The 128,182-nt window shown below is 39.7% G+C and overlaps 1 protein-coding gene, 1 non-coding gene and 1 pseudogene across 2 annotated transcripts; all 3 read right to left on the reverse strand.

Annotated features, from left to right (window-relative positions):
* Window positions 1–17,852: 17,852 nt before the first annotated feature.
* On the reverse strand, window positions 17,853–88,054 carry CNST (consortin, connexin sorting protein). Its single transcript, XM_049776652.1, has 10 exons — window positions 87,627–88,054; window positions 70,423–70,628; window positions 58,907–58,937; window positions 55,462–55,548; window positions 54,744–54,858; window positions 49,968–49,989; window positions 49,715–49,814; window positions 39,467–40,353; window positions 23,417–23,552; window positions 17,853–20,343 (listed from the first exon to the last, which is right to left on the reverse strand). The coding sequence occupies exons 1-10, from the start codon at window positions 88,006–88,008 to the stop codon at window positions 20,138–20,140; spliced, it is 2,172 nt and encodes a 723-aa protein (XP_049632609.1). The 5' UTR covers window positions 88,009–88,054; the 3' UTR covers window positions 17,853–20,137.
* On the reverse strand, window positions 38,307–38,433 carry LOC126014922 (uncharacterized; annotated as a pseudogene).
* On the reverse strand, window positions 47,120–47,225 carry LOC126015337 (U6 spliceosomal RNA). The gene has a single exon (XR_007498211.1). It is a non-coding gene; the product is annotated as a U6 spliceosomal RNA (small nuclear RNA).
* Window positions 88,055–128,182: the final 40,128 nt, after the last annotated feature.

Below are 128,182 nucleotides of genomic sequence, written 5' to 3' on the forward strand. Positions count from 1 at the left end.
TCTAGATAGCTCCCCTCTTTTGATGTTTTCTTGTAGCAGGTCAAAGATTTCCACATATCACATGGTCCTCCAAAAGGGTCTCTGAGCATGGAGAAGTTCTCTTCCATGGTTTGAATACTCAAGTTGCAAACATTGAGTCTCACAAGAGCTGATAAGACATGATCCCTGAGTCAGGGCTCAGGTGGTCCTGAACCCTTTAGATTTTGGGGGTTTATTTCCTCTGGATATGGGCAGTGGGTGCAGCACTGGCATTCACCTAAATGTCGAGCTGGTGCCTACACAGGGAGCTCACCTACTCTTGACCTGCTTCCAGAGCCATCTCATGACCATCCCACACTTACACATGGTGATCCAGCAGGTTTACATAGGTGTCTGTGTGAGTCCAATACCTTTTCAGCTGGCTTCCACTGCTCCCCAGAAGTGTTCCAGGTTTATGCTGACACACTCTGAAACAAAAAAAAAAAAACCTCTCATCTGCAGAGCTTCCACTTCCCAGTCAGCGACCCTAGGAATAGGTAAACAGGAGATGCTGTGTATTCCCTGAAGAAACAAATTATTTCATGCACTTAATATTTACAGACAACAACTTGCCTCTCTCTCAGGTCCCCAGGCAAATGGGAACAATTTGGAAGATCCCTAGAGATGGCTCCTGAGCAAATGAACTGCTCTAGTCAGAGATTTACAAGGTTCTCTTTTTCCTCAGAACTGCCTTTCTCTCTTTTGTAAATACCTGGACCCATCAGTAGGATGGACATATGTCCCAGTTTGCCTGCAACAAATACTCTTTATGGCCACTGTCCTAATATAATTATACCAGCTCCAAAGTGTCCTGGTTATAATGCCAGAGATGAAGTCATCTTAACTGGAAACCAAAGAAATCTTGCATCTTCCAGGAAAACATTGCCACTCTTTAAATAATAAAAGTGGGTACCCCAGTTTATTGCAGCTAAAAGAATGCTACATGACTGAGAGTGCAGCCAAATAGGCACCCTCCAGTGTGCATGACCCCAACAACAAAGGGATGGGAAGAGAAGAAGAAAACACTTATGTTAGTATCCCCATGTGATTGGTGAGGAAGTCCCCCCCCCCCCCAATCATCCAAACTGCCATCAGCACCCTACAAAATCTGAAAGAAGAATGAAAGTTGAGCAGGAGAGAGAGTATAAAGTTTAAAGTGCTTGCTTTGCATGTGGCTAATACTGGTTTGATCTCTGGTGCTACAAGGTTCCCCAAGCACTGCCAGATAAAACCTCTGAGCAGAGTTAGGCATAGCCCTAGAGCATCACCAGCTGTGACTCAAACTTCCCCATTCTAACCCCTCCTGCCCCAAATATGAAAATCAAAGTGGAAACAACATGTTTACTTGGCACTTGCTTCTCCATTTCTATGAGCTTGTAGGCTTCTCTGGGGAAAAATGTTTGCAGTATTGAGGTAGGTCAGTGGTAGAGATACTATGTTGCAACTGTTCCATGCTCAGCAACATTCCATGTATAATGGACATAATCCTGGTGGCACTACCACTTGGGATCCTTGATGCCACAACCAAGTGTGAAGCACTGGCCATTGCAACAAGAGCGGGAAAAGGGAAAGAATGGAGAAATGTATTTTAAAAACTACAGGGGCTAGAAATAAAGTACAGAGGGATAGGCACTTGCCTTGCACACAGCTGACCAAGGTTCTGTCCCTAACATCCCGTATGATCCTCTGAGCTCCTCCAGGAGTTGTGTGTAGATCCAGAAGTAAACCCTGAACACAAACATGTGTGGCTCCAAAACAAAAACTACAATTTGATTCATAAACTGAAAATTAAATGCTGCAATTCATGAAAAGGCTTTTATTTGGGACAATGTCAAATAAACATTAGGAATTATTATTATTATCATCATTATTTTGTCTTTAGGGCTACACCCATTTATGCTCATACCTTACTCATAGATTTGAGCTCAGGAATCTCTCCTGGTGCTCTCCTGGTTAGAAGACCATATACAATATCAAGATAGAACCTGGGACAGCTGTGTCCTACCCTTTATACTATGTCTCTGGCCCCAACATGAGACATTATTAAGACATTTTGTCTAAGTCCCTTGACGCCGGAATAATCAAGTTGCCATAGTGCCCACCCCCTCCATTTCAAGAACTTTGCTCACTGCAGTACAAACCTACACAGCATTGTCAAAGGACATGCCATGTGATGCAAGGATCAGAGCAAAGAAGACTTTCATATTTTCCCTTTCATTTGTGTTGTCATTGCTTCTGTTTTGATGACCAGGGGTCATGTTCTTGGCGGGTTGCTCTTTGGTCATTTTGCATTCTGTGGTGGTGCTGAGATTGCCATGCCACTGGAATCACCCTTGGCATGCCGGATGGGGGTAGGGACAGAACTCTCAGCCTCAGTCCTGCAAAACAGGCAGTTGCTCTATGACTGACCTATCTGCATTGTGGTTACCAGGGCGGGGGGGGGTGGTGGTGGTGGAGAAGGGGAATGTTGGGGGGAGGATAGTGGTACATCCTTTACTTGTGGTCTTGTGGTACTTGTGGGAGGGCAGTGGTAAATCTTGCACACATTCTGTATTGCTCACTAGGCGTCACCATGACACCTATACAGGTGCTTACTGGGAGTCGTGCATGTGGTTGCCTGTTTTCACACACTTGGCTTTGTGGTAGATAGAGATCGCACCGTTGGGGCACAGGAAATCCAAAACAAGAGAGATGCTCAGGTGACTGTGAGTGGCTCAAGGACTGAATTCATGATTTCATGTTTTCCTTCTGGGGGGCTACACTCAACTGTACTTAGGGCTTACTCATGGTTCTAGATTCAGGGATCATTCCTGATGGTGCTTGGGTTACCATAGGTGGTGCCAGGATCAAACCTGAGTCAGCCCCATGAAAGGTAGGAACTGTACCTGCTGTATGAGCTCTTGACTCCACAAAGCAGGTACTGTTTTTTTTGTTTGCTTCGTTTTTGTTTTGGGGCCATATCCAGCAATGTTCAGGAGTTACTCCTGGTTCTATGCTCATAATTAATTCCTGGCAGCCTTGGGGGACCATATGGGATGCTGGAAATTGAACGTTGATCTGCCACTTACAAGGTAAATGCCCTACCCACTGTGCTATTGCCTTGGCTGGGACTTTGATTTAATAATGAATTTTTAATTTTATTACATTAAATGGTTCAAGCACAAAATGCTACAGAGGTGAGTATATGTATATATCTAAACTACAGAGCCAATGATACTCTAAGCATGAAATCCAAACTAGACTAACTAAATATAAAAATGTGCTTACTAAGGGGGCAATCTGTGGAATGGAGTGAAATCAATCCTGGTGGTAGGTTTTTGCTAGAACATTATAAGCCTAAAACTCAAAACTCAACTATAAATAATTATATAAATCATGGAGCCTAAATATTTAATAAAAATAAAGTAAAAAATGTTTGGGCCACAGTCAAGGTTTTGTTTTTTTTTTTTTTTTTTTTTTTTTTGTTTTTGGGCCACACCCGGTGACGCTCAGGGGTTACTCCTGGCTATGTGCTCAGAAGTCGCTCCTGGCTTGGGGGACCATATGGGACGCCGGGGGATCGAACCGCGGTCCGTCCTAGGCTAGCGCAGGCAAGGCAGGCACCTTACCTCCAGCGCCACCGCCCGGCCCCCACAGTCAAGGTTTATTGCTACTCCCAGCCTGGTGCTCAGGGACCACGTGGTGCCAGGGAATAAATCTGTTTTGTAGACACAACATGCACTCTCTTTTGTTAAGTCATCTCCCTGGCTCTGAAACACCTAAAACTTTTAATTTATTTTGGGGACCGTCTCAGCATTGCTCAGGAGTATTATGCACTGGTCACCCTGGCTAACTGCATGATTATATAAAGTGTACTTAATAGTTTTCCTAACAATTAGACTGTAGCATTATTTTTGAAGGCTACTGTGGCCCCACCCCCATTCTTCCCAGGTAACTTGATCTTACCTGCAAGACCCCGCCCATTCCTGGGAGGAGTCTTGGAAAGGTTAGATAAGGCTTTGACCAGAGAGGATTAAGCCCCTTTGGTCTTTTGCCAGGATGGAGGTTGGAGGAGACATGGATGAAAGAAGTAAGATGTAGGGCTAGCTAAGAATGGCATGCGTAAATGGTTAGCAGCCACATCTGTTGGCCAAGGCTGAATAAAGATGTCATCTCACTGGAAGCCTGCCTGTGAGTCCTGGACCCAGACCCACCAGTTAATGGGGGATGGAGCCACGTGGCCAGGGCCTAAGGACAAAGGCCTCCATCCACCATCCAACACCATATTAAGGGCTGCTTTGCAACAGGCTACTACTTTTCTGATCGTGTTTTCCTTTGAACGACTCCTCTTTGAAAAGACTCTTCGAAAAGTCCCTCACCTTCATGGGATGGCTTATAGTATTTCAGAAACCTTTGGCTATGAGTTTATAACTAGGATAAAATATGTGCTCAAATTCTGAAGAAAGTTGGACTGGAAAGATAATGTAGTGGGTAATCTCTTGCCTAGCACATGGCTGACCTGCAACAATCCCCAGCATTTCATATGGTCCCTGCACACCACCAAGAGTGATTCCTGGTAAAGCCAGAGTGAGCATCTCTGGGTAGGGCCCACCAAAAAAAAAAATGCTGAAGAAAGTTTAGCAAGTAGAACTAGCATGATGAACTAGCATGTAGACCTATCACAGTAGTAGTGGGATCCCCAAGAAGCAGATTCTGAAGCATATTTTTCAGCATGCAGGATGTTTATTAAAACCTTAAGACAGACTTTGGGGAAGAGAAGGTGAAGATAGAGGGAGAAACAAGATATAGTCTAGTTTCAAGGACACCACTGGCCAGCTCTCAGGCCCATTGGAGTATGTTTTCAGAGTTGTCTTCATTTGAATAGAGATAGCCAGTCCTCACTCAGACCCTGTCTTTGGGAAGAGTGAGGTCTTGCCAGCTCCAGAAGCAGAGGCAATTCCTGATATCCAGCATTCAGAAGCATACACTCCTTGGCCTAGTCCTTGGATTTTATGACCCCAGCTATGTCTCCCCCATTCCTGGGACTGAGAAGTGTCCCTTAATCCAGAGTACCCCTGAACCCACTCAGGAGCTGCACCTGGAAACCCTGAAAGTGAGTCCTAAATCTTATCCAGGTTTTTTGTTTTTTGCCTTTCCCTCACAGAAAGCATTTCAGAAGATGAATAGTGAAGTTAAAAAGTTTTATTCAGAATAAAAGAAAAAAGAAAGGAGGAAAGAAATGCATTTAAGAGAGAACATGGTAGAGGCAGAGAGAACTGAGAGTGAGCCTCTCATGTGGAAATGCCTATGCAGTTGTCTTAGCAGTTGATTTTTTCTCAAACTGCTCCCACACGGTGACCTCTACCTAGATAAGAGTCTCTTGCTAAGATGTTGTCAAGGAGAAGAACCCAAAACTTTTGTGGTCTACCTTTAATCTTTATTATAACCCTTTATTTCTACTAGAGCTTCTCTGTGGATGGGTTCTAGCCTTCACTGAGCTTGTATTGGCATCAGCTAAATCTTTTGTTTTTGAGCCACCCCTGTTGATACTCAGAGGTTATTTTTGCCCTGCACTTGGGAATCATTCCTGGTGTTGCTCAGGGAACAATACATGATGCTGGGGATAGAACCTAGGTCAGTTGTGTGCAAGGCAAGCACACTACCCATTGTACTCTCTCTGTGGGCCCAGCTAGTTAAGAGGTGTATCAGACTTTGGTTCCTGTGTCTGATAAGGTCGGGAATTCCACACGCACCCCTCTAATGACTCCAAGAGGCAGAGATCATGCAAAAGCAAGGGGTTTTTATTTATGTCAGCATATGTCGGGCTCCCAACATGGCTTAGCATAAGCCAGAGGATGAGCTTGCCGAACCAGATTTAACAAGCCTCTATATAACTTTTTAGTGGAAAATTACAGTAGGGTAGTTGGGTGGTACACTTGACATTTGCTCAGTTACATTTTTGCAAGATTTAGATAACCACAGGTCATAAGGTTTGCAACCGTTAAAATGTCAAGGGCAAGTCCTTTGGAATTTAGGAAGGGGTGGGGTCCTCGTGAAACTCAACAGTTAAAATGTATCTTTTGGTCAAGGGCAAGGTTTTTAGGATTTAGGAAGGGGGGTGTCTAGGGCGTTAAGGTTGAGTCCTCAGGAAGCTGCAAAGAAAAAATTAATTTTTTTTCCTTTCATGTCCACAATATGGGGCATTTTATGACACAGTTGCTCTTTGTCATCAGTGTGATTGGTGGACTGGAGTGGGAAGCTTGGCTCTGATTGGTGAGTGAACCCATTGGAGAGGAAAGATTGGTTCTGATTGGCCGGGGAATTTGCAGTGTGCATATCCTGACTGATGGAAGGAGAAAGGTATACCCATCTCTGTTGGCCACAGTTCTGCAGCCAGATTTATCTCTGGGTTTTAAGCTCACGACCACATGTGGCGATTTAAGTCACAAAAACATCTTGGTGGAACTTGGTGTATCTATTTCACGGGACTATGTTGTTATTGTCAGGATTGGCCTCATGGAAGAATGCTTTGTCACATGTTGCTGAGCAGGCACTTCAAGCCACTGGGCCATCATCAGGGACCCTGGTGGAGATTCTCATTGCCTGCCTCTCAGCTTTTCATTCTCCAGCCCCGGACCCCACCCCTTCCTACTATGGGAAGATGCCATGGTGTCAACCTCTACTGTAAGGAAGACCCTGGGGAGGCCAACCCTGCTCCCATTGCCAGAATCAACTGTCGTCATCTAAGGCTACTCAGAAAAGATGACGCGCTTTAAAACAGCATGTCAATAATGTCAATACTTCTGTTGGCAACTGGTCGGAAAATAAAAGTGCATTACTTCCTCATCACCATCTGCAGACTTTAGAAATATCACGGAGGAAAACAAAAGACTCATTATTTTCAGAAAATTCAGCAGGAGTTGCAGGCAAGCTTTGTGTCTTAAGCTCTAACCCCTCAGCTCAGAATGGTATGTCAAAAACAACAACAACAACAAACAACCAAGAACAAGTTTCCTTGGAATTGTGTGAGGCAAGAGCTGAAGTCTCAAATGACACCTTGAAACGGAAGGCTGGGGATTCTCTCCCCCTGCTTTGCTCTTTTTTTTGGGGGGGGGGGTGGAGGCACAACTGGTGGCACTTAGTTGTTACTCTTGGCTCAGATTTCAGGGATTTCTCCTGCAGTGCTTGGGTGACCATGCAGCATTGGGAACTGAACCTGGGCCTCCTGCATGCAGTTTGCATTCCCACCTGTGATCCATCTCTCCAGCTCCAGGGATTCTCTTCTGTTGATATATTCTGAAATGTACCAGTCGATCCTTCTTTGTTTTCATTTTTTTCTTTTTTTTTTTTTTTTTTTTTTTTGTGGTTTTTGGGTTACACCCGGCAGTGCTCAGGGGTTATTTCTGGTTCCAGGCTCAGAAATTGCTCCTGGCAGGCACAGGGGACCATATGGGAAGCCGGGATTCGAACCGATGACCTCCTGCATGAAAGGCAAACGCCTTACCTCCATGCTATCTCTCCGGCCCCTGTTTTCATTTTTTTCTAACATTGCACAGAAGTAACGCATCCTTTTGAAAAAAAAAAAAACTGTAGGGGGCAGGAGATGCAGTGTAGCAGGATTGAGACACTTGTGGCTGACCCATTTCCATACCTGGCTTTCATTTATTTTCCTGAGAACCACCAGGAATGACCCCTCAGCTCAGAGCTATGAGTAGCCCCTGAGCCCTATTGTTTGATCTCCAAATACATACCCACACAGCCCATAAAAGGAAGGAAGGAAGGAAGGAAAGAAGGAAGGAAGGAAGGAAAGAAGGAAGGAAGGAAGGAAGGAAGGAAGGGAGGGAGGGAGGGAGGGAGGGAGGGAGGAAGGAAGGAAGGAAGGGAGGGAGGGAGGGAGGGAGGGAGGGAGGAAGGAAGGGAGGGAGGGAGGAAGGGAAGGAGGGAGGGAGGGAATGATAGAGCGAAGGAAGGTGGGGAAGAAGGAAGGAAAACATGTAGGAGCAAGCAATAGGTTAGACTGCTAAATGCAGGGAGGAAGGTGCAGTACCAGGACTCAATGATCTTTGCACTTTTGAGGCTAAACCAACAATCTGCAGGTGAGATCACAGGCAGATTGCTGATGAAGTTTCCCCAAAATGCTGATCTGAGTCTCTAGGGAAGGGAGGAAAGTCAGGTTGCTCTTACCAGCCTCACAGGGAGGTACAGCTTAAGCCCCACAATCTGCCTTATCCCAGGTCTTCAGCAACTTATGTTCTTTGGCCATTCTGTTATTTCCATTAGCATTTATCGTTACCTAAATGATTGATCTGTAAATGGTTATTTCTTGCTAGACTGAATAATAAGTACCTAGATGGAGATAAAATGGACATGCACTCATCAATATGCATGCTTTCTAAAATTCTATTATCTTTGCTTTTCCTTCTATCACTATTTGCTTTTCTCCCTTGGACAACCCCAGGCAGCTTTGGAGGCATACAAATAAGCGTGGCATTTCCCAGGGCCTGTAGTAGGGCTTTGGTGGCCAAGGAGCTCCAGGCACACAGACATTCATTGTGTCAGATGGAGCCTGCATCTGGGTGCACAGACTGTATCTCCACAGGGCCTGGCTATGCCTGTTCTTCACCTTTCCCTGCTGTCCTTTTACTCATGGGAAGAGACCAGATGGATTTTGGCCACAGTTAAAACTGATATACTCCTTTTTTTGAGGAATCATTTGGAACAGAAAATAGGTTTTGCTGTCCTGAAGAAGGTCAGAGTAGACCAAGCTGTCATGAGGAGAGGAACTATTTAGTTAAATGAAAACAAAAGACAGAAGAATTGATAGTTGTTGGTGAAAGCAACAGGCGTCATATAATAAATTCTAAAGCTACAGTGGAGGAAATGAATATGCTAGTGTCAGCGAGGAACAACTAGTATCTTATGTCTGGAACAAGACATGAATCAAAGAGGATGAGAAACTAAAACAAGAATTGGGTATTGTGAACCATTTCTCAAAATGAGCTGTTAGCAGGCAGTCTCTGAAAAAATAATGTCATTTCTGTTACTGATAGGGTGACATGGAGGGGCACCAGGTAAACTAGTTAAATGCCATTCGTCATTTTAATCTCACCTGCATGAGTCAATTAGAGAATGGAGATGGTTAGTTCAGTTGTGATATACAGCATCAAAGGAACACAAGACAGGAAACTCCCTCTGCTCCTCTACTCTGATCGTCTCTCTCTGATCCCGGCCCCTTGAAAGCAGAGATTTTTTCACAGGTGGCTGAGAACAAAGGAAAGTCAGAAGCCCATAGCATGGTGGTGCTATGGGCTTCGAGAGGCAGCCACAGAGCTCCTGTGACAGAGCTCAGAGCAGCAGAACTCAGAGCAGGGGAACAGCAGAGGACAGAGGACATTGCAGTCCATCAGGGGATATGAAGATAGTGAAACTTGGAGAGACAGAACTGGTGAGAGATCAGCATGGCCCAAGGGCAATGAATGAAAGGGGAAAACATCAAGGGAAAAACTAGTAAGAAACCAGTCTGAGACCTAAGACACAGGACTGCAGAGAACCCCAAACTACCTTCTTTTTTTTTGGGTGGGGGGTCACACCCAGCAACGCTCAGGGGTTTCTCCTGGCTCTATGTTCAGAAATCGCCCCTGGCAGGCATGGGGGACCATATGGGATGCTGGGATTTGAACCACCGTCCTTCTGCATGGAAGGCAAACGCCTTACCTTCATGCTATCTCACTGGTCCCCCAAACTACCTTCTTAAAGCTGTTAATTAATGGTGACTTCTCAAACATTAGACTTTTGGGGGTTAATTTTACTGATGGTAACTCAGTGACCCACTCAGGTGTTGGTCCATTTTGTGGCAGTAATATAGAGTAAAATAGACTGTGTCCACACTACCTAGTAATTTTAAGATAATGTGATTTTTATACAGCCAGGCCAGGCTTACACAATATCTACTGTGTTTCGCCTTTTCAGATGGTCAAGGAATAACCCTAGGCCTTCTGGCATTCCAGTGTGGGGTTGGTTGTAGTCACTTTTCAACTCTCATCTCTGGGGGCTCTGCTGCCTGTAAACCTTCACCCAAGCTTTTACTCCTTCCCATTATAGGACTATAAACATACTGTTTTGTTGTAATGTTTTCTGGTTTATTATGGGGCCACACCTGGTAGTGCTCAGTTATTATCTCTGGAGAAGTTTGGGGTCCATATTCAGTGCCAGGGATCTAACCCAGGATGGCTGCATTTAAGGCCTTGAACGCCTGTACTATCTCTGGTCCTGTTTAGATCATTACATTCACTCACCAAATACATACTTGACCTCCAAGTGATCTATCTTATTTCTTTTTTTTTTTTAATTTACTTTTTAATCCAGTGTTGTTATTTTTTTGGATATCTTTATTTAAATACCTTGATTACAAATATGATTGAGTTGGGTTTTAGTCATGTAAAGAACACCGATCTATCTTTTTTTTCAGTGATAAAATTTAGAATACTTTTGGGTATAAAAAAGAGTAGGGGATTCTGAAGTTTGTTGTTATGTAAGTAAAAAACAGAAGTACAGGTAGGAGACTGAACAGGGAGTTAATATGATCTGTGGTTTCACTGAGATTCCAACCATAGGACCTGCCTCCCTCCATTGTCTTTTACTTATTACTGACTCTCCTATGTCCTGAATCTCCACTTCAGGACCAACTAGCTACTATTCCTATCCCAGTAGTTTACATTTTTCCAATCAAGATTAAAGGGTATGGAGGTGGGGCAAGGAAGAGATGTTCAGATTCATTTAAGCCAAGTTCCTAACCAGACCAGAAGCTTATTTTTCTCTTTTTGTTTAGTTTGTGCAGATTTGCCAACCCCCAATCTTGTTCTTGAGAAATAAGAACCATTTATGGACTGTCGTCATTGTAATGAATAATGGGAGCCTTTTCTGCTTCCTAAGTGCCTCAGTCCTTCCTGACCCTTGATCTAAGGCTATTAGAAAAAACAATAAAATCACAAAGCTTCATTTTTGATCAATGCATTCCGGCCAGAGGCAGATCAGGTTGTCCTTACAGGATATCTATAATTAGATCTTGTTCAGAACTTGGATGGCTTCATTGAGTAGGAAAAAATAGTTTTATTAATTATCTCAATCATTCAAAAGGAACTAGAGGCATCCAAATACATTTAAAACTAGAATCAAGGCATTTTGAACTAGTGAACTTATCAGAAGATTTAGTAAGTAAATAGCTAGTTGAGAAAGTAAGTCTTGTACAAATGAAGAGTGATCCTTGAAAATCAACAAATATTTATCTAGGCCAACAGCTAAAGGGAATATGGAGCTTACAAATATCGGGATTTCCCTTGTACCTCATATTATTTTTTGTTCCTTGGGTCATTCCAGGCTCTGCACTCAGGAATCACTCTTGGTGGTTTTTAGGGGACCATATGTGGTGCCAATGCCAGGGATCGAATTCAGGTTAGCTATGTGCAAGGCAAATGCCCTAACCATTGTACTATTGCTTGGGCCTCAACGTCTCAGGATATCTTGAGATGTCATGAAACTATAGCCTGTTTTTTAAAATGACGTGATTGAAGAATAATTTTGTTATAATTCTGTTTTAATTTCATCTATGTAAGTTGTAGAACTCGACACTTTTTGAAAGATGTAATGACGACCATGTTCAAGATGCAAGTATTTCATTAATACTCTAACTTGCTTTGTGATCTTTGCTCATCCGGCCATCCTGATCTTCCAAGACTCACTGATCTGTTTCTAGCACTACATATGTCTTTGTATTTTCCAAAACTTATAAAAATGGAAACTGATAGATTAAAGAGCTGAAGCACAAGCTTTTGTAAGGCCAAGGGTGCATGAGTTGTTCCACAATGCCAGTACCTGCTCTGTGCACGACCAGCCCCGATAACTATGGATTCTGAGCTCTACATTTGGGCAAGGGCAGCTCAGCCTGTTCAGGCCCTAGTGCGAAACTGTTAAGTTCATATCACCTTCAGGGCTCCTGGGCAATTTTAGGGAGACACCCACTCCCAGTGGCAACATTCTTTTTTATTCTGGTCTCTTTCATTCAGAACTGTTATCTTGAAATTCATCCATGTCACGTGTGTGCATAGTTCTTTTTCATTCTGAATAAAATTATGCATTTCATTCTTTATAAACATATTCATATTATGAAAATGACAGACCCTGGCATATTCCCATGTTTTGGTTGTTCTGGGTAAAGCATCGATGGATTTATACCAACATTTTTGTGTTCATGTTTGTGTCTCCTAGGAAAGAACCTGCAAGAAAGTGTGGGATTTTTGGGTGATTCAGTTGATGTGTTGTTGAACTTTATAAGAAACTTTCAGGGCTGGGGAAAGAGCTCAGAGGGTCACAGACGGGCTTTAGAAGTGGGAGAGGTCTAAACTTTCCCGCAGCGTCTGTATCCTTTCAATATTGCTTCTGAAATTTGATTGCTTCATAGCCAATAGCAACACTTTGTAATGATGCTCTCTGTGGTAGACTGTGTATAACATAAAGGCCACCATTTGAACCATTTTTAGAGCACAAATTAGTCATAAAATTCCACAACTCTGGTCATACTGTATTTTCAAACCTTTTCCTAAGTCTAGACAGAAACACTATCAAGCGATAACTTCTCCATTCTGTGGTCCTTAGACCCTGGTAGTCATTGTTATTTTTTTCTCTGTTTTCATTTTTCTGTTTTTTTTTAAAACCAATTTTAATCATTTCTTTTACTTCTTGCTGCTGTGCTGAGGGCCACACTTGTGCCTCACTCATGCAAGGTAGATGGCCACTCAGCCATGTACTCTTGCCTCTTTGTATCTGTGAATTTGCTGTCATAGAGACTTGATCTAAGTAGAAGCATACACTTTTTATTCTTTTGTGTATAGCTTATTTCATGTAGTATAAAGTTTCGGGTTTATTGAATTGTAGCCTGTATCATTTCATTCTTCTTACCATGGTTTTAATTTCACATCCCCAATGATAAATGATGTTGAACATTTTCTCATGTACTTATGGGTCACTTGCATATCTTATTCATTGAAAAGCATACAAGCTCTTTGCCCATTTTAAAATGTGTCTTTTTGATGAATTGTGGAAGGTCTTATATAGTCTGGGTACTATGCTCTAGACAAATGTATGATTTTGCAAATCTTCTATACTTTAGATTGTTCTTCCATGGCCCTTAATACACATATTTTTGTTATTACTTTGGGATCACACCCAGCTGTGCTCAGGGTTTACTCCTAACTCTGCTCAGGGGATCAGTCCTGGAGGGCTTAGGGACCACATAGGATGTTGGTAATTGAACCTCGGTTGGTCACGCACGAGGCAAATATTCTATCCAATATACTACTTCATGCATGCTTAAAAAATAGGTCTTATGGAGTCCAACCTAATTGTCTTTTGTTTCTTGTGATGCATTAACTAGAATCCAATGATAGACGTACTAGTTATGGAGATTTATCAATGTTGTCAAGAGTTTGTGGATTTGGCTATTTATGCTGTTGACCTATATGGGGTTAAGTTTTGAAACAGAAACTCAATTTTAATTCCTTTTTATATGGAAATCTAATTGTCTTCATACAATGTACTGAAGAGAATATTGTTTCTCCACTGAATGGGTCTGATACTCTCAACAAAAGTCAATTGCCAAAAAAAAAAAAAAAAAAAGTCAATTGCCAACATGGAGATATGAGCTTATGTAAAGACAGGAAATTCTGCCAACCTTTTCTTTGGATTCTGAGCCACACCCAGTGGGATTCAGGATCTTCTTGTAGTTCAGGGTTCTAGGATTACCCCTGGTGGTGCTCAATGCACTAATAATGTGGTTGAACTGGGGTCAATTTTATGCAAGGCAAGTGTCTTAATCCCTCTACTTTTTTCATTCTTCTACATTTATGTTTTTGTTTTGGGGCCTGGATGTGCTCAGTGTTACTCCTGGGTTTTTACTCAGGTATCACTCCTGAAGGGCTCAGTGGTGTGTATGTGTGTTGGATATATAGGGTGCTGGAGATTGAACTCTACTTAGCTGTGCACAAGGCAAGTATTCTACTAGCTGTGCTATCGCTCCAGCCCTCTGTTCAAATATTTTTAATTGAGTGTTCATCATGAATTATTGAGATATTTTCCCACAAATGTCATCTCTAATAAGGCAGTTATGAGATATATCTACTATATTTCCCCCCCAGTCTTTAGCTTGCTTCTTCATTTTCTTAACCATATTTATCAAATAGCACAAATGTTTAAAGTCTGGTAATCAGTTTTTTCCTTTTATGGTTTATATATTCTGTGCTCAAAGAAATGATTATCCAGAGGTTGCAAAGATTTTTTATTTTCTTCTCAAAGCTTTTTAATTTTATGTTTTTGCTTTCTGTTTTGGGGCATACCTCGAGATAATCAGGAATTACTCTTGACTGCACTCTGGAATTACTCCTGGCAGTGCTTGGAGACCATATGGAATGCTGGGGATCAAACCTGTATTGGCCACAGGTAAGGCAAGTGCTCTACCTGTACTGGTCCCTAATTTTACTTTTTTTTTTATCATTTATATCTAGTTATTTCAAGTTAAATTTTGTTGCTTTGGGGTTGTAACTGGCTTGGTACTTGGGGGACCAGTGCTGGAATGGAAACAGAGACTCCAAGACACAAAACATGTACCTTTTGTTTTTCTGAATCTTAAGTTAGGTTTTGAATGTATTTTTTTTAATCCCAACTAAATATGCTATTATTTTCAGCATTATTTACCAAAAAGCTTCCTTACCATCAAATTTCCTTGGCATCTTTGTAGATCATTTCAACACACACATGTGGATCTATTTCTGGACTCTCCTTTCACAATATACTAGGATCAGTTTTGAAATCAACTAGTAATCAAGTTGGAAACACCCCCACCCCACCCCGATTTTGTTCCTTCTGACAATTTTTGAACCTTATTCTAGGTCAGTGGTTTCCAATGGCTGGTCTGCAAAATGCTCATGGACAGGCTTTGATTTCCAGCATCACATGGTCCCCTGAACATTGCTGGGTGCAACCCTGAGGCCCCCAGCATTGCCAGGGTTGCCCAGGTATCCCCAACATCACAGGGTCCTGAGCAACGCTGAATCCTTGGAACCTAATATTGAACAGCCAGTTGGGTTTGTAAGAATCATTAAAGGGAACCTTGGTACTCCTGACACCACATGAGAAGCTTCCCCTGCCCTGCCCTTCAGCCTACCAAAAAATAGCCACCTCAATATCTAATAATTTGTTAGAACTTTGGTTAGAGTTTGTCAGGGGTCCTGTTCAATTTGGGGAGAACATCTTAATCATATTAACTCTTCCAATCCATGACCAGGTTCTCTCCATTTATTCAGGTCTTTTTCTTTCAGCCATGCTGTACAGATGTCAGAGTACACAGGCTTTGCATATATTTTATATTTGTAAGCATTTCATGTTTATTTTTTTAAATCATCCCTCTCCCATTGGGCAGTGGTGGTGGTGTAGTGACTGGTGATTGCACGTTAGATTGCCGTGTTCACACACACTACAATGTTCTACGAGGTTTGTGCTCCTGTCATTGCTTTTAACACACATGCTCACCTGGGTGGCACTTAGTTAAGGGATACAAGTTATGGCTAAAGTACAGATCAAGGATTGATATGGAGCTCACCTGGGTTCACATTCTTGAAGCACATAAGTTCTAGCTGTTGTGCTTGCTGGGATTTGAGGGTGCTCTTCAGAGCTTGTACTTCTTGGCTATGATGGGTGTGTGTCATTTAAGTACTAATGACTGCACCCCTTTTGGAGGGGCTTATCCACAGCTTGTAATACAGGGGTTCATAGAGTTGAGCTTCAGGTTTAAACAACAGAACTGCCAGCATCACCTTTGGCACATGGGAGACAATGGGAATCTGAACTTGTGGCCCAGCACTTGCAAAGCAGATGCTGTGAGCCAGTGTACTAATCCTCTGGGGCCTAACACTGGAGATTTGAACTTGTGACCTATGCTTGGCAATGCAGGTGCTCTTTGTCCTAGTCTTTTGGGCCAAGTATTTCATGTTTTTGATGCAATTATAAATAAAATAAAATTTTTCCATTAATTTACCCAAATCTTGAGTTTCACTCCAATGTTCATGTCATATAAAATACTATGATAATTGGTATATCAATAGATATTGTAGCCTATGATTTAGATTCCAATATTCTTTTTGTTTTGGGGCCAGAGCCAGTGGTGCTTATTCTTGATTTTGCACTCAGGAATCACTCCTGGTGGGCTCAGAGGACCATATGGGATTGAACCCAGGTTGACTACAATCAAGGCAAGAGCCCTACCTGCTGTACTAGCCCCTCCTTACAACATTCTTAATTATGCTAGCTGCAAGTTTTATCTTTCATTCTAATCAATATCTTTTTTTTTTCTTGCTAAGGACATCCAGTACAACAGCTGACTAGAAGTGGTCTAAGAGGCTATCCTTGTCTTGTCTTCTCTTGTTTTGTTCTGAAGCTCAGAAGTAAAGCATTTGGTCTTGTGATTTTTTTTTCCAGAAATGCCCTTGATTGAGTTGAAGAGGTCCTAGTTTGTCAACTTTTTAAAACCATGAATGAAATATTTATTAATAAGATTGTATAGCTTTTTTAAAAATAAAAATGGTGAATCACATTGAGTGATCTTTTAAATATTTAACCAACATTGTTTATTAGCCATTATACAGTTAGTTGGGATCTAGGAATAGTTGATAAGGATATCTGTGTCTAAGTTCATACATGATCTGGGGGGTCTCTAATCATCTTTTCTCACTGTCCCTGTCTTAAGGCATATGATTAGACCTGACGAATGTGTTCAATGATTTAAGTAAGCATCAAATGATTAAATATGAAATCCTATATATATTACATAAAGAGGTATTTATGGTGAGTCCATGGAAATTAACTGAGTTATACAGGTCATATCAGTGGAAACAAAAACATTCAGTTTCTCTCTGTTCTCTCTGGGGATCAGTTAAGACCACATTCAGTCAAGTAGGACAATAGTCCCCCCTCCACTTTGCTTCTTTTATTTCTCCATTACTGCCCGCTCTTCACCCCTGCAACCTCTCCCCAATATCCTTCTGCCATTTCAGTTAGTCTCAAATCACAATTCACATCTGTCCTTTCCAAACATGACCCCTAATCAGGCAGGAGATAGCATAATGATAGCATAACTGCACATGGAGTACCCAAATTCAATCCCTGGGACCACATATCCCTGAGCTCTACTAGAAATGACTCCTGAGCACAGCCAGGTGTGGCCTAACCCCCAACCCCCAAACAATTATGACCCACTTTTAAACTCAAACCCTCTCAGCATAATACATAAATAACAGCTAACTAAGGCAAACCTCCCAGAGAAATTTATTTTGTATTTTGGGTCACACCTGATGGTACTCAGGACTTACTCCTTGCTCTGTGTTCAGGGATCACTTTTGATGGGACTCGGGGGACCAAATGGGATGCTAGGGATTGAACCCAGGTTGACCGTGTACAAGTCAAGTACTCCAACTACTGGACTCAGGCACCTCAGAGAATTTTGGTTTTTAGAACCAAAAGAATGAATTTTTGAACCAAGCTTTAGATGCTTTAGAAGTGGAATTCTTTATGTAGGGACCTCACAGCCTTCCAAATACTGGTACACTGTGGTACCATACTATCTTTTGTAGCTATTTTGCTTCTGCTTTAAAACCAAGGGCTCAAAGAAACATTTAAGACATATTCTTGGTGTAGATTTTAAATAACAAGCTAATTTGTTACCCTCAAATACAGTTTTTCGAGATTAGTTACAAGTAGTCAGCTGTCAATATTTTCAAATGACAGAAAAAATGACAGTAAAACTCAACACCTTTTTCATGAATGAGAAAATAATTCTGTCATTACCAAATGGGATTACTCCAATTCATGCAATAAGTGACTATTAAAAAAGTTCTAGTTGAGATTTCATGCCTATTTTAAGTCAAGACTTAAATCAATATTCTCATGTGTTCTTGTCTATCCTAGGAAGTGGTGAGGACACACAGTTGTTTCTGAGACACAACGGAGCCCCTAAGTACCAAAGTCTGATCTCAATCTTTTCATCTAAGGGTGAAGGTTTTCAGGAAATTGTCAGTGTCAGAAAGATGGACTCTGGTGGCTGAGAGGCAAAAATCACAGAGATTATTAAAGACTTTTGATAGCAACTTGAAGGATTTGCTTATGAGAAAAAATTTAAATTATCTTGACATAAAACTGGCATCACCAAATTCCTGTATAAAAAAGCATGAGAGTAAAGCAGAAAAGGGCTGTCTCTGATGGGGAAGTCCTCACTGGAGGCCTTATAAATGTGTGTTACAGAACCAGATAAGATATATAGTACCATCAACACTTTACATATTTTACATATAATCTGAATACAAATTCTTAAAATTTATAATAGAACATTAAAATAATCCTCTAATAAAGTCATCCTTAAGTATAAGGAATCTAAATTTCAGCATCTTGTATATTTCTAAATAAATATCTTTGATCTATAATCCTTGAAAATATTACAGCTCATGGTGACATGACAAAGACAAGTCAAACAGTCTTATCAGTGAAAGTAAATTTAAAAATAAAGCATAAAAAAAGACACTGAACTAAAATGATAGTGAATCAAAACTCCAAATACACAGTAATTAAATACCTAGCACTGGGGTAACAAAATGCATGCTCAACAACACATTTTCAACTTAGGTAAAAAGCCCTTTTGAAGTCACATCATCTAAATAAATAAGCAGAAGCATAAAGGGAGGTACTGTACCAGCCAGTAACAACTAGAAAGTAATTTATCCCCCTTCTGTTCAAGTGATTATGGCAAAAAAAACCCATGAAATAACAATCACTTGCTAAAAAACTATAATTCATGTTTTTAAAATGTTACCTATAATATAAAAAGCCAAAGAAGGTTTCCTAAAATGTTAAATCACTGTCTTAGAAAATGAAATGCAACCTGCTATAAACAAAATTGAGACAAATTTGCCTATTTATGTTATGATTGAATTTTCGCTTAATGGCCTCTTAACAGGCCCAAGTTAAGTTCATAATTTGAATGCATGTTGAAACATCCAAATACATAATCTCTAAATACTGAATTACACGTGATGACTTGAACTCATTGCCAAAGTTTTAGTTTATTTTATGTAAGCCCTATTTAAAACATCCATAGAGGGAATTAGGATCTTATTTATTTTTATATTCTGATTTTTAGATTCTCAAAACATAATAGGTAATAAAAGTTTGTTGAGTTGAGTCCAGCATTCAAACTATTTCAGGAAACATTGAATCCATGATGAAACTGGCTGCCTGAGACTCGGGGAATTTATTAATTTTTACTTCTAAACTGTAATTAATTTTTGACTAATTGGGTTGTCACAAACCTGTCATAATTTCTCGTTGCAGGGTCAGGATTACTATAATTTATCTCATCCACAATTAAGTCTTCTTCAAAGATTTGTGCCTGCAAATCTACTGATAAGTTAAAAGAATAAAAATTGATATTTTATGTTGGGTATTTTCACATGAGAACCGTCTGAAACACACACACACACAACTGTGTGCATACGCACACATATACACTCAGACACAATCATTTCACAAATGGAAGAACATAATCTAGAAATAATATACAAAGCTAAATTACACAGCTCCCATGATTAACTAAAATAAACCTACTGGAACCGTAAGGTAAACTCTTTGCTTATACACAAACTTATTGCATGACAGCTGAAAGCAATGTCTTTGGACCAACAAGTGTAAGCCAAGTGTCCTTAACCGTTAGCGTGACAAGGTGTAGGTGGATGAGGCATGGCTTCACATTGCCCTGTGAAATTCTGCTCAGTATAGCTCGGTACACTAGAAAGCAGCGAGGAAGCTATGGACATACTCTCCCAAAGATCACTCCTTCCATCCACAACACTCAGGTAAATACCTGCCTCATACTGGAGGATGATTCTAAGAGATCCTCTGGATTTCCATTTAAATTTGCTATTTCTGATGTCCATGGCTCCTGACTGCAGGGAAGAGACACAAATTACAGACCTCCTGAAATAAAAATGATTTAGAAAGTTTCACTCTGTTTCTCATTAACTAGCATGTCTGCCACTTATGAATGCTGCTAGGAGAGGTAGATCCAGTGTTTCAGTTCTGCCATTCCCTGCAGTAATTTCGTGTAATAAAAGTCCACATTGGCTGCAAAGTCCGTACAGACAGGTGATTCCATGTCACCAAAAGAGCAGTATAATGCAGTTCCTCCAACACTCAGGAAAACGGTTGCGATGCACAACAAGATCAGCAAAATACAAGAACCACCTCCAACTTCATCTGCAAAATGAGAGCACAATAAGGGTAAATGGACACAAAATGGAGATGTAGCATCTTCTATCTGCTCACAAATTACAGTAACTAAACATTTTAAATATAGTTTTTGTATCTTAGTAGAGTTCAAGGGCTACTCCTAATTCAATGGTTGGGAGTCAATCCTGGCAGTGCTAGGAGACATGCAGTGCCAGCAACAGTACTGGAGTACCTGTAGACAGGCATATTCTCCTCTGTCTCTGGTTAAAAATATTCATGTCATTCTGGGATCAGAGAGATAACACAGCAGTAGGGTGTTTGCCTTGCATGCAGCCAACACAGGATAGACTCCAGTTAGAACCCCGGCATCCCATAAGGTCCCCCAAGCCTGCCAGGAGCAACTGCTGAGTGCAGAGCCTGGAGTAAACTCTGAGTGCCATTGGGTGTGACCCAAACAAGCAAACAAAACCCAAAATAATGTCATCCATAATTAAAGATAAATACAAAATATTTGGGAAAGATTTTTAAAAAGCATCTTTTTTTTTATCATGTGCCAAACCTTCTTAGAAGGTAATCTGGCAGCATATATTCAAAGTTAACATCAAGGGCCATAGAGATAGTAAGGTCAACGGTGAAGGCACTTGCCTAGCATTTAGCTGTGGCTACAGCCCTGGTTTAAATCCCAGCACCACCCTCATGTGCAAAATATTTATGGACTGATTTCTTTTTGACTCTAGCGGCAAAACTGTATCTTTTAAATATAACAATTTATTTTTTGTGGGGAGCGGTTTGTTGCCTCCCAAGTGGTACTCAGGGCCCACACTCCAAGATTTTCAACGAACAGGTTTACCACATGGTTAACTGCTTGGATCCTGCTGTGCTGGGAATCACCAGGCCACTTAGACAGCTAAAAGCAAAACTTCAATGTTGCTGCAATTGCTTTACTCTTTTTTTTGGTTTTTGGGCCACACCCTGTGACGCTCAGGGGTTACTCCTGGCTATGCGCTCAGAAGTTGCTCCTGGCTTCTTGGGGGACCATATGGGACGCCGGGGGATCGAACCGCGCGCGGTTCCAACCTAGGCTAGCGCAGGCAAGGCAGGCACCTTACCTCCAGCGCCACCGCCCGGCCCCTACTCTTTTCTTTTGGATCTATATTTAAGGTGTTTTCTAGGTTTCCTTAAAGCCTAAATAAATAAATAAATAAATAAATAAATAAATAAATAAATAAATAAATAAATATGAATAGAAATATAGCCAAAATGTCAGTTTTCCTTTCATACTTATAATGGATAGCACTGCTATTCTAAGTGTAAGTAAACATGAAAATGAGCTTTCTAGGTATGACACAAAGGAACAGAAGCAGATGTTTCTGTTTGTTTGCTTTGGGTCACATGTGATAATGCTTAGGCATTATTCCTGGCTCTGCATGTAGGAAATGCTCAGGCTTTACTCCTGACTTTGTACTCAGGAATTACTCATGGTACATGGGTTGGCTGTGTGCAAAATAAGCACCTTATCAGCTGTACTATCTCTCCAGCTCTGAGAAGCAGAAATTTCTAAAGCTTTACATTTACAAACTGGAGCTATAACTTGGAAATAATGTTTCTTATTTTCCAAATAAAGTACTCAGCTTTATTGTTCATACAATTCAGTTTATGCTATTTTGTTGATTATAGAACCCTAGATTTAGAACTGACTCTCACTTAGCTACCATGTCATTTAGACTGAGTCCTTTAACATGTGTTTAGCAGCCAAGTGTGACTTGTGTCTGCCATGTTGAATGGGTCATTTTTTTGGTTTTTGTTTTTGGGTCACACCCAGCAGTGCTCAGGGGTTACTCCTGGCTCTATGCTCAGAAATCGCCCCTGGCAGGCTCGGGGGACCATATGGGATGCCGGGATTTGAACCACCATCCTTTTGCATGCAAGGCAAATGCCTTATCTCCATGCTATTTCTCAAGCTCCAGGATGGGTCATTTTTTACAGGATCTGTGAATGTCAGCCAAGCAAAATAGATGTTTTATGGTTTTGCTTTTGGGCCACACCCGGCAGCACTCAGGGATTAGTCCTGGCTTTCTGCTCAGAAATTGCTCCTAGCAGGCACAGGGGACCACATGGGATGCCGGGATTCTAATCACTGTTGGTACTGGTCAGCCACTTGCAAGGCAAAATCCCTACCACTATACTATCTCTCTGGCCCCTATTTTGATGATTTTAATAAACTTGTAGGGACTGCGATGTGGCTCAGTGGTAGAATACGTGCCTTGGGCTTGGTCTCTGGCACCAGAGAAACAAATAGTTAAACTACATATAAATACTGATAAAATAGGAAAAGGTAAACTATTATCAACATAGTAACAGAAAGCAGGAGGAAATCATACCAATGCCAAAAAAAGAAATATATAAAAGCACCAAACTGATCAAAACAACAAAACTCAAAAAATTACAGCATGCTCAGTAGAGCATTTGCTTTTCATACACAGGTCCTTGATACCTAGCACAAGGAAGGAAGTGGGGAAGGGAGGTAGAGAGAAAGTACAGGGGGCAAGTATTACAATGTGCTCAGCATCAGGTAATCCTCTGTACTACACTGGGGCAGGGAAACTGTTCAAAGGTTGCATGGCATGTTTTTCATGCAGAAGACCTGCATTTGAACCTCAGCACCGCATGGTCCCTTAAGGATTGATTGGACCAGGAGTAGCCTCCAAGCACTGAGCTGTGTGTGGTCCCCCCAAAATATAGTCCACACAAGTAAAGGAGAACTAGTAAATATTGTAATAGTAAATAGTAAATACTAGTAAAATAGTAAATACTGAATAAAAAGACAAAAATAGCAGACTTACAAAAAAAGGGAAGAACTAAACAAGTAAATCAAAAATAGATTCAGCATATTGAGGACTGTGTGGGATAAGGGAAGTCATGAGATGTTTTACCAATTTTTTCACGCATTTGAGCAAACAAAAAATAAGAGCTCAAGATGGTTTGATTTTCTGTGAAAGTTCAGATGTTCCTTTACAAATCCTGGTACCAAAGATTATACATCAGTTAATTCTTTCAGCAAACAAGTTAGCTCTGCACTAGACTCTGCACTACAGTTTACCTTGGTCTAAGCTGTCATCTATTTCTTGGAATCTCACTCTTCGCTTGGATGGTTTCTGTTGCATTTGGGCAGGAGGATCACCTCCAGTATCATTCCTCTTCTTCAGTATGGAGACCAGTCCTTCGGCGGGAACAACCTGTCAGAGGTTGGGACATTTCAAGCAAGGGTATTTTACACTTAATAATTAAAAAAGTAAATTGATTTAATTTTCGGGGGACTCTGCATAAAGCACCAGAAATTCTCCAGTCACCCCAGGCATACTATAGGGTCTTGCAGGGCTATACATACAATGTCTGGGGACCATATGGTGCCAGTGATTGAATAAGGGCAGCTGTATACAAGGAGGCAAGCTCCTTAGCCCATATAATTTCTCTGGCCCCAAAGGTTAATTCACTTCAATGGGTATTTGACCTTCTTTATAGGCCTCCAACAGGCCCACCACCCTGTGAGGCCACCGTAAAATGATGCTTATTACCTCCCTTACTTAATCATTAGTGTTGGTTTTTATTTATAACAAATTTTTATTTTTCAACTCATCGGCATTTATTTCAATCTGAATATAAACTGCCACTTTGTTCCCAATATAAAAGCAATTATAGGGCCCGGAGAGATAGCACAGCAGCTTGCCTTGCAAGCAGCCGATCCAGGACCCAAGATCTTTGGTTTGAATCCCGGTGTCCCATATGGTCCCCCGTGCCTGCCAGGAGCTATTTCTGAGCAGACAGGCAGGAGTAACCCCTGAGCACCGCCAGGTGTGGCCCAAAAACCAAAAACCAAAAAAAAAAAAAAGCAATTATAAATACAGGGACTAGGTCTGCTATGGATGACAATATAAAGGTTAATGTCTTGCCTCTTCCCATTCCACACTGCAAGCCAGAGCTCTTAGAGGACCAATCTGCAGCAATTCTTTTCTTTTTCTTTTTCTTTTTTTTTTGGGGGGGGGGGGTGCCATACCCGGCAGCATTCAGGGGTTATTCCTGGCTCTGCACTCAGAAATTACTCCTGGCAGGCTTGGGGGACCATATGAGATGCTGGGGATCGAATCCGGGTCCATCCCAGGTTGGCCACATGCAAAACAAACATCCTACCACTGTGCTATCGCTCTGGTCCCTGCAGCAATTCTTAATCACTTTTATTTTGGGGGGGGGTTTTGGGTCACTCAGGGATTACTCCTGGCTCTATGCTCAGAAATTGCTGCTGGCAGACTCAGGGAACCATAGGGGATGCTGGGATTCAAACCACCGTCCTCTGCATGCAATGCAAATGCTCTACCTCCATGCTATCTCTCCAGCCCCTATTTGACATCAATTTTTAACAAATTGAGAGCAAACATACTTGATAACTTTTTTGTTGTTGTCTGTTTGTTTATGGACCACATCTGGCATCATTTAGGGGTTAATCCCAGCTCTGCCCTCAGAAGTTACTCCTAGCAGGCTTGGGAGAGAGACCACACTATACTATTGCTCCAGCCCCTTGATACCAATTTTTAACAAATATTGAGGGTCAGAGTCATCTCTTCTAAGAAACTATACATTTGCAAAAAACAGTTGTCTTGCTTCTTGTTCACCATTTGTTAAGGCCTCTCTTTCCCAACTGCCCTCAGAGCCAGTCTTCTATTGAATACTACTTTGTAGCATAGGACAAAGACCTTAGCCTGCCTTTGTAGATAAAATCTAACAGGAACACAGCTAAGTCCACTCACAACCACTTATGTAGCAGCTTTAGGGCTGCTGTGGCAGAACTGAATAAGTGCAAGAGACATCCAAGTCTAAAATAATTACAATTGGGCCCTTAGTAGGAAAAAAATTTGCTGTCTACATCTCTTTAGTTCCACCATGACTCCCCCTTTCCCTGGTGACAATTCTCTCTGCCCTGACCCAGCCCTAAGCTAAGGAGAAAAGATAAAAACAAAGACCCTTGCCATTTAGGAGTTAGAAGACTAAAATGTAGACAATGAGACGAGGCTAGAGCCAGGCTGGAGGCAGGAGGAAAGAGGCCTTACGAATCGCCCCTTACACAGTAGGTTGGTTTGAAGAAGCTAAGCTATGCATTATCTGCTGGCTACAAGCTCTAAATGATGTCATAGGTGTGCATTATGGGCCTAACACTGGGGATGTCAGTGGCTTTGCTGGTGTCTGAAATGTCATTTATCCCTCCATGCCACAAAATAATAGCATTTCCAGTACCAGTTAATGTGCTATGTATAAATATTACAGATTCTATTAGTTCTTTTTATAACACAGGGCTTTTAGGGCCAAATAATTCAATATATAGTCTTCTCCTGGGCTTCCCTGACATGGATCTATGGAAACCATTATCTTTTTTTTTCCTTTGGAAACCATTATCTTAAGAGGAAAATCAATAAGCTAGCAATTAATTCTTTTTTATAGAAAAATATATAAATATTTATATAATGCCTCCTGAGAAAATTAAAGTACTTCAATGACATTAAAATGGAAAGTACGAAAATATAAAGCAATGCCTTTTAAATATTTCTTGAGAAAGCAACAACATTAAAGAGCCCTTTCAGATAATAAAGAACAAAAATATTTTATAGGTAGTATGCTAAAACTGAACAAAAAAGAAATCATAATAAAATTCTACAAAGTAACAGATGGAGAACAAAAATTAATTACGCAGAATGCATTGTTGGAACTTTTCTTTTTAGTAGATGTTAGGAGACTTATAGACTCATTTTTCACTTATTTCACTATTAAAAATTGTCTTAAATTTACCAGCAATAAGTTCATTTACCATATTACATCTTATAGCGTTTTAGGGTTTTATTTTGGGGGACTGTTACTTTTTTCCTGGCTATGCATTCAGGAACTACTTCTGGCTGTATCTGATGGGTGCCTGGGATTGAACTACAGACATATCAAGCACCTTGCTCTACTATCAGGCCTTTTCAAATTTTTTTGTTAAGAATAATTCTTTACTTTAAAAAATACAGCAAAAAAACCCCTCAGAAATTAAAAAGAGAAAGCAAGAATAACAACAAAAGAATAGTTCCTCAGCACGCATCTATGAAACAAAGATTGTGCATTTTTAGAAACATGAATATGCTTTGAGAGTGTCATGCTATAAGAATAAACCAGAAGATAAAGACAGAAGAGTATCACTCACATGTGAACTATAAAGAAATAAAGCAAACAAACAACAAAAACAAGCTCTAAATGTAAAATATGAGAAGTGAGTTGGGGTGATAAGGGTAAAGGGGTTTAATGTAACATGATAGATGTTGAAGCTAAACTTCTGGTGGGGAGATCATAACATAGTTCATACAGATGTCAAATTAAACTGCTGCACACATGGAGACATGTTACCCTAATAAAAATATACTAGTAAAAAAACAGACTGCTAATTTACTAATAAAAGCCAGGGTGAGTCCCAGGGTGACATTAATATTAACAAGCATCTATGATATTAAATGTAAATTTGTAAGAATGCAAGAAGCAAGGACATCGAAAATCAAAACAATGTAAACACAAATAAATGGTTGTTGAAAGACTGAGAAATTCTAGAAGTCATTTAAAAAGATATAGTGTGGCAGGAACGGTGGTGCAATTGGTAAGGCATCAGCCTTGCTCACGCTAACCTAGGACAGACCGCAGTTTGATCCCCCATTGGTCTCCCAAGCCAGGAGCAATTTCTGAGCACATAGCCAGGAGTAACCCCTGAGTGTCACAAGGTGTGGCCCCCAAACAAACAAACAAAAAACCCCACAAAGAACAAAACAAAACAAAACAAAAAAGAGATACAGAATCTGCTTCTAATATCTAGTAGGTAGTGATGGGGCAACTTTGGCCAGACTTTGACTTTAGCTCCAGCTTGGCTTCCACTGGAGAGTCTGACTCCATGTCATGTGGCTAAGGGAGATACAGTTTTATAAGAAGCCTACGTAAGAGTGGCAATGAACTTTGGCCACTTTTTGAAAGATGGAAGAAGTATGAGAAATTACAGTTCTTGTGGGATGGGTTAACATTTTGTTTTGACACTGATCTCCATCTAATTCTTGGCTGCAAATCTAAGCATATTTTATGCCCCAGAGTTTGAAAGTAAAAGAGTATTATTTTTTTTCTATTATACAGTTCTACTTAGAGATAAAACTTCAGCTTTCAGTTCCTCTTTATTGGGAGATAGGGATTCGGTTACACTTATTGGTGCTCAAGGGCTACTCTTGGCTCTGTACTCAGAAAACATTAAGTGGTCCCAGGGACTGAAGTGGGATAGGCCACAGGCAAGGAAAACATCTTTTTGTATTCCCCCCCTTCCCCCACTCCACACCCGTTTGATGCTCAAGGGTTACTCCTGGCTAAACGCTCAGAAATTGCCCCTGGCTTGGGGGGACCATATGGGACACCGGGGGATGGAACCTCAGTCCTTCCTTGGCTAGCGCTTGCAAGGCAAGCCACCTCGCAGGCCCCAGGAAAACATCTTAACTCCTGTACTATGTCTTGGTTTCTTTCTCATTGCTCTCTGGCTCTTTAGCCAACAGATTATGAGCAAGGGACATGGGATCAGGCTTAGGCACATGAGATGAGAGCTAAGGGAACATTATTTTTGTTTTTTGTTGTTTGAACCACACCCAGAGGTACTCAGGGCATACTCCTGTTTCATGCAAGGCAAGCTTGCTATACTATCCTGTATTATGGCTCTGATCTGAAAGTCCTTTGTTTGTTTGTTTTTGGGCCATACCTAGCAGCACTCAGGGATTTATGCCTGGCTCTTCACTCAGAAATCTCTCCTGGCAGGCTTGGGGGACAATATGGGATGCCGGGAATCGAACCTAGGTCTGTCCTGGATCAGCTGCATGCAAGGCACCTATCGCTGTGCGATTTCTCCGGCCCTGAAAGTCTTAATAGTTAAGAGAATTTGTATATTTTTGTCTCCTCTCCACCCATTTTTTTTATCCTGAGGCACTGTGATTCTCAGTACAGTTAACAACTATTTCATGCTACAATATTCTAAACCCATTTCTAGCACCAGAGTGTCAGTTTCCATCTACCAATGTTCCCTCCCTTCCACTTCCTTATCCCTCCTTGGTAGTCATCTCTTAGGTATTCTGCTGTCTTTGACTAAATGTTATTCTGGACTAAATTAAACACTAAAGTAAATCAAACTTGGGCCTAAGGAATAGAGTAGGCTGCTTGCCTTGCTCAAGGCAAACCCGAGTTTAGTCCCAAGGATCCCATATGGTACCCTGAGCACTACCAGATGTAATTCCTGAGTGATGAGCTAGGAGTAACCCTGATCATTGCTGGGCATGGCCCAAAACAAACCAAACAAACAAACAAAAAAAATCAAGTCAAAATATACCAAGTTATTCCCTTTTGAGTAAATAGAATATCTAGGTATAATTAAATTTATCAGGTTACTATTACTGGTGGTAATCTAAGTATAAATGCAAAACTAAAAGATGGGGCTGGAGCAGTGGTGTAGTAGTATGGCATTTGCCTTGCATGTGGCTGACCCAGGACTGACCTTGGTTCAATACCCCAGCATTCCATATGGTCTCCCAAACCAGGAGTGATTTCTGAGCGCATAGCCAGGAGTGACCCATGAGCGTCACTGGGTATGGCGCAAAAAAAAAAAAGACAAAAAACAAAAAAAAGGAATGCGCACGTAAACAAAAAAATAACAATGAACTTGTTGCAAAGCAAAATTATTCTGCAACTCTTTGATCTTGCATTCCCACAATCTTGTCTTCACAGAGTGCCCACCAAGCAAATGAGCCATGCCATCCTGCTGCTCAAAACCATGGTTTTGAATCACCATTTGCTTCTCATTTCTTTTCATTTTCCAGGCCTACAATTCCAGAAACCAACCCCAGCTCTTCTATCTGAAACTCCTACATTTGCCCCCTTCTTCACCAAGCTCCCACTCCACTGGTCTTTCACTATCAGGTAAAAAGAACCAAGCTCTCTACCCTACCATCACTCAGTCTCTACCTCCCCTCACCCTGTGTGGTTCTTACCAACATCTGAAACTACACTGTTTACTCCCTTATTTTTATTTCTTTATTTTGGGACCATGCCTTACAGTGTTCGTGGCTCATTCCTAGCTTTGTTCCTGAAGCATTCCTCCTGGTGGGACTTGGGGGACCAAATCACAGTTTGTTGTGTGCAAGGCAAGCACTTTAACCCTGCACTGACTCTTGAGTCTGTATACTGTTTATTTATACATTTCCTGTGAAAATTTTGTTTTGGGGCCATTCCTGGCAGTGCTTAGTGCTTACTTCTGGCTCTGTGGTCAGGGATCATTCCTGGTGTGTGCAGGGAACCAGCTGGGGTGCCAGGGATCAAATTCTGATCAGTTGTGTGTAAAACAAGTGCCCTACCAGCTGTACTATCTCTCTCACCCTTACACTGTATTGTGTTTGATTTTAGGCCATATCCCCCATTCTTCCTGTGTAACTTATCTGAGGGTAAGACCTGCCCATTTTTAGGAGGGGTTTTGGGGAGTTCTGAAAAGGTTTGCCTGGGGGTGCAGGAGGAGGACTGATTAGAGAGATTTGGAGGATGGATTGAGGGAGATAGAGGAAGAAGCAGCAGGAGGAGAGATGGCTGAAAGGGGTAGAATGCAGGGCCAATAATGAATCTGGCTTGAAAGGTTATGATAGGCCACATATAGTGGCTAGGGCCTTGAATAAAGCTGGTATCTCCTGGAACCCGACTGCCTGTGAGTTTTCTCCCCACCACTATCCTAAACCTGCAGACCCTGCTGGCTGGAGGGAATGGCAGACACATGGCCGGGCTGGAGAAGAAAAGCCTCACCATCTATCCCATCAACATCCAGCCTCATCCAAGGGCTTATATCCAACAGTAAATATGGTAAAAGGAATAGAGTAAACACAAAGACAAAGATCAGAGGTGCTGGACCTGGGAATAGCTCAGTGGCAAAACTGCCCAGTTTGCGAGCACATGGCAGTAAACTTAATCCCTGGTGTTGCCACATATGTTAAAGCCAGCACTAGCAGCTCTGCTCTTTAGAATCCCTGGAACAGCAGCGTGTGCTCTCTGGCAACCAAGGTCAGTTATGTGTGAGGTCAGAGTTCAACCCCCAGAATCAGCTTAAAGATGGATGAATCTCATAACAAAGAGGGTGACCCCACCCACACCACACAGCTAAAGTGTGTGGATCCTGGTAAGCGAACAGTTGTGTGAGACCCTTAGTCATGGTTGCAACAAGGAAGGGAAGAGAAAGAAAGGAAAGAAAAAAGGAAAATGCTAATAAAAGCAGAAAACAATGAAGATCAGACAGGACAAAGGTGGATCCAGAACGTAGCTGTGTAGCTATTGAATAGTTCTCACAGGGATAGTAGGGACAAAGTAGGAAAGAAAGGAGACAGACAAGACTATGACCACTATGTCTTGCAGTGCAGTTAATCTATCCTGGAGCCAGACAGATTTTGGGCAGGAGACTGACAGGTGAAATATTTTTACAGGCTTATAAAATTAATAGTTTCATATTCATGTTAGATCCAGGTCCTGACCAGTATCTGATTCTGTTTTTGTCTGATTGTTCCAGAAAGTTGAGTAGCTCTACAACAGAGAGGGAGAGCTTATCACTCTAACAACTAAGTCATTTTACTTACATTTGATGAGGCAAAGTATTTATTTATTAAGCTCTAAAGTTAACACTTTTCTGGAAGAGATAGTATAGTAGGTAATGTGTTTGTCTTGCATGCAACCAACCTGAGTTTGATCCCCAGCACTGAGCCTGTCATAAATAATTCCCCAATACAGAGCCAGGAGTAACCTCAGAGCACCATAGTATGGCCAAAAAACACAAATAAATAAAATAAACACCTTTAAATTAAGCATTCACTTAGAAGTGTTCTTTGTCATTACCCTAACTATAGAATTTATTAATAATTTCTAAACAAGAAATAAAAGTTTTACTCTTTAAAAGTGAATCAAAACAAATCATTTGAGGCATTTCTCTGATTTTGAAATATTGACATATTTTTTTTTCATGCTTTATATGAGATCTCCCCCTTATTTTTATTTTGGAGGCCACATCTGCTAGTGCTCTAGGACTATCTCTGTCTCCTGGCAGTTCTGGGAGAGATTTGTTCTGCCAGCAATCAAACCAGGGGGTTACAAACAAGATAAATGCCTTAACCCTTGTGCTATTGCTTCTATCTCCCTTCCACACTGTGTACAAAGAGGGCTTTTTTTTTTTTTTTTTAAGTAGCTATTGCAGAAGTCCAGGAAGAGGCAGCGAAGGTATAAATCGAATGTGATTAAAATGAGTGCCAGGGAAAGAACTCAAAGGGCTAGTACACAAGCTTTGGGAGTCCTGGGATCCAGCCTTAGCACCACAGAGCCTTTAAGTAAACCTGGGCACTGAGCTGGGAATAAACCCTGAGTCCCCCCACAGTCCCTCAAAATAAAAGTGATATGATGGAAAAGGAAACAGGCAGGTACAGGGTAATGACAAGGAAAGAAACAAATGAATTAGAAAACTCAAAAAAGCTTCCCAGTTTGCAAAATTTGATGCTCATGTTTCTTTATATTAATGAATTTTATTAGTACAGAACATACGATATTCTTATGGGATTTTGTGCAAATTATATCAATTTAAGTGTTGAGTCTTCTTGTCTTAAAAAAAAACCTACACATGAACAGGATGGCCTGGCTATCAAAGACACGTTTCAAGGGAGCCAATGGGGCATCTACAAAAGTAGTAAAGAAAATGAAAATAGGGCCCGGAGAGATAGCACAACGGTGTTTGCCTTGCAAGCAGCCGATCCAGCAGGACCAAAGGTGGTTGGTTCGAATCCCGGTGTCCCATATGGTCCCCCGTGCCTGCCAGGAGCTATTTCTGAGCAGACAGCCAGGAGTAACCCCTGAGCACAGCCGGTGTGACCCAAAAACCAAACCAAAACAAAACAAAACAAAATAAAAACCAACAAAAGAAAATGAAAATAGAGAAAAAGGGGGAAAAATGCCTACTAGGAAAGACTGTACCATTACACTATCAATAAATACCACAGTAGAAAGAGTGAGAGGAAGCAAACAACTGTGAGAAGCTGTCATTGGTGGGAGAAATAAAGGACTCGGGAAGAAGGGCAGAGAAGACTGCCAAGGAGGAGAAGCACCTGCCTCAGGGGTTCCTCAGGACACAGAAGAACTCTTACAGCTTGATTTAGTCATCCAGAAATCAAGGTCTGTTCTTTTTCCACAACAGCAGGGAAGTATAAAAAGTAGTAAAAAAAAAAAAAAAAAATCCCTGGTTTTAGGCCAAAGGTTTTTCCTTTCTATTTCCCCCATCTTTTGCTATGCCTATGCAAAAACAAAACAACCCCTCCAAAAACAAACAAAAAACCCTGCCCCACACACCCCTTTTTTTCTTTAAATTTTTTTATTTCTTATCTTTTAAATAGGGGTTCCCAGCTTTTTCATAGAACCTTGGGACACGAATTATTTTGTTTTGCCACATATCTCTGCACTTTTCTATAAAATAAGAAAAAAGAAAAAAAAAAAGAAGAAAGGAAAGGAAAGGAAAAAGAAAAAGAAAGGAAGAAAAGAAAGGGGAAACTTGGGCCAAGTGGTCTCAGATGTATTGGTGGGGAAAAAATAAGGACAGAACTAAATATCCAAGCCAAAGTCAATGACAATAGAATCAAGAGACCTAAATTTAACAATCTAAACTTAAATGGGCCTATTATACTGGCAGGCCAGGGGGCAAAGAGTGGTGGTATAGGATGCCTTCTGGGCCAATTGGTGGAGAGAGGTTAATACTGGTGGTAGGAATGGCACTGACTCACTGTATATCTGAAATTCAACTATGAAGGACTCTGTAGATCACAATGGTTTCAATAAAATAAAATTAAAATTAAAAGGTAGAATAAAAAAGATTTAATGGTCCTTTAAAACATGGTCCCTATGGGGCCAGAGTGATAGCACAGCAGTAAGGCATTTGCCTTGGAAGCAGCTGACTGGGATTGACCCGAGTTTAAGCCCCAGCATCCCATATCGTGCCCTAAGCCTGCCCTAAGCCTGCCAGGATATATTTCTGAGTGCAGAGCCAGGAGTAAGCCCTAAGCACCACTGGGTGTGGCCCAAAAACAGACAAACAAAAAACATGGTCCCTAAAAGTAATTTAGGGACCATGATTTTTCTTACGTTTTTTAAAAACTGTAGTTAAAAATATAAACATAAATATATAGCCAAATGTGGCAGCAGAGAGCCACCAAGGTGAAAAAGAGTTTCATGATTCCTTAGAACCTGACATTCAGAAGATGATCAATATATTTTATCAAAAGCACAAAACAATGTTCAATTTTTTTAAGTTTGCTTGTAAGGGGGATGAAGTGAAATTGCGTAGGGTGTTTGCCTTGCATGCTTTCAACACAATTTTGGTCCCCTGCATCTCATTAGCCTTCCTGAGCACTAGCAGGAGTAATTCCTGACAGTAAAGCTAAAAGAAGTAGCCCCAGAGCCTGACTGGATATGACCTCAAAACAAAACCAAACAAATCTCCCAAAAAAATAAACCCTTAAGTACAACATAAGGACCTGAAAAACTACAGAGTTTGAAGCACATGCACAGATCCCAGTTTGATCTAAATACTACATGATTCCCTGAGCATCACTGGGTGCAGACCTGGAGGTCCCTAAGCACAGCGAAGTGTGGCTGTGAAGGCCTCAGGCATCAGCTAAACCCTACAAGGCCCAATCAGCACTGGATCCCGTGGCCTTGTGGTTCAATATTCAATTCAAACACTCACCTTGACAGGAATGTCCAGAGGGGTCCCTGGGACTGATCCCCAGAGCCCCACCCCTAAAAAACAAACAAAACCAGTACAACTTAACTGACCAACAAAAATTTAGGAAAGGGGATCATAACATTAAAAACTAACTTCAGAAGAAGAAGGATAAATACAGAATGATTTAACTTTAGAATGATTCCAAGAAGAAACACAATAAATGGTAGATATGCCAAACACTATAGGAGCCAGGGTATAGAGAAGAGAAGGAAACAAATCAAGTGGAAAAGGAGAAACACAAAGCTTTTACTCCTTTTTTGGGTAGGGGGACCACACCTCGTGATGCTCCGGGGTTACTCCTGGCTAAGCACTCAGAAATTGCTCCTGGCTTGGGGGACCATATAGGGTACTGGGGATCGAACTGTGGCCCGTCCTAGATTAGTGCATGCAAGGCAAATACCCTGCCACTTGTGCCACTGCTCCAGCCCCTACTCTCTTTTATACTATAAAGAAAGCTGCAATAACAGAAACAGGCATTCAATCAGCCTCTCACTATAAAGGCTTATAATAATGTTCTAATGTTTTTATCCACAGAAACAGGTACAGAATGTGATTGGAAGCCAGAGACTCCCACTGCAGTGCTCACTATCAGTATGTTTTTTGTGCCTTAAACTTTTTATGTATAAAATAACTTTTCAACTTCTTTGTCCACAGTGGTGCTTGGAAGTATAGGTTGGTTGCCCTAATTTCATATTTTGGTGCTTTATCATATCAGACTCCAAATATAGTGCTCATTAAGACAATGTCTTGACAAAATACTCCAATTTATCCATTTTCTTTTGATTAAAGCTGCCACTATGATCTAATGCTTATGTCCACAGAGACCACTGAAATAGGCAACTACACACCATAGACTTTTGTTGCAGGCCCTGTTCACTGAGTATGTTTTTGCAAATTATTATTCTTTTTTTTTGTTTGTTTTTTGTTTTTGTTTTTGGGTCACACTCGGCAGTGCTCAGGGGTTACTTCTGGCTCTATGCTCAGAAATCGCTCCTGGCAAACTCAGGGGACCATATGGGATGCCGGGATTCGAACCAATGACCTTCTGCATGAAAGGCAAACGCTTTACCTCCATGCTATCTCTCTGGCCCCTATTAATCCTCTTTTTAACTCAAGCTATGTTAAAAAAAAAACTATATCTTAATGCCCATGCTATCAGTTTACTATCAAGAAAGGAACTTGGATGCATAAGACACTGTAGATGATTCTACATGGGAAAGACTTATGCTTATCCTAAAATGCTCCATGTACAGTCTAACCCTGAAAGTTCTATTTAGTAAATTTTACCCCCACTCCTGATGAAATACCTAGAAATCTGAAAAACATTCCTCCAAAAAGTGCCGGCCTCATTTTTTTAATGTTTTTTTGGGGGGGCACACCCGTTGACGCTCAGGGGTTACTCCTGGCTATGACTTAGAAATCACTCCTGGCTTGGAGGACCATATGGGATGCCAGGGGATTGAAACATGGTCAGTCCTAGGTTAGCGTATAGCAAGGCAAATGTCCTACCACTTGTGCCACCATTTTTTAAAGTGCTCTGACCATAAGGGTCAGTCCTCCAACTACAACCTACAAATAAATCTCCAATGTCTGTCTACAAGTGGCTGTGAGTGTCTACATGGAGGACTCCTCTGTCTAATCTGAACTGCATCCCTGCATATATTGCATATAGTCCCTGTTAGATATTATCCCTCCTTCCCCACCCCTCACCCCTTCACCACCTTACAAAATCCTTTCTATCTTCTCACCCCCTCAACTCTGACCCATTCTATTTCCCTATGTATTCCTCTTTCCCCTCAGTTCTTAACCTTTCAGAAACAGGACTTGCGCCCTACCCCAGCAAGCTGCCACCCGGCTCCCAAAATGAAAGGATACCCTCTCAATTCCAATCTCTCGCCCTGGCAGGAACCTGCAACCACTGTTGCTTGCTACCAGATTCGGCTCCAGAGGGACCCCCAGCTCAAGAACACTACCTGATCCAAAGTGGTTTCAGGAGCATTGATTGGGGGGAAAAAGGGGTCAGATCTAAATTCCCAAGCCAAAGTCAATGACAATAGAATCAAAAGATTCAAACTATAACAATCTAAATTTAAGTGGGCCTGTTACACTAGTAGTCCAGGGGCTAAGGTATGGGATGCATGTTGGGAACTCTGGTGGAGGACGGTAACACTGGTGATGGGAATAGCCCTAATTCACTGTCACTATATGCCTGAAACATAACTGTGGAAAACTTGTAATTCACAATGATCTCAATAAAAAATTAAATTAAAAATGAAAAACAAAACTTCAGTAGCCGGAGAGATAGTCTGGAGGTAGGCATTTGCCTTGCATGCAGAAGGATGGTGGTTCGAATCCCAGCGTCCCACATGGTCCCCCGAGCCTGCCAGGAGCGATTTCTGACCGTAGAGCCAGGAGTAACCCCTGAGCACTTCATGGTGTGACCCAAAAACCAAAATAAAAAAAAAAACTTCACAGAACCAGGAATATAGCACTCTCTGTATGTGTTCTCCATATAAAAAGAAATATAGTATTGTTGCTATTAGTATAGTGCTTTATGTAGGAATGTAAAGCTCTAAGAAACATTTCCATTGTATGTATGGTCATGATTTTAAGCCCCAGCACTACAAAAAAAAATTTGTAACAACAGAATTAACATCACAGAAAAGATAACTTTAAAGTTAAGTACATATAGTTTCATTATCTTTAGTTTGAGAAAGGTTTATTCCATTTAACTGCAGTACAACATTAATTTAAAGTAATTCTTCACCATAAAATGTTCCTTAAGTTAAATAAAAGCACTCTGATCCTTCTAGATATCTATTTCCACAAAAGAAAAAGTAATTCACAACTTTTCCTTTTTTTCTTTTGAGGACAATGTGATCGCTGACATGAAAAAGGTAGCCTTTTGATATTATAGTAAGATTTGGTAACTACCTATACCAGAGGCTTGGTGAAAGTAAAGAAGAAATGTTGTTTTATTGTTCCTATTTATTTTTTCTTGCATAACAAAAATAATTTAGAGGAACACAATTTTTCTTTCTTACTATTTTTAAAAATTTGTAAACATATATAAGTAAAACATTAGCCACTTCAAACATTTTTACATTTATAATTAAGGGGTATAATATTATACAACTATACCAATATCCATTTATAAAAATTTTATATTCCTAAGTAGAAACTCTGTACTCAATGGGTAATATTAAGTAATTTTGAGGAAAAAGAAGGAAGAAAGTCATGGTCTATGGAAAATAATGAAGAGGTCTGATTAACATAAAAGCAATGAGCACTAATGAAAGTATTAAGTCAAGTAAATTCTATTTTATTTTGTCAAAAAGAAACTAAAAAGAAAAATCATTGTGCAGGACTGACTAGAAATGACAGCAAAAGTAACTAGTCATAGAACAGAAACTTTCAGAACATAGAAAACTTTTCATAAGTCCTATAATCATATAAGTCATGTGCTCTTTGATTTTGTTTTTCCATTTTTTCCTCTAAAGTTATTTGTTTTAAAAGTTAAAGATAGTTGGGTGGGGAATATTTAAATGGGACTCAAAAGCTCACCTTAAGGGGTTGGAGTGATAGTACAGCAGGTAGGGTCTTTGTCTTGCATGCTTCTGGCTTGGGTTTGATCCCAGGCATCCTATATGGTCTCCCAAGGCTGCCAGGAGTAATTCCTGAGTGTAAAGCCAGGAATACCCCCTAAGCATTGCTAGTGTAGCCCCCCCAAAAAAGCAAAACCCCAAAAGCTTAACTAAAAATAAAAGGCTCACCCAAAGAAGACAGAGGAGATAGCTACTATTCTAATTTCAAAGGAGGAGATCAAGACTTAGGTCAACAGTACTTGATACGGTTGGTAACTTGGCAGAGTTAGTATCTGAACTTAAAACTGTTTCTCTGATCTTTCCACTACTTAAGGCTGCCTTTCCTCTTATGTTGACATTTTATTGTGGGGTTGTATTTGTTTGTTGGTTTGTGTTGGGAGGCACATCTGGTAGTACTCAGGGATCACTCCTGATGGGCTCAGAGACTATATGGGATGCCGGGAATGGAAACCCAGGTCAGCTGCGTGAAAGGCAAACTCTCAATCTACTGTACTGTCATTCTGGCCCCTATTGTGTTTTTTTTTTAATATTTAAAAATCCATTTAATATATTGTCCTCGGATAGAGGATGTATCAGATATTAAACTGAAAAGAACAGATACTACACTTGATCTTAGCCAAAAGGCCGAGAAGCGATTTGTGTTGTTTTTTCATTTTATTCTTTTTGCTTTTTGGCTCTGTGCTCAGGAATCATTTGTGGCGGTGCTTGGGAAGTGGGGTGTAATATGCAGTGCAGGGGATCAAACTGCAGTTGAGTAGGTATAAGGCAATACCCTTATATTAACTCTATGGCCTGTCTGGTTTCTTTTGTTTCTTTTTTAATCCTTTTAAACTTAAAAAAAATGATGAAAAAAATCTTATTGTCAAACTGAAGAATGATCATCTTGATCCTCTCCATTTCTCTCCCTCAACCTTTGGCTTTGATTAGCCTCACTGCTATTCAGAGAAAACTTTAAAACTTTGAATAATTTATAATACTTGACTTAGTAAAGTAGTGAGTACTAAATCTGGTCACTTAAGGTTTAGGAATTAAAACTATAAGAAAGAGACAAATCAGGATGTACAATTTAATAGTTTAAAAATTCCATCCAGTATTTCCTAGCCTTATTGTATTGTTTTCTTCATTCTGCTATACTAATTAAGTATCAAAACATACAGATAAGTGAAGATACAGGATTAGAGAGATAGTACAGAGGTTCAGGGACAGTCCCAGTTATATGCTGCTAAACTGTTCCGAGTAATATCAGGAACAACCCTTGAGCAGAATTGGGAACTTCCAGTGTGTGTCCAACCCCCAACCAAAGGGAAAGAAACAGTGGCACACGCTTTATTATCTGGATATATAAGAGAAAAATCTCAATACAAAATGTAACTAATTTTGATCAAAACTTGTGGGACAGCCAAGTAAAGATCAAAGGAACACAAAAAATGATGTCATAACATCTGTTGTACCTGGATACATGCGCTACGAATGCTTGAACTATGAACATACTGATTAGAAGTCACTTTATTCAGTACATAACTAAAAAACAAAAGCTAATGATTGGGAGTTGTAACTAAAATTTACCGATTAAGACTAGAGAAAACTGACAAAAACCAGGCTGTATTTAGCATATTGTCATTTAAATTTTTCACCTTTCATTATACTTAACCTAAATGGCAATTTTTACCTCAGCAATCTCTATCCTTTTTGCAAGATCATCGAGAGAAAGACAGCCATCATCCGCAGGCAGATTCTCCTGTAGACTATAGGATGCTTCTTCGGGAGAAAGATCCTGAAGGAGGTCAGAGTCTTCCTCTTGATTATCTTCATAGGAAAAGGAATCCTCAGCATCTTTCAGGCACCCCTCTAAAAGGCTATTTAAATAGTGTTCGGTTTCTTTATTGACTAAGTCATTCTGGTCTTCCTTTTCCTCTGGGGCCATAGACAGCTCTGGAAACATCGCACTTAAGGCAGATGCTTTTCCATTTTCACAAAGTACCCTCTCAGACTCCTCTGAGACTGTGGGCCCCGGTGGTGGTTTTCCATCACTGTCAGCGAGATCGGGTTGCTGGGGTTCCTTCAGCTCATTGTTCTCAGGTTTGTTTGTGAGCAACGCCTCAGAAGCATCTTCAAGAGTCAACTGAAGTTCCTTTCTTTGTGCCTGTGAATACTGACCCGCAGAAATCAGTGTAGGAGGTATATGGTCAGAGCCTGGTAGAAGCAAAGGTTCTATCACCGACTCGCTGGAAAGCATCAACTTAGGGTCTTCAGCAATGTCCTCTATTTTGGCCACTGCTTGAGATCCATCTGTTTGAGCCAGCAGCAAGCTGTCAGCCTCACAAGCATTCTCGGAACAGAGTGGCCCAGACGCCGCTGCCGCCAAGGGCTGGGCGGGGAGCTCCAGCGAGGCTTCGGTGGTGCCCAGCGGCTCCTCCTTGTGGACCTTTCCTGCAGTTAGGAGAGGGCTCAGGGGATCCGCCTGCTGGATCAGCTGATCACAGCAGGAACTGCTCTCCAGGGTCTCTACGCGTTGGTGTTTTCCACCTGGTTCCATGCCAAGGCAAGTGTTACTCTCTGAAAGCAAAACAAAACAAGCTGCTTTAAGAGTCAAAGCAGTGTTTTATAATAAGGAGCTATCAGAAAATGTACTCGATCGTTTCACATGGAAATTCTGTTGGATAATTTTAGATAGCTGGGAAATATCTTAGACTGTAAACAACCTCTTACATATGAGAGATTATTTTTAAAGCGTTAAGTGAGGCCAGAGAGAGAGAGCAGAGAGGTTATAGGGTTATGCATCTGACCCTGGCTCTTCCCAAGGACAGCACAGGGCCCCTTCAAGCACTATTAGGGTCGCCTTGCACTTGGTCCTCACAGTGAGCTGTATGGCTCAGCTGAGTATTCAGCAAGTGGCCTCTGGGCCCTGAGCACGGCTTGGGAAGCCCAGAAAAGATAAGCAGAGAACAAAACATGTTAGGAATATAAATCAATAACAGTACTGTCACTGAGAAAATAATTTCTCAGAGGTTTAAAAGATATTCTTCTGAACCTTATTATAAATATTCCTACATTATGAACATTTTTCTCAGAGGTTTAAAAGATATTCTTCTGAACCTTATTATAAATATTCCTACATTATGAACATTTTTAAGTCTGCAAGAATTACTTCAGTATATTTAAGACATGTACATTAAGTAAATATTTTGCATAGATATTAGTAATATATTTGCATACTTAAAATATAACAAAACTAATATGGGTTTTGATATATTAAGACTAAAGTGAGACTATTTTGCTCACTTACTTGAACATAATATCCTTAATAGTAACATCCTTGGAACTAGGGAGATAACTCAAGGGGTTGGAGTTCAAGCTTTGTAAATTGGAGTCTCAAGTCTGATCATCCCTGGCATTGGATGGATCCCCATCCAGGTTGCCAGGAGCAACCCCTGAACACCAAATCAGGAGTAGCTTATGAGTACTACTGAGAGTAAACCTCCCGCTCCCTCACCAAAGAACCCTGATTTTATTTTTTATTTTTCTATTTAATCACTGTGTTTACAAAAATTTTCATACTGGATTTCAGTCAAAAAATGTATACCCTTCACCAGTATGATCTTCCTACCACCAATACCCCCCTATTTCCCTCACCCCCCAACCCTTTGCCTGTTTCTTGGGCATTCTACCTCTCTCCCTATCATTGTCATGGTAGTTGTCATTGTGGTTAGTACTCTAGTTGCACTCACCGCTCTTTGTGGCAGCTTCATATCATGAGTTGGTCCACCTGGCATTCAGCTCTATTATCTTGATATTATTACCATACTGTCTTTTTATTTTTGGTTTTTAGGCCACATCAGTGATGCTTAGGGGTTACTCCTGGCTACGCGCTTAGAAATCGCTCCTGGCTTGGGGGACCATATGGAATGCCAGGGATCAAACTGGGTCTGTCCTGGGTCAGCTGTGCGCAAGGCAAATGCCCTACCACTGTGCAATCACTCTGGCCCCTGCTATACTGTCTTTATTTTTTCTTATACCTCACAGATGAGTGAGACTATTCTGTGTCTATATCTTTCCATCTGGCTCATTTCACTGAGCCTAATAGTCTCCATGTCCATTTATGTATAAGGAAATTTTATGACTTCATTTTTCCTACTATGTAAATGTATGTAAATGTATCACAGTTTCTTTAGCCACTCATCTTTTTTTTTTTTTTTTTGGTGGTTTTTGGGTCACACCCGGCAGTGCTCAGGGGTTATTCCTGGCTCCAGGCTCAGAAATTGCTCCTGGCAGGCACGGGGGACCATATGGGACTCCGGGATTCGAACCGATGACCTCTTGCATGAAAGGCAAACGCCTTACCTCCATGCTACCTCTCCGGCCCCTAGCCACTCATCTTTGTTGGGCAGTTGGGTTGTTTCCAGATTCTGGCTATTATAAGTAGTGCTGGGATAAACATAGGGTGCAAAGAGCATTTTTGTATTGTAATTTTGTGTTCCTAGGGTATAATCTAGATGGATCATATGGAAGTTCAATTTCCAGCTTTTTGAGGAATATCCATATTGTTTTTAGAAAGATTGACGGCATTCCCACCAACAGTGAATGAGAGTTCTTTCTGCTTGCATCCCCGCCAGCATTGGTTGTTCTTAGAATCCTGTCTTTAATTAATGTATTTGGAAGCTGCTTACAACTTCTTTTTGTTATTGTTTGGAATTTTATTGAAATGTCATTGTTGTTGTTTTGGTTTTGGACTACATCTGATGGTGCCTCAAAAGTTACTTCTGCACTCAGAAATTACTCCTGGTCTTCCTCTTTTCCTTTCCCGTGAGCGGATGCGGCAGTGCCTCACTCTCGCTTTTTCTTATTTTTCCCCCTTCCCCCCTTTTTTTTCTCCTTTTTTCCTCCCTTTCCCCCCTTCACCATTTTCCCTCAGAGGTATTTCCCCCAGGCCAGGGGCAGAGCTGGCCTCCCCCCCCACTCCCTGGCCCCCTGCCGCCCTACAAGAGAAAAAAAAAAAGAAGAAATTACTCCTAGCATGCTTAGGAGACCATTTGGTATTCTAGGGATCAAACTGGTTGGGTCATGTGCAAGGCAAACGTCCTACGTGGAGTTTGCTATCACTCCAGTCCAGAAATATAACTTCTTAAATAGTCATATATTGTTTAAATATACAATTATAAGCCAAAGGTTGAAATATGGTAATAATTATGATCTTGGTTTTCCACTTATTGGCAACTTAAAATTACCACTGGACATCGCATCATATACTGTACCAAAGAAAAGGCAAAGCTTAAAACTCCATTTTCTGATTTCAGAAAATTAAGAAAAATGGAGGTTCATGTCACATAACTCTATGAGTGAGATGGCGGTTCAGTATAGTCTGTATATACTTAACTATTTTTTGTTTTGTGTTTTTTTTTTCGATTGGTTCATTTTGTTTTATTAATTTGTTTCCTATGTAACATGTAATTATATTTTATCGTTGCTATAATATTTTTGTTTTGTGTTTACCACATTTGCCAGCATAACTCAAACGTCAAATGTGGAACAGAAGAAATAGTAAGATGTCATTTCTTAAGTGAATACTTCAATCTTTTGTTAAAAAAAGTAACAGAGATGGCCTCCCCTGGTTTGACCCTTGGCACCAAACATGGTCCCCAGAGCCCTGAGTGACTACTGTGAATAAAGGCAGAATTAAGCCCTGATTATAGCAAGGTGTGCTCTCTACCACCATCCCTGCCCCTGGCCAGGAAAAAAGGTAACAACAGAACCCAATAGAAAAATACAATACAAAAATCCCTTCCTTACACCTATATTCATTGCAGCACTATTTACCAGAGCAAGACTCTGGAAACAGCCAAGATACCCTTCAACAGATGAATGACTAAAGAAACTGTGGTACATATACACAATGGAATATTATGCAGCCGTCAGGAGAGATGAAGTCATGAAATTTTCCTATACATGAATGTACATGAAATGTATTATGCTGAGTGATATAAGTCAGAGAGAGAGAAAGACACAGAATGGTCTCACTCATCTATGGGTTTTAAGAAAAATAAAAGACATTCTTGCCATAATAACTTTCAGGCACAAAAGAGAAAAGAGCTGGAAGTTACAGCTCACCTCATGAAGCTCACCGCAAACAGGGATGAGTTTAGTTAGAGAAATAACTACGTTTTGAACTATCCTAATAAAAAGAATGTACGAGGGAAATAGAAAGTCTGTCTAGAGTACAGGCGGGGGTTGGGTGGGGAGGAGGGAGATTTGGGACATTGGTGATGGAAATGTTGCACTGGTGATGGGTTTTGTTCTTTACATGACTAAAACCCAAACACAATCATGTATGTAATAAAGTTGTTTAAATAAAAGAATATATATATATATTTTAGATACTAAAAAAAAAAAAAAAGAAATATCTATGCTAAGCCCACAAGACCAAACTGAGGCTTTTTATCAATACCTTGCCTAACTGCAGTTTTAGCTTTTCCCAAGAATGCAAGCTTAAACTAATCGGGAATTACCAGGTCAGCACTAGTGAGGCTACCTACCTTATAGATCTTTCTGTCTCCTAAAGGAAAGGTCCTTGATAAACTACTTGCTCTTTCTTTGTTCTGTCCTTTTGCCTATTATGAAGGTAATTTTAAAATCATGAAGTTAAGGGCTGGAGTGCTAGTACAATGGGTAGGGCTTTTGTTTACTTTGCATGAGGATGACCTGGTTCCATCCCTGACACCAAATAAATGAATAATAAATAATACATATTATTTACTTACATATAATTTTATTATATATATGATAGAGATAGATAGACAGACAGACAGATAGATGATAGATAGATAGATAGATAGATAGATAGATAGATAGATAGATAGATAGATAGATAAACCTAGAAATCATGGAGTTAAAACCTGAGAAAGGAAACATTAAAAATGGAGTCTGGTTAGACTTGCCTTGGTGAGCCAGTTTTTAGGAATTTTTTCTAGTTAGAGGGACTGTGTCCTTCTAAATCAAACATTTAGGGTAAGAAAAATTGTTGTGATGTGTGGTAGGGTTTTCGGTTTTTGAATTTAATTTTTTTCCTCTGGTCTCCTGGCATTTTCCTTTTTCTTTCCTTTTTCCTACATTAGCTGGGCCTGTGTCATCATCTTTTGTGTTCCCCCTGCCCCGCACCCCAGGATGGCATCCACTCTTCTCTGTTTGCCTGCAGCATGTATCTAAGGCCAGAGCTCAGGCCTGCAGATTGGGTAGGAATCTCCTCCACCTCAGGGGTATGGGAGCTGGGGAGAGGCCTTTAAGGGGCCGGAGAGAATAGCATGAAGGTAAGGCATTTGCCTTTCATGCAGAAGGTCATCGGTTCGAATCCCGGCGTCCCATATGGTCCCCTGTGCTTGCCAGGAGCAATTTCTGAGCATGGAGCCAGGAATAACCCCTGAGCACTGCCGGGTGAGACCCAAAAACCAAAAAAAAAAAAAATAAATAAAGGCGGGGTTGGAGAGATAGCATGGAGGTAAGGTGTTTGCCTTTCATGCAGGAGGTCATCGGTTCGAATCCCGGTGTCCCATATGGTCCCCCGTGCCTGCCTGGAGCAATTTCTGAGCCTGGAGCCAGGAATAACCCTTGAGCACTGCCGGGTGGGACCCAAAAACCACAAAAAAAAAAAAATAATAATAATAATAATAAATAAAAAAATAAAAGGGAAAAAATAGGTAAAGTTTTTGGCAGTATACACTTATTTAGATCCTCAAAGACTGCAAGGTTTTGCTGATGTAGATTAAATCTAGGAATGTCTCCTTGTCAGCCAGAGTCAAGATGCAGGCCTGCTGAGAACAGAGGCCCTCCCAGTCTCCAGGCTGCCATCATGCTGCAGGGGTCTGCAACCTTTCAGACATAAAGAGCCACTTGGACCCGTTTCCGAAGGAAACTGGGAGCCGCAAAACCATTGCAACATTTAAAACAAATATAACACTGCATATATTGTTTCTTACCTTAATGCTATATACGTCACCAGGTACGGCTGCCTCCATTGGCTCCGCTCCTCAGCTCCGCCTCACTGCTATAGATATAGCGGAGAGAAGCGGAGCTGAGATTAAAGCAGTATTTTTTTTTTCTGACATCGGCTCCGGAGCCGCGGCAAGCCTTCAAAAGAGCCGCATGCGGCTCCGGAGCCGCAGGTTGCCGACACCTGTGCTAAGGGGTCTTGTCTTACAGGCCCAGGCCTGAGGCTGCAGAACTCTGGGGCAGGCACCATCAAGAAGTCCTTCTTAGGGGGCAGAACTCTTTTTTGCCAGCATGGATTCCTCAAATTAGGACTATATAACTAAAGCAGTTGCAAAAAATTTTTTTACAGTTTTCCCCAAAAATGATTTGTAGTTTTATGTAGCACTTTGCCCTGATATATGTGTTCTACAATAAAATACAAATCTAATATAAAAAAATGGAGTCTGAGGGCCAGAGTGATAGAGCAGGCAGAAAACCTCCTTTGCATTCAGCCAACCAGGGTTTGATCCCTGCATCATATATGGTCTCCTAAGTCACACCTAACACTGTAGGATGTGTCTTTCCCTCTCCAGGCCTCCCCCCACCCCAAATATCCAGAGTCTAGGTCACAAAGATAGTACAGTGAATAAGATGTTTGCCTTGCATGCAGCCAACCCAGTTATGACCCCCCCAATATCACATGGTTCCTTGTTGTGAGCTAGGAATTGGCTCCAACACTTCAAATTTCTGATCTTCTTCCCCACAGGAATAATACAAGATTCTGGGGGTTGGAGATAAGGCACCTGTCTTGCATGTGGTTGACCCCAGCTTGAATCCCTAGCAATACATATGGTTCCCACCAAAATTACTCCTGAGCACAGATCCTGGAAAACCCCTGAACACCAGAGAGTATGATATAAAAATCCAAAATGGAGTCAGGGGGTCATCAGGAATTATAACTTATGCACATCTAGCACATCTAACCACTTGGTAAATGGATTCATACCCACTTACATCACTCTCATACCAGCATCCTGACATCTGAACCAGAGGGAGTCTGAGAAAATGACCACAGCTCCTCATGGAGATCAGCAGTGATATCACATCCTGGCTTTAAAGAGGACTATCGCTGCTTGGACACACAAGCATCCTTTCTTTTGCGACTTTTCCTTTTTCCCTTTAAAGGATTTTTGTTAATCTAGTCATAGGAGCCAAATCTATTTATACAAATGCTGTGCCGTTTTCATACATCAAAGTCCTTGCATGGCCTTGTTTGAGTGGAATTTCCTACACTGCAATCTTTAGCAAGAAAATCCCAAATAAAAGCTCTGTTCTTACTTGCATATAAATTCTAGCTCAATGCTTAATTATAGCTTACTTTTATAAAATCTTTTTTTTTCTTGCGCAGGGGCCATGTTAATCTTCTCTGTATCGTTCCAATTTTAGTATATGTGCTGCCGAGCGAGCACACTTTTATAAAATCTTTCATTCTGTATCACTACTCAGAGCTTCATTCTAACTGCTAGATGAGATGTTGCTCCATTCATGAGCTACTGAATAAAGGTTGTAAGAACTTTATAATTTATTTGCTTGGATTTTTAAAAATCTTTCTGAATCCCAAAGAAACATTTAAAGTTTAAGAGATAACATTAAAAAAAAAAACACAGGACTTTTAATTCCCATAGGTTTCTTTGCTACTTAGCTTGTCATCCTGTCCCTGTGTTAGGATGGGATAGGCTGAAACAAAGTTGTAAAGGGGAATAGGAATGACATAGTACAGCGGGAAGGGCACTTGCCTTGCATGCAGCAGATCCAAGTTCATTTCCAGTACCCCATATTATCCCCCAAGCACTACCATGAGAAAATTATGAGTGCAGAACTAGGAGTAACAACTGGGCACTTCTGGGTATGGGCCCCAAACAAACAAGAAAAACAAGTCGGAGAGGGGGGCCCAACTTGTTAACCCCAAGGACCCAGTATCCAATGGTTCAGAAAATGACCTTTAAAAACATACCCATAGGATTCTGAGAGTCAATGAGACAGAGAACTTCAGCCCACACATGGCAGAGAGGAATAGGAAGTGCTAAACTGAGCTGAAAAACTGGAAATGTCTAGTGACTTCAGTTAGTTTCTCCTCAGCTGGTTCTGCTGGAAGTATCATCCAATCCCATAGAACAATCTGGATTCAACTATAAAAACTAGTTCAGTTAAGTTCTAGCTGAGAGCAGACCAGATCACAGTCCCAGAAGGGTTGGAGGACAAAGTAAAGGTGTGAATAAAATGAGGTGCAAGTGTTCTGATGAATTTTAGAGTTCAATAGGCCTAAATCCTAAAGAACTAAAATAAAACTGATAACTATAAATGATCATTATATGAGTTAATACAAGTTGGTTGATTACAGTTAGTAGATGAAATATAACTATTTAGGCTAGTGAGATAACTTTTTATGCTGGAGGCCCAGGATTGAATCCCAGCACCACATGGTCTCCTGAGCACCAGCAGAAGGAACTTGGCAATTCAAAGTGTAAAAGTTCCAAACTACATCAGTAATCATTGATGTCATGTAAAAATCTATAATATTCTTAATATATGTTCACTGCCCAGAAACCAAACTATTCTGTATACTACATTGTGTGAAATTGTGCTTTTGTGGAGAAACTACAATTATTTTTACAGATAGGAAAAGACAGTTTCCTCCCCAAGAGAATAAAGTTTATTCACTTAATATATACAAATATATACAAACCTCGCCTCCCTGTTTTAAAATAAAACATTTTGTTCCCATCTTCAAATAGAAACAAATTTAAAAAGATTAAAATGTAGGAATTTCAGGGTCAGAGGGGCTGGAGCAATACTATATTGCCTTGCATGTGGCTGAGCCAGATTTAAACCTTGGCACCCTACCTGGTCCCCAGAGCCTGCCAGAAGTGATTCCTGAATGCAGAGTTGAAAGTAACCCCTGTGGTACTAGAAGGATTATAAGAGGGTAAAAGTTCTTGCCTTGCACATGGCTAACCAGGGTTCAATCCCGGCATCTCTTATATATGGTCCCGAGCCCACCAGGAATGATTCCTGAGCATAGAGCCAGTAAGTAACTCCTGAACATAAAAAGGTGTGGCCCAACAAAAAAAAGAAAGAAAGAAAAGAGTAACCCCTGAGCACCATCAGATGTGACAGGTAACTTGGATTGTCAAAAGCAGACAGAATGGATTTCCATTAAAGTCAAATCTGTTGAGTCTTTAAATAGATAAGGCATTTGAATACACCAAAACCAGCCTTTTTTAGAGCTGTTTTGCATACTCTTGTTATAATCTATTAGATATGTATGGCCACCTACTACCAACATAAATACTTTGGTATTTTAAAATAATTTTATTTTGGGGAGGGGGCAAAATTATAGTATAATGGGTAGACCATTTGCCTTGCAGCAGTTAACATGAATTCAATCGCTAGCACCCCATATGGTTCCCTAAGTGCCATCAAGAGTGATTGCTGGGGCCGGGCAGTGGCGCTAGAGGTAAGGTGCCTGCCTTGCCTGCGCTAGCCTAGGACGGACCGTGGTTCGATCCCCTGGTGTCCCATATGGTCCCCCAAGCCAGGAGCGACTTCTGAGTGCATAGCCAGGAGTAACCCCTGAGCGTCACCGGGTGTGGCCCAAAAACCAAAAAAAAAAAAAAAAGAGTGATTGCTGAGCACTGCCAAGTGTGACTCCACAAAAACACAAAGCAAAAATGTCTATTTTCTAACTTCTGAACAGGTATCTAAAAATGTAGCTATACAATATTAAAGAAATCACTTTGCTACTTTTCTAGGAGGGTTATATGCAAAATAATATATATTTCTGCACAGCACCTGAAACTTAAATCGAATGTAACTGGCAGGACTTGCGATGTAAAACTTCTAAAGTATAACTGGCAACTTCTCTTACGTCTCCCTCTAATTCAATTTAAAAACATACCTGGCTCTTTGGCTGTACTTCTCCTTTCCTTTGGCTCTTCAGACACTGAAACTAACTGTGCAATGCATTTCTTTTCCAGGGTCTTTTCTACAGCTGCTATCTGAAAAGTAAAAAAAAAAAAAAAAAAAAAAAAGAAAAGAAAGAAAGAAAGAAAGAAAAAAAAGAGAGAAAGATTTTATTTTCCAAAGCAGTTTCAGATAAGATATGTAACACTATATATTTTGCTAGCGAAAAATTCAAAACAATCTCTTACCTTATGTTTAGATAAAACAGGACTGTAAAAAAGAGAGAAAAGAATTAAAAACATTACAGCAGCAAGATGTTTTCAAACAAATGTCACTAAAATGACCATAAAAAATATAGTTTCCCCATCTTCTAATATTAACAGAAAACATTTCCTCTGCTGAAATAAAATCTCCACTTTCCACATAACTCAAATTTCAGCTGTACCATGTGTTAATCTCTTGGATGGCAATTACTACTGAAACCCCTCCAGAAGGCTACACAAACTGCAATCTAGAAAAACAAAATATTAATTTTTTGCTAGTAAAGTACTTAGAGTATTTAACATGCACATATTTAAATTTTTTTTTTTGTTTAGCTCATGTCTGGTGGTGCTTAAAAGTTATTCTTGGCTCTGAGCTCAGAAATTACTCCTGGTAGGCTCAAGGACCATATGGGATCCCGGGGATTGAACCATGGTTGACCTGCATGCAAGGCAAATGCCCTACTTGCTATGCTATTGCTCCAGCCTCCAAATTTTTTAGTTTATGCCTTAGAATAGGCTATAATGAAAGATAGTTTTGCTGGGAAAAGTAGGTTAACATTACACATAATGGTTATTACAAATTAATTTAAAATATATTTTAGGGTATAGTTAAGATAACAGAATTCACATATCTACCAAATACCATATACACAAAAAGATCAGAGTCACCATTTCTTTCTTAATATTAAAAAAAAGTTGGCAAGAGGGGTTGGGGATATGGTACAGTGGGTTAGGAGCATCCAACCTAGGCTCAATCCTGTCTTCCCATATGGTTCCCAGAGACCACTAAAAGTGATCCCTGAGTTCAGCACAGATGGGTCTGGCCCCAAAACAAAAACAAATGAACAAACATTCAAATAACTATATAACAAGAGAAAAACAAATACATTTCTACACAATTATACACTAAATCCACATGAAAACTAAAGAGGAAATTACCATAATATGCAAAGACATGTATCACAGATAGGATGAAGGTCCAAAGACACTAGATACAAAAAGTCTTCCCTTCCTTCTGTATAATAACTGTGTTAACAGGTTGAAGGTGGATACTGACTTGATAGATGCTCTAGGAAACTTTCTGACAAGTTGCACTGTTCTGCATTTTGGTAGGCAGTAATTTCATTAACGTGTGTATAAGCATGAAAATTCTTTAAGCTTGTACTTTATAACTCAAAAATATTTTAATAGGCCCGGAGAGATAGCACAGCGGCATTTGCCTTGCAAGCAGCCAATCCAGTACCTAAGGTGGGGTTCAAATCCTGGTGTCCCATATGGTCCCCTGTGCCTGTCAGGAGCTATTTCTGAGCAGACAGCCAGGAGTAACCCCTGAGCACCGCCGGGTGTGGCCCAAAAACCAAAAAAAAAAAAAATTTTTTTTAAGTAACAAAAAATGAGACTGAGGAGAGTACTCAGAAGACTACAGAATAGGACTGGCATGTACAAAGCCTGCGTTTGATCCCCAATGCTCCAATCTTCCCCCACCTTCCACTCATTTAGCCTCAATGCCTCCAGCACCACTGGGCCTGAGTAGAACACCACTGAGCCCTACCACTGACCCATCCCACTGTACTGTTAGGCCAATTATTGGGAGTGGAACACTGCTTGAAAGACCCTCCTCAAATTAAATTTATGGTTATTTTTAAAGAGTTATAATATGAGCAACAATACAAGTTGAAATTATAAAGACATGCTCACATAATGTTCAATAGATATTTGCTCATAAGCAAACAACTGCAAAATATCAAAAATTTGTTAACTCCCTGGGAAAGACAACGAAGGGTTCTATACTGAATATTTACTTTTATTTATTTTTTTTAGCCTTGGGGGTGAAGTCCAGTGCCTTACACATGAGAAATACGTGCTCTGTCATTGAACCGAATCTAAAGCCCTGAAGAATATTTTAAAGTCAGAAAATTCTCTCCTTTAACTATTTTGTGGAATGGGGTAGGATGAGGCAGAGAATCAAGCCACTCTCAGAGGTTCTCAGGGGCTAGGAGAGAGCCAGGGGGAAGCCCAGTCTACTGCCGTGTATGGCCCAAAACCACATCTCAAAAAAATTAAATAAATACAAATGTTATGCTGAAAGCTAACCTGCTTAATGTGCTAATAAATCAGGTTATAATTTGAAATCTCTTGGAATCTTATTCAAAGTTACAAATTGACTAACAGAAGAAAATTGGTATTGGGCTCGGAGAGATAGCACAGCGGCATTTGCCTTGCAAGCAGCCGATCCAGGACCAAAGGTGATTGGTTTGAATCCTGGTGTCCCATATGGTCCCCCGTGCCTGCCAGGAGCTATTTCCGAGCAGACAGCCAGGAGTAACCCCTGAGCACCGCCGGGTGTGACCCAAAAAACCAAAAAAAGAAAATTGGTATTACAAGAATTGAGCATCGCTTCTGAATTTAAAATCATTCTTCAAAGGCAGTTCTCTAAAATAACCAGATTCAAAGGCGATTCTCTATGCTGCATGAGCTAAGCAAAAATCACTTGAGTCAGCTTCATTTCTAATAGAACTTTACATTTGTTCTTTGTAATTTTTGTTTGTTTGTTTTGGGTCATGTTCAGCATCACTCAGGGGTTACTCCTGGCTCTACACAATCACTCCTGGCTCTATGCAATCGCTCCTGGCAGGCTTGGGGGACTATATAGGATGCTGGGATTCAAACCACCGTCTTTCTGCATGAAAGGCAAATGCCCTACCTCCATGCTATCTCTCTGGCTGTTCTTTGTAATTTTGAGGGAAAGAAGAAAAACATAAAATGATCTTTTATTACTGAAGAATTGTGTTCTACTGCCTGCAAATGCAATTAGTTTAATCACAATCATCTCTCTTCAATTTCAGAATTTGGAATCTTCTTTGTACAAAGAATTGAAAATATATTTTTTGACCTCAATAAGCTGTCAAACTGCCAAACTGTTCCAGGTAAATCAATCTCCAGGTTGAAAGCCCTGTGGCATTTTAAGAATAGGGGCAGAAAGATTTCTTTCCCATCTGACTAGGCTCAGCAGCTGCCATACCTGACCTACTCCACTATATAAACTGGCCCAGCTCCACGGCTCCTGAAGCTCATATGCATCTGCATATATGTCTGTGTGACACCTCCTCCAAATTTCATAGTGCGTTCAGCCCAGTAGGAGCAATGCAAATTTGACAGAAAAGTTCTGAGAAGCCCATTAAGCTCAATGAATTAAATCAGTAACACAGGAGCTCAACTAGCCACCAACCAGCTCAGTAATCTTTAATGACATTTAGAACACCATTGTGAGATATAAGTCATCACAAACTGACTTTTATTATTTTCTGATAATTCAATTTTCCATTTGCCATATTTTGGTAGCAAACAATATGAAGAAATCTTTTGGGGGGTTGGGTCACACCTGGCAGTTTTCAGGGGTTACTCCTGGCAGACTTGGGACCATATAGGATGACAATGATCAAACCCTATCTCTACCTAGGGCAAACACCCTACTCCCTGTACTATCATTCCAGCCCAATACTAATTTTTTGGGGGTCCATACCCCCAAAGCACTCAGGGGTTATTCCTGCACTCAGAAATCACTCCTCTGGGCTGGAGATGGAGGTTAGGCATTTGCCTTGCATACAGAAGGACAGTGGTTTGAATCCTGACATCAATATGGTCCCCTGAGCCTGCTGGGGGCGATTTCTGAGCATAGAGCCAGGAGTAGCCCCTGAGCGCTGCCGGGTGTGACACCCCCCCCCCCGCAAAAAAAAAGAAATTACTCCTGGCAGGCTCATGAGATCATATGGGATGCTGGGATCAAACCTGGGTTGGCTGCCTGCAAGGCAAACTCCCTACCTACTGTGCTATTGTTCTTGCCCAATCTGAAGTGGATTTGTTATGTGCTTGCTGAGAGGGAATGGAGAGTGAGAGGGGAACTGTGGACATAAATAGAGGGAAGGACACACAGTGATAGGACTGGTATTCGAATATTATATACTTGAAACAACTGTATTATGAACAATTTTGTAAGGAACATTATATACCTGGAACAATTGTATTATGAACAAATTTGTAAATTAGTGTTATAATAACATATATTTTCTTTATTAGTAGCATAATTTATTTGGGAGTGCATACTCAGGGGTTATTCCTGGCTATGAATTCAGGAATCATTCATGGCAGTGCTCAGGGAATATGACCAGGGATTGAACCCTGGTCAACCACATGCAAATAAAGCACCCTACCACCTGCTGTACTATTTTTCTTACCCCTAATTCAGTTTTTAAAATACAATTACTTAATAAAAATCAAGCATTTAAAATTATCTAGTAAATGTACTTCCCACAAATATTCTAGTTAGATATTATAAAGTATTTAATTTCAATTACACCACTCTAAAATTATTCTTTATGACAAACTACAATAAAAACATCCTGGTAAACCATTTTGTTCATTAGAATCACTTAAGTTAAAAAGATCAAAATTAGAATTATATTTTTTAATTTCTCTTTAAGACAAGCTTTGAACTACTACATAAAGTTGATAATTCAATCAGTTTAAGGTAAAAACAACAACGGTGAAAAACAAAAAATAAGCAAACAACAACAAAAATGAACATTAAAATAAAACATAAATGCTGAGCAAGGAACCTAATCATTTTGCTATATCCATTTTTAATTCTCCAGTTGAAAACATTAACAAATCAGTGAACATACTGTAGAATTCAAATATACAATATTATGCTTTATCAATATTCTAATACATCTCATTCGAACCAAATGCTTCTATACTTACTCTTGATGAGTTGTGCAAAATTTAGTAAGCCGTTCAAAATCTTCACCATTAAATCCTTTTTCTGAATTCTTTAGAGATGTAACTGTATGTGGTTGTACAGTTTTCCATTTTGTTTCTAAATTTAAAATATTTCTTAGTCACTAGATATCAAGAAAGGTATTTGGGAGGAAAAAAAATACCTTGCTGGTTCTGCTGATAAACAACTTCGGTAAAATTATCTTCTTCAACAATCCAAAGTTAACACAGAAATAGCTAAGTGATTGTTTTTTAGTATAAGTGAATCATATCCCAAAGACTAAATTAGTAAAGACTGCAAAGGGGCCAGAGGAACACATAGTTGCAATCTTTTCTTGGCACTGATATGAAGACCAAATACAAAGAGAAAAAATTTTCTCATAATAAGGAACTAATGGCAAAAATGGTACCTTCACGGATGGAAAGACAGATCAAAGGCTGGATCACATGTGCTGCATTTGAGAACTCTGGGTTCCGCCCTTCATACCTCACAGCTCCCTGAGCAGGAGGAGAAATCCCTAAGGGGGGGCAGCCCTCAACAACACAGTGTGATAAGATACCAACCAAAAATTCTACTTTCTTTGCAACATGAACAATAGAAACATCTATCTTCTGAATATAAAGCCAAGTTTAATATGTTAACCCTCTAGATAATAACTTGTGAAATGACTAATAATTTCACATTCTATTCGTCTGTACTCACCCCACTGTTCTTGAATGGCAGAAAGGTTTACAAGCAATTGCTCATGATACAATTGTTCAAGTTGGATGAATTTCATTGCTTTCTCATCTGAATAGAAAAGTTGAGGAAAACAAAAATTCAGACTATTATAAGTTAACTAAATATTTAGTTGAAGAGAAAGTTTTGAGTTGAGAAATTTGAAGTTTACAAAAAGTGAGAGGCCACACCTGAAATACTTTGATGCACATTATCGGCAGGTACTTAATTTCCATTTTCTAAGCCAACTGCAGAAACTAAATAGTTTAATGTTTCAAGAGGTTTGCTCAGTCTTTTTAGCAATCAGGTAGTAAGGGAGTGAAAAAGAGATTTTCTAACCCAAGCCCCAGTGAGTCCTAGCCATAGTGGTAGATGAGTTTACCAGGTGAGATGGTTTAGTTTATAGGAAGAAAGTCCAATAGTCAGACGAACACAGCAGTCAAAACAGTCAGACAGACACAGCAACCTCCAGAAAGACAGACCCACTTAGTATAGTCTTGGGAGTGTTTTATTGACTGTCTCTGGTCTGCTTATGTACTAAATTCCTGCTTTTATATATATTTGTTAATTCTGGTAGGTTAGTGACTAGGTGTGCAGTCAATTCTGGAAACTGAGCAGCAGTACTGAGTGGCCAGGACACCCCTTTTGTCCTGTGCGCAGCTGATGATATGAGTAAGGGTGATGTGAGTAAGGGTAGCAGAGCTGCTGTGCTAATAGGGTGGGCTCAGCCTGTCAGGCCTAGGGAATTTAAAGGAGGTGTCTTTTTAGGGGGCTTTTGCTAAATACTTCAATTCAGATGCAATTTATTTGGAATAGTAATCATTAACCCTTAACTGACTTTCTACATGCAACTATGTTAACCCTTTAGTCCAGGGCTGCTGATTTTTTTTTTGTTGTTGTTGTTGTCTTTTTTAACCACACCCAGTGATGCTCAGGGGCTATTCCTAGCTTTGCTTAAGATGCCTTCCTGGCATGCTCAGGGGGTCATGTGGGATGCCGGTGACAGAACTCAGGTCCAGCACGTGCAAGGCAAGCGCCCATCCGCTGATCTATCGCTCTGGCCCCAAGACTTGTTTTGTTTTTAGTTTTTTCTTATTCTTTTTTGGTTTTTGGGCCACACCTGATGATGCTCAGGGAGTACTCCTGGCTCAGAAATCACTCTTGGCTTGGAGGATCATATGGGACACCTGGGATAGAACCAAGGTCCGTCCTGGGTCAGATGCATGCAAGGCAAACACCTTACCACTGTGCTATCGCTCTGGCCCCTTGATCCTTCATTTATGTAGGTTTTTTCTCATAAACTTTTGCTTTTTCATCTACATCATATATCTAGCATCATATTATAGTTGTGATGAGCTGTCCGAATATATCTACCTTGCTTTAGGCAATGTTCTAAAAACTGACCCAGAAAGAAGGCAGGCAGAAAAGAAAATAAGTTTGGCTTTTGTCCTTTCCATATAAAGAGTTCAATTTTCTCTTTTACTAGTCACCTTACAGATATGTAAGGAATCATAAAATAGAGTAGGGAGAAACGGGCAGTTTCATGTTTTTTTTTTCTACATGAATTAGTGTTTACCCATATGCCTTAAGCTTTACAGAACATAAATTAAACTCTGTATCATTAACAATACTGTAATACATAGTACTTCGATAAAAACTGGGGAGGACTGGGGCCGGAGAGATAGCATAGCAGTAGAGCATTTGCCTTGAAGCAGCCAGCTGATTCAGAACAGTGGTTAGATTCCCTGCCTCTCATTGCCAGGAGCAATTTCAGAGTGCAGAGCCAGGGGTCACCCCTGAAGCACTGCTGTGTGTGGCCCAAATCCAAAAACAAAAACAAAACGCAAAAAACAAACCCAAAACAAAATTGGGAAGGAGGGCTGAAAAGATAGTACAGTGTACATTTGTCTTGTAGGTAGTTGAACTGGGTTCTAATCCCAGTTAAAAATCCATTTAATGGACCTGATCACCAAAACTCAGATTCTTTTTTTTTTTTTTTTTTTTTTTTTTGGTTTTTGGGCCACACCCTGTGACGCTCAGGGGTTACTCCTGGCTATGCGCTCAGAAGTTGCTCCTGGCTTCTTGGGGGACCATATGGGACGCCGGGGGATCGAACCGCGGTCCGTCCTAGGCTAGCGCAGGCAAGGCAGGCACCTTACCTTCAGCGCCACCGCCCGGCCCCAAAACTCAGATTCTTATGTCTATGAGTTTGCATTTCTATAATATGTCTGGTGATGCCCGTGTTGAATTGCACACTGCACTGCATAAAAGTTCTCATTTTCACCAGAATTAATTTATATATATATATATATATATATATATATATATATATATTTTATAAGAAACTGCCATTTCTGTTACCATAGCTTGATAAGGATTCAACACAATAACTACTTTTCCCTCATTGTGCTCAGAGAAAACTGGAAAGCCAGAAAGGCAAGGAAGAGATTACAAATAATACGGAAAAACTAGCTCATGACACATTCTTTCTACAGTTCATCAGTTTACTTCTCAAAAGGACTAACAATTTAAAAAAAGGAAGAGGAAAAAGTATGAGCAAAAATTTGTTGTATAAGTGAACATGTGGGCTCACTTGATAATACTGCTACTAGATAAAAATCAGTTTCCTCTTACAGAGATACAGCTTCAATAAGAAAATCAAGAGGTTACTTTATGCAAAATACTTCGTGTCCTCTACCAAATATTTGATTTGCACTTCTATTTAATTCAAATAAATAAAATGTAATAAGTATTTGAATTATAATTTTGTAGCTCTTCCCCTAAAGCCCCCAAATATTAGGAAGACTATGGATTGAAGAGACACCACAGGAATTAAAGTGTTTGCTTTGCATGTAACTGACCCGATTTGATCCCTGAAATGGCCATCCTTTAACCACTGCCAGAACTGAGTACAGAGATAGGAGTAAGACCTGAGTACTGCTGGTATGATCCAAAGTATCCCAAAATTAGAAAAATCTTTTTTTTTTTTTTTGGTTTTTCGGGCCACACCCGTTAGATGCTCAGGGGTTACTCCTGGCTACGCGCTCAGAAATTGCCCCTGGCTTGGGGGGACCATATGGGACGCCGGGGAATCGAACCGTGGTCCTTTCCTTGGCTAGCGCTTGCAAGGCAGACACCTTACCTCTAGTGCCACCTCGCCGGCCCCAAAATCTTTTTTTTTTTAATCAAAGATCAAATTCTGGTAGTTCTAAGATAGTTTTCTAAAGTGACTAAAATTTTCTGTATCTTGCTTTCTGAGATGATTACATAGGAATATACAATAGTTAAAACCCATTTAAATTGACAGAAATATATATATGTATTTATATATACACACATATATAGAAATGTAAAGTACACCTCAAGTTTTTTAAATGGGCAGTTTTCTAATAGTTCTATGAATTTCTTCCTGAAATTAAGAAAAGGATACAGTCCTCCTCCTGGAAATAGGATTCTGCTATCTGTAAAAAAAAAAATAAAGAAAATAAAAACAAAGAAAATTAACATTTCAATGAAAAGAAAAATGTAGAAGGAACCAAGATCTTGAAATACTGAATGTCTCTAACATAATACTAAGAAAATTCTTATTTATGTACATTCACCAGTTCAGAAGAAATGACTTGGCATAGAACACATTTCTGAAGTCATAATCTCATACAAAATAAATGTAGACAAATATTTTTGGTTTTAATACACTAAGTCAAAGAAAACTTAATTCACTGGAGTATAGGTAAAAGAATTCTAAAAAATGAGAAAAAATAATTCAGAGGCTTATATAGCTTAATGAGGAAAGAATGGCTTTGCTTATTGTAAAATGGAAAACTGAAATATATCACATCACCAGAACTTTAAAATCTTATTTATGGGCAGTTCAATGAACTGAGTACATGTTTTGCATGTGGAAGACCTGGATGTTCCCTGGCATGGCCTGGTTGCTTAAGCACTGCTGGAAGCAGCTCCTGAGCTCAGAGCCAGGAGCAGGCCCTGAGCACTATTCGGTATGTGCCCCTCTAGGCATCTACCCTGCATCCCCTCAGACAAAAACCTACCAGGTATATTTGATTTTTATTTCACAAACTATTTCACAGGATATTGACTTTTGGTTTGCTATTGATATCTCAGAAAAGGCCAGATAAACTGCTGTCATTTCAACAATGTTTACTCTACAAATGCTGTAGAGTAGAAAGGGCATAAGATCCAAGGTTTCAGGATTGAGTTCCAGTCAAAGTTTGTCACTTTCCAGATTCTCTCAAAGCACCTTTTGTGTTAAAAAAAAGCCTTTGATTCTAAAAATGTTGACATTTTCATTCAGATCTAACATTCTAAACAGAGCTGAACAGTAAAAGTATTTGTATATTTCAGATTTTGTAAATAAGTACTTTTTGTTCCATTAATTTTAAAAATCTAGTTAAAAAAAAGATATTCCATTTATAGGTTTTCCCAGAGAGATGTCAAGGCAAAAGGCAATAAAGGACTTGTCAACCTTATACATTAGCAACAAAAAACAGTGTTGTTGTTGTTTTTTTAAGGCCCATGATAACTTTTTATTGTATATTTGGTTACTTTAAATTTATTCTATAAGGACCAGAGCAATAATAGCACAGCAGGTAGGGCATTTGCCTTGCATGCATCCAACCAGGGTTCAATCCCCCACATCCCATATGGTCCCCCAGGCCTGCTGGGAGTAATTTCTGAGTGTAGAGCCAGGAGTAACACCTGAGACCTGCTGGATGTGGCAAAAACAAGAACAACAACAACAAAAATCAAACACATACACACAAACCCACCAAAAATAATTTATTCTATAGATCTAACTTTTTTCCCCAAGCACAACAGAAATGATTGGATTCAAGCACCTCTTTGTAAATATTTATTTTCTGAGCAGTGTTCAGAGTGCCTATAGACAACTTCTAGCCAAAAAGGATTGCGGTTCATTGCTAGGGCCTGAGAATACAGTGCAACGTGGGTTCTGCAGTACTGGGCATTACCCAGTACCAGGATTACTCCTGGTGGTGCCTCGGGATGTTCTTGAAAAACTATGTGGTTCTGACAAAGAAACCAGGGCTGACTGATTGCAGGCCATGCTCCTTAGCATCTTAGCCCTTGTGCTATGTCTGGGGTCCCTCTTAGTAAATATTTACTCTGAAATTTTCATTCTAAAGGACTTCACATAACTTGATGTCCAAGATACTGCAGATCTTTTACAATTCATTGTTCTAATAGGATAACATAATAGTAGTAGTTATCTCAATAAAATGGAATTGTATTCAATTATCTTTTTTCCTACAAAATGAGAATTGTGTATACTGCAGGCTGTAGTATGTTGATATTCAATAATTAGCAATAATTAGCTATTCTTATATAGAATAAACAAGAGAATATTGATTTGTGGTGTTTGCTCATGTCTGTGATGTCAATACCCCTTTCAGGCCCATTTCAATCCCTGGGATGACAAGGTCACTGAGTATAGTTCATGAGCTAGTATGCACAGGCCAACGCATAATGGACTATATTTACTAGAAATCAATATTTTATCTACCAACTTCCAATGAAATTTATGACATAACATACAAGTTCCCTACTCTACCTGCCATGAGATATATTCAGGTTGTTTGTTAAGATTAAAAGTCTGGTTTTTCAAAGTTACTCTCCTGGACTTTTTGCACTTGTATATAATAGCACATAGTTGCTCCAAATAACTTTCATTTAAAATCTATCATGTATCAGATTTTTTGACACTACAGAATCACAGTTTTAATTTATGTTCAGGTTTCTACGGCAGTTAGAATGCCACAAAGGCAACCAATGACATGAGGATCCTGAAACCCCATACCTCAAAAGAGAAAAGGCAGCTTGAATTAACCAACGTATTTCTCCTCTACATTTTATATACTTCATTTTTTTTGTGATACTTCATATTTTATAGCATATTTTATACTCCATATATCTTAGACCCTGAATATTTTCCTAATTTTGGCAAGAGTAGGAGGGGCAGAAAAGATGTGTTTTTCTTTGCTGCTAATGTTGTTTTGTTTTGTTTTGTTTTGGGGTCACACTGAAAGTGCTCAGGAGATACTCCTGGCTCTACACTCAGAAATCACTCCTGGCAGGCTTGGAGCACCATATCATATGCCGGGATTTGAACCCCTGTCCTTCTGCATGCAAGGCAAACGCCTTACCTCCATGTTATCTCTCCAGCCCCACTGTCAATGTCTTGTACTTCTACACTGGGTAAGCTGCCTGGTATAGTAGAAAACCATTTTTCAGGAGAATGACCTGTCAGTGTTCTAGCCCCAGCTCTGCCACTACCAGCACTGTGATGTTAGACATATTATTACACCTCTTAAGCTCCAGCTTTATTATTATACACTCACTAACAGTCATGGCTACTAAAGGATTAAGTGAGAGGATAGGTATCTAGCAGTGTCAGTTAAGTGCTCAAAATAAATTGTCTTACTCAGCCAGAAATGCAAGTTGCAGAGTAAAATCATATGAAAAAAGGATATGTGAAAGTTACTTTGAGAGTGTATTAGAATTAAGGTTTCCCTGATTTAAGGTTTCTTTTCCATAGCAGGAAGAAAAAAGAAAAAGGAGGGACTTAGAGAGGTGTATTTTTCACTTCGAGGCTTCACACATCCCCGTGAATCTATTTCCTGTCTAGTTTGAGTCTGACATTAGTTTAAGCACAGCTCACTAAACATTCTGGCTTTTACAGAAGTAGCTTCCAGGTCATGATTTCAGTTATGCAATTAAAGCTAACCAATCATCTAATTAATTCAGCATATGCAAGATTATGCATACACAAGATCAAGAATTTTTTAATGTAATCTTTAAGATTGCTAAGATTTATATACAAGTATATATCTAAAGTAACTGCCGTCTTATTTCCATGGCCTTTAGCACATATTTATGAACATAACACCGCTTTAAAAATAACCATGGGGGAAGAGGCTCAAAGGGTTGGAGCCAAGCTTTGCCTAGGCTTGCTTTCCCAACCTACTTGCTTCCCAACACTGCAAGATGACATCCAAACCAACATTAAACCAACAAAAGAAGCATAGGGCTGTGGTTTAGCAGTCGAGGTCTTTGGGTTTGATTTCTGGCACCACAAACAAACCAAAAAAACTGCTTTCAAAATGAACTGATCTCTTTTAACTTCTGGTTTTTGTTAACTAGTCTTCCATCAAAATACCTGAATAGATTAGACTAGTGTCCTTTTTCTGGCCATAGACCTCTTCCAACTTTGATTCCTTCTGGTAGCCTGTAGCATCCTAGTGTCCATCCTAGTGTCCTGTAGTGCTTCAATCCATTTCCATGATTTTTCACTTTTGAACCTTTAAAATATCCTAGGGGCACAATGCTGGGCCATGGACACCTTAGACTCATCATTCTTTTCTTTCTCTTTTTGCCCCTTTAGTCAATTCTTACCAAGCCTAAGTGGTTCTTCCTTCTGCAGATTTCAAACTCTTTTGTTTGTTTGTTTGTTTGTTTGTTTTTTGTTTTTGGACCTCACCCGGTGATGCTCAGGGGTTTACTCCTGGCTATGCACTTAGAAATCGCTCCTGACTTGGGGGACTATATGGAACACTGGGGGATGGATCCTCGGTCCGTCCTAGGCTAGCGCATGCGAGGCAGATGCCTTACCACTTGCGCCACCACTCTGGCCCCAACTCTCATTACCTTTTATCCTGGGTGCTTTTCTCACCTGTGCTTGCATTATTGTTATCTTCTCATTTTTATTTTTATTCAAAATTATCTGTGGATATATTTAAGGAGTTAAATAGTTCTCTATGACATGTTACAGTCTCTGATCCTCTTTATTCAAAGTCAGTACTTATATTTCTTTTAAAAGTTTTAAACCTTTAAAAATCTAAACATTATGGTTATGTGTGTTATTTGATTTGTCAGTGTTAATGATTGATGGGGACTGAATATTTTGCTTCTTCCCTGTCCTACCCTATAAACACACACCACACATATTGTATTTCACATACTCATCTACCCCACATTACTTTGTGGTAAGGGTAAATATTTAATATTTACTTAAAACAGCAAGCTAAGAGCTAAGACATTAATAGCATTTAGAACTTTGGCATAGGTCCAGAGTGATAACATTTTAGGTAATGCACTTGCTTTTCACAAAGCTGACCTGGGTTCGATTTTTGATCCCCTGAACCTTGCCAGATCCAAGAGTTAGCCTGAGCACAACTAAATGTGGTTTCCAAACAAACAAACAAACAAAGAAACAAACAAAAAACCAAATTAGTTGTGCAATAAACTTATTATTATTTTGGTTTTTGGGTCACACCCAGCAGCGCTCAGGGGTTACTCCTCCTGGCTCTCTGCTCAGAAATCACTCCTGGCAGGCTTGGGGGACCATATGGGATGCCGGGATTCTGCATACAAGGTAAATGCCCTATCTCCATGCTATCTCTCTGGCCCCGATAAACTATTATTTTTGTCTTTTCTTGAAATTTTTTGTTTTGGGACCACACCATGCAGAGTTTAGGGGTTATTCCTGGATGTTCCCTCAGGAATAATTCCTGGCAATGCTTGGGAGATCAAGGACTGAACCAGAGTTAGCTGCATGCAAGACAAATACCCTACCCATTATACAGACTCACTTTGGCTCATTTCCTCAAACTTTTGCTTTCAAAGAGCAATATTCTTCATTTCTGATACAGTTTGACACTTGGGCACTACTGGCAGTCTTTGGGAACCATATGGAATGCAGGGAATTAAACCCACGTTGATAAAGCAAGCATTACCTATGTCTTAAAAGAGGATATCCATCAGTCCTGGAGAATAGTTTGACACTTGTCTGGACAGTGTGGCCTCCTGGTTTGATTCCCAGACTCATTTGCAGTGACTCCTGAGTGCAGAACACTAGTGGAGTGTGTTCCAAAGGTGAGTGAGTGTATCTTTTTACTTTCTTTTGGGAACTTTTTTCTTTTTTAGGAACTTTTTTCTAACACCATGATTTACAAAGTTGTTCATGATACAGTCGTTTTCAGCATTAAATGTTCAAACACCAATCCCAACACCAATGTGACTTTCCCTCCACCAGTGTCCCAGATTTCCTACTCACCACCATAGCCTGCTGCCATGCAGGCACAAGCAAATTGAACCTTAAAATCTTTACTGCTCTCTGGCTAGCTCAATGGATAACTCTTCAGAATAAAGAGATAGTACTGGAGTTGTAGCCCATGCCTGGCATGCAGCTGACCCAAGTCCCCTGAGCATCACTGGGTGAACCCGGGAGGCCCCTGGGCACTGCCATAGTGAACACCAGCTGACTGAGAGTCACCAATTGAGGAGTGCCCTGAGCATCACTTGGGAAATATGGATGGAGAAAAGAAAGAGATAGGAAAAGACAAGGAGAGGTAATGACCAGATCATGGGTGGTCTTGAAGGTCAATATAAGGTTTTTTGCATTTACTCTAAATGAGAAAGGAAGCCAATGCAGTGCTCTGAGCCAAGAAGTGCTATGATTAAACTCTTGATTTAACTAAGATCTCAGTAACTAAGGTTTCATATGAAACACCTATTTGACATCACAGAAAGCTGGCTCTCCAGGTCTGACTGAAGTTCATGACTGAATCCTTAAGTACTCAATGTTTAGGCATTAGTAAAATTTGGAAAACTCAACAAGTGAGAGAAGATATGAGGCAAGAGGTATAAACAAAAATTAAGATATCAAAAAAGAGAAATAAAACACTTCAAAATCGAGTAACTGATCAACTTCTCAAAGTCTGAAATAACTCCAGTAAGTATTATTATATCTCCTGTAAAACTGAGGGTAGGACAACTAAGTTTTACAATATTCAGGCAATTTTGCAATGCTTATTAACCAACATGGAGGTGACTTTTAAAGTACATTTCTGTGAAAGTAAGTACTGAGGTAAAAAAAAAAAATCAGACTAGAGCAAGTTCAAAAAATAAAAAAGGTTTGGAATATTACCTATATAAAACTCTTGCCCAAATGTTTTTAACTTGTATTAAATCATAAAAAAATGATTATAAAATCACAAGTATGAGACAGTCTACAAGAATACTTGTTTTGCTTAATGCATTAATATTATGAAAGTAGATAAAGGTCTGGAAGTTGGGATATAAAAGAATAAAGACTCCTGTTGAGCAAATACAATGTGTAATCTTGAATTAGAAAGTGAGTTATAAAAAACATGTATGAAATAACTTAAAGAAAATAAAATACAGATTATTATACTAATGTCTAAACTTATTGGAACTGATAATGTCACTGTAGAGTTATATAGAAGAGTATCTGGTTCTTAGAATATAGGCCCAAGTATTTAGGTATGGTGTGATATAAAGTCCCACAGCTAATGTGTTCTTGTTTCATTTGGTTTTTAGGCCACACCTGACTATTCTCATGACTTAGTCCTAGTTCTGAGCTTAAGGAGCACTTCTGGTGGGACTCAGGGGACCATATTCCATTCCAGAAATGAAACCAAGGTGAATCAAATGTAAGGCCAGCACCTTTCCCCAATACTGTTTCTCTAGCCTCTAATGCCCCAAATTATTTTGAAATGTTTCTGTGGAAAATATGTGTATGGTGGAGAGAAAAAAATGTGGCAAATTTCAACGACTGGTGAATTCAGGTGAAAGGCACAGTGCCCTGGCAATTACTGTCTTTACTTCTCTTTCTGATTTGTGTCTCCCATGGGAGGTGGCAGGTTATTTCTATTTGTGGGCAGAGGAAGGAAGCTGTTAGCTATTCTCATTGCCCTCACATCTCAGCTTACTGCAGGCTTCAGCATCTCTCTGCTGATTCCTAACAAGTGATCTTTGAATTAGTAACAATGAAGATATAGTTAAAATGTCTACTATTTAGCTCTATAAAGAGGCAGTACAAGAGCTGTAGTTCTAAAACAAAATAAAATGCTTAATGTTTCTTAATATTTGACTTTTACTATAAACTAAGCACTATATTAACTGCTCTTAAATACATCATTTCAATTATTTTTCTAAAACTTTGCCAAATAAATTGATACTATTACTAGCAAGTTGTGTGTGTGTGTTTGTGTGTATGTGTGTCACACCCAGCAGCCTTCAGGCTTTGCACTCAGAAATTGCTCCTGGCAGGCTCAGATTGGATGGGATGCTGGGAACCTAACTCGGGTCCATCCCAGGTCAGCCACATGCAAGGCAAATGCCCTACCACTGTGCAATCTCTTCGGCCCTACTTGGAAGTTTTGAGCTAAAAACCTGATCCTGGGCAGGAGAGGTAGCATGGATGTAAACCTTTCATGCAGAAGGTGGTTTGAATCCCGACATCCCATATGGTCCCCTGAGCCTGCCAGAAGCGATTTCTGAGCGTAGAGCCAGGAGTAACCCCTGAGCACTGCTGGGTGTGACCCAAAAATCCAAAAATAAATAAATAAATAAATAAATAAATAAATAAATAAATAAATAAATAAATAAATAAATAAATAAAATAACCCTGATCCTTTTAAACTACCACTATATTCTGTGTGCTCCTCTTGCTGAAGAGAACATATTGCTGAGTTATTTAAGATGTAAAACCTATAGATCTCAACAAATAAGTTCCTGGAGGATTGGAGTGAAACATTATTCCTAAATACATGTGTTTGTGTCTTCCAAAAGTGCTAATACTCTCCTATTTGACTGAAATGAAACATCAATAATTAAAAAAAAACTCAAGAGATTATAAACTGATTAAAATATGTAATTTTATATGTAGCCCATACCCAAATTTCTCTCAACCTATTTCAAAAGCAAATATATTGAGGGACTGGAGTGGTAGTGCAGTGGTAGGGTGTTTTCCTTGCATGCAGCTGACCCAGGACAGACCGTGATTCAATCCCCAGCGTCCCACATGGTCTCCCAAGCCAGGAGCGATTTCTTAGTGCATAGCCAGGAGTATCCTCTGAGCATCACCAGGTGTGGTCCAAAAACCAAAAAAAGAAAAAAGAAAAAAAGAAAAAAAAGGCAAATATATTGAATGGAAAAAACACATTCTCTCCCCAGAATAATAAGGATTTTTTTTTTACTTTATTGATTAATTTTTATTTTGAGGAACCACACCCAGTTGTACTCAAGTCCTAGCACAGGGATCACTCCTGTAACTATGCCAGGTACTCAAGGGGATCATTTGTCAGACTGAGGATTGACCTTGGGCCAGTCACATGCAAGGCAAGTACCTAATTCACTTTTTTTTTTTTAACTCTGGCCCATGAAACTTACATTTTTAGTGAAGGAGTCTCAGTTACCCTATTCAGAGCCAATAATGATACTTACCTCTCTAGGTTGTTTGGAGAATGAAATAACAATAAGTACTAATAACCTTTGCAAACTTAATCCATTATACAAATTCCAGGAAGGTTGATAGATTATTTGGTGTTATTGTTTCTCAACAATGCATGTTGGTGACACTTTCATGGTCAAAAAGTGTATACATTTTCTTAAAAGCCTTCTTGATGTTCATAAAATAAGTAATATAGTTTTATAAAACCTACATTTTTTTTCTCCTTGGTATAAAAGCTCTTTATTAAGGTTATTTATTACTACCTTAATTTTGTTGCTGTTTGGGAGCCAAAACTTGTGCTGCTTAGAACTTACTCTGGCTCTGTGCTCAGAGATTACTCTTGGCAAATCCTGGAAATCCTAAGGAATAGTGGAAATCAAACCTGGGTTTATTGCAAGGCAAGCCCTCAACCTGCTGTGCTACTGCTCTGGCCCCCAAATCTATTTTTTGGGTTTTTTTTGGGGGGGCCCACACCCAGTGATGCTCAGGGGTTACTCCTGGCTATGCACTCAGAAATCGCTTCTGGCTTTGGGGACCATATGGGATGCCGGGGGATCGAACCGAGATCTGTCCTGGGCTAGCACCAGCAAGGCAGACAACTTACTGCTCTGCGCCACTACTTTGGCTCCCCCAAAATCTATTTAAAAAAAATTTTTTGTTTTTTGGGGCTATATCTGGCAGTGCTCAGAACTTACTCCTGCTTATATCCTCAACGATCATTTCTGGTGGGGCTCAGGGGACCACATGGGGTTTCTGGGATTGAACTCAAGTCAGTCATATGCAAGGCAAGAGTCTTACATTCTTAATTTTATTTAATATAAACAACACATTATTTATAATATATTATTCAAATTAAATATAAAGTTATATAGATAAAAATAACATTCTTATTTATATTAGATATGACCCCTAATATTTATTTTTAAATTACTGTTCACTGTGAAAATTTGAAAGGAAACAATTAAACAATTAGTTTTATTTTAAGGAAAAGTAAAATGGAATTCATAAATGTTTTCCAAAATAGCTCGTGTGTAAAAATGCTTCCTCATTTTTGTCTGCCAGGATTCCTAGTCTCAAAGCTCCCTGTCTTCTAATTTATCCTCCCAATCATCACAAGAGTTATCTTCTTTCCCTCCCTCCCTCCCTCCCTCCCTCCCTCCCTCCCTCCCTCCCTCCCTCCCTCCCTCCCTCCCTCCCTCCCTCCCTCCCTCCTCCTCCCTCCCTCCTTCCCTCCCTCTCTCCCTCCCTTCCTTCCTTCCTTCCTTCCTTCCATCTTTTTGGGTCATACCCAATGGTGTACAGAGGTTACGCCTCGCTCTACACTCAGAAATCGCTCCTGGAAGGCTCGGGGGACCATATGGGATGCCAGGGATCGAACAGGGGTCCATCCTGTGTTGGTTGCATGAAAGGTAAACACCGTTCTGCTGTGCTATCACTCCGGCCCTGAAAGTTATTTTTCTAAAATTCTAATTCTGACACACCTAGCATAAAAAAATTCCTAATCCCTGGGGCCAGAACAATAGTACAGCAGGTATCTGCCTTGATTTGGCCAAACCGAGTCTGATCCCCAGCAATCCAATTTGAACCAACCAGGAGTAATTCCTGAGCACTAGCAGGTGTGGCACCAAAAAAAAATCCCTAGTTTCTAAAAGAAATGCCATCAGCTATTCAAGTTAAGTTTCTGTGTCTCTTCCATTTTAGTCTCTAACAATAAGCCAGCCATGCCTTTGCACAGGTTAATCTCTCTTCTGGCACCAGAGCACTTTGTTCGTTTAGTGCAAAGCTTCTCAAAGACGGCCACACGATTATGTCTCCTCAAAAGGGGGCGAGCATTTGAATCAGGGAATAGTAGGGTATAATTGTGGGGAGATTTTTGTTTGCTTAAAAAAAGCTAGGTTTCCAGGGGACAAGGGATGCTGAGTAATTTTGGTTTTGGGTCACATGCAGTGATGCTTAGGGCTTACTCTGTCTCTGCACTCAGAGATTACTCCTTGTGGGCTTGGAGAACCATATGTGGTGATGGGGATTGAATCCAGTTTGGTTGGTCACATACAAGACAAATGACCTCCCTGCCATACATATTGCTCTGAAAAGGGAGCAGTAAGTGAAATAAATTTGGAAACCTATTATATCAAGAATATCTTATAAAACTCAACTCAATACTCATCCTTTTTTTCTGTCCCTAATGCCTACAGAATAAAACTAACATAGATTTTTGTACTTTTGTCAAACCTTACGTGTGTATCTATTCCTACACTTTTTAGAGAATTCCATAATTCATTATTTATATAACTTTCTCCTAATCCAGAAAGCCATCTTAAGGACATATTCACATGAGGCAGTTTGTTTCCACAGTGGTTAGCAGAGTTTTGGGCACCTAATTGGTACTTATTACATTCACCCTCAGTTGTATAAAACTTACTCACTAAAAAAAGTTGGTTACTATTTAAACCACAGAAAGATTATCCAACACCAATGTGTCATCACCAGTCAGCAATATGCCAAATTTCCCATCAGTCAGTGATCTAAGCCTTCTTCTGTGCTCTCTCAGGACATGTGTGGTTGGATCAAGTACACAGAACTACATTTTAGAATTTTACTAATATACTGGTACCACAATTTTAGTGGGGGTAAGAATGAGGGGCTTAATGTAGTACCTGATGAAGGCAAAGGGGAAGTACTCTTGAATCCAACTGCTCAACTTCACCTCTTATAAGTGAGAATAGAGATTGCAGAGCTAACTTTGGAGCTTCTGGCTGATCATTATTAGCATTTACTTCAGCAGACTCTTCAGAAACAGCAAGTGTGGTTGCACTTAGTACATTTTCTTGCGGTAAATGAGTATTATCTCCTGAAGAAAGTCCTTAAAGAAGTAAATAAAACGATGGTTAGAAGAAATTTCCATTATGGCAAAAGAACTTAAAATAATTACTAATCATAAAAATTTCAAATAAAGTAAAATAAAAAGGCCTCTGAAAGCTCAAAGATATTAAGAAAGTAAATATATTCATTAAATTCCAATTGTGTCTAGAATCCAAAGTACACTGGGTAGGGCAATTGCCTTGCAAGCAGCCAACCCAGGTTTGATCCACAGCATCCCATATGGTCCCCCAAGCCTGCCAGGAGTGATTCCTGAGCAAAGAGCCAGGAGTAAACCCTGAGCACCACTGGGTGTGGCTCCCTCAAAACAAACCAAAAAACGAGTAATTTAGAGTGATCTTTATATCTTAGAATTTTTATGCTTTGGTTTTTGGGTCACAGCAAGGCACTCAGGGGTTATTTCTGGCTCTGTGCTCAGAAATCGACCCTGGCAGGCTCGGGGGACCATATGGGATGCCAGGATTCAAACTGGGGTTCATCCTGTGTTGGCTGCATGCGAGACAAATGCCCTACCACTGTGTTATGGCTCTGGCCCCTATATATTAGAAACTTTTTTCAATGAATTTTATGCAAGAGATACAAGATCCAAGGAATGGACAACATTCCACAGGGACAGTACACATGAAAACAGCAGTAACAGATTCTTTGGCTTTTCTAACCACAGTGGAAGTAGTGCCTATGTGGAAACATAAACTTTCCAAGAACTACAAGAAAATTAAGAAGTACTTTAAAAAATAAAATTCTACTGAATTATCTATCACTGGTTTGCTATAATACTGAAAACTTTTTTTCCCTTTGTTCCACCGTGAGACAGAACAATCACCTAAATTCTGTAATTAATGTCTTCCCAGAGGATTACTAAGTTTTAGTCAAGAGTTTTTCTTTGAAATAAAAGATGAGAATTTTATAATGCTCATCTACCATAAAAAGTAGATAAAAGAAAATAACAGTATTCTGGCAAAGTATTATAAATAAGTTTCAAAGACAAGAAAAAGGACAGAATTAAAATTTTTCTCATCTAAAGGCTTTAAAAAAAATCCTGGAACTGGGGGCTAGAGTGATGATAGCACAGTGGGTAGGGCATTTGCCTTACCTGGCCAACCTGAGTTCAATCCCTGGCATCCCATATGGTTCCCCCAAGCTTGCCAGGAGTCATTTCCGAGTGTAGAGCCAGGAGTAACCCCTGAGTGCTGCTGAGTGTGGCCCAAAAAGCTAAAAACAAAATTCTAAAACTGGAAAAAATATGCATTGTGTCTATTTATTTGGTCAATGGACATTTACAAATAGCTATGGTTCCAGGTAGGTCCATTTTCTGTATTATCTTATAAGACATGGCTATGTACAACATATAAATAAAGAATTCATATATGAAGTTAAATAGTTGACCAAAGAAATCTCCACAGAGAGAATCATCATGCATGACTAGAAGAAGTCCCTAATGCATTCAGAATTCTAATGATTCTTAAAAGGCTAAGAGTTAGGCTAGAGTTTTTTTACTCACCTAGTGAAGGGAGAGAACAAAATAGATGAAGATCTTCTGCAACATGAGTTGATAACAACATCACCCTAACTTTTTTTTTTTTTTTGAGGGTTTTGGTTTTTTGGACCACACTGGGTAGCACTCAGGAGTTACTTCTGGATCTGTGCTCAGAAATCACTCCTAGCAGGTTCAGGGGACCATTTGGGACACCAGGGATCAAACCTGGGTTGACTGCATGTAAGGCAAACACCCTATCTACTGTGCTATTGCTCTGGCCCCATTTTAACTCTTGAGATAACATTCCTTACTAAGACAGAGAAGCACAAATCAAAGAGTAATGAAACTTCAGTGCAGCAAGATAATTTAGATATCACTATTGGTATAGTTTTCTTATCTTTAAAACTAAGGGACTGGCTAAGTAAGATCTCAGTTCTCACCTGGGCCAGGCCCTGCCAAACAATCAAAGTCACCCTAATGTCTCTGATATATGAAAAGTTGCAGCTAGCCAAGGACCCACTTCCCTATAGCCATGCTGGCCCCTGCAGATAGCGTTAGCCTCTAGAGACTCACCTTCTAGACTCAGCCTCTAACTCTCTTAGTAACCTGGTCTCTGTTATCTAAAACAGCCAACTCCAAACTAGGTCTAAGGATCCAGAATGGAAAAATTATTTGCAAGTCAAGTATCTGCCAAGTGATTACTATCCAAAATACATTTAGGGCCAGAGATAATACAGTGGGTAAATTACTTGTCTTGCATATGCCTGACCAGGGTTTAATTCCTGGCATCACATTTGGTCCCTGAGCTTCCCTGGGTGATTTCTATGTGCAGAGCCCGGAGTATAATCAGGTATGATTCCTAAAACCAACCAACAAAAAACAAACATTAACTCCTAAAACTAAACAACAAAAATAATTATTATACTTGAATATACCTATCTCTTAAAGATGATGTATAATGAAGATGAGCAGAAGCTTAATATCACTAGCCACTCAAGAAATGCAAATTATACTGACAATTATATACTAGTTTTACCAATCAGAATGGCATTTAAAAGAAAAACACAAAAATAAGTGGTGTGATTTGAAGAAAATGAACAAACTTGTTTCTCAAAAATTTGAAGATTTTATTTGAATTTTCCTAGTGATAAGTGATGATTATTTTTCATGTGCCTGTTGATCATCTGTTGGTCTTCCTCAGAGAAGTGATCATACACATATCCAAAATAATGGGAACAATCTCTCTTGGCAAGGATGTGATGAGAAAGGAACTCTCATCCACTGTTGGTGGGAATACTGCCTGGTCTAACTCCTATGGCAAACAGTTTGGAGGATTCTCAGTAAACTCAAAATTGAGCTGCCATATGATCCAGCAACCCCTTTTTCGGGCATCTAACCCTAGGATAGAAAAACATTCATCGAAAACGATGTGTGTACACTGCCATTCATTGCAGCACTCAGAACAATAGCTAAGACTGGGAATCAATCTAGATGTTCAACAACAGATGAGTGGATCATGAAGATGTGTTACATGTATACAATGGAATTCTACATAGCTGTAAGGAATAATGCAACCATGACATTTGTTACAACATGAATGGAACTGGAAGATATGTTCAATGAAATAAGCCAGAAGTATAAAAACAGAATAATATCACTTATGTGATATTTAAAATAACTGCATGAAAAACACAATGGTTTAAATGGGAGTTATCTCAAACACCCTTGGCCCCAGAGTATAACAAGGTGAAGGAAAAAAATTGAGTGGAGAAGGAGAAACATAATTATAAAGGACGGGGACCAGGGGCCAAGTGGTCTCAAGTGCATTGGTGGTGTTAAAAAATAGGACTAGGGGCCGGGCAGTGGCACTAGAGGTAAGGTGCCTGCCTTGCCTGCGCTAGCCTTGGATGGACCGTGGTTCGATCCCCCGGTGTCCCATATGGTTCCCCAAGCCAGGAGCAACTTCTGAGTGCATAGCCAGGAGTAACCCCTGAGCATCACCAGGTGTGGCCCAAAAAACAACAACAACAAAAAAATAGGACTAAACTAAATATCCAAACCAAGGCCAACTACCATGTAATTAAGAGACCCAAACTTTAACAATTGAAACTTCAAATGAGCCTATTATACTGGCAGACTGGGGGTGAAAAGGGGGTGGCAAAGAGTGTGTTATGAGATATACTCTGAGAAAAATTAGTGGAAGGAATTTGACCCTGATGGTGGGGTTGACCCTAATTCATTGTATGTCTGAAACCCAACTCTGAAGGACTTTGTAAATCATAATGGTTGCAATAAAATGTAACAAATATTTTTAAAGATTTTAGCAAATTACATTTCTAGATAGGTTCACAAAGAAAATAATTCAGGTAATATTCAGGCATGCAGATACATACTAATCCAATCCAATCCAATGTAAGTAAAACAAACCCTTCTCTAGAATCAAGGTTAATAGAAGAAAATAGAGAAGATACTGATTTATGCTTTGAGTTTCTGGGGTAATAAAATTTTTCAATTAGAGAATGGTGATGGTTATACAACATGTTGAATTCTAATTAATGCCATCTACATGCACAATTCAAATGGAAACTGCTATATATTCTTACTGAAATAAAAAGTAGAACAAAAATACCTTCAATTCTGTAATTCCCTGTTATGATTCTCTGAGCTGCTGCTTAATTATTCCTCAAACCGACCTTATCTGGGCGATAATTTTAGAAGATGAATGGAAAGTATAAAGTTTGTGCAGATCCAGTGCTAGAGTTTGTGCAATACTTTTTTTTTTCTTTACACATTCCCTCACTAAGACTCTGGCCTGCCCCTCAAAAATTGTGAAGAGGGTAGTAACAAATTAAATATCTTCAGTCACTGGCTAAACAACATTTAAATGGTATAAAGGAAAAAAAATTATTTCCATTTCCCCTCAATGTGCCACACTAGTATCACAAATGAGATAAATCTAAAAATCAGCCAACTTCCTCCTGCCCTGACTTGGGTCAAAGGGATGCATTATGTAACTGTGGCATAATTATGCCATTAGCTCCACGTGGAACATTCTTCTCCTGTGCCCTCAAGCTACAGGCTCTGTCTACAGCAGGAACTGTGCTGCTGTCAAGTTGCCCTGTGATCAGGTTAAGGGATCTCTGAAAGCAGAGCCAAGAGTAAACCCTGAGCACCACCCACCGGATGTGGCCCAAAAACCTAAAGGAAAAGAAAAAAAGGACTTGTGCCTTTTGCACCATGCAGTTGACCAGGGATTAATTCCTGGCACAGTATATATGGTCCCTGAGCCCTGCCAGGACTGATCCTCGAGTTCAGTCATAAGTATGGCTGGGTGTGACCCAAACTAGATATACATACATACATACATACATACATACATACATACATACATACATTCATACATACATACATACATACATACATACATACATACATACATACATACATACAAAATGATATGCAAAGTTCCCTGAGAACTTAATAGTCCTCAAGGAGGTTGCTGTGATTTCTTTTCAGTTTAGTGTTGAGTGATTTCAATATAGGAATACGAAGACACACACACACACAAAATAATTCTTTGAGTAAAATCTTAAAATCTGGGGCCAGAGCGATAGCACAGCGGTAAGGTGTTTGCCTTGCATGCAGAAGGACGGTGGTTCAAATCCCAGCATCCCATATGGTCCCCCGAGTCTGCGGGGGGCGATTTCTGAGCATAGAGCCAGGAGTAACCCGAGTGCTGCTGAATGTGACCCAAAAAACAAACAAACAAACAAAAATCTTAAAATCTAGTATTAGGAGCAGCAGAGCACACAGGGCATTTGCCCTGCAGGCAGCCAACCCAGGTTTAATCCCTGGCATCCCATATAGTCACTCGAGCCTGCCAGGATTGATTTCTGAGTACAGAGCCAGGATTAATTCCTGTGCACCGCCAAGTGTAGCCCAAAGACACCCCTACTCACCTGCGCAGTATTAATACTTCGGTCTATTTAAAGGGACAGGACTTAAACAAGTGAAAAAAACCATTCTTGGAAAGGCTGTAGAGATAAAACAGTGGGCAGGGTGTTTACTCTGCATGGATCAGACCCAGGTTTGATCCCCAGCATTCCATATGGTCCCCCAAAGCCTTGCCAGGAGTATTTCCTTAGTGCAGAGCCAGGAGTAACCCTTGAGCATCATTGGGAATGGTCCAGAAACAAATAAACAAAGATTGCTCTTGATGAATTAAATCACCTATATATTTTAAGTGTTTTAATAGGAATATCCCATCCTACTAGAGTCTGGAGGTTATATATAAGAATATATTATAGGAATATATATATATTATAAGAATATATTCTTATTTTCTTAAGGGAGATGTTACAAAGGGCACTCCACCCCCAAATTTTTATTACAACACCCTGATTTAAAAAGCTTTTCATAATACAGTTGTCCAGACATTGATATTCAAACACCAATCCAATGACCAGTGTAACCTTCCCTTAACCAGTGTCCCCAATCTCCACCTACCACCAGAGTCTGCCTCCAAGGAGGCACAAAGTTACTTCATATTGCTCCTTATAACACAAAAGCATAGAGAATCATCAAAACTTAGAAGAATAAAAGTCGTTTTGAAATGACTGTTATCTCTCTGTGGTGTTAAGGATTTACTGGGCAGTGATTGGTGGTAGCTAAGCCTTCTGCTACTGATTTAGCTTACTGAGCTTGGTAGATTACTATGTAACTTTCCCATCGGATTTCCTGTGATACTATTGAGCTGACAATACTATTAAATATTGAGGCATCCAGAATCTATAGACATGAAACAAATTTAGTGGCTTGAAAATTTGATAAGGTTAAATCATGTAGCTGGGCTATTTCTGTTAGAAGGGTTTAGAAGGTGATGTTGAGTCAGGAGTAACATTTGAGAAATCCCAGGTGTGGCCCCAAAAAAAAAAACCAAAAAGTTCAGTTCTCTGGAAAAAATGCGTGAACTCTACTTACTCACTAGACATTTTAATGAGCTACACTACCACTGTCTAGCTCTAAAAGCCTACCGTACTATTTAAGCACCTCTGCTTCCAGCCAGACTGGCTTGATCACAGACTATTATTTGTTTTCTCCTTTAATATAGGAGATTCATATAATGAGGATATATAGGGGATCTTAGTAGCCTATTATCAAAACATTTAGATTTTACAGATACAGTGTGAACCTGAAAAAGCACTTCCAAGAAACAAAATCAAAAGTTCTATTATGCTGAGTGAAATAAGTCAGAGAGAGAAAGATGCAGAATGGTCTCACTCATCTATGGGTTTTAAGAAAAATGAAAGACATCTTTGCAATAATTTTTAAAGACAAAAGAGAGGAGAGCTCACCTCATGAAGCTCACCACAAAGAGTGATGAGCTTAAAGAAATAACTACATTGAGAACTATCCTAACAATGAGAATATATGAGGGAAACAGAAAGCCTGTGTAGAGTACAGGCAGGGGGAGGGGCTGGGGAGTAGGGAGAATTGGGACATTGGTGATGGGAATTGGGACATTGGTGATGGGGGTGTTCTTTACCTGACAGAAACCCAACCACAATCATGTTTGTAATTAAGGTGTTTAAATTAAAAAAAAAAAAAGTTCAGAGGGAGGGGCTGGAGAGATAGAACAGTGATAGGGCATTTGCCTAGCAAGCAGCCGACCCAGGATCAACAGTGGTTTGAATCCCTGCATCCCATTTGGCCCCCTATGCCTGCCAGAAGCGATTTCTGAGCAGAGAGCCAGGAGTAACCCCTGAGCGCCACTGGGTGTGGCCCCTCCAAAAAAAAGCTCTGAGGGAATTTAACAATGGTATGTCCTTGGGATCACCCATAGGATGCCTATGAGAGGCATCTCCATGTCCACTGAGTTAGTACCTCAAGTTTTATCCTTTGTGGAAATGCTCCAGATTGTTTCTAAGTCATATTCAAGGTAAATTTAGTTCCCAAAAATACTGCTTAGATTTAGACTCTGTTTTGTACAGAAAGTACAATCTATACAGATTGTATAAAACGTCCCAATCTGGGCCGGAGAGATAGCATGGAGGTAGGGCATTTGCCTTGTACTGAGAAGAACGAGGGATGATGGTTCGAATCCTGGTGTCCCATATGATCCCCCGAGCCTGCCAGGGGCGATTTCTGAGCGTAGAGCCAGGAGTAACCCCTGAGTGCTGCCGAATGCGACCCCCCTCCAAAAAAAAAAAAAAAAAAAACAAACAAACTAACAAAAAAAAAGTACCAATCTATACAGATTCCCTTATTTTCATGTTAGAAGTTTAGTTGGGGGGCCGGAGAGATAGCACAGCGGTGTTTGCCTTGCAAGCAGCTGATCCAGGACCTAAGGTGGTTGGTTCAAATCCCGGTGTCCCATATGGTTCCCCGTGCCTGCCAGGAGCTATTTCTGAGCAGACAGTCAGGAGTAACCCCTGAGCACTGCCAGGTGTGGCCCAAAAACAAACAAACAAACAAACAAAAGAGGTTTAGTTAGACATTTAGTTTGACATATTTTATTAAAAATTTAAATGATGGGGGCCCGGAGAGATAGCACAGCGGTGTTTGCCTTGCAAGCAGCCGATCCAGGACCAAAGGTGCTTGGTTCGAATCCCGGTGTCCCATATGGTCCCCTGAGCCTGCCAGGAGCTATTTCTGAGCAGACAGCCAGGAGTAACCCCTGAGCACTGCCGGGTGTGACCCAAAAAACCAAAAAAAAAAAAAAAAAAAAAAAAAAATTTAAATGATGGGCCCGGAGAGATAGCACACTGGCATCTGCCTTGCAAGCAGCCGATCCAGGACCAAAGGTGGTTGGTTCGAATCCCGGTGTCCCATATGATCCCCCGTGCCTGCCAGGAACTATTTCTGAGCAGACAGCCAGGAGTAACCCCTGAGCACCGCTGGGTGTGGCCCAAAAACCAAAAAAAAAAAAAAAAAATTAAAAGATGCATAGGGTTTCCCTAAACATACTATGTTCTCTTTTTTTTTTGGGGGGGGGGCACACCCAGTGATGGTCAGGGGTTACTCCTGGCTATGCACACAGAAATCACTCCTGGCTTGGAGGACCATAGGGGATACAGGGGGATTGAGCCACGGTCCATCCTAAGTCAGCCTCGTGCAAGGCAAACGCCTGACCACTGCACCACTGCTCTAGCCCCACTGTTTGTTTTAAAGCTTTTCAGCCAGATCCATAGAGAGCTCAAGCACCATGTTACAAAGATACAAATTAATACTTAATTTCAATTAGAAATTGACTTTTTCTAATATCAACATGAGTAAATTTTACCATATATATTTTTTGTAATATCTTTATGTACACACCATGATGCCATATTTCTAGTATCTTATAAGCCTAATAAATTCTTTTTTTTTTTTTTTTTTGGTTTTTGGGCCACACCCGGCGCTGCTCAGGGGTTACTCCTGGCTGTCTGCTCAGAAATTGCTCCTGGCAGGCACGGGGGACCATATGGGACACCGGGATTTGAACCAACCACCTTTGGTCCTGGATCGGCTGCTTGCAAGGCAAATGCTGCTGCACTATAAGATGAAAATCTTATTTTGTGCTACCTTATAAGAAAGTATAAGTTTTTTAGAAGAGTGTAAATATATATGTACATATATATAGAAGAGTTTTCTAACAATATAAATAACGGCAAAATTTAAAACCTAAAAATATTAAGAAACTATGGTACAGGAGCTAGAGCTATAGCATAGCAGTAGGGTGTTTGCATTGCACACAGCTGACCCAGGTTGGACCTGCGTTTGATTCCAGGCATCCCATATGGTCCCCTGAGCTTTCCAGGAGTGATTTCTGAGCACAGAACCAGGAGTAACCCCTGAATGCTGCCAGATGTGGCCCAAAAACCAAACACTAAAAAAAGAAAGAAAGAAAAAAAAAAAACGTGGTACATCTATACAATGGAATACTACACCGTTAGGAAAAATGAAGTCATGAAATTTGTTTATACATGATCAGACATAGTAAGTATCATGCTGAGTGAAATGAGTCAAAGTGGGAGAAAGATAGACATAGACATAGAATGATTATACTCATTTGTGAGATATTAAAAAAAATCATATAAGAACAATAGCCAAAGACAATATAGATGAGAACCAGGAGGACTAAAGAGCTTGTCACAAAGAGGGGGCAGCTCAGTTAAGGGCAGAAAAGGAGCATTCTGACAATAATAGTAGAAATAGTGTACACACACGTCCTTTTGTTTTAATTTTTTTTTTCAAACGAGAGTGGACTGCATGCAAACAAGTGCTGAAATCTCTGAACTATCTGGTTTGCGGGGATACAAGACCTCTGTCCTGAGATATTTTCATGGGCTGAGGTTACCCAAAATTTTATCTTTAGCTCAGACCCCAGTTTTTGTTGTTGTTGTTGTTGTGTTGTTTTGTTTTGTTTTTTGGTCATACCTGGTAGCACTCAGATGTTGGTCCTGGAAAGCTTGGGGAACCATATGGAATGCTGGGAATTGAATTGGAGTCTGTCAGGGGTTGGCCACGTGCAAGGCAAATGCCCTACCACTATGCTATCACTCTGGCTCCAAACCCCAGTCTTTTTTTTTGGGGGGGGGGTCACACCCAGCATCGCTCAGGGTTTACTCCTGGCTCTACACTCAGAAATCAGCAAATGCCTTACCTCCATGCCATCTCTCCGGCCCCCCCCCCCCCCCCGAGTCTTGAGATCTGTTTTACAGGCCCACTTGGATATGTAGAGGGCTCTACATTACCACACTTCCTCTCTGCCCAGACTGGCTCCCTGTCCCTCTATACTTCCCCCATTAGTATGAGGTCTTGCCGCACATCTGCTGCCACAGTCAGACAATTGGGAATTAGCCTCCACAAATTTTAATACCTAATCTAGACTAGTCAGCTATAGACCAGTCAATTCACCTCTTTAGTGACTATGAACCCACCTACTTCTTCCATTCCTATAGCTGTTCCCTTTATCAGATCACCAAGGTCCCTTGCACAAATTATTATAACAATTCCTGATTCATCAACAGTCATGCTCTAGTGTTGTAGTTTGATCTCATGTTCCACACTGCAGATTGAACAGTCTTCCCTAAAGTGTAATCTCACATCATTAACTCAATTGTTCAAAACTGTTGGGAAAGTCTGAATCATCCCTTCCACAGTAAAGAAAGAGACTATTTTCACCAGGCCACACTCATGGAAATAAGCAGAGCCAAAACGTAAGTTCCCAAATCTTTGCTCTTATCCCTATATAAGATTGTCTTCAGAACACAGATTACTATCAAGTCTTGTTTTCCCTCTTGCTTCTAGGTCCTCCTCACTGCCTCCCAGCCTGGCACACTGTGAAGGCCTCCAGTGAAACAAGTCAGGACAATAAAAAGTAGCAAGCCAGTTTCGAAGTGTCTTCCTTTCTCATTTTCCACGTACTATCTCTGGCTTCCTGCCATAGCTGAGCTGTTTTTTTTTCCAAACACTTAGATGCTATGGTGACTAAGTAAATTAAGAAACTATATTGTTATGGTAATTATCAGAAAGCAAATCTGAATTTGTCTATTGTACCTATACAAAATTATGATTGTCAGGGGCTAAGTGAAAAGAAATGTGGAATAGCTACAAATGGGTAGAGAGTTTCTTAGGAGGAAGATAAAATATTATAGAATTAAGATATGGTTTTACAACTTTGTGAATATAGTAAAACCACTAAAATATATACTTTATCCATGTGAATCTATAGTATATAAATATACCTATAAATACAGGTCAATTTACATGGTACATTACATTACATGGTACATACATTACATTCAACTTTTTTTTTTTGTTTGTTTTGTTTTGTTTTTGGGCCACACCTGGTGGTGCTCAGGGGTTACTCCTGGCTGTCTGTTCAGAAATAACTCCTGGCAGGCACGGGGGACCATATGGGACACCGGGATTTGAACCAACCACCTTTGGTCCTGGATCGGCTGCTTGCAAGGCAAACGCTGCTGTGCTATCTCTCCGGGCCCCACATCTCAACTTTTTGTTTTATTTTGTTTTGTTTTTGATTTTTGTTTTTGTTTTTTGGGTCATACCTGGCAGCACTCAGGGGTTACTCTTGGCTCTACACTCAGAAATCGCTCCCACCAGGCTTGGGGAACCATATGGGATGCCAGGATTCGAACCACTGTCCTTCTGCATGCAAGGCAAATGCCTTACCTCCATGCTATCTTTCCAGCTCCACATCTCAACTTTTTTTTTTTTTTTTTTTTTTTTTTTTTGGTTTTTGGGCCACACCCGACGGTGCTCAGTGGTTACTCCTGGCTGTCTGCTCAGAAATAGCTCCTGGCAGGCATGGGGGACCATATGGGACACTGGGATTCAAACCAACCACCTTTGTTCCTGGATCGGCTGCTTGCAAGTCAAACGCCACTGTGCTATCTCTCCAGGCCCCACATCTCAACTTTTATAGTTGTGAATAATAATCAAAGAATCATGTGTAAACAAGTGTTAGAAATGTGAAAAAAATAATCCTTACATAATGCTGGTGGGAATATAAAATGTTTTGGCCCTTTGGAAAACTGGCAGACTGTCAAAGAGTTATTGACCTTTCCCAAAGAAAACATATGTGTCCACTTGTGTGAATACGTTCATAGGAACCAGCCAGAAGATTAAAAACAATCATATTTCCTGTAAGCGAACAAATGGATACAAAAAAAATGGTATGCTCGGACCAGAGAGATAGCACAGCAGTAGGGCATTTGCCTAGCACACAGCTGATCCATGATGGATAATAGTTTGAATTCCGGCATCCCATATGGTCCTCCATGCCTGCCAGGAGCGATTTTTTTTTTAATTTATTTAAACACCTTAATTACATACATGATTGTGTTTGGGTTTCAGTCATGTAAAGAACACCACCCATCACCAGTGCAACATTCCCATCACCAACCAGGAGCGATTTCTGAGCACAGAACCAAGAGTAAACTTTGAGGACTGCCAGGTGTGACCAAAAAACAAACAAAACAACAAACAAAAAAATGGTACGTTCATGCAATGGAATATTATTTCACTAGAGAAAAGAATGAAGTGATACATGCTACGACTTGAGTGAATCTTTTTTTTGTTTGTTTTAGTTTTTGAGCCGCACCCAGTGACGCTCAGGGGTTACTCCTGGCTATGAGCTCAGAAATCGCCCCTGGCTTGGGGGACCATATGGGACGCCACAGGATTGAACCACACGCAGTCCATCCTAGGCTAGCTCATGCAAGGCAGACACCTTATCACTTGCGCCAGTGCTCCAGCCCTGACTTGAGCAATTTTGATAAATCAAAATAAGGGAAAGAAGTTAGTCATTAAGAACCATATATTGTGTGATTCCATTTATGTAAAATATTCAGGGTAGAAAAGTCTCCAGAAAAAAAAAAAAGATGTTACATTGTGCTAGGATAGCTTAGGAGGAATGATCAGTGATTGCTAGTAGTATAAGGCTTTTCTTTCTTTTTTTTTGTTATAATAAGCATATTCTAAAATAAAAAGAGTGATTATCGTAGCTTTGTGAATAAATGGAAAAAAAATCACTGAATTGTACATTTTAATGGGAAAAGTGAACTTTATCTCTATTAAGACATAAGATTTCTTAGACTTTCATTTTAGTATATTTACCTAAAATTATATCAGTTTTAATGCAGCAACATAATTGATATAATGCAGCTTGAAACACTGCCTATTTGACTATATTAAGAACAAAAGAACTGGGGCCCGGAGAGATAGCACAGCGGTGTTTGCCTTGCAAGCAGCTGATCCAGGACCAAAGGTGGTTGGTTTGAATCCCGGTGTCCCATATGGTTCCCCCGTGCCTGCCAGGAGCCCTGAGCACCGCCGGGTGTGGCTCCCCCCCCCCCAAAAAAAAAGAAAAGAAAAGAACAAAAGAACCTGTAACATAAAACAACCAAACTATTCTGGGACCTGATGTTCAGATCTATAGAAATGCTGCCTCAAAAAGCCAATAAAAAAACAGCATGTCTCCATTACAGTTCTATTGTCTTTTCCAGTAGTAGGTTGTGGACTCATGAAAATTTACTAAGTAAATTAAGAAATTTATACTATAAGTGAATAAATTTACCTAAAATTTATTTCCAAAGTGTTGAATTTCTGCTTATAAAAATACTTATTCCTCTGTCTTGTTTATCTTAATGTTCTTTGGCTGAAATTTCAAAGTTAAGATATCAGAAAGGGGGCCCCAAGAGATAGCACAGCGGTGTTTGCCTTGCAAGCAGCCGATCCAGGACCAAAGGTGGTTGGTTCGAATCCCGGTGTCCCATATGGTGCCCCGTGCCTGCCAGGAGTTATTTCTGAGCAGACAGCCAGGAGTAACCCCTGAGCACTGCGGGTGTGGCCCAAAAACCAAAAAAAAAAAAAAAAAAAGATATCAGCAAGGGGACTTCTGAGAATTATGTTATGGGTGATTGTCCTTCCACTGTTACTTTACCTTGTCCTCTTTCTTGGCATCTTTTTTTCTCATAATTAAAAATAAAAAAATTTATTAAAAAAATACTCCTGTAAAATTTAATTCTACACTTTTTATCTCCTTTCACATTTCAAATGCTATTTTACTAATAGGAAAGTACTTACCTAAACTTTTTTGAAACTTAATTTTCTTCAGATATGAGAATTTAATAGTAAAACAGTAGAGTAAATGGACCTATCTAGACTTCTAAACATAGTACTGGTAGCATTGAGACAGAATAAATTGAAGAGAAAAAAATAAACATTTTTTAGGGAACCTTTGCAGCACTCCAGTTAAATAAAGATGCTGTTAACGATGGAGTGGAGATGGAATAAACTAAGCAACTAGAGAGATACAAGGAAATACAATAACCTGGACTTGTGACTAGTTATATACCAGAAAGAATCTCCCCAAACGAAAGAAGAGTTCACTAGGCAACACTAAAGCTTCCCATTTTCGGTCTCTTTTGGGCCTATAAAAGGAAAAATATACTCAAAGAATCACTCCATTCAGTTTAAAATTCTTTTGATGCCCAAATTTCTTCTTTCATTTAATTTAACTACAAAATGTTAAGTACAAACAAAAATTTACCTGGACATATAAAAATCTGTATAAAAGCTTTATTTATGCTAAAAGTAATTACTAAAGTTTATTGTAGTATAAAGTATACTATGTCTACTCAGAAATCTAAAAAATTCACAATGCAGTGACCTAAATGCAAAATACTGGATTTGTTTTATAATCCTTAAGTTATATTTCTTATATTCTTAAAATCATTATAAGTAATATATAAAATTATTTTTGTTTCAAAACTTATTTTGATCTTAGGAGGCCATACCTCATGAAGCTCAGGGATTACTCCTGGCTCTGTGCTCAGAGATCAGTCCTGGTAGACTTCAAGGACTATTTGTGTGCTGAACACTCAATCCAGGTCAGCCATATGTAAGAAAGAACTCAACTGCTATACTAGTGCTCTACCTCCATATACATTACTTAAAAAGTAATCTGTATAAAGTCTCACAAAGTTTGTTGAATCATATATTTCAAAAACATTATGGAACAATAAAGTCTACACATATTGCTTACTGGATAGTAAGTATTAAATAGTTTTAAATTATATAATAGTATCTAGGGAAATTGAAATAAGGTCAAGAAATAGAGAAAAAGAGAAATCATAATCTTGACACTATGATTAACTTTATACATATGTAATTAGGGCTCAGTTCTTAAAAACACAATACAAATGAGAGTTCGTATTCATAGTCAAACAGCCCTTGAATTATAGTCACAGTTAAGATCATATTACATACAAAGAGCACTATAATGCAACATCTATTTACTCTTAGGCTTTTTCAAGACAATGCTTTGCTTGTCAAAAATTATTTTAGGAGTCAGGGAGATGGCACAGGGGTTACTGTATATGTATATACCTTGCATGCAATAGACCTATGTTCAATCCCTGGCAACACATGACTTCCCAAACATTGCCAAGAATAGCCATGATGGTCCCTAGTACCATGAGCCCCAGTAGTTCAACATGTTCCAACCTTAGAACTAAACTCCTGTCCAGTTGGCCAAGCACTTCTGGGAGTGGCCCCCAGGACCCCTGAGCACCACATGGTATATTGTGAAATTAAACAAAAACAAAACAATTTTTTAAATTTTCTCTAAGTCTATTAAGGAAAAACAAAGGCAAAAGGATCTACTAACTGTAAAGTCAAAATTTGAGAAATGTTACCAAATTACCTTACTAAATAAATAGAAATTTTCAGAAACTATCATTTCATATTTGAGTCTAAGTAAACAATCTATATACATGAGTTTGAACATACTATATTACTATAGAACAGACTATGCATATTATTATGTTTTGTTTGTTTGGGTCACCCATGGCAGTTTTCAGGAGCTATCTGGCTTTGTACTTCAGGGTTACTCTTAGTGATGCTCAAGGCAGAGTCAGGAACAGAACCTAGGTCTTCTGCATACAAACCAACTTATTTCTCCTGCCCCATGACTGTATTTCTAATCAGCTGAAGTAGCATAAGAGCACAAGATGAAAGTTTCAGTCCGGTTTGCTCAGCAGAGTCTTATGCAGACTGCTGGATTGTATAATGTGGGGCTACATTAAGGAGTCCATAATATTTCAGAATCCTCCAAGCCTACAGGCTTCTAATAAAAAATGATCAGAGGCTGTCTTTCCCCAAAGGTACCCTATGAAGCATGTGAAGAAAAAAGGCTCCTAGTTCCAAATCCTAAATGTCAAACTGTATATCAAATGAAAAATATTCTAAATTACTTTTAAACCAAAGCCACAAAGTTAGATCTATGTGTCTTATATAACACTGTACAAGGCATATACCAATATTTATATGCATATATATTTTTTCAATATATAATCAATTCTGAGTCAGAAGAAAATAACTTATAAAGAAGTGAGTAAAATCATATTACTTCAGAAGCTCAGGGTTAGACAGATATCTAAGCAACAGTGTCCTAACCTGATATTGGTAGAAAATGGTCTAATATATCATAAAAGATGGAGACCATCCATAATTAAACTACAGTGTTGAAAACTTGGGACATTAATTTCAGCAAAGTACTGTGATGAGTCAGAAGGAAGTAGTTAAATACATTTTAATAAGTTGATGCAGTGGAGCACTGTGAGGGCTGGAGGAAGGGCACAGCAGGCTAAGCACTGACTGCATTGCTGGAGGCCAGGGTTCAATCTCCAACACTACATGATCCAGAGAGCACTGAAGGGAATGGCCCCTGAGCACAGGGCCAGAAGTAGCCTCTGAGTACCAGTGGCTGTAGCCCTAATACCAAGATCAAACAAACTAAACACAACAGAACACTGTGGGGACATCCCACTTGTGTGGTCTACCACACCATTGGGTTCTGTATGGTATTACAGAGCTAATTACTCAGTAAAATAAGAGAAAGTAAGAGAAGAAATCAAGATGTGGTACAGTAAACATAGTACAGGACAGGAAGAGTTTGTTTTTAAAGAATAGCATAAGTGAAAAGAAAAGACATACCTTGTGGTATTATCTTCCTAGCAGTGCCTCTTTTGCTTCGTGGGCTTCTTTTTCCAGGCATTTTTTGGTCCTTCCCCAAGAAAGCCTGTTCTTCTCTGGAGCCCTCACAGGATTTACTCTCTGAGTTCTCGCCTGCAGACACCTCACAGCTTGCTGTGCAGCTTTCATTATTGTTGAGATTGTCTTGCTCAAATACTTCAGGTTTGCCCATTGCACTGTCACTGCTTATCACGTGCTCACAGCCGTCTCCATCAAGCTGATTTTCATTTTCATCAGATGCAGAAGGCAAGCGGGTTACTATACTTTCCACACAGTCTCCAGGATGACACCCATCTTTTGGCTCTATCTGCAGATTGTATGTAGGATTTGCGCTGTCATCCATTAGAGCATCTTTTGTTGAACCATTTAAATTTTCTTAAAGTCCTTTCATGTCTATAATGACAAAAAAAAATCTTTAAGATTTCACTTTTTAATTCTAAATTTTCAACTGATTTTTCCCTACTCTTGGGTAGTTTTAAGTAGAGAAAAGAAAGCAATAACTAAAGCTCATTCTTATTATTTCCAATTGCAGAACCACCCAACTTCACCTGCTTCCTGCTTCATGTGTACTAGTTGTGAAGTTTTTTCAAATTCAAGATTGAACATTGTCCTACACTAAGTTCTTCCCAGTTGGAGAGTTCCCTTCCCTTTCCCTCTAATTTCCAATAAAGCTTTTTATTTACCCAGGAAAAAAAGTAAAAGAAAAGAAAACAGGGGGCTGGAGAGATAGCATGGAGGTAAGGCATTTGCCTTGCATACAAAAGGACAGTGGTTTGAATCCCGGCATCCCATATGGTCCCCGAAGCCTGCCAGAGCAATTTCTGGGCGTAAAGCCAGGAATAATCCCTGAGTGCTGCAGGGTGTGACCCAAAAACCAAAAAAGGGAAAGAAAAGAAAAAGAATTCTATAGAAGCATTTAAATCTCTGAATATTGCACATAGGTAATGACACTTTATAAAGTTGTGTGAAAATATGAAAATTAGTAAATAGCTCACCACAAAGAGTGATGAGTTTAGTTAGAGAAATAACTACATTTTGAACTGTCCTAATAGTGAGAATGTATGAGGGAAATGGAGAGCCTGTCTAGAGTACAGGCGGGGGTCGGGTGGGGAGGAGGGAGATTTGGGACATTGGTGATGGGAATGTTGCACTGGTGATGGGTGGTGTTCTTTACATGACTGAAACCCAAACACAATCATGTATGTAATCAAGGTGTTTAAATAAAAAAAAAGAAAATTAGTAAATAAAGTATTAACTCTACCCTGATTATATCATATGCTTCCATCAAATTTTGCAATCTGAATATTCTATATACTCACATAAAAATACTACTTGATAAACTATCTAAATCTTGCTATAATAATTTTTCTTTTCTTGTTGTTTTTCTTTAATTTTTTAATTTTTTAATAATAATTTTTTTTTTTTTTTTAGTTTTTGGGTCACACCCAGCGGTGCTCAGGGGTTACTCCTGGCTGTCTGCTCAGAAATAGCTCCTGGCAGGCACAGGGAACCATATGGGACACCGGGATTCGAACCAACCACCTTTGGTCCTGGATCGGCTGCTTGCAAGGCAAACGCCGCTGTGCTATCTCTACGGGCCCAATAATAATTTTTCTTAAAATAAATACTATGAGGGGCCAGAGAGATAGCATGGAGATAGGGCATTTGCCTTGCATGCAGACGAATGGTGGTTGGAATCCTGGCATCCCAAATGGTCCCCTGAGCCTGCCAGGATCGATTTCTGCGCATAGAGCCAGGAGTAACTCCTGAGCACTGCTGGGTGTGACCCAAAAACCAAAAACAAACAGACAAACAAAAAAATCTGAAACTCCAACGAAGGGCATATAATATGAAAAATAAAATGAGCTGGGGAGATGGCTTAAATGGGTGAAGAAAATGCTCTTCGTGCCAGAAGTTCAGGTTCAATCTCTGCCTTGCATGGTCCCCCAACCTGGGAGCAACTCCTGAACACTAAGTCAGAAGTAGCATCTGAGAAGTTGGGTGCGGGTCAAAACCAAAGACTAACAATTTTGAAAATAAAATAATTTAACTTGACTATTTTGACTTAGAGCTAAATTAATTTCAAATAGAATATGATTTAAAAATGTTAAATAATTATTTAATGATATGTCAAGATCACTATCAGAAGAAAATCTGAACTTAATTTATTCAAGTGTATGTAAAACAGCACAAACATCCTAATGCCCATTGATGAATAAATAACCATGCATATTCATACAATACTAATCAGCCAAAAACGGTAATAAATGCTATAAAGTGGATTGATGGGCCTTGTCCTGATAGATGCTGCAACATAGATAGACATTGATTATAGTAAGTAAAATAAGCCAGACAAAAAAGGATAAGTATAAAATCAATATTATTCTCCTTACATGAAGTAATTAAAATAAACAAATTCATAAAGATAGAAGTGAACTGATTCAAATTCAACAAGAGCTAAGGGTAGGGGAAAAGATGTCACTGACTAACATAATTTGGTTACTGATAGAAAAGATAAGTAAACAGAAAGATAATGGCTGTACAACTATATGTATGTAATTAACCATACTGATGTATGTAATTAACCATACTGAATTAAAACTTAAACATGTATATTCAATTTTACATATACTTGTCACAGTAAAAATAATATAAAAAGAGGCTGGAGAGATGGTATAGGAATTAAGATTTAATCTGCATCCTGATGTACTAATTTGATCCCTGGAATCCCATTCAGCACTGCTAGGAGTGATCCTGGAGCACAAAATCAGTGATAATTCCTACATACTGCTGGCTGTAACCCAAACTCTCTACCACTCCCCGCAAAAAAGAAATTTATGTGATTCTGTAGAACAAAATGTCAGTTCTTAAAACTATTAACTGCCTTAGTCATTTTCTAATAAATTCATATTCTTGTTGTGTAGTTTTATTTTGTTTTGTTTGGGGGACAGATCTGGCTATACAGAGGTAATGGTGGCTCTGCACTAAATCAGGGGTCACTCCTAGCAGTGTTGGGGGACCATATGGGATAGTGAAGATTGAACTCAAATCGGTAAAGCAAACACTCCACCCTCTGCACTGTTACACTGGTCCCTGAATTCATATTCTGACATGAAAAATTACAGAAAAACTTTAAGGTATTTTATTTTTAAATCTTACTGCCACACCTAACAGTGGTTGGGGGTTGCTCACAGGAACTATGCAGTGCCAGGAGTAGAAATGAGGGCTCCTGCATTCTAAGCACATATGCTTCAGAAATTAGGGAGATAGAACCAGGTACCTCTTGGTATCAGCAATATTTCTGGGTATAGCCCTGAAGGTGGCCCCTGAACACTGGCCTGCATCACCCTAGAGGCCGCCACTACCCCTGGCCTCACACCCCTGTACCACATTTTCAGAGCCTAGCATTGAACAGCTAATAAGAAAGGCCAAATATTGTTAGGTATGCTCCCCCCCATAACAAACCTATTTTAAAAAAGTTTTTAAAGAGAAAGAAGCACGTATTTCAGTCATTTGTGCTATTTCCTAGAAGTTAGAATCTTATCTGAGAGAGACAGAGAATGCTTAGGGATTGGTGAGACAGTATAGGGGAAGGGCATTTGTCTTGTACACAGCTGACCATGGTTCAATTCCCCATACCATATACGGTCTCTGGATCCCTACCAGGAATGGTTCCTGAGCCATAGTGAGCCCAGAGCATGACTGGGTATGGCCCAGAAGAGAGATAGAGACAGAGTAACATGCTAGGGGGAGTGGTGGGAAGGAGGAAACCATCTATAGTCCAAAACAATTACAATCATTGAGTCTGTTATGCAACGAAACTATGCCAGGCAATTGCATACTTTAGCTCCAATCCTGCGGACAAGCCTACCAGTGAGATATGAACATTGTGTTTTAAAGGAAGAACTGACACTTGAAGAGGCAAAATCACAGTTAATATTATATTCCTGGAAAGAGGAAGAACTGGATCTGAAACCAGGTCTTCCTGATTTGAATCCATGTAATAGCTCAAAGGGTGAAAACAAAGACAGAAAATTTGGCTTTGCCAGTTAACAAACTGTGTTACCTTTGGCAAGTCACTTAGCATCTGTCTCCAAGCTTCGTAATAGTCCCTGCATATTGCTGGCTATGACCCAAACCCTCCAACACTCCCCCAAAGAGAAATTTATGTGATTTTGTAGAACAAAATGTCTGTTCCTAAAACCATTAACCATCTCAGTCATATTCTACTGAATACATGTTTGTATTTTTGTTTTGGGACCATATCCAGCTATGCCCAAGGGTTATTCCTGGTTCTGCACTCAGAGGTCATTCCAGGCAGTGCTCAGGGTTCCATATGGGAAGCTGGGGATTGAACCTGGAGGCAAGGCAAACACCCTACCCTCTATGCTATCACTCTGGCTTCTCAATTTATATTTGTGACATTTACAAAGGAAATTTAAACTATTTCATTTTTGAATCTTATAGCCCAATGGTCCTTTTCTTAAAATTAAAAGTGATTTTACTTTCTACTATTTCATGATTAGATAGTTTAATTCTTTTTTTTTTTTTTTTTTTTTGGTTTTTGGGTCACACCCGCCGGTGCACAGGGGTTACTTCTGGCTGTCTGCTCAGAAATAGCTCCTGGCAGGCACGGGGGACCATATGGGTCACCGGGATTCGAACCAACCACCTTTGGTCCTGGATCGGCTGCTTGCAAGGCAAACGCCATTGTGCTATCCCTCCGGGCCCATGGATAACTTCTTAATGGGCTTTCTAATCAGTGTAATTCTACTGCTTTGAAGAACAGTTATAAGTAACTTATTTATTTATCTTTTTAGTTTTGGGGTCACACCTGGTTATGCTCAGGGGTTACTTGTGGGTTGCACTCAGGAATTACTCCTAGAGGCTCTTAGGGGACCATATGGGCTATGTGTGATTGAACCTGGGTACTGTCTCTTCAACCCAAAGTAACAAATTTTTGTTTCTTCTTCAATGATACTTTTTAAAATGACATTTTAAAAAGTTGATCTTCGGGTGGAGAGATAGCATGGAGGTAGGGTGTTTGCCTTGTATGCAGAAGGATGGTAGTTCAAATCCCAGCATCCCATATGGTCCCGAGCCTGCCAGGAGCGATTTCTGAACATAGAGCCAGGAGTAACCCTGAACGCTGCCGGGTGTGACCCAAAAGCCGGGAAAAAAAAAGTTGATCTGGTACCCCCTGAATATTACCATGTCAAAGCATTGGGACAAGAGAAAATTACACACACAAAAGAAATTCTTCCCATACACTGTATTTTGAAATACTGTGGGACTGGAAGGTTAGAAGTAAAGTTGAAATGACTTTCAACATGAATTGCTGTTTCTAAACTACATCTCTATAATTCCTCTTTGTCTACACTGACTCTTACAAGAGAAACAGGGCCACAATGAGATCACTGCACAGCCCAACTCTGGCATATTTTGCCTTTAAAAAGCATAATGGGGCTGCACAAGTTTCAAGCCTCTTGTGGCAAAATAGCATTCCAAATATGTACATTGTATAAAAATTATTTGACGTGTTGACTTTGTACAGCTGAAGAATTTTAAGCAAACATATGGAAGCTTAAAACAAAACTTGCACCCATGTGCCAGAGAGATGTCGCTTACTATGCATGAGGCCAACTCATACTTGAACTCATAGTACCCATACTGTACCCCAAGACCACCAAGAATGATTTGGGCACAGAGTCAAAGTAAGCCCTGAGCACCAAAAACCAGTAGGAAAAAAAATGCAATTTTCTGAGGAAAAGTTTTAAGCAAATAATTTGAAAAAACAGACGAACAAAAATCTCAGGTCATAAAACAATCTCAATCCCAGGTATAATTTTATAACCTTTCAATTTACTTGGCTAAATAACCTTATTATTAAAATAAAGTTCACCTTCCAAGGGGCCAGAGAAATAGTACAGCAGGTAGGGTACTTGCATACCTTGCATGCAGCTAACCTGGGTTCAATTCCCAGCACCACTTAAGGTCCCCTGAGCCTGGACAGGTGTATTCCTGAATGCAGATCCAGGAAAAATTCCTGAGCACAGCTAAGTGTAATCCAGAAGCCAAAAGCCAAAAAAAATATGTTTTAAATTAAATTAATTTCACCCTGTCAAGTATTTTAATGTAATTACTAGGGGAAAAATGTCACACCGAGCTTACATTACATTTTTATTAAACACAGTGCTCTTTATGATGTTACCTTGGCAATATCCGAATAGCCAAAGTTTGGCTAATTTAGGTAAATCATTCCATTCTGGAGTCTTTCTTGCTAACACAAATGATATGACAGACATTTTCTGGCAACAAACATTATTACTATTAAAATATTTAAGAATACAGATAGCATATGCTCTTAAAATTAATTTTTATACTTGTTTATATTCTGTTTCTGGGAGCTAAATTTAAAACTAAGATCCTTTAGCTTGAGGACTTTGCAATATAAAAATATTTCTTGTTACTGCATAAAATAGTGATTATGATTGGCAAGGCATCCTTTTAATAATCTTTCTAAATATTTTAATCACTATATAACGATATATAGTACAAAAGTAAAAATATTTAATATTTATATGTTTTATAATAAAGAAATTTTATAATAGTTTTTTCTAGTAGAGATAAAAGAAAAGGCATAAAATAGAAAACATTATGAAATTTGCAAGTAAAAAGTTGTGACAAAGAGGCCAGAGAGAGAGTTCAATCAGCTGGGGTTCATGCTTTCTAACAAAAGTCCAGTTTTGTTTCCTGGTACTATATAGTCCTTTGAGCACTGAACTGGGAATAACTCCTCAGCATTGCCAGATGTGCCTCCTCCCATAAAAAATATCGAAAGAGGGACAAATACAATAAAAGCATAAGGACAGAAAAAATTAAATTAAAATAAATATAAGGGGCCGGAGAGATAGCACAACATTAAGGTGTTTGCCTTGCATGTAGCCAACCCAGGACAGACCTAGGTTAGATTCCCACCATCCCATATCATCTCCCTCAGCCTGCCAGGAGCAATTTCTGAGCGCAGAGCCAGGAGTAACTTCTGAGCACCACCAGGTATAGCCCCAAAACATAAATAAATAAATAAATAAATAAATAAATAAATAAATAAATAAATATAAATGATCAGTTATAGTAAAATATCAAGTCAATGGCTATAAAGGAGAAGGCAATATTCCTGGATATTTTGATAAGAGAACATGTTTAAAGTATTAAGAAATTGGAGCAGCGGGGCAACGGTGTTTGCTTGCATGAACGTGACTTTATTCTAATTACCCCAGAACAGCATATGGTACCCTAGCAGAAAAAAGAATAAACTATGAGCACTGCTGGGTGTGTCCTACCCTATCTCCCCCCACATAAAAAATATAAACTTGAAATATTGTGACTCTGCCTAAAAACCATCTTTGGGCAGATAAACTAAGACAGGCAGCACAATATGTTTTAAGTTCCCCAGTCCTCCCTTTCATAATGAGGCTCAGTTCACAATAACTTACACATACATCTACAGAGCCTTTTTTGTCTGTTTGATTTGGGGCCACACCCAGGGCGCTTAGGCTCTGTGCTCAGAAATTACACTTGCAGGCTTGGGGGGAACCACATGGGATGTTTAGGATCAAACCCTGGTTGGCCACACACAAGGCAAATGCCTGACCTGTTGTGCTATCACTCCAGTCCCATAGCTACAAAGTCCTTGAATTAAAAATCCAGTTCTTAGAAATGACAAGCAAAAGACTTATTATTGTGGTTAAACCAAGCAATACAAGGTGGCGTCATCTCTCTTTTCCTTTTCTTTCACATAAGACACTTACTGAAACCAAAAAAGCAGCAAATCTCTGAAACTGAATGAGCTCAAGAAAGGGCCGGGAGAGATAGCACAGTGGCGTTTGCCTTGCAAGCAGCCGATCCAGGACCAAAGGTGGTTGGTTCGAATCCCGGTGTCCCATATGGTCCCCCGTGCCTGCCAGGAGCTATTTCTGAGCAGGTAGCCAGGAGTAACCCCTGAGCACCGCTGGGTGTGGCCCAAAAAACAAAAAGAAAAAAAAAAAGAAGAATATACTCAAACACCCAGAAAAAGGTAGTTTTGCAGTAATTTTTTAGAACTTTTTTATTCCTTGTATTTTTCTTAAGGGGTAGAAATTCAATCCCCTACAACCACGAATTACAGTCAAATTTATCCATTTTGGGAAATTTTAAAGTTCAAAATATCCCAAAGTACAACATATGAGCCTTGTCCTGGAAAAACTACCTTTTTTTGATCATGGGCTTCTCCCTGCCAGATCAGCATAGAGCAGTATTTTCTCTTAACCATAACTCACAAGAATTTTGCCTACTTCATGGTGACTGAAATCATGACTCAATATGTTCCTAGATATCAATGACTTCCACAGTACTTGAATAGTAGGGCAGCATAGCATAGCATAGCATAAGAAACCACCGGCAACGATACAAGCATTTTTTTTTCCAGTTACAAGGTTTGCAGAGTTAATGTCACACAGAGAATCACAGTCAGAGGAAGGTGTTATTTCTCTACATCCACCTGTAGCTGTTCTTTCTTGCAAAATAGGTGCAACCATACTTTGAAGTCATAACCAGCAAAATATAAGAATCTGAAAATACTTTAGGTTATGACGTAATTATTTCTTAAAACAAAAACTCTTTCTGCTGTATATCTTCATAGTAAACTCTTTTTACCAAATTTAAAATTTTGAACACTCAGTTATACAGCTAAGTATAACAAGCTATCTATATTTTATTATTGGTTCTGGTCACGCCCATCAGCGCTTAGGATTTATTTTTTGTGGTGCACAGGAAACTTACATAGGGTAACTTGGATTGAAGTTGGGGGCAGAGGAAAGAGAAAGATAAAGTCAGCTGCATGAGTTTTATATTTTAGTCAAGTATACACATGAATCTATGTATTTTGTATTAAGACTAATTCTTACATAGTGGCAGGACCAAATTACTAAGTATAAGTCATGATATATAAAAAATTTACGGGTTCTACAAAGTAATTCTATAATTACATGCATATTACAGACACAGTAACAGTAACAAAGATTAGAGATCAAGGTTACATAGTTAGTACTTAGCGAAGTTAGGATTCAAAGAACCTAACTCCAGAACTTGTAATTCTTAATCACTATAATCATCTCTATATTAATTTTAAAAATCAACTATGCTCATCTGTATATTTGTAAACAATAAATTGCTACTTTTTCTGAGAACTGCCAGGTGTAGTCCAAAATGAAAAAATCATAGTAAAAAAATCTTGTCCTTTTATACATGCAGAATTAATACTAGGCAAATCACAGATATTAATTGACCTGATATCACTGCTAAGAAGAGAAATTAAAGTGCAAGACCTCTGAGGACCAAGAAATAACTCATGAGCTGAGTGCACACTTCGCATGTAGGAGGCCTAGATTCTATCCCTGTGATCTCCTGAACACCATCAGGTACAACCTCCAAGCTCAGAGTTAGGAGTAGCCCCTGAGAACTACCTCATATAGCTCAAATCAAAAACAAAAAGACCAAAAGTGTATGAGTTTAAAGATTTTGATATCACCCCCACTATGCAAAGAAACTGATGATCTATACACCCATCTGCTCACATATGTGTATATATGTTCATATTATAAACACATATATTATACTGATAAGTTCATACATTGTTTTTCATTTTTAAGCATATGCAAAAGTAAATATCAAAGAGTTCTATTTCTGGCAAAAGAAGACTAACTCTTTCAGACAAACTACTAGAAAAGTTGGTTGAAAGCATCCATCTAGAGGCCAAGCTGACACAAAGAGTGGGCAGAAAATGAAGTTAAGGGTCTGTCTAATGAAGTGGAGCAGAAGGCTTTCCAGGGGGGTCTAGAAGGGCTCATCCCTAGAAGAAAAAGTGAACCTGAAAAAGACCAGTTCACACAGAAACTAAAGCTCAGTAAAATAGTTTTCCTTTTGCATAAAGCGATCTGTCTTGACTTGGTTGCTGGTCAGCAACATGAATAAAATCTCTCTATAAGAAGAAATTCAGTAAACACTCAAAATTATTCCCACAGATTCTCACACATAATGCCTAGTATATAATCCCAACTAATAGGTCAGAGGGGGCAGTTAACAAAAGCAGGCTCCTAGAAGGCACATACTTTGACGTTAAAGAAACTTTAGCTCTTAAAACATTTAATGGTGAGAGAAAAAAACCTTCAGAAGAGAACTAATTGAAAATATTAAGAGAACAGAATTGATAATTTTAAGTGACAAAAGCAAATTGTTCATCTCACTTTTAAATCAAATCACTAGGTTTGTTTTAAAATGCTTTTAAGTCAAATGGATATTCTAGACCTAAAAACTGCTATTACTGAAACTGTTCCAGACATTAAACTCAAGGTAAGATTTATTAATTCATAAAAATTTTAGAACATATATACAAAATAACTTGAGTTATCCAAAAGTTACCTGAAGACATTTTAATTAATTAAGCAAACATTATTTAAATGAGGTGGTAGGGCCGGCGAGGTGGCGCTAGAGGTAAGGTGTCTGCCTTGCAAGCACTAGCCAAGGAAGGACCACGACCCCCCGACGTCCCACATGGTCCCCCCAAGCCAGGGGCAATTTCTGAGCGCTTAGCCAGGAGTAACCCCTGAGAATCAAACGGGTGTGGCCTGAAAAAAAAAATGAGTTGGTAAGAAATTAAATAAAAAGTGTGGAAAGGAGGGCCAGAGCAGTGACGTAAGTGGTAGGGAGTTTGTCTTGCATGCACTAACCTAGGATAGACCGCAGTTCAATCCCCGGCATCCCATATGGTCCCCCAAGCCAGGAGCGATTTCTGAGAGCATAGCTATGAGTTACCCCTGAGTATCACCAGGTGTGGCCCAAACCCCCCCCCCAAAAAAAAGTGTGGAAAGGGGATGCAGTTCCAAGGTACAGTATAAGCCTTGTATTTATTATTATTATTAATTGTTTATAATTTATTTAAGCACATGGTTACAAAATGTTCACAGTTGGTTTTCAGCCATCAAATATATAACACCATTCACCATTCAGTGTATTCATACATAAAGTCCTGAGTTCCATCTTTGGCATGGAAAGGAATGGAGAGGAGAGGGGAGAGAATAAAAAGTGTAACTTTTTTTTTTTAAGTGTAACTTTTCTACACTATATTTTCTTTTGTGTGTGTGTTTTGATTTTTTGGGGCCACATCCAGTGGTGTTCAAGGGTTATTCCTAGCTCTGTACTCAGAAATAGGTCCTGGCAGGCTCGGGGGACCATATGGGATGCCAGGGATAGAACCGGGATCTGTTCCGAGTTGGCCGAGTGCAATGCAAACAAACGCTCTGCCTTCTTTTCTTTTCTTTTTAATTCAATCACTGATATGCACTAAGTCTAACTAAGCACATTTTATTACCATGAACAAACCTTTACTCACAATATCTGGTTTTGTTGATTTTTTTTTGGTGGCCACACATGACTATGCTTAAGGTTCAATCCCAGCAGGGCTCTTGTGACTATATGTGATGACAGGAATCGAACAGGTTAGCTGCATCCAAGACAAGTAGCTTGCCCATTGTACTATCTCTCCAGGTCCCAATATTTATATAATCCTATACTCATTTTGAGTTTTTTTTTCTCCTGGTGGTAGTTCTGTAATAAATACTAGGATGAGATGAAAACTTATATTCCCAAAGTGTTATGTGATAACTAAATTAGTGAGTGGGAATTATTTTGTCTTTTGTTTTGGGGTCACATCTAGTTGTGCTTAGAAGTTAGAAGTGCAGAGGAATCATTTCTGGTGAGGCTCAGAGGACCAAAATGAATGCCAAAGACAGAACTTGAGTCAGCCACTTGCTATACAAGCGCCTTACCCACTATCCTATCTCTCCGACCCCAAAATTAATTTGAATGTAATGTATTAATCACTGATTTTTTTTTTTTTTTTGGTTTTTTGGGTCACACCCGGCGGTGCTCAGGGGTTACTCCTGGCTGTCTGCTCAGAAATAGCTCCTGGCAGGCTCAGGGGACCATATGGGACACCGGGATTCGAACCAACCACCTTTGGTCCTGGATCGGCTGCTTGCAAGGCAAACACCGCTGTGCTATCTCTCCGGGCCCTTAATCACTGATTTTTATATATTCACACCAACCTCTAAGATTGTGTCACAATCAACAGAAATTTCCCCTCACTCCTCTTCCTTTCTCTTTTCCTTCCTTCCTCCCTTTATTTTTAAAGGAGTGGGGAGTTGGTTTTCTCGAAGTGACACTCAGACTGACAATAGGAATCTGAAGGTTTGCTGTTCAAGCTCAGCAGTTCAGTGCTGCTCTGGGGTGCCAGGGGTGGAATAATAATAGGTCTATCTCAGGGCTACAGGGATGACTGGCAGCAGAAGCTGGGAGGAGGGGCTTGAGAAACAGGTTTAAAAGAGTGAGTGAAAGATAGCAATACCTTCTTTCACTGAAATTAGGGCACTGAAATTAGTTCCACTACACTGTCAGCCTCCAATTTGGTTATCTATATTATCTTTGCAACAATTTCATGGTGCAAAAGAAGCACAAAGTATCAGCAAGAGAAGATTTTTTGTTTGTTTGTTTTTGGGCCACACCCGGCGGTGCTCAGGGGTTACTCCTGGCTGTCTGCTCAGAAATAGCTCCTGGCAGGCACGGGGGACCATATGGGACACCGGGATTCGAACCAACCACCTTTGGTCCTGGATCGGCTGCTTGCAAGTCAAGCGCCGCTGTGCTATCTCTCCGGGCCCAAGAGAAGATTCTTTCAACTTCACCTTCTGCATGAGAACAAATGACAAATGCTGAAATTTTCTTATTGTAATCAAAAGAGAGACCTCTTTTTATTTATTTATTTATATTTTGGTTTACGGGCCACACTGGTGATGCTCAGGGATTACTCCTGGCTATGCACTCAGAAATCGCTCCTGGCTTGGGGGACCATATGGGACACTGCGGGGATCAAACCGCAATCCGTCCTAGGCCAGCATACTCAAGGCTAACGCCCTACGACTTGCGCCACTGCTCCAGCCCAAGAGAGAGACCTCTTAAGTCTCTCTCAAGAATAACTTTCACATGTATTTCTGCTCTTTTTGCTGCACAACTCTGACATTTTTCTTTATGTGGAAAGCTGAATCCAACTTGTTAAATCTTTTTCTGATTTATCTTATTTAAAGAAAATAAATTCTTAAAATCCAGACCTACATTGTAATTTTACTCAAATGTATATTATGATTTAAAAAAAGAGTTAGCACCTCATTTTAATATGATTTAATTTCATTAAACTGTTATACTTTGCATAGTTTAGAGGCACTATAAAACTAAACTGCCACTTCTTTTACCATCGTTTCAAATTTTATTTTTTTCTTAGCAATTTGAGATTATTTTTCTTACAAAGAAAGGAAGTTAAATTTGTATTCCTACATTTAAAAAGTCAATACACAATGGGGCCAGCTCGGTGGCGCTAGAGTAAGGTGTCTGCCTTGCAAGCGCTAGCCAAGGAAAGATCGCGGTTAGATCTCCTGGCGTCCCATATGGTCCCCCCAAGCCAGGGGCAATTTCTGAGCACTTAGCCTGAGCACCAAACGGGTGTGGCCGAAAAACCAAAAAAAAAAAAAAAAAAAAAAAAAGTCAATACACTCATGTAAGAGAATTAGAAACATTACAATTTGATATCTGATCTCATTTCTTTTTTTTTTTTGATATCTCATTTCAAATAATTTAAGTTTCTTTAATATTCTCCTTAGCTTTAATATTTGCTTATTCTAAATTTATATTTAGCAGAGAATCCAACAATGTAGGGTTGCTTTGGCAATAGCTGGTATCTTTGCTTAGAGAAGGATACTGAGCAATTTTTTTTCTAAAAGAGAATCTGAAGAAGATAGATGAATGGCCAGCAAGCACAAGAAAAAGTGTTTATTATCATCAAGGGACTCCATATCAAGATAGTTATGAGATACCATTTCATACCAATGAGAATAACACATACAAAAAAAAAAACTGGGAACAATCTATGTAGGTGAGGAATTAGTGAAATAGAAACTTATCAATTGCTGGGAAACTCATTCCCATGCTGTCTGGTTCAATCCCTATTATGGGAAACAGTAGGGAGATTCCTCAGAAAACTAAGAACAGAGCTTCCATATAACTCAGCAATCTCCCTTTTTGGTCTACTCCCCAACAAACAAAGACATTCATTCAAAAGGACATATGCACATTGTTATTCATTGCAGCAGTTAGCAAAACACCTAGTCAATAGAAGCAACTCCAATGGACATTCCAAAGGAATGGTGAAACTGCAGTTTGCTTTAACTTAGATGGAACTGGGAGATACCATACTAAGTGAAGTCAGGACAAATAATGATCTCACTTATGTGTTGGTATATGGAATATCAGGATAAGGGAACGCAAGGTATCAAAGTGGGAATATGTAGATTATTTGACTCTAGATGATAGAAATTAGAACTGGAGAAAAAATTGAGGGGAAAAAAAAGAGAGAAAAGAGATAAAAAGAATTGGAGTAGGGACTGTTGGCACATAAGTGGGTAGAGGTGTGGTACAGATATAAATATAAACCACAGAACCAACAACACTATAAGCATAAGACCTTTTTTTCCTTGTTTGTTTTTGGGCCACACCTGGCATTGCTAAGAGGTTACTCCTGGCTTTGCATTCAAGAATCACTCTTGGAGGGTTCAGTAACCATATGGGATGCTAAGGATCAAATCTGGGTTGACCTCATGAAAGGCAAGCACTCTATCTACTGTACTATCTATTTGGTTCAATGGAATCCAAACTACAGCAACCAAACTTAAAAATATGCCTGTCAGGGAAGCAGGCTAAGGGTGGTAGGGAAGTGTAACATTAATACTGAGATTGGTGGTGTTGAAACTTTGTACATACTCCTCGCTTAACGACCTACCTGTTTAGCAACCACTTGCACTTATGACCATCTCTTCACCGTTATTTTATTTTATTTTAAAAATCCTTTTTCCATCTTGTACACTCTACAGCACAGTACTGTGGTTTTTTTCTTATTGCTATACTTCCTAAAAATAATTTCATTACTATTTAACTGTATACAAGCAATCCAAAATATTCATGCCTACTGAGAGAGTAGGCTTTGAGGTGAGTGGGAATCTAGGGACAATGGTAAAGGGAATTTTACACTGATTGTGGTATTGGTCTTGGAACAAATGTATTATGGAAAACTATATAAAACATAGTCTTTAAATTAAGACATTTTTTTGAAGTGCCACCACTTGTGGCAAAGAGGGTGACTGAGTCAACATCACCACCAGAAAACACTACAACAATATCCACAAAGACCACAACTTAATAATCATGAACTCCAGTAAGCATGTTTACAAACACACTTAAAGTGTGTTACCCAAAAATGTCACACAACAAAGCATGTGCAATCCCCAGTCATTGCTATATAGGCAAGAGGGGAAGGAAACAAGGAAAATTAATAGAACTAAAACCGTGTCTTAGGAATCATGATCATGTTTCATTCTATGAGCAGCACTCTAGCTAGCACCTTTATCCTCTACCTTTCTTATCTTTAAAAATAGTGATAGGAGGTTGCCCTTTGAATGGGCAACTTGACACTCCTGCCCCACATCCAAGAGAAGAATAGTTTTGAACTATTTTCACAATACAGGAGCTAATTGCTTTGATTTTATCAGGGTTCTTTGTAACTAACAGCAGACATTTGGCAGCCTTAAAAGTTCAGCATGAGAAAAGGAATCAGAGCAAAATAAATTCCCACGTTTATATTAAATTCTGACCTCAAAAGAAGTGGTCTGATTTAAATGAGTTCGCCTGAATTAATGTAATCAACCTTCACTGTTAAAAAATAAGATACTCTTAGGACAAGAGGGGAACTGGGGCCATTGGTGAAGGGAAGTGGATACTGGTGAAGGGACTGGTGTTGGAACAATATATGCCTGAAATCTAATATCATCCCTAACTTTGTAATTCATGATGATTCAACAAGAAAACTTTTTTAAAGATAATAGTCACAGGGGCTGGAGCGATAGCACAACAGGGAGGGCATTAGCCTTGCATGCAGCCAATCTGGGTCCAGTCCCTGGCATCCCATATGTCCCCTGCCAGGAGTAACCCGAGTGCCGCTGGGTTTGGCCCCAAAACAAAAATAAATAAATAAAAATAAAAGATAGTAGTCACAGGGAGCGGAGACAGATGAGGAGCAATAAGCTAATATGAGTTTACAATTAATAAATTAAATCTTTTTGCTGTCATATCCATTTTGCTGCCCTTCAAGACTTTTTCCATGGAGAAAATATAACGAATCGCAGGTAAATTCTCTGAGAATTCAGAAGAGGGAGAAAAAATCACCTTTACTAGTGGGAGGAAATAATTTTAGAACGTTTTATTATAGAAAAGAGAAAATTGAGGAGAGAAATGAAACAAGGAAAAAAATCAGGCTGCTTGACATGTTAAAGAAAAAGTAAACACCAGGGGCTGGAGAGACAGCGTGGAGGTAAGGCATTTGCCTTGCATGCAGAAGGACGGTGGTTCAAATCTCAGCATCCTGTATGGTCCCCCAAGCCTGCCAGGAGCGATTTCTGAGCACAGAGCCAGGAGCTGCCGGGTGTGACCCCTCCCCCCCCCCAAAAAAAAGAAAAAGTAAGCACCAGAGCAGTGGCGCTAGCAGTAAGGCAGTCTGCCTTGCAAGCGCTAACCTAGGATGTTCCACGGTTTGATCCCCCAGTGTCCCTTATGGTCCCCCAAGCCAGGAGTAATTTCTGAGCACATAGCCAGGAATAACCCCTAAGTGTCACCAGGTGTGGCCCAAAAAGACCAAACAAACAAACAAACAAACAGGAAGGAAACATTTAAAAAGGAAGAAATGAAAGAACTGAAAACTACCTATATTCATGACCCCACATAAGAGACCCTGAGTAGTTCTTGAAGGAACTGGCCTTCATGAGTTAATAAACTGGCCACCCATTTGTGATACTGAATTCTAGATCTACAGATTCTTTGCAGAAGATTAAATGCAAAGAAGACTTATGCACAGATGCTCATCACACTTAAAGACATGGCAGACATCAACAGCAATCAATTGTACTAATCCCTGCACATCTCTGACAGTGCAAGAGAGTGCTGTCACCAAGTACCCGTCACCTTGCTCAACAGGGTTTCTCACCATCCACTAGGAATGTTGCCACAGCAGACGTCAAACCCACAAGCATTACATAACCTTGCTTTCAGGTAGTGTGACTCTCCTAATCACATACTACTCTTAAGTATGTAAACAAGAAATTTCAAGAGAAAGATGAGCAACATAAAAAAAAAAATAGAAAAAACTTTTTTTAATTTGGGGGCCATATCCAGCAGTTCAGGGATGAGGCCTGGTTCTGTATGCCTAATGGTGTTCAGGGTCCCATATATGGTGCCAGGGACCAAATGGAAGTCAGTCTCAAGTACCATAATCACTATTCTTCTGCCCCTAAGATACATTTTAGGAACTGAAAATGGTTGGACTCTAGCTTGAAGAATAGTAGAGGAAAGTAGTGATGATATTTATAATATCATTGAGGTAGACTATATTATGGTGTTGAAATTCTCAGGGAAATTCTGTTCATACTCAATTTCTGTTGATTTCATTACAGGTAGATAACAATATGGTTGGCTGATGGGCCAGACCAATAGCATAGCAGGTAGGGCATTTGCCTTGCACATGGCTGAGCTGGGTTCAATCCCTGGTATCCTTATATGGTCCCTGAGCCTGTGAGGAATGATTTTTGAGTGTAGAATCAGGAGTATCTCCTGAACACTGCAAGGTGTGGCCCAAAAACAATATGGCTGAGGATCAAGGACCATACTTTGAAAAGAATGAATTAAGATTCTAATGTGACTGAGAAATTATTAGAAGTTCCTAAAGAATAGGCCAGTGTATCAAATTGTGCTTTATACAAATTAAATTGACCATGAAATACATAGTAGATTTGAGAAGGAAAAACTGCTAGAAAGAAAAGGTGAAGTGATGAGATCCTCATACAGGAATGCAATAGAAAGAAGAAAGACTACAACATTTGAATTAAGATTTTGAGCTACTGGTTAAATATGAATGATAAAAGGCAGTAAATCAAGGAAACCACTCAGATTTTGTTCCATGGTTCTGAAACAACCCTGCACTGAAAGAGAGAACAGAGAAGAAGGAATGATTATCAGACACCATCTTCCTAGTTACAGCTTCTCTCCCACCTATCCTTTTACTACCAGATACAGGTATAGTTGTCAATAACAGATAGTGAGAGATAGGCTATAATAAGAGAAGGTACACTAAAGATAAATGGTAACAGCCAACTTGGGCTTCTTTAAGGCTTTTGATTTTTGATATTGTTATCCTCAGAGTAAAGAAAGTATACTAAATAATTTTTAGCTATGTGTCTACAAGTTTCATCTTACGAAAGATTCTAACAAATTCCTATCTGATCCAAAGTTTACAACTGTCTTTTCAACTTTAACTTCCAAAAATTTGAAAGGCAATGTTACACATAGTACTATCAAAATTATGAAAAGCAAAGTATGATTTTAAAAACTGCTCATATGGGTCGGAGTGGTGGCACAAGTGGTGGGGTGTTTGCCTTGCTACTTTAACCTAGGACGGACCGTGGTTCAATCACTTGGCGTTCCATATGGTCCCCCAAGCCAGGAGTGATTTCTGAGTTCATAGCCAGGAGTAACCTGAGCGTCACCAGGTATGGCCTGAAAACAAAACAAACAAACAAAAAATCCTGCTCATAGTATCAGCATAAACATAACATTTTGCTCATAAAATAGTTTTTCTTTCTACAGAATTTTGTTCAGACACGTGAATAAAAATAAAGCCGGTTACTGAGAGACAGATTTTTAAAAGTAAAAGTAAATTGTCTCTTGTGACTACAATATAAAACCAGTTCTTAAAAATCAAATAAATTAGAGAATGGTAAACTCTGGGGTCTGAAGTGGTGGTGCAAGAGGACCATGGTTCAATCTTTTGAAGTCCTATAAGGTCCCCAAGCCAGGAGCGATTTCTGAGCACATAGCTAGGAGTAACCATCAGGTGTGGCCCCAAAAAGGTTAAACTCTATTTTGTAAGAATTTTCCCTAAAAAAAATTTTAATTAGGCCAGTTTGCTATTTGAATATATCTGTCTTTAGATTATTTTATACTTCAGTAACTCTCCTTGCCAGGTTTTTCAGTACTTTACATTTTAACCATAGTACAAAACAGTATTTAAATTTTGTTTTACCACCTGCCCCAACAAACTCTAAAATGAAATTATTTGTGTAATTGATGCTATCTTTTGTTTGATGACATTTCTATCAAAAACAAAATCACCATGACTGCAGGTTATTTCCATTACCCTATCTCTATCCTGTTTTTGTTATGTCCTTTCTCTTACCATTATCTTTAGTATCCAATTAGTCAATTCTTTCATAATTTCATGGCTCCTAAAAGTTTAGTGGAAAATACATTATAAGATATTAAAGTGTGGCCCGGAGAGATAGCACAGCAGCGTTTGCCTTGCAAGCAGCTGATCCAGGACCAAAGGTGGTTAGTTCGAATCCCAGTGTCCCATATGGTCCCCCGTGCCTGCCAGGAGCTATTTCTGAGCAGACAGCCAGGAGTAACCCCTGAGCACTACCGGGTGTGGCCCCCAAAAAAAAAAAAACCAAAAAAAGAAAAAAAAAAGATATTAAAGTGTAACCTTTACCTAAAGTCAAGACCTCAATCAGCCTTAGTCTGAAATGATACTTAAATTAATCTAAGGGGAACAAATCTATGTAGATATTAAAGACTATCTAGCAGAAAGATTTTGGTGTAACAAAAAGCAATAAACAAAAAAGGAAAAGTGGCATATGTATTTTACATTAAGTACCTAGCTACTGATCTTTACCACTTAAGTTGAATAATACTAAAAGCAAACACTTTTTAGGAAATTTCACAGCATTTCATATTCTAAACTCTGTACCCTATACTACTAGCTCATACAATTCCCAGAATTGCTCTATCAAGTCCATAACACTATTCTCAATTTTTCAAAAATGGTGACAAAGGTGTGTGTGTGGGGGGGGGGGGGAATGGAAAGCAAAAAAAAGCTTAAGTAACTTGATAAGTGTCTCAGATCTAAAAAGCAATTTTCAGGATTCAAACTCAAATTTCATGATTTAAAACTGTCCAGGAGCTTCCAAACAGGAGATAGAGTAGTGGATTGTATGTTTGATCAAAATGAAAAGCCAATTATAAACTAAAGCAAAGCAAAAAATAAATTTCTTAAGGATCACTGCTGAAGTATAGAATTACCTTGACTCTTTGGCCCAGAGTTGATACTCAATGCTGCCTGGTTCTCAAATGCCACAGGGAGCAATCCTTGAGCACTGAGCCAAGAGTAGTCCCCAAGAACCACAGAGTGTGCCCCCCCACAAAAAAAATTTCTCAACTAACAGGATTCTTTTATAAAATGATTTATATTTTTAAGTCACAATGTAAAAACTTTAATAAATATTTTTAATATCTTTAAGCACTACGATTACTAACATACTTGTAGTTGGGTTTCATTCATAAAAAGAACATCCCGCTCGGGCTGGAGAGATAGCATGGAGGTGGGGCATTTGCCTTGCCTGCAAAAGGTCAGTGGTTCGAATCCCGGCATCCCATATGGTCCCCTGAGCCTGCCAGGAACAATTTCTGAGCATGGAGCCAAGAGTAGCCCCTGAACGCTGCCGGGTGTGACCCAAAAAACAAAAAACAAAAAACAAAAAAAAAAAAGAAGAAGAACACCCCCTTCACCAGTGCAACACTGCAACATTCCCACCAACAGTGCCCCCATTTTCCTTCTCCCCCACCCTATGCCTGTATTTGAGACATTCTACTTCTCTCACTTATTCAAAAAAAATTAACTCTTTAAGATAACTACTGAAAAACTATCTTAATATGTCCATTAAAACTTTAAACAAAGTGACATTTAACTTAATATATAAATTCCACATTTAGGAAGAAAGTCTAGAATAAATCTTGCTTTCAGCTTGGAATCAATAAATCCACAGCATAAACTCATGGCTTTTAAGGTATTTATGTATGTATGCATGATATACATATACATATACATATACATTTTCTGTCTGTGTACTGAGAAAAATCAAGAAGCAATAAGTCAATACTATCAAGTACACTTAGAACTCAGATCTTGGTTTCTAAAGACTATTCACGACTAAAAGAAAAAGTTCATCCTTTGAAAAATGAATATTTCCAAGGGTAACAGAAAAGAATAAGTATATGACTAATTTGGAATATTTTGTTGTGACAGAAAGTGAATAAGTCAAACCTATTGACTGTTGTGGGAACAGCGGGATAAGGATGAAGATTGGACCAGGCTGATATAACAAAAGTCAGGGAGGGTCAAGGACATTTTCATGGCAGTAGTGTACAAGAGCTTTACATCAATTCAACCATATTAACTACCTCAACCATATTAATACCAACCATATTACATAGACCATAATAAAACATTTTTAATGAAATGAAAAAGCATTAATATATAAAAAATATCTAAAGGATCACAGAAAAATCTGAAAGAGCATCAGCCATCAGCAAAATATAGAACAATTTAAGCATTAAGGTTATCACCTGTTGATAAAATAGAAATCCAAAATGTCATGCTTAAATAAGTAAGAGAACAGGAAACCATTCCCTTAGCAAATAATAATGGATATTCAAAACTTTTGGGTACAAATTTTATCAGTCAAGCACACAGTAAGCAAATGACTGAAAGTTAAGATAACAAAAATGGGTCAAATTTACATTTGCATGTTGACATAATTCATTGAGGACATAATTCCATTTCTTTAATGTTCCTCCCAAAGATACATAATCTAAATCTAATTGTTCAGAGACTGTCTTCTAAGTAATTGCCCTGTCCTCAAAAATAACAATGTTGAGGCCGGAGAGATAGCACAGAGGTAAGGCATTTGCCTTGCAAGTAGCCATCCCAGGACCAATGGTGGTTCAAATCCAGACATCCCATATGGTCCCCATGCCTACCAGGAGCGATTTCTGAGGGGAGAGCCAGGAGTAAGCCCTGAGCAGCACCAGGTGTGGCCCAAAAACCAATAAATAAACAAACAAATAAATAAATAAATCAAAATAATATCATGGCCAGAAAGATAGCAAGTAGGTAGAGTGCTTGCCTTGCATGGAGTTGACCCAGATTCCATATCTGGAAACCCATATGATCCCAAGCCTGCCAGGAGTAATCCTTGAGTGCCAAACAAGGAGTAATGCCTGAGCATAGCCAGCTGTGGCCTGCCCCGAAGCACATATGTGTGTGTGTATATGTATATATATATATATACATATATATATATTCTACAAAGATTAAATAATGCATCAAATTAAGGGTTTAGAAAACATGACAACTAATTATGAGCTAATATAATATGTGAGCTTGTGCTGGATATTAGATTGGGGAAATAGCTATGAAGACATTTGTTAGAATTTGAATATGATCTAGAAAATAGAAAACATCAATATTAAATTCCCTGATTTTCATACTACATTTAGCTATGTAAGAGAATGCATTTGTTCTTCATAAATTAGCTTTTTGATGTACTTACAAGTAAAAGACATTTTAGCGATGAGTCCTTAAATGGTTCAGAAAAAGTATATAATGTAAATGTGTAACATAAAAATGTATATACATGCATATGTATAAATATTTACACATAGTATAACAAAACACAAATGATAATTGATCAGAATGATAGTGCAACAGATAGGGTGCTTTCCTGTGTTTACACAGTCAACCCGGGTTTGATCTCTGGCATCCCACACAGTCCCTGATCGTTGCCAGGAATGATACCCGAATGAGATAAAGATCCAGGAGTGAGAATGAGGTGTAGAGCCAGTAGAGATTCCCGAATGAGGTGCAAAGCCAGGAATAATCACTGAATATTGCTAAGTGTGGCCCAAAATAAAATAAAAAGAACTCAAATGATAGTGCAAAGGGTAAAGTATGAACAACGAATACTGGGAGCTGAAGAGATAGCACAGCAGTAGGGCGTTTGCCTTGCATACAGCTGACCCAGGACAGTCCCAGGTGGTTGGAATCCTGTCACCCCATATGGTTCCCTGAGCCAGTCAGGAGAGATTTCTGAGCACAGAGCCAGGAGTAACCCTTGAATGCCACAGGGTGTGACCCCCAAAACAACCAACAACAAATACTTAATCAAAAAATTGGAAGCTCTTTACATAATTCTTGCAACACTTTTATAAGCTTGGAATCAAGTCTAAAATTTTCCCCCAAATATTCTATTTCTTGGGCCAGAGCAATAGCACAGCAGGGCATTTGCTTTGCAGGCAACCGACCAGAGTTTAATCCCCAGCATCCCAAATGGTCTACTGCCAGTAATATTCTTTGAGTGCAGAGCAAGGAGTAACTCCTCAGCACTGCTGGGTGTGGCTCAAAACAAAAATAAAACTATATTTCTCTAATTTCATTTATTTTCTGGCAACTTCTGAAAAAGTATCTTTTCTTTCCCTTTTTTTTTTTGTTTTGTTTTGTTTTTTTTGTTTTTGTTTTTGGTCACACCCGCAGCGCTCAGGAGTTACTCCTGGGATGCCAGGATTCAAACCACCATCCTTCAGCATGCAAGGCAAATGTCCTACCTCCATGCTATCTCTCCGACCCCTATCTTCTATTTTCTAAAATATTTTATTTAGGTGAATTAGTAGAACTCATTCATAGCGCAATATTCGCAATGCCTTTTAAAAATCAAACCTGCTTACTTTCTAAAAGTATATAGCGATGAACTATGTTCCCCCATAGAAGTCAACCTACTGTTAATATTTCAGAGACAAAGCAATAACTCAATTTGCATGTGGGAGGCCTGGGTTCAATTGCCAGCACTCCGTGGTCCCCCAAGCATTGTTTGGGAGTAGCCTCAGAGAACACTGCTGGTTCAGTGGCTCCAAAACAATGTAACAACGATAAGAATGTCAGGAGAAATTATTTCTCAAGTGAAAGTACATACCCTAGATGTAGCTATAACTAAGTCAGCTTATCTTGTTCCGTTTGTTTCTTTTTTTTTTTTTTTTTTTTTTTTTGTTCCGTTTGTTTCTTTGATGCTTTGGAGCTTCTCCCAGTACTTGGAAGTTACTCCTGGAGGTGTGGCTCAAGCACAGGCATCCTGATTCAAAGCATGTGCTCAGCCTTGAACTGTCTGTCCCTCCCGGCTCTGCGTTTTTGCTTAATTTGGTGGCACCAGAGATTGAACACAGTTCACTAAACTAAAGGCCTGTACTCTACCATTAAGTCACATCTCCAGACCCAGTTTATCTTTCATTTGCTTGTAATAATTTTAAAGAACATTTTATCTGGGGCCAGAGCGATAATACAGTGGGTAGGGAATTTGCCTTGCATGCATCCAGGTTCGATTCCTGGCATCCCATATGCCAAGTACTACTAGGAATGACTCTTGAGTACAAAGTCAGAGGTAACCCTGAGCATTGCCAGGTATGGTCCAAAACAAAAACAAAAAATATTTTTTATCTTGCCATATTTCATTTTCAAGTAATTCTACAAAGAAGATTTTATTTCCAAAAAATAACTCTAGAAAATATTACTACGTCCATTATATAAAATATTCCTTTAATTTTTATATTGCAAACTTTATAAAATCTTCACAGTGTCTAGAACAGTGGTCGGCAGCCTGCGGCTAGCAAGCCATATGTGGCTCTTTACACTTTTTTTATTTTTTTTGGTTTTTGGATCACACCGGCGGTGCTCAGGGGTTACTCCTGGCTGTCTGCTCAGAAATAGCTCCTGGCAGGCACGGGGGACCATATGGGACACCGGGATTCGAATCAACCACCTTAGGTTCTGGATCGGCTGCTTGCAAGGCAAGCACCGCTGTGCTATCTCTCCGGGCCCGGCTCTTTACACTTTTAATTTGGCTCTTCTGCGTGCTGGGCTGCCACTCCAGGAGTCAGGACTCTGTCAGTGCATGCCCTGTGTGTCTCTCAAAATAAATTTCAATCGTGGTTTTGGCGAGATTTGGCTCAGTTTTAAAAAAAGGTTGCCGACCACTGGTCTAGAAGAAATCTGGTAAATTAAAAAGTACATTGGTCAGGGCTGGAGACATAGTATAAAAGGTAAAGAGTTTGCCTTGCATGTTGCTGACCTAGATCCAATCCCTGGCACCCCCATGTGGTTCACCAAGCACCATGAGGAATGATCCCTGAACCCATAGCCAGGAGTAAGCCCTGAATGGGTGGCACTCAACACACACACACACACAAACACACACACACACACAAACACACACACACATGCAAACCATTCTTTGCATGTTAAAATTTCTAAAGCCCTGAATGGGTGGCACTCAACACATACACACACACACACACACACACACACACACACACACACACTGGGCCAGATAAACTCAATGCGTTGAACACATGCAAACCATTTTTTGCATGCTAAAATTTCTGGGTTTAATACCTAGCACATGGTCCCCAAGTACTGCCAAGTGACCCACATCCACAACCACAGAACCTGAAGAAGCCCCTGAGCACTGTTAGAGTGGCCCCCAAACCAAAATAAACTACTTTTTAAACATTTTAAAATTAAAAGTACATAGTATTTGATGAGGGAAAAAATTGAGTGGGTGGGGGAGGGATGAAGCACAGAGATTGACATATAACATATATGGACAGGAATATTTTCTATCTTCTGATTCTGAAGCTTGAAGTGCCCTTCCTGACAGCCAGGAGTTTACAAGCTCTAATGGAACACCTTACTCTATAAGAAACGTAAGGATGTTTTCTAAAAGACTGATAAACAGGATACACTATGGAGATGCTGATGACTCATTTTTACATAGCTGCTTCCCAACAAGGATGGGTCATTTAAGAATAGTATACAATGACAAAGGGGATAGATAGGCAAAAATAGAACTGAAAGGCAGACAATTTCTCAGGGAAGCATCAGGATGAAAGTGGATGCTTGTTTCTTAGTGAGATAAGTTCTTAGTGAGTTTTATTTAGGAAATATGAGAGGAGAGTCCCCACCCCACCAACCCCTCACACACAGAGTGAAAGAAATTATATACACCAAATTGGGATGTGGGCAATTCCAGAAAGAAATGCACACGAGTGAATGTTTTTAATAAACTAAAAGCAATTTTGATGCCACGGAGCTTCAGAAAGTTACCAATGTTTTCCAAATTAAGCTCATATACATATTCAATATTCAGAAAACAAGAATTCAGTTAGGATCAGTAATAAAAGGACAAAAGTTTCTTTTGCAAATAATCACTTGAAAACTTACTTATGTGCAAACTAATAAATTAAAAGCTGACAGAAGGGGGCCAGAGTGATAGCACAGCAGTAAGGCATTTGCCTTGCATGCAGCCAACCCAGGTTCGAGTCCCAGGTTTCAATCCCGGGTTCGATTCCTGGATTCAACCCCTGGATTCCATAAGGTCCCCTGAGCCCGCCAAGAGTGATTTCTGAGCGCAGAGCCAGGAGTAACTCCTGAGTGCTGCTGGGTGTAGCCCAAAAACCAAATTTAAAAAAATATGCCTAAGAGATAGCATGGAGGTAAGGCATTTATTTGCCTTGCATGCAGAAAGATGGTGGTTCGAATCCCAGCATCCCATATGATCCCCGAGCCTGCCAGGAACAATTTCTGAGCGTAGAGCCAGGAGTAGCCCTGGAGCACTGCTGGGTGAGATCAAGACCAAAGGGGGTGAAAAAAAAAGATGACAAAAATATGTCTGGAAATTAGTTTTTGCAAAACAGAGAACTTTCTCTCTTTGGTCTTTAAACTAAAGCTTCTCTTAGGGAGGACAGGGCTCACAGGTAGAGCTCTTGTCCTGCAAACATGAGACCCTGAGTCAGATCTAAAGCAGCACTTCACATGATGGAATGTGATCCCTGCTACCAGTTAGGTTTAGTTCCAGATGCAGAGTGGTGACTCAAGGACTATCTGTTGAATAAACCAATGTCCCTTCTATAAGTCTTTCATGGGAGCCCTAAGATCAATTAAATGTTCGGTAGAATTTTTAAGAGTAGAAATGATGGGCCTGGAGAGATAGCACAGCAGCGTTTGCCTTGCAAGCAGCTAATCCAGGACCAAAGGTGGTTGGTTCGAATCCCGGTGTCCCATATGGTCCCTCGTGCCTGCCAGGAGCTATTTCTGAGCAGACAGCCAGGAGTAACCCCTGAGTACCGCTGGGTGTGACCCCCCCCCAAAAAAAAAGAGTAGAAATGATGTTTGGGACACACCCCACTGTTCTCAGGGGCTACTCCTGGTTCTGGGCTAAGGAATCATTCCAGGTAAGTTTGGGAGACCAAACAGAATGTCAGGGATCAAACATGGGTTGGCTGAGTGCACGCTAAGTGCCTACCCACTGTTTTATTGCTCGTGCTCCAAGAGTAGAAATGATGTTGAATGGCAATTATAGTCATGTTTTAATACTTGAATCATGATAATAAAGCATCTGTTTTACTACTTATGAAATCTTGAATTTTGTAGGATTACAAGAGATGTAGCATTTAGGAGTGATTTCTGAGCGCAGAGCCAAGAGTAATCTCTGAGTGCCAAGATGTGGCTCCCCCCAAAAAAAAACTGAGGAGGAAGAAAGAAGATACATGTTTTATATGAAAGCAAACATATTTTATGTTATAAAACAGAATATTTAAAATATTAAATTAAAAAATTATAAATTTAAATAGATGCTATAATAGAATGTTTAAGTTCATAGAGGCTGGAGAGATAGTATATTGAGTAGGACACTTGCCTTAACACAGCCATCCTAGGTTCAAGCTCAGGCTCCTACCTGACCTCCCCCATGAGTGGAGGTCTCCAGACCTCCACCACGAGTACCCCCTGAGCTCAGAGCCAGGAGTGAGCCCTGAGCACCACTGGGTGTCCCACAAACCAAAATAAATAAGTAAATGTATAGTTAGGAATAACATAATAACAGAGCATGAAAATAGTACTTACATAATACTTACTCTAGGCCATGTATATATTAGCTCAATTTCACAAGAACTCTATTGGGTAGTTTTTATTAGCAACTCTCTTTTATGAACAAACATAACTGAAGTACTGACAGCTTACACAACTTCTATTTCTTTTTGTTTTTTGGGGGGGTCCACACCCAGCGATGCTCAGGGGTTACTCCTGGCTGTCTGCTCAGAAATAGCTCCTTGCAGGCACAGGGGACCATATGGGACACCGGGATTCGAACCAACCACCTTTGGTCCTGGATCGGCTGCTTGCAAGGCAAACGCCGCTGTGCTATCTCTCCAGGCCCCAGCTTACACAACTTCTAAATGAAACAACTCTTGAACTTGGGTCTCAACTAGATTGACTGTCTCTAGAAATTATACTGCCTCTTATGGCTATATAAAGTGGAATTTGAGCTAGATAATGAAGAAGAAGACTTTGGACAGGTTGGAAATAAGAAAGGACATTGTAAGGATCTCCAGTATTAGGCTCCAGAAAAGTCCAATCATAATTTGAGGCAAAGCCAATCCACAATAAACTTTGTCTTCTAATTTATAATACAAGCAGCAAAGAATTGTACACATTCAGATAGTTTACGCTTATAAAAATGAAATCAGTACTGTAATCTTCAATGACTAGTGGATACAGTCTAAAGTTTGATTATTTATTTCTTTAGGCTATTTCATGCATGTGTATTTCATATAAGTTATTTTCATGCAAGTGTATTATTTTCCAAATACAGGTCAGCGCCTGAAGCAAAATAATGTATGTTATTCTTCTGTAACTATTACATACCAGAACAAAGCCTTATGCACAAATAAGGTACTTTATAAATTCTTGTTTAATTGAACTAAATGACTATATTTCTTTTTTTCTACCTCTTATATAGGGAAAAAATTACCTTGTATGCAATTGACCCAGTTCCAATCCCCAGAAACCATATGGCTACCAGAAACTTCCATGAAAGACCCTGAGCACAGAGAAGAAGTAAGCCCGAAATCTGCCATGTATGACCCCAAAACAAAAAAGACTACATGACTTAGAATGAAGTTGAAAATATACTTAACAAAAATATCCCACAAATATTATCACACAGGAAACAGAAATGGAGGAAACTTCAAAACAGAGGGAATTTTTGTCATTGCAAGATAAAATATGATAAAGACAAGTCAGCAGATTCTAAAAAAGAAATGTGAGGATTTTTTTTAATGCAAAAGAAATAAGTGGGTTAACTCAACTTTCTGATCCAGAAAATTGAGTCTATAATTATAAATATTCCCCATGCCATGCAAATTATAGGATAAAGTTTAAATATTCAAAAAAAAAAGATATATTTTAAAGTAATTTTTTTTTTCACAAAAATCAAGTGAGAAAGATGGAAGGTCAACTTTACTTCAGCCTAGACTACATTTGTTTTCTTCAACTAAAATTTTTTCTGGGGCAGTAGAAATAGCATGGAGGTAGGGCATTTGCCTTGCATGCAGAAGGTCGGTGGTTCGAATCCTGGCATCCTATATGGTTCCCGAGCCTGCGAGGAGCGATTTCTGAGCATAGAGCCAGAGTAACCCCTGAGTGCTGCCGGGTGTGACCCAAAAACCAAATAATAATAATAATGAACTGATTTCAATAAGAATTATGACTACCCTTATTGAGCTAAAGAATATATTTGACCAAGAGTATTGTTCAGTACCTTAAAGATAAAATACTAATATTAAGTTATCTTAGAGGTGTAAGTTATGAAATCATAGATATACTTTAAGAATTTGACAAACGAGGGGCCGCAGTGATAGCACAGTGGATAGGGCATTTGCCTTACATGTGGCCAACCCAGGTTCAATCTCCAACATCATAGAAGGTCCCTGAGCCTGCCAGGAGTGATTTCTAAGCACAGAGTCAGGAGTAACCCCTGAACACTGCCAGGTGTGGCCCAAAAAACAACAAAAAAGACTTTGACAAATGAGATTCAGGAGAAAGCTGAGAGCTGAAGGTCATGTTGTATATGCAAGGAAACCTATAGTTCCACAGTACTAGATGTTCTCCTGAGCACTGGTACTACAAGGGAACTACAAGAAAGATGGTCACTTTACCAGTCTTTAGAAAAGCTCTAAATTGGAAAAATGCCATTAAGAATCAGAGGGCAGGGGCCGAAGAGACAGCATGGAGATAAGGCATTTGCCTTGTGTGTAGAAGGCCAGTGGTTCGAATCCCGGCATCCCATATGGTCCCTTGAGCCTGCCAGGAGCGATTTCTGAGTGAAGAGCCAGGAGTAACCCCTGAGTGCTGCTGGGTGTGACCCAAAAAACAAACAAACAAACAAAAACAAAAGACAAAAAAAAGAATCAGAGGGCAATATAGTTTTTAAAATTTAGCTAAAACCTGAAATAATTATTTTAAGCTTGAACATATTTACTTGCTCTATGTTATAATAAGATTCTCAAATGTTTCCACTCTGGCAGTTCTACAAATTTTGAATGCCAAGTTTCCATGGCTCTCTAAAGGCATAGTCAATGACCTTTATTAACATTTACTGAGTGCCTAACCAGTATATACCCACAGAATCAGGGCAGTATATGAGGGTTGAGGGTGGAGTAGGAAGGGAAACAGGATAAAAAAAATTAAGAGGTATAATTTATGCCTAAGGGACAAAGCATGTACACAATAATACAGTAGAGACTGGAGAGCGCTCAGTGAGGTGGGGTGTACACTTTGCATGCAGGAGGCCCATATTTGATCTCCAGCACTGCATGGTCCTCTGAATACTGCCAGGAACAGGGACCCTTGAGCAGACCCTTGAGTGCAGAATAACTCCTAAGCACCCCTGGGTCTCCTCAAAAGAAAAACAACATTCCGATTAAAATAAAGGTTATTAATAACAATTGAGAATAAGCAGAAAGAAAGTGATAAAATTGAAACAATGCAAAACTGAGTGCAAATATTGAAATCTGCATTTAAAAATTATGATCATTCAATTTTAATTGAACATGAAGATTTTTCACACTGTTAAAAAAAATGCCTGTGCAAGACACTTCTCCAAGTCTTTATTTCTTCAGCAATAAACTCGTGGAATTAGATAGCTTTACTTGCCCTTTAAATCCTAAATAGGTATGCCACTATTTCTCATTAGTTATTTTACTAAAAGAAATCATTAAGATAGTCAGTGACATTTCCACTTGTAATATTGCTTTAAAGTGCAAAAAACAGTTTTATATGCCTATAACTTTTAGACAACTATTAAACTAGATTTTACATTACATCAATAAAGGCACTAATAAAATATGATTCATAATTCAGCTCCATAAAAATTAAATTTTTCTTCATAACTCAAATACGGTATAACTATGATGACACAGATTTTTCTAGTTACCAAAGGACACCTGAGCACTGAGCTCTCCCATCATTTTCCTTACTGACTCTCAAAACGTTTGTTTTTATAATGCTGTATTGTCACCCACAATGGTATGATTTATTAATTTCACTCCCAAGATTAGATCCAGAGGGGTAGAGAGATAGCACAATGGTAAGGCATTTGCCTCGCACATAGCTGAGCGATTTCTGAGCACTAGTTGCACTGGTGAAGGGAGATAGTCTGTTTATGTCTGAAACCCAACTACAAACATGCTTATAATCATGGTGTTTAAATATTTATTTAAAAAAAAAAAGTAAATTGTCACAAATAATGCAGAATAACAGAATAAAAAAATAATCTTGCATTTTCAAAAAAAAAAAGAGAAACATGGGGGCCAGAGAGATACATGAAGGTAAGGCATTTGCCTTGCATGCAGAAGGTCGGAAGTTCGAATCCCAGCATCCCATATGGTCCCCTGAGCCTGTCAGGAGCAATTTCTGAGCACAGAACCAGGAGTAACCCCTGAGCACTGCTGGGTTGACTCCCCCCCCCAAAAAAAAAAAAAGAAAAAGAAAAAGAAAAAAAGAAAAAAGAGAAACATTTATGAGAAAAGGAAGAGTTTTTTTTTCCTCCTACTACTTCAAATTTCTAAAAGATTTGTTGCAACATTTGAACTTTCCTTGAAGACAAAATAGGAAAAACGAAAAACAAAAAACAGGGCCAGGAATGTGGTTCAGCTGTGGAACAGGAGCATGCATATAAGAGGGATGAATTTGATTCCTAATCAAAAGAAAAAAGCAAAAAGTGTTCAGGAGGCTCAACAGTAGAGCACAAACCTCACATGGATGGGTTTGCTACTAATACCATAAAGAAAAAAAAGAAAAGAAGTGAGAAAAGACCTAATGAAGAAACCTAGAAGAGTTTTCCATTTTGCTTTTAACAGTTTGTAACTTGGAGACTCAAAGAAAAAAATATACAGGATGTTTGGCTTTATATAAAAGATCGTGGAAGATTTTGTTGTAAGTCAGGCTGTCTTAGATTATCTGTTTACTTAACCTATATAAATATTTCTGGGGCAGGCTTGCTCTTCTAGCTGATATTTTCCCTTGAACATGTATCCTGCTTACTTGTTTCTATGTCTCTTTGCTGCCCGTGTTCTCTCTTGAACACATTTCTTCTCTTGGTGTGGGGGATTTGGGCCACACCCAGTGGTGCTCAGAGTTACTTCTGGCAGGTTGTGGGGGGTTTATGGGCTATTGGGGATCATGCCGGGTCAGCCACATGCAAGGTAAACGCCCTATCTGCTGTGCTGTACTATCACTCCAGCACATCTTTCTCAATTCTTTCTAAGCAAGTTTTGTTCAATAACAACTATCTTGCTTCTAGGCTGCAACAATAGAAGAGTGGGAAAGGAGCTTGCCATTTGATCCCCAGCACTCCATAGGATCCCCTGAGCAATGCCAAGAATGATTTCTGAGTGAAGAGCCAGGAGTAACCCCAGAGCACTGCTGAGTATGTCTCATAAAACAACTACTTTGCTTCACTAAAAAAAAAAAAAAAAAAGGGGGGGGGGAGCAGATATTTTGTTCATAAGTTTACTACACACACAACCACCAGTCTATATTGTGAGGTGACCAGGGGTGATACAACACATAAAGGTCAAATCCCTATTACAAACTGAGGTTACCACGAAGGTCAGAACCTAGGAACCATGAGAAGGGCTACAGAGAGTTGTAGAGGAATGTTAACACTTTAGTGGTGGGATGGTGTAGTTATAATGTATCGCTAAAACTAATAAACATTAAAAAAGTAAAAGCCCATTGGGTGGGGTTCAGTAGGGAATCCTTAGGTGTATCCCAGATATACAACTGAAAAGGGACAAAAAAACTATTAGCATTAGAAGCCACAAAAGTATAATTAATTAAAAAGTATAGTTAATTAGGGACCGGCGAGGTGGCGCTAGAGGTAAGGTGTCTGCCTTGCACGCTAGCCAAGGAAGGACCGCGGTTCGATCCCCCGGCGTCCCATATGGTCCCCCCAAGCCAGGGGTGATTTCTGAGCGCTTAGCCAGGAGGAACCCCTGAGCATCAAATGGGTGTGGCCCAAAAAACAAAAATTAAAAAAAAAAGTATAGTTAATTAACCAGAAGAACAGATACATAATAAAAATGAACCTCCTAAATTAAATATTTTCTTTAATTTGAGATATCTTTCTCTGGCTAATAAAAATATGAGCCCGATGAACATAAAGACCTGTTAGATTAAGTTAAAACTTGGGTTTATATGTACTACTTTCAAAACAAACCACCTGCTCTCTCCCTGGTCACAAAGAACTAACTTTATGAGCAAAATGAGGAAGTCATATGACATTGTTTCTAATGTGCTTACCCAATTCTATAGGTGTAATTTTAATTGGGATGACAAAATTACACAACAAGGTTTATTTAAAAACTATTGAAGAAACCCAGTAATTACTTTTTAAAGTATTGAAGAAAATAAGCTTTATTACAATTTGGGTTAAGAAATCACAAGTTGGGGCCCGGAGAGATAGCACAATGGCGTTTGCCTTGCAAGCAGCCGATCCAGGACCAAAGGTGGTTGGTTCGAATCCCGGTGTCCCATATGGTCCCCCGCGCCTGCCAGGAGCTATTTCTGAGCAGACAGCCAGGAGTAACCCCTGAGCAATGCCGGGTGTGGGCCAAAAACCAAAAAAAAAAAAAAAAAAAAGAAATCACAAGTTGTGCGGGAGAGATAGCATGGAGGTAAGGCGTTTGCCTTTCATGCAGAAGGACAGTGGTTCGAATCCTGGCATACGATATGGTGCCCCGAGCCTGCCAGGAGCGATTTCTGAGCGTAGAGCCAGGAGGAACCCGAGCGCTGCCGGGTGACTCAAAAACCGAAAGCTAAAAAAAAAAAAAAAAAAAAAAAAAAAAAAAAAAAAAATCAGGGGCCGGGCGGTGGCGCTGGAGGTAAGGTGCCTGCCTTGCCTGCGCTAGCCTAGGACGGGACCGCGGTTCGATCCCCCAGCGTCCCATATGGTCCCCCAAGAAGCCAGGAGCAACTTCTGAGCGCATAGCCAGGAGTAACCCCTGAGCGTCACAGGGTGTGGTCCAAAAACCAAAAAAAATAGAAAGAAAGAAATCACACGTTGGAGAAGGGGGCAGTAAGAAATCACAAGTGTCTCCCCTTTCTCCCACACACAGCACAGCTAATAGGGTGTTTGCCTTGCAAATGGCCAGCCTGCGTTTGCTTCCTCAGCATCCACCCCTAACCCCGAGTCCAGCAAGAGTAATTTCTGAGCCCAGCGTCAAAGGTAACCCGAGTGCCTCAGGTTGTGGCCCAAAAATAAAAAGGAGGGAGGGAGGGAGGGAGGGAGGGAGGGAGGGAGGGAGGGAGGGAGGGAGGGAGGGAGGGAGGGAGGGAGGGAGGAAGGAAGGAAGGAAGGAAGGAAGGAAGGAAGGAAGGAAGGAAGGAAGGAAGGAAGGAAGGAAGGAAGGAAGGAAGGAAGGAAGGAAGGAAGGAAGGAAGGAAGGAAGGAAGGAAGGAAAAAAAGAAAAAGAAATCACAAGTGGATATTATCAAGCCTTTTTCAAGAAACACATTTTCATAATTTTCTAGTCAATGCAGTTTCTACAAATGTCTATTCCTGAATTCATTTTAACTTAACTTGAGAGAGGAAATAATGCCAATACTTAGCATGAATTCTTTTTTTTTTTTTGGGGGGGGGGGTTTGGGCCACACCCGGCATTGCTCAGGGGTTACTCCTGGCTGTCTGCTCAGAAATAGCTCCTGGCAGGCACGGGGGACCATATGGGACACCGGGATTCGAACCAACCACCTTAGGTCCTGGATCGGCTGCTTGCAAGGCAAACACCGCTGTGCTATCTCTCCGGGCCCAGCATGAATTCTTTTAAGACTTGAATATATAAATCTTTTTCATGCTTCACTAGTGGAAAAAAAAAAATCTACTCTTGTGCATTATCAGATTTTTTAAAATACCACTACAAAGGGGGCCGGGCGGTGGCGCTGGAGGTAAGGTGCCTGCCTTGCCTGCGCTAGCCTAGGACGGACCGTGGTTCGATCCCCTGGCGTCCCATATGGTCCCCCAAGAAGCCAGGAGCGACTTCTGAGCACATAGCCAGGAGTAACCCCTGAGCGTCACAGGGTGTGGCCCAAAAAACCAAAAAAAAAAAAAAAAAAATACCATTACAAAGTTTCAAATACATTAAATAAAATACTTTTTTATTTAATTAGTCCTTAATGAAAAGTCAGTGATTTTAGTTTTTCAAAAAATTATTTTAAGGTTTAGTTGGAGATCAGTAATTACCTGCAGAAAAAATTAAATTTAAAAAGGACTGTGCATGCATAAATCAAAATATAAGTGAAATTCTCTGAGACTTGAATAAGAGCATTATTTTATTATAAAACTCAGATATTTTTAAAATGTACTTCAAATCTATAATATAAAAATGTTTAAAATGTTTATTTCTAGAAATCCTGCTTAGGTGATTCTCTCCAAAGTCATGGAGGGCTTCTGTCATATTTCCTTTCTTTTCATTCTCTTCAATTTTATGAATTTGGCCTTTTAAAAATAAGTTGCATAAATAGTTCTGAATATCTGTTAATAAAATATCTGCTTTTAAGGGCTGGAGAGATGGCACAGCAGTGGGGCATTTGCCTTGCTGACCCGAGAGAGATCCAGTTCAATTCCCAGCATCCCATATGGTCCCCCAACCTGTTAGGGGTAATTTCTGAGTGACCCCTGGGCACCGCTGGGTATGGCCCAAAGCCCAATCAATCAATCCATCAATTTTTTAATAAAAAAATTAAAAAGGGGGGGGGGCCTGGAGCAATAGAACAACGGTAGGGCATTTGCCTTTCATGCAGCTGACCTGGGACAGACCGTGGTTCACTCCCCCAGCATCCCATATGGTCCCCCAAGCCACGAGCAATTTCTCAGCATGTAGCCAGGAGTAACCACTGAGCGTCACCAGGTGTGGCCCAAAAACCAAAAAAAAATTAAAATGCGGGCCAGAGAGCTAGCACAGTATTAGGGCATTTGTCTTGTCTTGCAAGCAGCTTACCAAGACAGACCTGGATTAGATCCCTGGCATCCCATATGGTCCCCCAAGCCTGCCAGGAGCTCTTTCTGAGTGTGGAGCCAGGAATAACCCCTGAGCACTGCCAGATGTGGCCCCCAAACAAACAAAAAGAAATAAAAATTGGGGCCTGAGAGATAGCATGGAGGTAAGGCATTTGCCTTTCATGGAGAAGGACAGTGGTTCGAATCCCGGCATCCCATATGTTCCCCTGTGCCTGCCAGGAGCTATTTCTGAGCATAGAGCCAGGAGTAACCCCTGAGCGGTGCCGGATGTGATCCCAAAAAAATAATAAACAAGGATCCCTTCCCCTAATGGCTCCAGTCACTACACTGCCAGGAGAATGTGTCCTCCACCTTGTGGACTGGGAACCCCTGAAGAGGTCAACCTATATCTCTCCATGCCATCAATCTGGGAGTGGGGTAAAATGATATGAAGGGGCTGAGCAGACAGAAAATTGCATCTTTTCTGTAAAAAATCATTGGATGATTCAAGTTGTATAAACCTATGAAATGCTTTGACCTGTATACTCATTATCGTGCTCATTATCATATGAATTCCCTTAAATGTTTGTGAATTTTGATTCTTGGGGTCTCACTGCAGACCGAATTTCCGGCTTGTGGTGACACCCCAGGATCCTGGAAAAAGAATAAACCTACGTGTTATTGCATCCTCAAAACTAAAAAATTAAAAAATTAAAATAAAAAAAAATTAAACTGTGAACTGCAAAAACGATACAATGTATTTTCACTTCTATACAACTACAATGGTGATAACAAATACTGAGATAGTTTTATACAAATATATATACAAATCATACAAAAAAAATTGTACAAATAAATATCATTTATGATAGAAGCAACATCCAATTATTCTCATTTCCAATTATGCTATGGATCCAATACTACTCCAAACACTGCCAATACTGCAACACAAGGCCTAAGTTGTACATAGAGAATTTGTTTATTGACTGGGAAAATCAATTCTTTTTTTTTTTGTTTTGTTTTGTTTTTTTGTTTGTTTTTTGGGCCACACCAGCATTGCTCAGGGGTTACTCCTGGCTGTCTGCTCAGAAATAGCTCCCGGCAGGCACGGGGGACCATATGGGACACCGGGATTCGAACCAACCACCTTGGGTCCTGGATCGGCTGCTTGCAAGGCAAACGCCGCTGTGCTATCTCTCCGGGCCCGGAAAATCAATTCTTTATACCTTCACATAGCTAATATACACACACACACTTCTTGGTCATGCTTATGCATTAAATGGTACATCAAAGGACACATTAACTAGATTTCCAGGAACACTTGGATACAAAACTTTGACATTACAATAAAATGCAGTGTCATACTGGAATGTCATAAAAAGATATTTACTAGAACATAGAGGTCAAAATAAGATGAGGGTCAGGTCAGTTAACAGGGCTCTCTTTTAGTTATAACAATTACCACTGAGATGGTTCCACGCAAAGCCTAACCCTGATTGCAAAAACAAACTGTGCCACACACTTAGACCAGTAGCTCTCTATAAATATCTGATTAATTTTGACAAAGTCACCACACCACTGTTAGTCTTTGGCTACTACTCAGAGTCTGAGGTTTCAAGCCATCATCATCCTCATAATCTCTTCTTTTCTAAATTTGGTTTTAGAGAATTTCTTTTCCTTGATAAGCCAACATCCTCACTTAGAAAAACTTAGCCGTGGGCCCGGAGAGATAGCACAGTGGTGTTTGCCTTGCAAGCAGCCGATCCAGGACCAAAGGTGTCCCAACTGGTCCCCCGCGCCTGCCAGGAGCTATTTCTGAGCAGACAGCCAGGAGTAACCCCTGAGCACCACCGGCTGTGGCCCAAAAAGAAAAAAAGAAAAAGAAAAACTTAGCCGTACCAGAAAGTGATTCTACCTGTGCACTAAAGTTCATTCTTCATATAGTCCACCAGTTCTCCCTTCTTACGGCCAGTAGTTCCTGTAGCCCTATGATTCAGTATTTTGATACCTAGTTGACATGAAGATATAAATAATGTAACAACAACACCCATGACATGACTGAGGACTCTATTCATCTCTTTACTAAATAAGCACTGGGCACATGTTTGTCCCACCTCAGTATTAACACAGTCAACACTTGCATAGAAACTTCTGACTCCTGGGCTCAGAGAGATAGTACAACAAGCAAGGGGTTAATCTCGCATGTGACTGATCCTGGTTTGATGCCCAGAAATACTGTCAGGAGTCATCCCTGACCACAGATCCACAAGTAAACCTTAAACACCACTTAGTGTGGGCCCAAATCCAAAATGAAAGTGAGAGACAGAGAAAGAGAAGAGAAAAACAGAGGAGAGAGGGGGGGGGAGAGAGAGGGGAGAGAGAGAGAGAAAGAGAGAGAGAAAGAGAAAGAGAGAGAGAGAAAGAAAGAGAGAGAGAGAGAGAGAACTTTTGACTCAGTATTACAGCACTTTAGGATTTTAAAATCTACTCTAGAGGGCCAGAGAGAGAGTTCAATAAATTGAACACATGCTTTGCAGGCAGGAAGCCCAGGTTTCAACCTGGCACTGAGTAGTCAGTCCCCAAGCCACAGAGCTAGAGAAGCTACTGAACAATGCCAGGTGTGGCCTAAAATAAAATGAAATAAAATAAAATCTACAGGGGGCCGGGAAGGTGGCGCTAGAGGTAAGGTGTCTGCCTTGCAAGCGCTAGCGTAGGACCGACCGGACCGCGGTTTGATCCCCCGGCGTCCCATATGGTCCCCCCAAGCCAGGGGCAATTTCTGAGCGCATAGCCAGGATAACCCCTGAGCGTCAAATGGGTGTGGCCCAAAAACCAAAAATAAAATAAAATAAAATAAAATAAAATCTACTCCAAAGTATACTTCTAATGAAATAAGATAAAAAATAAACAAAAAAAAAGGAAAAAGAAAAAGAAAGTTTCTTTAATAAGCCTCAATGATAAAAAGAATAGTTCTTTTATTTCTAGCACCTGGGGCCTCAAAAAAAGATTACTATAAGATCTTATCTATTATACAAGCACCTTAAACTATGAACTAGCCATAAATACTATGAAAAGGGGAATACGTTTTATAAATTAATTCTGTTATTCCAAATCAAAAGAAATGAACACTTCCTCAATCACAAAACAAAAATCCATTTCCACAGGATTAACTAAATTATCTTCAGTCCACAACTATTAAAAAAATTTCTGAAAAATATTTACCATAATTTTGAAGTATAATTCTTACATAAGATATTCAAGGGGCCACAGAGAGAGCACAGCGGTAAGGTATTTGCCTTGCATGTGGCTGACGCAGGATGGATCTGGTTAGATTCCCAGCATCCTATATGGTCCCCCAAGCTTGCCAGGAGCGATTTCTGAGCACAGAGCTAGGAGTAACCCCTGAACATCGCTGGGTGTGGCCCCCAAACCAATCAATTAATAAATAAACTGTAAAAAAAAAAAAAAGAAATTCAGTACATCTATATAAGTGAATCATTTTTCCTCTATATTAAGACATCAATCCACTTTCATTTTTAAATATTTAGGCTCTAAGTATGGTGGGTAGCCTGAGTATTTCTCTATGTATGGGGGGAAAATTCTAAGAGAAAAGGAAATAGGTCAGCCCCAAAAAGGGGGGTTTGGGAGAGCTTTCCCAGGTGTTCAGAGAATTCTTCTGAAAACTAACTTCTAGAATACTGTCAGTAGGAAAACTGTATTCAGTAGTAATTTCTTTAAAAATTAAGACCATAATTGTATGGTGTCTTGACAATGTATTATCAAAAAGGGGCTTACAGGGCTGGAGAGATAAGACAGAGGACACTTACTCTAAAGACGCAATCAGCTGGGGTTCAATTCTTAGCACCTCATATGATCCCTAGAACACCACCGGGAGGGAGTAAGTCCTGAGCACCAAAAGGTGTGGATCAAGATTTCTTTTAAAGGAAAAAGAGGCTTACATGGCTGTCATTTCTTTGTCCATCTGAGATGCATCACCTGAATATAATCCTCAGACTTCTATTGGACAGGTGATACATTCCTTAGAAATCTTTTCCT

Source organism: Suncus etruscus, chromosome 7 (assembly GCF_024139225.1).
Source record: "Suncus etruscus isolate mSunEtr1 chromosome 7, mSunEtr1.pri.cur, whole genome shotgun sequence".
Classification (NCBI taxonomy): domain Eukaryota; kingdom Metazoa; phylum Chordata; class Mammalia; order Eulipotyphla; family Soricidae; genus Suncus; species Suncus etruscus.

Coding starts and splice junctions, on each gene's coding strand:
- CNST (XM_049776652.1), bottom strand. CDS start 88,008: ATGGATGACAGCGCAAATCCTACATACAATCTGCAGATAGAGCCAAAA. Junction 55,549..58,906: donor CTATTTCCAGGAGGAGGACT/GTATCCTTTTCT, acceptor TTTTCTATTCAG/ATGAGAAAGCAATGAAATTC. Junction 54,859..55,461: donor TGCCATTCAAGAACAGTGGG/GTGAGTACAGAC, acceptor TTTTAAATTTAG/AAACAAAATGGAAAACTGTA.